This window comes from Symphalangus syndactylus, chromosome 10, assembly GCF_028878055.3.
Source record: "Symphalangus syndactylus isolate Jambi chromosome 10, NHGRI_mSymSyn1-v2.1_pri, whole genome shotgun sequence".
NCBI lineage: Eukaryota > Metazoa > Chordata > Mammalia > Primates > Hylobatidae > Symphalangus > Symphalangus syndactylus.
The window spans coordinates 38,901,463-39,018,774 of record NC_072432.2 but is presented as its reverse complement, the minus strand read 5'-3'; the positions used below and the strand labels follow the sequence as shown (position 1 = coordinate 39,018,774).

Below are 117,312 nucleotides of genomic sequence, written 5' to 3'. Positions count from 1 at the left end.
CCACAATAAAGACTCTGACCCATGCTTTCTACTACACCCCTTTTGCCTCTTGAGTGGCCCCAGTGCTTTGCTGTGTGGCTCTGCATGGTGTGACATGCACCCTCCTCTTGGGAACCGTAAGCCATTAGCTCCTCTTTCAAGGTAACCGTGTGCGTGTCTATCATCTTAACATACCCAATTAAAACAAATCCTGAGTATATTTTAAAACACTGATGGATTTCTAGAAAGTGACAAGGCTGAACCTAGAACCCGAGTTTTTATATTCCTAACAGAGTTCTTCATAACTCATTTATAAAGAATATTATGTTCTTTATAAATGCCACTTAAAATTTAATTTAAGGTTATTATACAATGTTAAAATGAAGTTAAAAAAAGATTGAGGCCGAGTGTGGTGGCTCACGCCTGTAATCCCAGCACTTTGGGAGGCCAAGGCGGGTGGATCACCCGAGGTCAGGAGTTCAAGACCAGCCTGACTAACAGGGAAGACCCTGTCTCTACTAAATATACCAAAATTAGCTGGGCGTGATGGCCCATGCCTGTAATCCCAGCTACTCGGAAGGCTGAGGCAGGAGAATTGCTTGAACCTGGGAGGCGGAGGTTGCGGTGAGCTGAGATCGTGCCATTGCTCTCCAGCCTGGGCAACAAGAGTGAAACTCTGACTTAAAAAAAAAAAAAAAAGGTTGAGCTCTTGTTAAAAAAGACAGCCAGTACTCTTGATCAAGCTCTGGTTACAAACATTTTATGTTGCTTACTAGAACTATCTGTACTAAAATATCTAGGTCTTATGTAACTGAGCAACTTAGAAATTTGCCAGCATAGAAATGAATGAAAGAAAAAGACAGTCACAGAGTTTTGCATCCAGAATAATTTTCCTCAGTATGTTTAGCTATAGTTAGGTGGAAGGAGACATGCAGATACATGATGAGGAATGTTATAGTATGTGAATAAATTCCTTTAATGAAGCCAAGAATGTTTAGTATGAAATGAAATACCAGTGTCAATTATGCTTAGTCATTCTCAGCACCAACCTAATTACTTCTGAAAAGGTTAATTTTTTTTTTTTTTTGAGATGGAGTCTCACTCACTCTGTTGTCCTGGCTAGAGTACAGTGGTGCGATCTTGGCTCACTGCAACCTCTGTCTTCCAGGTTCAAGCGATTCCTCTGCCTCAGCCTCCTGAGTAGCTGGAATTACAGGCATGCACCACCATGCCTGGCTACCTGGCTAATTTGTGTGTGTGTGTGTTTTAGTAGATACCGGGTTTCACCATGTTGGCCAGGCTGGTCTCAAACTCCTGGCCTCAAGTGATCCTTGTGTGTCAGCCTCCCAAAGTGCTGGGATTACAGGCGTGAGCCACCATGCCCAGCCAAAAGGTTTAATTTTTAAACTGAGTTTTTATTCAAGTTGGAAAATTCAGACATCAATTTTTTGTTGTTGTTTTTTTTTGAGACAGAGTCTCACTCTGTCACCCAAACTGGAGTGTGGTGGCACAATCTCGGCTCACTGCAACCTCCACCTCCTGGGTTCAAATGATTCTTTGCCTTGGCCTCCTGAGTAGCTGGGATTACAGGCATGCACCACCATGCTCGGCTAATTTTTGTAATTTTGGTAGAGACGGGGTTTCCACGTTGGTCAGGCTGGTCTCGAACTCATGGTCTCAAACAATCTGCCCACCTCAGCCTATCAAAGTGCTGAGATTACAAGCGTGAGCCACCCCGCTTGGCAGCTACAGTTTCTGAAAGAAGAAACTTGCACAGTAGAAGACTGGTCAATGGGAAAGTTTCCTCTAATATTTGATGACTATATACAAATTCAATTTTAATAATAATCAACTCATATAAATCTACACCAATGAATAAATGAAACAGCACTAAGGTATTTCAAAATAGCAAAAAGAAAAAAAATCCTCCAGTCATCTTTTGCAACATATGTGCATTCCTCTTCATCTTTTGTCTAGGCCAATCACCTACTGTTATCGTTGTTACTGCTACAATTAAACACTTATTTTGTGTCTATTATATGTCAGCTTGTTTGCCAACTGCTTTATCTCCTGTCTTTTTTTTTTTTATTATACTTTAGGGTTTTAGGGTACATGTGCACAATGTGCAGGTTTGTTACATATGTATCCATGTGCCATGCTGATTTCCTGCACCCATTAACTCGTCATTTAGCATTAGGTGTATCTCCTAATGCTGTCCCTCCCCCCTCCCCCCACCCCACAACAGTCCCCGGAGTGTGATGTTCCCCTTCCTGTGTCCATGAGTTCTCATTGTTCAATTCCCACCTATGAGTGAGAACATGCGGTGTTTGGTTTTTTATCCTTGCGATAGTTTACTGAGAATGATGTTTTCCAGTTTCATCCATGTCCCTACAAAGGACACGAACTCATCATTTTTTATGGCTGCATAGTATTCCATGGTGTATATGTGCCACATTTTCTTAATCCAGTCTATCATTGTTGGACATTTGGGTTGGTTCCAACTCTTTGCTATTGTGAATAGTGCCGCAATAAACATACGTGTGCATGTGTCTTTATAGCAGCATGATTTATAGTCCTTTGGGTATATACCCAGTAATGGGATGGCTGGGTCAAATGGTATTTCTAGTTCGAGATCCCTGAGGAATCGCCACACTGACTTCCACAATGGTTGAACTAGTTTACAGTCCCACCAACAGTGTAAAAGTGTTCCTATTTCTCCACATCCTCTCCAGCACCTGTTGTTTCCAGATTTTTTAATGATGGCCATTCTAACTGGTGTGAGATGGTATCTCACTGTGGTTTTGATTTGCATTTCTCTGATAGCCAGTGATGAGGAGCATTTCTTCATGTGTTTTTTGGCTGCATAAATGTCTTCTTTTGAGAAGTGTCTGTTCATGTCCTCTGCCCACTTTTTGATGGGGTTGTTTGTTTTTTTCTTGTAAATTTGTTTGAGTTCATGGTAGATTCTGGATATTAGCCCTTTGTCAGATGAGTAGGATGAAAAAATTTTCTCCCATTCTGTAGGTTGCCTGTTCACTCTGATGATAGTTTCTTTTGCTGTGCAGAAGCTCTTTAGTTTAATGAGATCCCATTTGTCGATTTTGGCTTTTGTTGCCATTGCTTTTGGTGTTTTAGACATGAAGTCCTTGCCCACACCTATGTCCTGAATGGTATTGCCTAGGTTTTCTTGTAGGATTTTAATGGTTTTAGGTCTAACATATAAGTCTTTAATCCATCTTGAATTAATTTTTGTATAAGGTGTAAGGAAGGGATCCAGTTTCAGCTTTCTACATATGGCTAGCCAGTTTTCCCAGCACCATTTATTAAATAGGGAATCCTTTCCCCATTTCTTGTTTTTGTCAGGTTTGTCAAAGATCAGATAGTTGTAGCTATGCGGCATCATTTCTGAGGGCTCTGTTCTGTTCCATTGATCTATGTCTCTGTTGTGGTACCAGTACCATGCTGTTTTGGCTACTGTAGCCTTGTAGTATAGTTTAAAGTCAGGTAGCGTGATGCCTCCAGCTTTGTTCTTTTGACTTAGGATTGACTTGGCGATGCGGGCACTTTTTTGGTTCCATATGAACTTTAAAGTAGTTTTTTCCAATTCTGTGAAGAAAGTCACTGGTAGCTTGATGGGGATGGCATTGAATCTATAAATTACCTTGGGCAGTATGGCCATTTTCACGATATTGATTCTTCCAACCCATGAGCATGGAATGTTCTTCCATTTGTTTGTATCCTCTTTTATTTCATTGAGCAGTGGTTTGTAGTTCTCCTTGAAGAGGTCCTTCACATCCCTTGTAAGTTGGATTCCTAGGTATTTTATTCTCTTTGAAGCAATTGTGAATGGGAGTTCACTCATGATTTGGCTCTCTGTTTGTCTGTGATTGGTGTACAAGAATGCTTGTGATTTTTGTACATTAATTTTGTATCCTGAGACTTTGCTGAAGTTGCTAATCAGCTTAAGGAGATTTTGGGCTGAGACAATGGGGTTTTCTAGATATACAATCATATCATCTGCAAACAGGGACAATTTGACTTCCTCTTTTCCTAATTGAATACCCTTTATTTCCTTCTCCTGCCTGATTGCTCTGGCCAGAACTTCAAGCATTATGTTGAATAGGAGCGGTGAGAGTGGGCATCCCTGCCTTGTGCCAGTTTTCAGAGGGAATGCTTCCAGTTTTTGCCCATTCAGTATGATATTGGCTGTGAGTTTGTCGTAGATAGCTCTTATTATTTTGAGATACGTCCCGTCAATACCTAATTTATTGAGAGTTTTTAGCATGAAGGGTTGTTGAATTTTGTCAAAGGCCTTTTCTGCATCTATTGAGATAATCATGTGGTTTTTGTCTTTGGTTCTGTTTATATGCTGGTTTACATTTATTGATTTGCGTATGTTGAACCAGCCTTGCATCCCAGAGATGAAGCCCACTTGATCATGGTGGATAAGCTTTTTGATGTGCTGCTGGATTCGGTTTGCCAGTATTTTATTGAGGATTTTTGCATCAATGTTCATCAAGGATATTGGTCTGAAATTCTCTTTTTTGGTTATGTCTCTGCCAGGTTTTGGTATCAGGACGATGCTTGCTTCATAAAATGTGTTAGGGAGGATTCCCTCTTCTTCTATCGATTGGAATAGTTTCAGAAGGAATGGTACCAGTTCCTCCTTGTACCTCTGGTAGAATTCAGCTGTGAATCCATCAGGTCCTGGACTCTTTTTGGTTGGTAAGCTATTGATTATTGCCACAATTTCAGAACCTGTTATTGGTCTATTCGGAGATTCAACTTCTTCCTGGTTTAGTCTTGGGAGGGTGTATTTGTCAAGGAATTTATCCATTTCTTCTAGATTTTCTAGTTTATTTGCATAGAGGTGTTTGTAGTATTCTCTGATGGTAGATTGTATTTCTGTGGGATCGGTGGTGATATCCCCTTTTTCGTTTTTTATTGCATCTATTTGATTCTTCTCTCTTTTCTTCTTTATTAGTCTTGCTAGGGGTTTATCAATTTTGTTGATCTTTTCAAAAAACCAGCTCCTGGATTCATTAATTTTTTGAAGGGTTTTTTTGTGTCTCTATTTCCTTCAGTTCTGCTCTGATTTTAGTTATTTCTAGCCTTCTTCTAGCTTTTGAATGTGTTTGCTCTTGCTTTTCTAGTTCTTTTAATTGTGATGTTAGGGTGTCAATTTTGGATCTTTCCTGCTTTCTCTTGTGGGCATTTAGTGCTATAAATTTCCCTCTACACACTGCTTTGAACGTGTCCCAGAGATTCTGGTATGTTGTGTCTTTGTTCTTGTTGGTTTCAAAGAACATCTTTATTTCTGCCTTCATTTCATTATGTACCCAATAGTCATTCAGGAGCAGGTTGTTCAGTTTCCATGTAGTTGAGCGGTTTTGAGTGAGTTTCTTAATCCTGAGTTCTAGTTTGATTGCACTGTGGTCTGAGAGACAGTTTGTTATAATTTCTGTTCTTTTACATTTGCTGAGGAGAGCTTTACTTCCAACTATGTGGTCAATTTTGGAATAGGTGTGGTGTGGTGCTGAAAAAAATGTATATTCTGTTGATTTGGGGTGGAGAGTTCTGTAGATGTCTATTAGGTCCACTTTATGTAGAGCTGAGTTCAATTCCTGGATATCCTTGTTAACTTTCTGTCTCGTTGATCTGTCTAATGTTGACAGTGGGGTGTTAAAATCTCCCATTATTATTGTGTGGGAGTTTAAGTCCCTTTGTAGGTCACTCAGGACTTGCTTTATGAATCTGGGTGCTCCTGTGTTGGGTGCATATATATTTAGGATAGTTAGCTCTTCTTGTTGAATTGATCCCTTTACCATTATGTAATGGCCTTCTTTGTCTCTTTTGATCTTTGTTGGTTTAAAGTCTATCGTATCAGAGACTAGGATTGCAACCCCTGCCTTTTTTTGTTTTCCATTTGCTTGATAGATCTTCCTCCATCTCTTTATTTTGAGTCTATGTGTGTCTCTGCACGTGAGATGGGTTTCCTGAATACAGCACACTGATGGGTCCTGACTCCTTATCCAGTTTGCCAGCCCGTGTCTTTTAATTGGAGCATTTAGCCCATTTACATTTAACGTTAATATTGTTATGTGTGAATCTGATCCTGTCACTATGATGTTAGTTAGTTATTTTGCTCGTTAGTTGCTGCAGTTTCTTCCTAGCCTCGATGGTCTTTACAATTTGGCATGTTTTTGCAGTGGCTGGTACCGGTTGTTCTTTTCCATGTTTAGTGCTTCCTTCAGGAGCTCTTTTAGGGCAGGCCTGGTGGTGACAAAATCACTCAGCATTTGATTGTCTGTAAAGTATTTTATTTCTCCTTCACTTATGAAGCTTAGTTTGGCGGGATAGGAAATTCTGGGTTGAAAATTCTTTTCTTTAAGAATGTTGAATATTGGCCCCCACTCTCTTCTGGCTTGTAGAGTTTCTGCCGAGAGATCAGCCGTTAGTCTGATGGGCTTCCCTTTGTGGGTAACCCGACCTTTCTCTCTGGCTGCCCTTAACATTTTTTCCTTCATTTCAACTTTGGTGAATCTGACAATTATGTGTCTTGGAGTTGCTCTTCTTGAGGAGTATCTTTGTGGCGTTCTCTGTATTTCCTGAATCTGAATGTTGGCCTGCTTTGCTAGATTGGGGAAGTTCTCCTGGATAATATCTTGCAGAGTGTTTTCCAACTTGGTTCCATTCTCCCCGTCATTTTCAGGTACCCCAATCAGACGTAGGTTTGGTCTTTTCACATAGTCCCAAATTTCTTGGAGGCTTTGTTCATTTCTTTTTATTCTTTTTTCTCTAAACTTCCCTTCTCGCTTCACTTCATTCATTTCATCTTCCATCAGCGATACCCTTTCTTCCAGTTGATCGCATCTGCTACTGAGGCTTCTGCAATCTTCGCATAGTTCTCGAAACTTGGCTTTCAGCTCCATCAGCTCCTTTAAGCCCTTCTCTCCATTGGTTATTCTAGTTATCCAATATTCTAATTTTTTTTCAAAGTTTTTAACTTCTTTGCTATTGTTTTGAATTTCCTCTCGTAGCTCAGAGTAGTTTGATCGTCTGAAGCCTTCTTATCTCAACTCGTCAAAGTCATCCTCCATCCAGCTTTCTTCCGTTGCTGGTGAGGAACTGCGTTCCTTTGGAGGAGGAGAGGTGCTCTGCTTTTTAGAGTTTCCAGTTTTTCTGCTCTGTTTTTTCCCCATCTTTGTGGTTTTATCTACTTTTGGTCTTTGATGATGGTGATGTACAGATGGGTTTTTGGTGTGGGTGTCCTTTCTGTTTGTTAGATTTCCTTCTATGAGACAGGACCCTCAGCTGCAGGTCTGTTGGAGTTTACTAGAGGTCCACTCCAGAACCTGTTTGGCTGGGTGTCAGCAGCGGTGGCTGCAGAACAGCGGATTTTCGTGAGACCACAAATTCAGCTGTCTGACAGTTCCTCTGGAAGTTTTGTCTCAGAGGAGTACCCGGCTGAATGAGGTGTCAGTCTGTCCCTACTGGGGGGGTGCCTCCCAGTTAGGCTGCTCAGGGCTGAGGGACCCACTTTAGGAGGCAGTCTGTCCATTCTCAGATCTCCAGCTGCATGCTGGGGAACCACTACTCTCTTCAAAGCTGTCAGTCAGACAGGGACATTTAAGTCTGTAGAGGTTCCTGCTGAGTTTTTGTTTGTCTGTGCCCTGCCCCCAGAGGTGGAGCCTACAGAGGCAGGCAGGCCTCCTTGAGCTGTGGTGGGCTCCACCCAGTTCGAGCTTCCTGGCTGCTTTGTTTACCTAAGCAAGCCTGGGCAATGGCGGGCGCCCCTACCCCAGCCTCGCTGCCGCCTTGCAGCTTGATCTCAGACTGCTGTGCTAGCAATCAGCGAGACTCCGTGGGCATAGGACCCTCTGAGCCAGGTGCAGGACACAATCTCCTAGTGTGCCGTTTTCCAGGCCCGTTGGAAAAGCGCAGTATTAGTATGGGACTGACCCGATATTCCAGGTGCCGTCTGTTTCCCCTTTCTTTGACTAGGAAAGGGAACTCCCTGACCCCTTGCGCTTCCCGAGTGAGGCAATGCCTCGCCCTGCTTCGGCTCGTGCGCAGTGCACTTCACCGACTGTCCTGCACCCACTGTTAGGCACTCCCTAGTGAGACGTAACCGGTACCTCAAGCAGAAATGCAGAAATCACCCGTCTTCTGTGTCGCTGGGGCTGGGAGCTGGAGACCGGAGCTGTTCCTATTTGGCCATCTTGGCTCCACCCCTTTTTTTTTTTTTTTTTAATAATATCCACTTACCATTCAAAATAGGGAGTTATCATTCCTTATTCTGTCAATCAAATAGATAGTTTAAAAATTTTTGTTTCTTGTATAAGTAAGGCTGCAGTTAGTAGCCTTGTTTCTGTATCCTTTCACATAGATACTTATAATTATGGAGTTGATTCCCAAGTGTGATATTGCTTGGGACATGCTTGTTGTAAATTTTAATACATATCACAAATTTCTGGTCAGAAACCTAGGACAGTGCACATTTCTACCAACAGTGTAAACTAATAGGTAAGCAGTAATATCTCATTTTGCTTTATTTTGTATTTTTTGACCACTACCAAGGCTCAATGCCATTTAATATGCTTTTTGGCCATTTTAATTTCTCCTCCTATGAATTTCCATCATTGCTCATTTTCTCTTTGAGTCATCTATTTTTAAATAGAAAAGCATTAGGATTTGGCCAAGCATGGTGGCTCACACCTGTAATCCCAGAACTTTGGGAGGCTGAAGAGGGCAGATCACGAGGTCAGGAGATCAAGAACATCCTGGCCAATATGGTGAAATCCCATCTCTACTAAAAATACAAAAAAATTAGCTCGGTGTGGTGGTGCGTGACTGTAATCCCAGCTACTCAGGAGACTGAGGCAGGAGAATCGCTTGAACCTGGGAGGTGGAGGTTGCAGTGAGTCAAGATTGTGCCATTGCACTCCAGCCTGGTGACAGAATGAGACACCATCTCAAAACAAAAAAACAAACAAAAGCACTAGGATTTTAGAAAGATCATTTTTTTGGTCAATCATATATGTGAAAATATTTTTTTCTTATCTATATTTTTAGTTTATGTGTTTATACCAAAATTTGAAATTATTTTCCAAGCTCAGAATTTCATTTTAAATACTTTCATGATATTATTGAAGTCAATGCCCTACTTTATTTATTTTTTATTTTTTTATTTTTTTTTGAGATGGAGTCTCACTCTCTCACCCAGGCTGGAGTGCAGTGGAATGATCTTGGCTCACTGCAACCTCCGCCTCCCAAGTTGGAGTGATTCTTCTGCCTCAGCCTCCCTAGTAGCTGGGACCACAGGCATGTGCCACCATGCCCAGCTAATTTTTGTATTTTTAGTAGAGATGGGATTTCACTGTGTTGGCCAGGCTGATCTCTAACTCATGATACCAGGTGAGTGCTGAGATTACAGGCATGAGCCACTGTGTATTTGTTTTTATATATCATGAAAAGTCAAAGAATCAAAGCAATATATTCTTACAACCATGCACATTTTCTCCCTGTCCTGTTCAGCCCTATGTCTGTCACTCCCATAATCCTGTTTCAGCAACTATGAAGGCACTTCTGTGGAATACTTGTTTACAGACCTGGCCAATAATTATTGTACTGGAATACATATTATATATATATATATATGTATACACACACATTCACTTAACTATATAAGCCACTTGCCCCATAGTAAAAATTTCTTTACCTAATATTTGTTAAAGTCTTGAATAGAGGCAGGACAAGCAAATTTCTTTAATGACTCTTTAAAGAATGTCAATTACGTTCTTTAATAATTTATAGGAATTTGACATTGAGAGCTTCCTCATGAATTCTATTGTCATGTTGTGTTCGTATTCCACCAAAATTCACATGTTGAACTCTAATTCCCAATGTGATGGTATCTGGAGGTGGGGCTTTTGGGAGGTGATTCCACCCTCATGAGTGGGGTTAGTGCCCTTATAAGAAGAGACACAAGGTGATCATTCGGTCAGTCATGTGAGGATACAGAGGGAAGGCGTCTTTCTACAGGCCAGGAAGTTGGCCTTCACCAGGCACCAGTTCTGTTGTCCCCTTGGTCTTGTACTCTCCAGCCTCCATAATGGTGAGAAATAAATTTTGTTGTTTAAGCCACCCAGTCTGTTTAGTATAGCAGCCCAAACTTATTGAAACATGATGGTAGACAGAATTCTAAGCTGACTCCCAATATTCCAGCTCCCTGGTATACATGCCTTATATGATCCCTTATGCTTAAATGAGTATGAAACCTTTGAATATGATGGGAAAGCCACTCCCTGGATTAGGTTGTGTTACAGAGGAAGTGCTGATGGAATAGTCACATTTGTGATTATCTGACATATATGAGACTCTGTTGTACTAGACTTGAGGGGTTTGTGGGTCAAGATGTTGGGAACATGAGAGGGTGTGCTGAGGGAGCCATGCTGAGATTGTTCCCTGGTCGACAGTCAGCAAGAAACCCGAAGCCTCAGTCCCACAGCCACTGGGAACTGAATTCTGGCAACAGCAATGTGAGCCAGAAAGAGGGGCCCAAGCTCCAGAAAGGAACACAGGCCAGCTCATACTGTTGACACTCCAGTTGGAGCAACTAGTTCAGCTGTTTCCAGATTTTTGACCTGCAGAAACCGTGAGAGAATAAATGGTGTTCATTTAAGCCAATAATTGTGTGGTAGTTTTTTACTCAGAAATAGAAAACTAACATACATGTGAAGAAATGTTTTATATAATTAACCCCCTTCAACCGTGTTTATTTTTTCAAGTACATTTCACAAATTTGGAGTAAACTTTTATGTGTACTCAAGGGAGATGTTTAGAAAGGGATATCTTTGAAGAGATGCTTCAGAAAGGAGAGAGAATTTGGGGAACCTTTTCCATGATTTGAAGAAGATGGGTGAGTAGAGATGGGAATGTCACTTGGGATAAGATTTTGACTTGTAGGAAGGCATGGAAGAAACTGAAAATATGATGCTACATGCTGGAATTATTTAAAAATGAACAATTCAGTTTCAAATTGAAAAGATTATAGAATAGAAACAAGATCTAGCATAATTTATGAAACATTATGATGTATCATTTAAACATGGTATAATATAATTTATAAAGTCCTATATACCGGATATTGCCTAAAATTATGTTTATTTCTACTCCGGATATGAACATTAAGAAGTTTTAAGTAGAAAATTTAACCAACAGTTATGGCAGTTATGAAAAGTTGACAAAGAGACTGTAAGAACTCCATTATTAATTGGCATCACATATCTTTGTTCCACAAAGATGACTAAGCATTGGTCCTACAACAACTGTACCTCCCATTTTTAGCTCCAGACTTTATAAACAACTGCATTTGAAAATCCTAGAGGAACTTCAAACTCAAGTCCATTTTCCTACTTAACCATTGCTATGACTTGAATGTCTTTCTCCTTCAAAACTCATGTTGAAATTTGGTTGCCATTGTAATAGTATTAAGAGGTGGAACCACTTAAGAAAGAAGTAGGCCAGGAGGCTCTACCATTATGGGTGGGGTTAATTACATTGCAAAAAGATGAATTCAGCCTCTTTTTGCTCTCTCTCTTACCTTCTACAATGTGACGATGTAGCAAGAAGCCTCTCAACATATGTTGGCACCTCCATATTGAATTTCCCAGCGTCCAGAACTGTGAGCTAATAAATTTCTTCATTGTAAATCACCCAGTCTCAGTCTCAGGAATTCTGTTATAGCAGCACAAAACAGAATAAGACAACCATCTTCACCACAAATACCTGATAATGTCTTGAGATTGCAAGTTTGTGAAGAGACCAACAATCCACACCAAGTGGTCAGGCCAACATTTTGGAATTAGCCTCCTCCCTATCCCTTGTCTCTCTCTCTCTCTCTCTTTTTCTGAGACGGAGTTTCGTTCTGTTGCCCAGGCTGGAGTGTGGTGGCATGATCTTGGCTATTTTACTTTATATCTAAGGTTTTTCATAATATGAAACAGAATGTAGATATTGCAACAAGCAGCCTTTTTGGAGACAGCTGTAACTCCTTTACCAGGAATAACCTTTGCATGTCACATTTAGAGATAAAGCTCAAAATGCAAATCTTTTCCCTGAGAGTGGGAAAGCATTAACAAATAGGCACCACAGGTCTTTACATATTCAAAATATTAAACTAATTCTAGGATTGTATACTTGATTTAAGACATGGTAGTTAATAGGAAAGTCCTAGATTGAAAACAATTTTTCAAAATATACATTTGTATATGTGTATATATGTATGTCTATATGTATATCTACTAGGAAAATGTATTGCTTAAGGTGTTTGTGCCATTTCTTAGTTACTAATTTTACATTCTTTGTTCACAGCTTTTGCCACCCCATCTCTACACTTAAAGCCACCATATTACTTTAAATCACTTTATACTCATTTTCAGTTATCATCTAAATAATCATTTATAGCCATAAACTAATACTGTTTAGCCAATGAAGCACTTTCATGAGCAAAAATTACAGATTTTTTGAACATAATTCCAGGAATAGTTCAGTTTTTGCAATTAGTAATTGTACCTTAGTCATATGAAGCACGAAACCAGCTATTATTTAAAAAAATCAATTGTATATTGACCATAAAGAAATAGTATAAAAGTCAGAAAAACACTCCCCTTCACTGTAAGAAAACATGTGACATTTTATTTGAGTTCCTAAGAAATTTCCTGGATTTACAACTCTTGGACCTTCACCACTTGTAAATATGAGTATATCGTTTACCCTCCTGTAGCTTTTACCCTAGGGATTTGGTACATTTTATTAAAAAAAAAAAGGGAAAATGCCGACAGTGAAAATTGAGATAGAGGCAGGAGACTACAAGCACAATAGCCCAGCATGTGTATATTCAGGGCAAGTGAAGGGTCCCCTCCACTGGGATTCCGTGACTAAAGATTATGAAGATACCAAAAATGCAAGAAGTCATAGGAAATAGCTTTTCTCAATGGCAAAGATGACACAAGTAGAATGGTTAAGAAGGAAGGTTTATTGGCTTCAATTCCCCAGCTGATGTTCAACACTTTATTTAGTTCTCATTTGGATTTTAAACATTTGCTTGAAAAATAATTTTACATCAATTTCCATTTCTTTGGAAAGCCCCCACATGTAATTTACTGATAAAATCTCTGACGAGCAGAATTAATGATATTTCCCAGCTGTTGCTCCAGATCATGTAGGGTAGAGGAGGCTGAAGACTGCCACAGGGGAAAATACCTGTATTGCCTCAAAACATCAGAATGGTACGGATACTGCAATAGGAAAGAAGAGACATTGTATTAACATTTAGACAACCCACATGCTTCCATGTGAGAGTCCAAGGAGCATTTGAAATGACTTAGTGGAAATCTGTCTGTTCTCAGCCACTCTAATCCCACCTCCATGCATTTGGGTCAAGTGAAGTCAAAGGAAAGTTCATCTTTTTTGGTTTTCTCTTGTGTTTTCTTCAACTTTAAGCTCACTCACAACATTCTGAGTATGCCTGTCGTTTAGACTTCAATACTACGTTAGCATCTTCAAAAAATTATTCTTGTGTGCCCACGTTCCTGGTATAATAAGGAATATAAAACAACAATGGATAATAACTTGTGATAAGTTTTTGCTATTTGTCACATTCTTCATGCATTTTCTCACCTAAACTTCAACCTCAACATCAACACTAGGAGGTAGATTTTCATATTATTTTGATTTTAGAGATTATAAACACTGAGACTTAGAAAGGTTTGTAACTTGGTCTGGTCGCACATCTAGTATAGAGTTTTGGGATTAAAACTCAAATACAAATTTGCACAAATTATAAGATGATAAATAACTTGCCCGAAAGAACTGATAATTTAACAAAGTTAAGACCATGCTGGAAGTTTAAAAGACCTTTGATACAGATATGTTTAAGGATTCTTAGAAGTAGAGAATAAAGTCGATTTGTATTAATTCTAAGATACTTCATTCTTGTGAAGATTACAAATGGAACATTTACACTAGGGCTAATGCCCTTTCTATAAACCAACTTCTCATGAATAAATATTTTTAGAAAATGATGGTCCTTGTGACTCTTCAATAACACCGCATGTTCTCACTCATAGGTGGGAATTGAACAATGAGAACTCATGGACACAGGAAGGGGAACATCACATTCCGGGGACTGTTGTGGGGTGGGGGGAGGGGGGAGGGACAGCATTAGGAGATATACCTAATGCTAAATGACGAGTTAATGGGTGCAGGAAATCAACATGGCACATGGATACATATGTAACAAACCTGCACATTGTGCACATGTACCCTAAAACCTAAAGTATAATAAATAAATAAATAAATAAATAAATAAATAAATAAAAAAAGAAGAGGAAAAAAGAAAAAAAAAATTTTTTAAATATATGTGTATATGTATATGCATATATAAGAAAAATATATGCACATAATTCAGAGAATACAAGACAGCAGAAAGAAGAAAGTAAAGGTAATCCATAATCTCCCAACCTAGAAATAATCATTCTCAATGTTTTCTTGAATTTCTATCAACTTTTTACTAGGCATATGTACAAGTTTTACTGCTCTTGTTGAAAATTTGAGATATTGTATATAAAATTTATATTCTTTATTATATGAGCCTAAATTATATCATGAGAATTTCCCAATGCTGTCATTTCTTTTTGATGGCTTCATTCATTTCTAATAGATGATTGGAATTTATTAAATCATTTTCTTCATGTTGAAATTTAGAATGTTTCTAATGTTTGATAGTACAGAAACAAGTAAACATGCTGAAACACATATATATGTTTGCATAGTTGATTATTTCTGTAGAATAGATTTCTAGAAATGGAATTGCTGGAACAAAAGATCCAGTTATTTTTTAAGGGTTTCTGATACATATTACCAAATTGCTTTCCCAAAAGGATGTATCAATTACTACTGAAAGCACATGAAATTGCCTAGTCACCTTAGTCTTACCAATATTGAGTGTTACAATTTTTAATCTTATCTTATTGATAGGATTAATTATATTTACATATGCATATTAATGTATGACATTCTCATAAAGTGAATTTAGGCATGCTTAATGACTTCTTATGTTGCTCAACACTGTCTTCTGGTTTTGTTCATCTCTATATTTGCCATCATCTTTTCAATCTTATATGATGATGATGATGATCACGATGATGATGTCAATGATAATAATGATGACAATGATAACTAACCTTTGATGGCTACTGTGTTCCATATATCCATGCACTCTTGAGGGGCAGTGTGGTTTAACAGAAGTGAGATGTTTGCTAACAACAAGATCTACCTTTGAATTCTGGCTCTCCTTCCTACCATCTGATGATTTTGACCAAGTCATGCCTTCTCCGAGTCTCAGTTTTCTCTTCTCTAAGATAGTGAGATTGAGACTGACACTGAGCATTGCCTGGGAATCACATAAGATAACGCAGGTAAGATACTTAGTAGAACAGCTGGTGCTCTCTGGGTGCTAGTTGCTTTCCCTCCTCAAGAATGTTGTTGGTTAAAGTATCTACTATAATAATTTTGTGAGTGCCAAAGAAACACTATTAAAAGTTGAAAATCTCATGAAAATAACAATGGGATAGCAGAAAAATCTCAGACTCTGGAGCTAGAAGGCAGAGGTTAGATATAACTGCCTGTTTCCAGTTGTGCCTCATGTAAATGCAGGTGACAAAATTCATTTTATTAGCTGGTTGTGAGAGTTAAGTGTTAGAGACAGGAAATAGAATTGGCTGAGTTTTCTAAGCTTCAGACAAAAAGTAAGCCAAACATTCACAATAGTGTTTCGTATACTTCTCTTTTATAATAACTTTTATTGATAAACAAATTTTTGTAAACTGCAAAAGAAAAAAAGGAAAAAGAAAAAACTAGTAATATCTACTTAGAAAACAAACTAAATATAGTTTCACATACTCCAATAATGAAAATGTTGAGGACGTCCTGAAAATTATTTAAACATACAGCCACCTAATGTCAGCTTTATATAGGTGGTAGGCACAGGCTTCAATGACACCATGTTATAATTATGGCTGTTTAAAAAGAATTTTTTTTTTTTGGCAAAGGTGATTGTTCTCTTTTAAAGAAGGCTGAGTGGCTCTGATCATTCAGATTTGCTGTAATCAACATAATTTGGCTTCAGCAGAATAGGAAATGCAAAGCAACTGTTTTTTGTTTGTTTGTTTGTTTGTTTGTTTGTTTTTGAGACTGAGTCTCGCTCTGTCGCCCAGGCTGGAGTGCAGTGGCACAATCTCAGCTCACTGCAAGCTCCGCCTCCCGGGTTCACGCCATTCTCCCGCCTCAGCCTCTCCGAGCAGCTGGGACTACAGGCGCCCGCCACCACGCCCAGCTAATTTTTTTTGTATTTTTTTTTAGTAGAGACGGGGTTTCACCGTGGTCTCGATCTCCTGACCTCGTGATCCGCCCGCCTCGGCCTCCCAAAGTGCTGGGATTACAAGCGTGAGCCACCGCGCCCAGCCTGCAAAGCAACTGTTTTTAGCATCTCACAGAAGTTTTAAACTTCTCTTGCAAGCTCTCCATGTAAAGACTGAACTGGTAATGGAAAAACCAAGGCACTCTTAATTTTTCTCATCCTTCCACCTTTTCATTTTCTGCTAGACAATCCCCTATGGTAGAAAAAAAAGCAAAACAGAAAACTAACTAAAACTCTACCTTTTCCCAGAGTGAAGCAGGTCAAATCCTTCATTTATTTTTTCAAAAGGTAAAACATGGGTTATTAATGCATCCAATGAAAACTTCTTAGCCATAAAATCAGCCACAAGTTTTGGGAAACATTCTTTACTCTTAAAGCCTGAAAATAAGACGGTATCATTGTTAGATTCAACTAGGGTAAGTAGGATAATTGAAGAGAAGATTTTCCAAATAAATGAAAGTTTAGAAAAGATGCTGCTTCCAGACTGCAACGACTGAGGTTAATAAGAGACAGAGTACTTCAATAAGCTTTTACAGAGCTCAGACTAAAAAAAAAATCACAGATAAACAAGGGTCCCTGGTTATTCCCTCTCTCACAGAGAAATCATAGTACAGATATTATGCCCAAAGGAACAAATTTAACAGTTTTCTAAATTTGGGTGTAGACATGAAATATCATTGTAGATTTCTGTGTCTTACTAGAAATTCCCATGCCTTACACAGTTACAAGTACGAAAACAGATGGAGATGAATGGTCTTTGTTAATGGTGACATCAGAAATGTCTATTTTGGGACCTTCTGCCTGCATTAGTTCCATATCTAGTTGATTTGGAGACTGTAGATAGAAAAAGAATTTTAATTTATTTTTGATCTGCTTTTCAAAACCTTGCCTTATCACTTGTAAACGGGGAGATGTGCTGAGGTTAATGAGAATGTGGCTCTGAAGCCTAACTACATACCACCAAGAATAGCTCCTTTCCAGGTACGTCCAGTCAGTAGCAGCATAGGGTTCATTGAGAGGTTTTGGGAATCAGGAGGTACCCCTACGATGACACTTGTGCCACATGCCTCATGACAACATAACAGGGAAGCCATCTGGAATAAAGTGAACACTTAGCATCCTTAACGTGGAGTCGCATAGTTCCTATTCATAATGCACAATATCATGTAATAGGCTTAACTGGATTGTGAGTGTGTAGAGGGAAGAGCTTATGTCTTTTGCTCCTTCAGTCCCTTTTTTTTGCATAGGATAGTGCTGTGGATTTAGGAAATGCCCAGAAAATGGTTTTTTAATGAAAGAATAGATGAATAAATTGGAGTGTACTTAATTCTTCCTAATAAAGGAATAAAGTGGTAGACATCATCACAAATATATATTAAGTCCAGTTCCTTATATAAGCATACAATTTCATCACATAATTCTTAGGTGATCTGTGAGTTGGTTAATTCATTTTTCATTGATTTATTAAATAGGTATTTTGAACCCATTACTTTCAACCACATATTTTAATGGGTAACACGATAAATGATTATATCACCAAAATTAGTCTCTTGTCCACTTGATGGTCTCTTTTTTTAACGGATGCCTATTCTACTGTCCATTTCTCAAATGGACATGTTTTAAATATTATTTTTATCTCCCCAAATATATATAGGTTTTACATTAAAATACACTGATTATTTGGGAACCTCACAAGACAGTTCAGAAAGTCTTTTCCAGTCAGCTTTCTGAACATGTTCTGTAGTTAGAAAATGGTTTAGGATTGCCCCAAGATATGTAATGATTAGTTCGTTGATTTTGGATTCTGACCTTTGGGAGACCAGACATCCTCAGAACATGTGGCTGTCAGATATTTGGTATCTTGAGATAAGGTACACTCCAGTTCCACATGAGAAAATGGAGGAAGATATAGAAAAAGAACATTAGGAGAAAAGCTATAGCCCTGGAAAAAGTTGGAATCTCTTGACACTTCATTCATTTGTGGCATTTGTCGCAGGTCAAGGCTGCTGAGAGCATTGATCTCAGGGTGCTGCTCCCCATTACCCACACTGCTAGACCTTCTAGAAAATCTCGGCAATGGAAACATGTTGGTCTCTGGAGACTTTTTCAGTAGGATTCTAGAGAATTCTGGGTAGGTGAAATATAGCTAGAGATGTGTTTCCCATTGCCTTTGATATTTGTAACTGTTTGAAAGCAATACCACGTAATAAGCCAAAGATGATGTAAGCACTGCAAGATTGGAAATAGTATTTCATATCAATAATGCCAACTGAGGCTGGGAGTGGTGGCTCGTTCCTATATTCTCAGCATTTTTGGAGCGAGAGGTAGGAGAATTGCTTGAGCCCAGGAGGTTGAGGCTGTAGTGAGTTATAATCATGCCACTGCACTTCAGCCTAATTGACAGAGTGAGATCCTGTCTCAAATAAAAAGAAAAAAAGACAGCTGACATTTATTGGGAGCTTACCATATGACAGGCTGCACTGTGCTAAGTATATTACATGCATTGTCTCATGTAATCTATAAACAATGCCATGAGTATGTAGCTTTGAAATTTGGGGGGTGATAAAATTCTGTTGACTTTTCAAAGTATTCAGTCCTACTAGTATTGGGCTCTAGTTTTGTGCCAGGTACTGTCCAGTTTATGTGATAAAACATAGTGATGCATTTGAGCTTCACTTTCCTTAGGGCATATTTTTGTTAATAAAACAATAGTTGGCCTAAAATTGCTCATTTCTTTTGGCCAAATACTAATATGTTAAAAAAATTGGAGTTTATTAAGAACATATGCAAAATTATTAAATCATTTTTGTTAAGAATGTGGGAGAAAAATAAAACATTACAATTTGGGAACAGAATTTGTATTATTTATGTGTACTTGAACTTATAGTTTTTAACTAAAAATTAACAAAGCAATCTATAATCGCTCAGTTAAGAAAAACAAGCCCTTTGCTTTTCCTCTAGAGGAAATATGACTTGAGACACGTTTACATAGTTGATAGAATAAAAGATTTCTCATAACAAATTAAACAAGCCAGGTAACAAACAGATGATGGGAAATTTCCATTCATCATTAAAAATATCCTTTATACAGAAAACATATATTCTGCAGCCTAAGTGCATCCTCCAAGTTGCAGAGGCAGAAATCTCAGGGCATGTCATGGAACATACCATGGTGTCAAGCCGACCAATGACTTCAAATGAAAAATCCACACCTCCATCAGTCATTTCCTTTAGCACCTCCTGGATGGGTTTCTTGTAGTCTTGAGGGTTGATGCATTCAGTGGCACCCAACTCTTTGGCCTTTGCAAATTTGTCCTTGTTGATGTCCACCACAATGATTCTGGCCGCTCCAGCTGCTTTACAACCCATAACAACAGATAGGCCGACCCCTCCCAGGCCAAACACAGCACAGGTAGAGCCTGGGGTGACCTGTGTTTTCAGAAAATGCAAAAATGGATTAAGCAATGGTTTTTTGAAAGTGCCTAAGCTTTATAAAGTGCCATACCTAGAGTTTATCAAGAGCTGCTCAAACTCTTCTGTTCAATCTGTTATCAAAACCTCTTTTGGCTTCAGTTGCTTTATTTTTAAATTCAGGGAGTTGAACTAGTTGAGTGGTTCTCAGACTGCTGCATATTGGATTCATCTGGGCAGGTTTAAAAATATCCCAAAGTCCAGGTCACAGCCCATGCCAATTAAATAAGAAGCTCTGCAGGTGGAACTCAGTCCCCAGGTGACTCCAATGGGAAGGTCAGGCTGGGAACCAGGGGACTGGATGATCTCTGAGATCCAGATGGCAGTGATTACAATCTTGAAGGGACTCTCGATTGCTGAAATCCCTTGATAGCCAGCTTCAGTATCTCATACATACACAAAGGCAATATTTGGAAAACAAAATAAGTGGAAAAGGCTACTCCAGGAGACTGAAAACTATTCCACTTAAACTCTCAGTAATGAACTCCTTGGTTCATTTATGTTCAGTAGTCGTGACCAGTATATCCCTGCTTTAAAAAATACACTAGTGAATAATACAGTAATGAAACATTAATTTCATTATATTTTAATAATATTTTAATAATAAAATCTATTGTTATAAGTATCCTCATCTTCTGTTCTTGGGTAGGCTCACTTAGATCACCTGTTAAAATAGATGAGGCAATTGAACAAGGGACAAAGAGCTAAAGTCATAGAAATTTGGAAAAGATGCCTTCTGAATTTTTTTAGTTGGCCAGGGGATATTTATTAAACCTAGTCTTCCATAGTCCACCTTCATTTTGGGTAACATGCTCTTCCTGTTCCAAATAATCTCATTCTTATATTCCCTTAAGGGTGTCTATTCATTCATTCATTCACAAAGTGGTATGCAATACTATGGGGGACAACACCATTTTCTAACTTACTTAGAAAAATACAAGGCTTGTGACTGTTATTTAAAAGTGCTAATAATTATCTATCGTGATCTAAGATTCAGCAGGAGATTTGTAAAAGATATTTTAGTCTCAGCTCCCATATTAACCAGCAGTGAGACTTTGGGCAAATATCTTTATATCTCTGGACCTCAGTTTCATAAAATAAAGAATACTACTAGATTTTCAGCCTACTCAGATGAGGAGTCTTTAAAGAATTTCTGCTTGAAATTTACCACTTCTGAATATATGTGTGTGTTCATGCCAGGGGAGTTAGTTTTAGCAGCGAAATGTCATAATGAGTGAATTACGCATCACTGAAGCGTCACTACTTTCCGTCTAAGAATCCACAGAGTGGGTGAGCCTTGGTTTGGAAGTGCATCAGGTAAGGTTTTGGACTCTACTGTTGATCCTAATTCTGGGAGTAGAGGATCCACAGACTAGCTGCTCCTCAAGGGCAAACGCTTCATTTCATTTACTTTTGCTCTACATAGCAGAACCTGTGGTGCCTGAGGCATGTGTTGGTGCTCTCTAATTGTGGAATTAATTACTAAATGAGTTCTCAGGCCTAATATTTCATGATCTCATAAAGAGCAAATACAGAAGAGCAATTATTGAAAATGACATCTTTACATTTTCTAAACTCTCAACAACTTTTTAATCTGATAAACACGTGAAATTTCTAGCATGTGCTCTCAATTCTTTCTGGACTGTGTTTCTATTCTTAGTCGACATTCAAAATCTACAAAAATAATCTTCGATTCTTGTGAGAAATTGCTTCCCTTTGGGTTCCTGACAGTCTGCGTGTAACTGTTCTTATCACCCATTGTCATTCTCACCTTGGCAACATTGACTGCAGACCCATAACCAGTTGAAAATCCACAGCCAATAAGGCAGACTTTCTCCATGGGTGAGGCTGCATCAATTTTGGCTACTGCATTTTCATCCACCACTGTGTACTGTGAGAAGGTGCTGATGCCGAGGAAGTGGTGGATGGGCTTCCCCTTGCAGGTGAACCTGCTGGTGCCATCCTGCAGGGTCCCCTGAGGATTGCTCACACTGGGCAGTGTAATACAGAGACACACAAAGGCATGAGACAGGAGCATAACTAATGTGCAAACTCAATGTCTGCGCAGGGAGAGCATCAGAAACCTACTCATTTTTCAAGCAGTAGTTGCTTTCCGGGTTTTTACAAATTCTGCATTTTCCACACTGAGGAATAGCGAGTGGGATGACTTTATCACCTGGAGAGGGATAAAACAAATTCTTTTACAATTTCTATCCAGGCATTAATAGAGCAAAAACATAAAACTCACATGTCTTTAAAACATTAGAAACATGTGTCTTTAAAAGTCTCCAAGAAATACAGTCCAATCACAACTATGTCATTTGTCATTGCCTGCCACAGCCTTGTTTCCAGTTTGGGCTTATAAGTGCCCGAAGATTCCTAAAGAGGAAATGCAAATATGGGAAACAACATGGATTAGAAAAATTGCTTCCACTGTATTAATAGTTACTTTTATGTAGTGTACCAATTTCTCCTGGAGGCTTTACAAACATTTAATTTAATCCTTAACTATTTAAATCTTACTATAAGTATAAATATAAATTTTAGTTGAAAGTAGCGTATAATAGTTCCACTAGATGTTGGTAAGACCTGTTTTTTGTTATAGTTTGATATACAATAAAAATGAGAATTTTGAACTAATTCTTTTCAAAGTGACTAGGTTTAGCTTTATTAAGAAATGAATGCTTTTAAAATGATCTTAGTTCTTTTTTTGAGGAAAACTGTCAAAAATGGGACAAAGAACAATTCCAGAAGTTCCTCTGGAAATTTCAATCCTCCACAATAAGTTAGGCACTTTTAGGATAAGAACTGACTTTGAAATGTTTTTAGCTGATAATTTGTGAATTATCTACTTTTCCTGTTGTAGTGGAGGGAGCATGGGTAAAAAGTAAGGGTGTCATTTTGTTATTAACTTATTACTAATTAGTTATTATTAGTATTATTTAGTAGTTTAGTAGTTATTAGTTATTATTTAGTAGTTATTAATTTATTACTACTAAATAAATTAGTAGGAGCTGAAACCCAAATTGGACAGTTCATTTTATTTTTCTGTTCACAGTTCAAATAAGTATTTGGTAAAGTGGCAGGTCCAACCTAGTGCCTAAAGTGATTTTTTTAGACTGTAATTCCAGCACTTTGGGAGGCCGAGGCAGGCGGATCATGAGGTCAGGAGATTGAGACCATCCTGGCTAATATGGTGAAACCCCGTCTCTACTAAAAATAGAAAAAATTAGCTGGGTGTGGTGGTGGGCACCTGTGGTCCCAGATACTCGGGAGGCTGAGGCAGGAGAATGGCATGAACCCGGGAGGTGGAGATTGCAGTGAGCTGAGATTGTGCCACTGCACTCCAGCCTGGATGACAGAGCGAGACTCCGTCTCAAAAAAAAAAAAAAGTGATTTTTTAGAATTAAACATAATTTTTATTTTTAATTACCTATGCTGTCTGTTCCACAAGACCAAGAAAAATGGTTGGCCCATAACATTTTATAGGTAAAATTTATGTGAAAATGATGGTATGGAAGTGTCCTAGTTTTTCTCCCTTTATAATTAGTAATCCCTAACCAGTCACATCTAAGCATGGCTGAAGGTAATAAGGCAAACATTGTTGATGATGGATGGCTCCTTTTGTGCTTCTTTCATTTCCTTTTACCTAGTCTGTTTCATTGATTCCATGCTCAGGAAGAGAGACCATGTTGGAAGAGGAAATTGGTGAAGGGGCTGCATAGGTCACCTAAGAAAAGGTCATGTTTATTCAGCCGTTGCCATGTAGCCTCCATTTTGTCAACTCAGCACAGAACAGTTTCCATACTTACTTTTTTTCCCTCCTCCCATTTCTAGTTGTCTGGGCCCTGACAGAAGACCGTGTTCACCAACACTAACACGGAAGTTACTGGATTATGAATGCCACGCTGGTAGGCACTGTGTCCCTTGTGATCCTCACATATCTCCAGGCTCCAACCTGGTGCCTGGCATCTAGCAGATGCTCAGTACATGATTGTTGAAGGGTAGAATACATGTGTGCCTAAAGACATACATGCTTGAGTCAGGCAGGAAGAGAGGGAAAGAGGAAACCCCTGAAGTCCTGGCTGTGTGGTGATCTTGTTCAAGCCCTTTCGTCCCTCATTGCCTCTGTTTCCTCATCCAGGCTGGGAAATCTTAGGATGGTGAACCAGCATGTTCCCTAAGTGTGAATCCTGTACCTGGTTTGACTGTAGTCACCCCTTCTCCAACACTCTCCACGATGCCGGCTGCCTCATGGCCTAAAATCACAGGAAGTGGGGTCACCATGGTACCACTAACCACGTGGTCATCTGTGCCACAGATTCCTACAGCCACCATCTACAGAGTGAAGAGAAGATGTTTAGAAAAGATTATGAGTCTCAAGTGAATTTAAAAATCCCAGTTTCCTGAAATTCGGCTTCCAAAATGTTTTCGAGGGCTTTGCTAATAATCCCTACTATCCCAAATATGAAAGATTCAGTTTATCCTCAAGGTTAACCAAGCTGAAACCCTCCTCTACCTTCCATTCTTGAAGTAAACAATTTAGAATAATCTGTGAAGTAACTGATCCTGAAATAGTTAAGTCTTAAATAATATACAAGAATGCATGCTTTTAAAAAATAGAAGTAGAAATTGCAAATTAATACATAAAAATATATAATGCTAATTGATTTTGAAGTCTTGATATATATCCCTTTGAAATTTTTTTTCTGTACAAACACATAAATTCTTTTGTATTTTACTGGAATTACACTGTATGCACTTTTTTAAAATTTAAAAATTTATACTTTTCTTTGACAACAAGTATATTCTATTTTCTGGATGATCATATAAAAATGACTCGGGATTTTTGGTTGTTTCCGTTTTTTAACTTTTCTGAGTTTTTAAAACTTAAATACAAATGGAAAGATGTATTTCACCTTAATACGAACTTCATGGGCCTTAGGAGGGGCAACCTCCACCTCCTCAATGGAAAAGGGTTTCTTTAACTCCCATAGCACAGCTGCTTTGCATTTGATTACCTAGAAAAGCAAACAGAGAGACGATACCAGCGTTTTCCCACGCTTGCAGTCAGATATTGTGTCATTTCATCTTTGTACATGCAACATCTAGTCCCATGTTTGGTACCTAACAAGTGCTCTATAGAAATGATCACCTCTGATTTATAAAGAGAAAAAAATATATTTTAAAAAAGGAGTAACATAAGGAAAGATAAACAGTTAACTATAATAACACACTGAGATAAAATGGAATATATTCATTAAAGCCATCCTTATGTTGTTGTTGTTGTTGTTGTTTTTCTCCAAAGTTGTTTAATCTTGACATTTCCTAATGCTGTGCTGAAAACATCTCTTCACCCACAATTATTGGCTGGTACATCAAATTCTAAGTCACCTTCATTTTGCTAACAGAGTCAGTGTCTGTTCACATAAAATATACTGCTTTCTTTCTCAATTTTCTGCTTAGGCCAAAAGGATCTGACTTTATAAGGATATATTTATCTTCCTGCCTGGGGTAACATCTCTTTCTCTCTCTTTTTCCTATTCTCCTCTTTTAATTTTCTCTGTCCACCACTTCTGTGTGTTACTTTTTCCAACACTCGTTTGCAACTTAGCTTTGAGAGCCTGTACTGTTATCTGGTCTATGTGTAGAGACTCCTTCCAGCTTTGATTTTAGCCCAAAATTACAAAGGTTAGAGTTGGTTGTGTGTCTGTGTGTGTGTGTGTGTGTGTATACATTCAGACCTACACATACATATTTCAAAATTAGAGACACTGTGTGTTTGAATTTCTAGTTAGAAGATCTTATCCATAGATGTCCTTAAAAATAAAAGATGAACACATAATTTCCAGTGCTTGGCAGTGAACTGTAATATCTGTCTTCATTGTGGTTAAGCATGTACAATTCACAGAACTCTTCCCAGAGAGAATCAACAAAATTGCAATTATGATAAAAATTCAATTGAAATTTATTCTTCTGACAATTCATTGTCATTATTTATTTGTCAAATTATTCAACTTTGCAGGATGTTCAACATGATCAATGCCAAAATAAATATCAGAATACTTGGAAGTAAAGTACTAATAGTAGGAGCTCCTGATTATCAGGTGCCTATGATGTGACAGGCACATTGTGGCCTGTGCTCGGTCAGTTATTTGCATTATATTTATTTATAAAATTTATTTTTAATTTCAATAGTTTTTGGGGTGCAGGTATTTTCTGGTTACCTGGGTAAGTTCTTTAGTGGTGATTTCTGAGATTTTGGTGCACCTTTCACTCAAGCAGTGTACATTGCACCCAATATGTGTCTTTTATCCCTCACCTCTCCTTTCAACCTTCCACCTCGAGTTCCCAACGTTCATGATATCATTCTTATGCCTTTGCATCTTCATAGCTTAACTCCCTCTTATAAATGAGAACATATGATGTTTAGTTTTCCATTTCTGAATTAATTAGAATAATGGTCTCCAGCTCCATCCAAGTTGCTGCAAAGGCCATTATTTTATTTTATTCTGTTTAATGGCTGAGTGGTATTCCATGGTATACACCATATTTTCTTTATCTACTCATTTGTTGATGGGCATTTAGGTTGGTTCTGTATTTTTATAATTGCAAATGGTGCTGCTATAAACAACATGCATTATTTTAAAATCTCGTAGGGATGGTACCAGGACAGTACTATTGAATTATTGGCTTTATTTTACAGATGAAATAATTGAGGATCCGTTGACTCAGTGATTAACTAATTTCTCTAAAGTCTCAAAGCTGGCTTTCCAGAGAATAAAGATGAATCTAGCCTTATGTTTTCACTACTCGGTGGCAGTAAAAAGTTAGCAAAAAGTTAAATAGCAACAATAATAATAGTGGCTAATATTTATTGACATTTCTAGATACCAAATATGATTTTAAGTTCTTTATAGTATTAATTTATTGAATTATCACAACACAGCTACTTTATGAAATAGATGTTAGTATTGTCACCATTTAGCATTTGAGGAAAATATAATGCAGGATGGATAAACATAAATGAAATGCTGACAACAAGCTAAGTTATTGATGTTGTGCCCAAGAGGGGAGGAATAATTGTCTCTTTCATCAGTTATTATTTTCATTAATATGATTGGTTTATACTTTTGCTCTAGGAACTCATTATTTCTTTTAAGTTGAGTTTGGCAAATTTAATTTTTTTGCTAATTGTTTTCTAGTGGAATGTACATATTAATCAGTAATGAATGAAAGTAAAGTGAGGTGGAATAAGAACAGTAACAATGGGCCACTCACGTGATTTCCAGCCAGTCTTATTGATATGAACCTGTTTTGTCACAGAGTGTATAGAGAAGCCTGAGAGCCTTTAAATTGAGTTATCATAGTGAGATATTTTACTGTGTAATACACTCCTAACACAAAAAAGGACTTGAAATAGTTGCACAAATTCTTGTAATTAGGCAATTAAAATATCAATTGATTATATTGTATTACCACATGCATTTTTGTGCACCTATAAACACATTGAACAATTAAGAGATTTATGGAAGGCAAAACCAAATATCTGTGTTCCTAGTGCTAATAAGTGATTCAAATTGTATTATTAATTTTCTGTAAAGCCATATTGACTTTTATATGGGGAAGATACTGTTCCATAGGATTACTCTGGAAATTGCCTGAATTGTGTCCTACTAGACCCTTTTAAATCAGAATTTCAATGTTGATGTTGTCTTGCTTAACCTTGATGATTCTAATGCTGTGAGACCAATGAGCATTTTGTAAAGTATTTTATGTCAAGGTTAAAAGGGTATTTCAAAGTCTTCTAAATCAAATCATCTCATAAAACTTTCATCAGACTTAACTTTCTTGTGTTCACAAAAAGATAAATACAAATAATAATACATTTGAATTATGGTACCTTAATATAAAGAAAACTTCTTAATGAAAGACATTTCTAACTTTGGCTTTACAAATTAATCATGATTAGCTTGGAATAAACTATCACTTTACTGCAAATGTCTTTAATGTAGGAAATAAACACTTAATAGATACAGATTCTATACAATTCTTTTTGAAGGTATTTAGGAATAGCTTATTTCCACTGTAGTTCAGTATACATTACATATTGTAGCATATATTGCATATCATATTTCAGTGTATCATTTCTAATTTAGATATGAATTTTAAATTATTCATCAAATACTGTATTACTTTCTTTGTTATATTGAAGAGAATATATCACCAACAGTAATATATTTTTTGCTTACTTTTCCTTCTGTGCTCATGTTGATTCTGCCTTCTCTGCAGACCAGGAGACAGGTGAGTCCTTGTGGATTTCTTCCCTGCTCAAGTGCATATAGCAGGTGTATTGCACAGGTATTTATTTATTTTTTTGCTTGAATAGCACCCAATTCCAGTTCCACATGTGATCTAGGTCTTTAAGCCACACCCATTAGATTGTTCTCAGACTGTCAAATCATAAAGAAGAGGGCAATGAACCAGCAATCAATACATTGATTTTTCCAATTTCAGATAAGATTTTGTTTTCATTAGGTTAAATATTAAGTTAAAGCAATAAAGCTTAATCACTTTCTCTTCTCCTCACTTTGTCACTTCTCTTCTCCTCCTCGTCTGTCAATTTTCTTGTTTCTCCTCTCTTAGTACCACAGTGGTCATTCAAAGTTCTGTTTTCCCTTTGTCTGCATTAAGCTCCAGCTCTGAATCCAAATGGTGCAGTTAGGAAGGAGGAGGGGCAAAGCAGCAGGGCAAATAAAGATGAGAACCAGGAGCCAGAGGAATGTGTTTGACTCAGGACTCCCCTTCTCTTCATAGAGAATCAGATACTCAATCACAGTAAAGGTGCTCACTCTGCTAAGCATTTTTGCTCCACCTCAAACCAATCAGCATTGACTGAGCCCCTCTGTGTGTCAGGCACTAAGCTAGGTCCAGTGGATGGCAGTGATGAATAAGACATTACCTCTATCTGTGCCAGAGGCAGTATGGGGCAATGGTGATGGCATGCCTTTTGGGACCTGGCAGACCCTATTCCTTACTAGCTCTGTGTACTGGCACTTATTATTTCACTTTTTTTTGCCTTAGTTTGTTTACTTGTAAGATGAAGAAGAATAATACCACCATTTCAAATGACTGTTTAGTGAATATAGCACCATTTTAAAGGACTGTTTAGTGAATAAATGATATAATCTATATAAAGCACTTATCATAGAGTTTAGCAGGTAGGAGCACCCTACTAAATGTTAGCTACAATTATTATTCATGAAAGGAAGCTCACAGTCTATGGGGAAAAGATACACAGGCAGCCAAGTCTACATATCAGCCTGGCTGGGAAGTGTTCTATCACAGGGATCAGTTAGTGCTTTGGGAGCAGAGACAGAGGTACTATTCAGAATGAAGGCCTCAGGGGAGGCATTGTAGATGAACAGGTATTTGCAGTAGATTTTTTAAAAATGTGGGAAATTCAGACAGATCCTCACTGGATCATTTCTATTGCCGTTTGATCAATGTAATAGTCTATGCATGGCTGTCCAAGATTATGAGTTTGATTTTTCTTTTATCCACACTTGGAGGCATTGCACAGGCAGCTATTTAATCAGATGCAGTCTGTCAACAGGAACATGTCAACATAAAGGACATATCTCTCTAGAGTTGCAAAGGGAACACTTTAGTAAGCTTTAACAACGTAGGCACTGAGACTCACGCCAAGACTGAGAAACATTCACCCAATAGAGAAGCAAGGAAGGTCCTGCGATTTCAGTTGCTTTTGAAATGTATCAAGGTAAGAATATAGCCCCAGATCTGATGTTCAGCATTCAAGGCTTCATAATCTGGCTCCAACCTTCTTATCCACCTACTCCTCCCCATTTTCCAATACAGGGCCTGTGCTCTTTAGAAGCATGTATTTCTGTGGTCCTCCAAAGAGGAATCCATTCCTCGTTCAAGCTCTTGCTTATCATGCGCTTTCTCTTCTTTTCTGTCCTTCTGGCCCATTCAAATCCTACCCAAAATTTGAGACCCAGGACAAGGTCACCCTCGTGGAGGTATATTAACTCCATCTCACTGTCGTGCTTTATGTCTCTGCATCCCTGTCATACTAGCATGCCTCCTGTGGTTTGGGGTCTGTTCCGTTTTGTTGCCCTCAATATTTAGTGTAGAGATCAGTCTCCCAATTTCTACTGGAAATTTCTAGTCAGGGATGTTCTTAAATTTCATTTATATCATCAACTGTACCTAGTTCCTTGTATACAGTAGGTGTTTAATGAGTGATTGTTGAATTCTTATGCTCATTTATGTTAGGACAGGCACTGTTCTATGAGCAGTCCCATAATCCAGAAGATCCGGTGTCTCCTCTTTAAGGGTTTACAGATTAGCAGTGGGATTGGCTGTGGTCAGGTAGACAAGACAGAGAACCCTCCTGGGAAGCAGGAAGTGGTCGTGCCAGGAGAAGAGTTCAACGTGGAATTCAAAGGAGGAAGACCCTACTCTGTCTTTTCACTGTGCATTCTCAGCTCTTAACTGAATGCCTGGCACAGAGTGAGTGCTCAGATATTTGTTGATTAAATTAAATAAATGACTTCTACTTTTAGGGTGAGGAAACCTTGAAAGAAAGATATTTTGTTAAGATGTATCAAGAAAAATGGGTCATCAGGAGGCAAAATGGAGGAGGATAGGAGGCAGGACTAACTTGCACCTGCTACTTAGATGAACAGAGCAGTTCATGGAGACCCACACTGTGAACTTTTGCTCCAAGAACTACTGCAGGGACATACCAGGAAAGCAGAGAGAATCCACAGACCCTTTGAAGGAGGTAGACTGCTGCTCCAGGCTTTGTGGGACAGCAGAGGAAATATGAGCCAGCTTGCTTTCTCAGTTGGGGGGCTTATAGCCTGGGGCAATTTCTCAGCTCCGCTCACCAGCTGACTGGAGGGAAATAAACACATTTTTCTTGGGGGTTCATGGTGGGAGTGAGACTGGCCCTTCAGACTGTGGGCTGCATGGGAGCTGTGTGAAGCCTGTGGCTGCCAGATTTCCCCCACTCCCCTGATGACCTGTGTGACACAGCAGAGACAGCTGTAATCCCCCTGGGAACATAACTCCATTGGCCTAGGAACTACACCCTCATCCCCCAAATCAGCCACAGCAAGCCCTGACCAAGGAGAGTCTAAGCTCAGACATGTCTAACCCTGCCCCTAGTTGATGGTCTTTTTCTACCCAGCCTGGTAGCTGAAGAAAAGGACGTAATCTATTGGGGGTGCTATGGTCCTGCCCACCACCTGATCCTCCCTAGACTACCATAGCTGAGGCACTCTTGAAATCATCACCTCTTGGCTGGAGGCCAACCAACACAAAACCAGCACACTTAACAAAAATACATCCAAGGACCCTCACAGAATCCACTTCACTCTCCTGCTACCTTCACTGGAGAAGGTGCTGGTATCCATGGCCAAGAGACCTGAAGATGGATCACATCACAGGACTCTTTGAATACCCTCCCCAGTACCAGTCCAAAGCCAGGTATCTCCACTGGGTTGCTAGATCCAGAAGAGAAAAAGCAACAACTAGAGTTCAGCTCTCAGGAAGTCCCATCCCTTGGGAAAAGGGGAGAGCACCACATCAAGGGAGCATCCTATAGGACAAAAGAATTTGAGCAGCAGCCCTTGAGTCCTAGATCTTCCCTCTGATGTAATCTACCTAAATGAGAAGAAACCAGAAAAACAGTTCTGGTAATATGACAAAATAAGATTCTTCAACACCCCCAAAAGATCCTGCTAGATTACTAGCCATGGATCCAAACCAAGATGAAACCTCTGAATTGCCATAAAAAGAAATCAGAAGGTTGATTATCAAACCAATCAAGGAGGCACCAGAGAAAGGTGAAGTCCAACTTATAGTAATCAAAAAAACGATACAGGGTGTAAATGGGATAATATCTAGTGAAATTGATAACATAAGAGAAAAACAATCAAAACTTCTGAAAACGAAGGACAGAGAGAATTGAAAAATGCATTGGAAAGTCTCAGCAATAGAATCAAACAAGTAGAAAAGAGAACTTCTAAAAAACAAGGCTTTTAAATTAACACAATTCAACAAATAAAAAGAAAAAGGAATTTTTAAAAAAGGACAAAGCCTGAATGAAATTTGTGATTATGTTAAATGACCAAACCTCAGAATAACTGGTGTTCTTGGAGAAGAAGAGAAATCTAAAAGTTGCAAAACATATTTGAGGGAATAAACAAGAGAAACATCCCTGGCCTTGCTAGAGACCTAGATATCCAAATATAAGAAGCTCAAAGAACACCTGAGAAATTCATCACAAAAAGATCACTGCCTAGGCACATAGTCATCAGGTTATCTAAAGTCAAGACAAAGGGAAGAATCATAAGAGCTGTGAGGCAAAAGCATCAAGTAACCTATGAAGGAAAACCTGCCAGATTAACAGCAGATTTCTCAGCAGAAACCCTACAGGCTAGAAGAGATTGGGGTCCTTTCTTTAGTCTCCTTAAAGAAAACAATTACCAGCCAAGAATTTTGTATCCAGCAAAACTATGCTTCATAAATGAAGGAAAGTTACAGTCTTTTTCAAACAAATGCTGAGAGAATTCATCATTACTAAGCCAGCACTAAAAGAACTACTAAAAGGAGCTCTAAATCTTGAAACAAATCCTGGAAACACATTAAAACAGAACCTCTTTAAAACATAAACCTTACAGGACCTATAAAACAACAACACAATGAAAAAAAAAACCAAAGTATACAGGCAACAATGGCATGATGAATAGAATTGCACCTCACATCTGTATACTAACGTTGAATGTAAATGGCCTAAATGCTCCACTTAAAATATATAGAATGGCAGAATGGATAAGAATTCACCAACAAAGTGTCTGCTGTCTTCAAGAGACTCACCTGACACATAAGGACTCACATAAACTTAAGGTAAAGGGGTGGAAAAAGATATTCCATGCAAATGAAAACCAAAAGCAAGCAAGAATAGCTATTGTTATATCAGACAAAACAAATTTGAAAGCAACAGAAGTTAAAAAAGACAAGGGGGTACATTATATAATGATAAAAGAAAGAACTATTTCAACAGGAAAATATCACAATCCTAAATATATAAGCATCTAACACTGGAGGTCCCAAATTTACAAAATAATTACTACTAGACCTAAGAAATGAGATAGACAGCAATATAATAATAGTAGGAGACTTCAATACTCCACTGACAGCACTAGACAGGTCATCAAGACAGAAAGTCAACAAAGAACCAATGGATTTAAACTATAGCTTACAACAAATGGACTTACCAGATATTTATAGAACATTCTACCCAACAACTGCAGAATATACATTCTATTCATCAGCACATGGAACATTCTCTAAGGTAGACCATATGATATGTGAAAAAACAAGTCTCAATAAATTTAAGAAAATCGAAATTATGGCAAGTACTCTCTCGGACCACAGTGGAATAAAATTTGAAATAAACTCCAAAAGTAACCCTCAAAACCATGCAAGTACATGAAAATTAAATTATCTGCTCCTGAATGGTCATTGGGCCAACACTGAAATCAAGATGGAAATTAAAAAGTTATTTGAACTGAATGATAACAGTGATACAACCTATCAAAACCTCTGGGATACAGCAAAGTGATACCAGGAGGAAAGTTCATAGCATTCATTAAATGTCCACATCGAAAAGATTGAAAGAACACAAATAGAGAGACAATCTCAAGTCACACCTCAAGGAGCTAGAGAAACAGTAACAAACCAAACCCAAACCCAGCAGAAAAGAAATAACCAAGATCAGAGCAGAACTAAATGAAATTGAAACAAACAAAAAAAGATATATTTTAAAAAGCTGTTTCTTTGAAAAATAATATTGACAGACTATTGACAAGATTAACCATGTAAAGAAGAGGGAAGATCCAAATAAGCTCAATTAGAAATGAAATGGCTAAAATTACAACCAATACCACAAAAATACAAAAGATCATTCAAGGCTACTATGAACACGTTTTTGTGCATAAACTAGGAAACCTAGAGGAGATGGATAAATTCTTGGAAAGATACACCCGTCCTAGATTAAACCAGGAAGTAATAGAAACTCTGAACAGACCAATAACAGCCCTGGACCAGACGGATTCACAGCTGAATTCTATGAAACATTCAAAGAAGTATTGGTACCAATCCTATTGACACTATTCCAAATGATAGAGAAAGAGGGAATCCTCCCCAGATCATTCTGTGAAGCCAGTATCACCATAATACCAAAACCAGGAAAGGACATAACAAAAATGAAAACTACAGACCAGTATCTCTGATGAACATAGATACAAAAATTCTCAACAAAATACTAGTGACCTGAATCCAACAGTATATCCAAAAGATAATCCACCATGAAAAGTGGGTTTCATACCAGGGATGCAGGGAAGGCTTAACATATACGAGTCAATAAATGTGAGACAAGTCATAGACAGAATTAAAAACAAAAATCACATGATCATGTCAATAGATGCAGAAAAAGCATTTGACAAAATCTAGCATCCTTTCTGATTAAAACCCTCAGCAAAATCGGCATAAAAGGGATATACCTTAAGGTAATAAAAGCCATTGAAGACAAACCCACAGCCAACATAATACTGAATGGGGAAAAGTTGAAAGCCTTCCCCTGAGAACTGGAACAAGACAAGGGTGCCCACTTTCACCACTTCTATTCAAGACAGTACTGCAAGTCTTAGAGCAATTGGATAAGAGAAACAAATAAAGGGCATCCAAACCAGTAAAGAGGAAGTCAAACTGTTGCTGTTTGCTGATGACATGATTGTATACATAGAAAACCCTAAAGACTCATCCAAAAAGCTCCTAGAACTGGTAAATGAATTCAGCAAAGTTTCACGATACAAAAGTAATGTACAAAAATCAGTAGCCCTGCTATATACCAACAGTGACAAAACTGAGAATCAAATCAAGAACTCAACCCCTTTTACAATAGCTGCAAAAAAATTTAAATACTTTGGAATATTCCTAACAAAGGAGGTGAAATACCTCCACAAGGAAAACTACAAAACATTGCTGAAAAAATCATAGATGACACAAACAAATGGAAATACATCTCCTGCTCATGAATGGGTAGAATCAATATTGTTAAAATGACCATACTGCCAAAAGCAATCTATAAATTTATTGAAATTCCCATCAAAATAGCACTGTCATTCTTCACAGAACTAGGAAAAACAATCTAAAATGCTTATGGAACCAAAAAAGTCCCCACATAGCAAAAGCAAGACTAAGGGAAAAGAACAAACCTGGAAGCATTACATTACCCAACTTCAAATTATACTATAATGCTATAGTCACCAAAACAGCACGGTACTGGTATAAAAACAGGCTTGTAGACCAACGGAACAGAATAGAGAACTCAGAAATAAACCCAGATACTTACAGCCAACTGATCTTTGACAAAGCAAACAAAAACATAAAGTGGGGAAAGGACACCCTATTCAACAAATGGTGCTGGGATAGTTGGCAAGCCACATGTAGAAGAATGAAACAGGATCCTCATCTCTTAACTTACACAAAATCAACTTGAGCTGGATCAAATACTTAAATCAACTATCTGAAATCATAAAAACTCTAGAAAATAACATTGGAAAAACCCTTCTAGACAGTGGCTTAGGAAGAGACTTCATGACCAAAAACCCAAAAGCAAATGCAACAAAAACAACGATAAATAGATGAGACTTAATTAAACTAAAAAGCTTCTGCACAGCAAGAGAAATAATTAGCAGATTAAACAGACAGCCCACAGAGTTGGAGAAAATCTTGGCAATCTATACATGTGACAAAGGACTAATATCAATAATCTACAAAGAACTCAAACAAATCAGCAAGAGAAAAACAATCTCATTCAAAAGTGGGCTAAGGATGTGAGTAGGCAATTCTCAAATGAAAATAAATGGCCAACAAACATATGAAAAAATGCTCAATATCGCTAATGATCAGGGAAATGCAAATCAAAACCACAATATGATGCCTCCCTACTACTTCAAGAATGGCCATAATGAAAAAATAAAAAAATAATACCTGTTGGTGTGGATACGGTAAACAGGGAACACTTTGACACTGTTGGTTGGAATGTAAACTAATATAACCACTATGGAAAAAAGTGAGGAGATTCCTTAAAGAACTAAAAGAAAATCTACCATTTGATCCGGCAATTCCATTACTTGGTATCTACCCAGAGGAAAAGAAGTCATTATAAGAAAGAGATGCTTACACACACATGTTTATAGCAGCACAATTCACAATTGCAAAAATATGGAGTCAGCCCAAATGCCCACCAATCATTGACTAAAGAAAACACATACACACACAAACACTATGGAATACTACTCAGCCATAAAAAGGAACTAAATAATGGCATTGGCAGCAAGATGGGTGGAATTGGAGACCATTATTCTAAGTGAAGTAACTCAGGAATGAAAAACCAAATATCATATTTTCTCACTCATAAGTAGGAGATGAGCTATGAGGACACAAAGACAAGAGAATGATGCAATGGACTTTGAGGATTCAGTGATAAGGGTAGGAGGGAGGTCAGGGATAAAAAACTAGTCATTATGTACAGTGTACATTGCTCAAGTTATTGGTGCACCAAAATCTCAGAAATCACCACCAAAGAACTTATTCATTTGACCAAACACCACCTGTTCCCCCAAACCTATTGAAATAGAAAAAATAAATAAATAAAATGAAAAACCTGTTATCAATCCCAAAATAAAATTATCAGTCACCCCCTAAAAAGGATTTGTCAAGAAAGATGAGATGGAATTGAAAGGTGTATACGCAATCAACAGTATGGACAAATAATATTGAATATCTTTTTTCCCTTTAATACACTCTTTTATTCATTTTTCTGTTTAATCATCTCTCACATATGGAGACCTAGCATTTAAGGGAATTATAGCCACTACTACCTTGTTTTCAAGGCCCTAATGAATTTGGAAATGTGGTATCCACTTATGAGCTTCCATCATATTTTGAGCATATGGCTCCATGAAATACTGAAAGCACTTTGGGATAAACTCCATACAGTCAGGAGATCTTTCTTAATACCATCTGGCAACCACTCTGTGCTTACTCTTTGTCCCAGCTTCTAAACGTTTAGACGGGCAGGTGGGAAGAGCAGTTGTCACATTATTGAGAGCCAGTGTTCTAGTATCAGAGGGCCATAGCAGGCCTGGAGCAACATCTGGAATGTCCAAAGGTAACCCTATCAATGTCTAGGGGTCACAGGGCATCACTTTCCTCTACTTCTCTCTGTGTGTGTGTCTCTGCAAGCCAGCACGATTCTATATTATATTTTCACAAAGTACCATATTCTAAATTCAGCTTATCCAGGGAGATGATATACTTGATTCACTTTGGGGGAATCATCCTCTGCCTGGTAGGCAGAATAATGGCCCTCAAAGAAATCCACTTCCAATCCCTGGAATCTAGAAATATGTTGCTTTACAGGGAAAAAATGGATTTTGTAGATATGATTCAGTTAAAGGTCTTGGGATGGGAAGATTAGCTTGGATTATCCAGGTAAACCTAATCTAATCTTATGGCTTCTTAAAATTGATGAGCTTTTCCAGGCTGATATCAAAGAGGGAAATGTGTCTATCCGCAGATCTCAAATGGCCATGTTTGCAACAGGGGTGTGTTAATTTTCTATTGCTTATGTAACAAATTACCACAAGCTCTCTTGGAAGGTTAGTGGAAGGCAAGGATTGGCATCTCTGATATAATTATACAGGTAATGATGAGCAGTGCGAAGACATGACTCCAAAGCCTGGAGAAAGACAGACCAGCATCCCTGCAAGAGATCCAACTGTCTTCTTTTCCACAGAGGTCCATAATTTACATGGACCTGACAAGAATATTGTAACTTGCAGCAATTATCTTCAGTTCAAATTCTTCATTTTGGGGGCTAAATAACTTGGTAAGATAATGAGATTAATATTATTGTGAAGATTGCTGGAAAGAATTGTAACATTTCATATACGTGCATAAATAACAACCTTAAAGCATGTTTTGGGATGAGGTGCAAAATGAAAATTGGAAGAGGGACTTTAGTAGCAGTAAACAGAACTTGAGAATGGAATAGATACATAAATACTCTATAGCCCATTGCAATAAATAGAATACATTTTAAGTTCCTAGAGAATTTTTTGAAAATCCCACATTCAAAGCCTTCAATTCCTACTCAATTAGCGTTTCATTTTGATTTTGGAACTGAAGCCCAAGATGTCGAGGGAGCGGAAATACTTGCTGGTCTGGCAGTGGCTGTGGAGCCTGGAATCCTGCCAAGAAGACCATGTGTGAGAGGGCAAAATATTTGTTTACATTCCTCCTGTGAAGGGAGTTGGGAAATAATCTAAGAAGCCCAATCCAAAAGCAAAGATGTTCCATCCAGCCTTCTCTGTGACAGCCAAACTACAAACCATCTGAATGTTCCAAAAGTGTTTTGATGATGTATTGATGTATTTTAAATTATCCTGAAAATGTTCTTGGCAGATGCTTAAACGTGTAATTACTGAGATGATGTAGAAATACCAACTGTTTATTAAAACAGTACAGAGTAATACAAATGCTATGGTTGTCGCAATATAAAAGTATCTAAAAACTGAAGAGTTCTTTAATGGTGGAGATTTTTTTTCCTTTTTGAAGTTAAAATATAATAAATTTTTGTGAAAAACACAAATTACTATTTATAGCTAACATTTATGGAGTGCTGACTATGCTCGTTTTTGAGCATACATTGCCTCATTTAGTGCAATGTTTAGCATTAACTTATGAGGTAAATACCATTGCCATGCACGTTGTACAGATTAAGACATTGAGGTTTAGAGAGGTTGCATAAATTTCCCAATGTAACACAGCTAGTGGTGGGGCCAGGATTCCAGGAAGCCCAACTCCAGAGTTTAATAACCTGAAGAATAATAATAGCTAATATCCTTGTCACTCTCAGCATGTGCCAGTTGCTGTTCCAAATAGTTCAAATTATGTACTCATGTAAATCTCAGAATAACTCTATGAGGTAGGTTCTACTATTATATTCATTTTATAGACACATATTTTGTATGTCTATGTCAGCCTTAAAGCCACTTTTGAGTTTTTTAGCATATTTTTCGAGAACATGTCAACTTTATTTCCATTTAAATTGCTTGAGACACAGCATGATTGTTGATCTAGTCTCTGGAAATTTTATTCCCAGCTGTGAATCTCTCTGGAGTCTTTGACTTACTCCATGTGAGCAGGAGGTGCTTTCCATCTGGCCACACCTGCCATCCTGAAGCCTCCTCACCCTCATCCTGGGGAATCTCTTCCCTCTCCCCAGGGTGAGAGCATCAGCTTGTCAGATATCACATTTTTCTTTGAATTAATTATCAGTTTGGGGGCACTTCATTAGTTATCTTCTGGAGAAAAGGTACACCATGGCGTAAATTTATTGAGATCTTTTATGTTTCTTTTGGATTTCTACTCTGCTGTGATGATTTTCACTTCTCAATTGCCCTCTTGGGCCCCAGAGTGCTGGCAGCTGGGGATGTGTCTTCTGCACGGAAACTTCCAAAATCAACTTTGAAAAATCTGACCAGCCCAAGAGAAAATACCCACCCTTACTGACATTATATTCCCCAGCAATTAATCCCACCAGATAGTTCTATAGCAAATCTCACATGACACAGATGCCACCCTTGTATTCAGAGCTTCCCAATAGCTCATTAGTGCCCCATCCTGCAACAGAAGACAACCAAGATCATCAGAAATGTGGAGTGATTCTAGCTTTGTAATAGGAAAGATAGAAACAAAGCAAAGAAAAAAGAAGTTAGAGGAAATAATCCATGAAGTGAAAAAATACAAAATGTTTTTAAAAGCTGTTATTATTTGCAAAGAGAAAAGATATTATATGCATGAAAGAAGACCATGATATCATTAAAAAATCTCTTGAGAATTGAGGCCAGGCGCCGTGGCTCACGCCTGTAATCCCAGCACTTTGGGAGGCCGAGATGGGCAGATCACGAGGTCAGGAGATCGAGACCATCCTGGTTAACACGGTGAAACCCGGTCTCTACTAAAAATACAAAAAAAAAAAAAATTAGCCAGGCGTGGTGGCAGACGCCTGTAGTCCCAGCCGCTTGGGAGGCTGAGGCAGGAGATGGCGTGAACCCAGGAGGCTGAGCTTGCAGTGAGCCGAGATCTCGTGCCACTGCACTCCAGCCTGAGCCAGAGTGAGACTCTGTCTCAAAAAAAAAAAAAAAAAAAATTCCAATTATAAGCCTCTTGGGAGAAACAATGCAAAATCCAGGACTACCCAGGTAAGCAGGTAACTCCAAAAGCTTGTTCGCTTTAATCTTGCAAGTCTATAGCCAAAAATCTATTTGACCTTATAATAATTTCATGTTTAATAGCTCTGAAAGTTTTCTATTAAGGCCTATGAGTTTTCTTATATCCAGACTTATATGTCTGCCATTGATAATCTTAGCTTCCTGAATGATCCAGTAAGAAAAACATTTCTATGACTCTATGAGTAATATTATCCCAAGGCTTTAGAAGTGGCTGTGATAGTTTATATTATTTTGACCTTTATTTGGTCAGAAGTTTTTTTTTAAGTGATTAAAATCTCAATTACAGTACCTTTAAATTAGTTCACAATTACATATACATGTTGGCAGCTAGAATCTTTCATTACTGTTCCTTTATAAGGTAAAAAAGTAATAAAGTCATAAATCTCATCATAACTGACAATATTGATGTCAAGCTCCTACAAATGATTAAAGAATGTGATTGACATTCTTGAAGAAATTGTTCAAGTTGATTGTCCTGCCTCTATTCAAGACTTTCAAAAATAGTATGTAAAGAATTACATAATATTAGTTCAAAACAGTTATGGTTCAAAAGTTAACTTTAGTCCTTTAACTCTTTTCAGATCCAGGTTTCTGAGGGGACAGCCTGTTTTATACATTTCTGTGTCTTTCTCCATGCTCATATGAACCTATATACTAATAAATAGGAATTTTAATTTGTTTTGTTTTTTCTTTCACAAAAATTGGATCATATAATACATATTATTCTGTACCTTGCTTTTTATACTTTCTGATGCATCATATTAATTTCTCCAGATTTTTAGATAATTTTTTTTTTGAAATGAGGATTTGCTTTGTTGCCCAAGCTGGAGTGCAACGGTGCCATCATGGCTCACTGCAACCTGTGCCTCCTGGGCTCCAGCGATCCTCCCACCTCAGCCTCGCAAGTAGCTGGGAATACAGTTGCATGCCACTATGCCTGGCTAATTTTTGTGTTTTTTTGTAGAGACAGGTTTTTGCCATTTTGTCCAGGCTAGTCTCGAACTCCTGAGCTCAAGTGATCCACCTGCCTCGGCCTCCCAAAGCACTGGGGTTACAGGTATGAACCACAATGCCCAGTCCTCTATTTTTTTTTATAAGATTCTCATTCAAAATAGGAAGTTATCATTCCTTATTCTGTCAATCAATCAGAGAGTTTAAAAATTTTTGTTTCTTCTACCAGTAAGGCTGCAGCTAATAGCCTTGTTTCTATATTCTTATACACAGATAATTATAATTACACAGTCGATTCCCAAGTGTGATATTGCTTGGGATATGCATGTTTAAAATTTTAATAAAAATCACAAATTGTTTGTCAGAAACCTATGACAATGCACATTTCTACCAACAGCGTAAGCTAATAGGTAAGCAGTAATATCTCATTTTGCTTTATTTTTTTTTTGATCACTACCAAGGCTCAGTGCCATTTAATATGCTATTTTGCCATTTTAATTTCCTCTTCCATGAATTTCCATCATTGTTCATTTTCCTCTTTGGTTGTCTATTTTTAAATGAAAAAGCACCAGGATTTTAGAAATATCTTTTTTTTTGGTCAATCATATATGTGAAAACATTTTTTCCTTATCTATATTTTTAGATTATTTGTTTATACCAGGATTTGAAATTTGTCTCCATGCTCAGAATTTCATTTTAAATATGTTCATGATATTGAAGTCAACCCCCCGCTTTATTTGTTTTCATATATCATGAGAAGTCAAAGAATCAAAGCAATATATTCTTACAGCCATGCACATTTTCTCCCTGTCTTCAGTCCTGTGTCTGTCCCTCTCATAATCCTGTTTCAGCACATATGAAGGCACTTCTGTGGATTACTTGATTACAGACCTAGCCAATACTTTCTACACTGGAAAATATATATATATATACACACACACACACACACACACACACACAATCACTTAACTATATTAACCACTTGCCCCATAGTAAATTTTTTTTTCATAGTGCATGATGCAGAAGGCTCCCACATGCCACTCCCATCCCATGGAGGACTTGCCACTCTATGACAACACTGGCAGAGCCCACCTAATGGCTCCCACTCTACCTGCTCCCCGAACCTGGGAGGAAGGAGGGTGGGAGCTGGATGTCAGCTTCTGTGTCACTAGCAGGATTTGATGACCCTGCTGTGAGATGGGCATGTAGAACTCCATTTTCTTTTCCTGGATCTCACACCATCAGCATCAGTGTAAAAGCCGCAGAGCATCCAGCAACAGGTAGTGTCCCATGATGATGTTATGTTAGGGACATTCTGAAAACTTTCTTGACCCTGAGTAACTCCTTCAGCATTTTCTTTTCTTTTCTTTTGACAGAGTTTTGCTCTTGTCACCTAGGCTGGTGTGCAGTGGCAAGATTTCTGCTCACTGCAACCTCCGCCTCCCAGGCTCCAGCGATTCTCTTGCCTCAGCCTCCTGAGTAGCTGGGATTGCAGCCACCCACCACCATGCCTGGCTAATTTTTGTATTTTTAGTAGAGATGGGGTTTCAACATGTTGACCAGGCTGGTCTCGAACTCCTGACCTCAGGTCATCCACCTGTCTTGACCTCCCAAAGTGCTGGGATTACAGGGATAAGCCACTGCGCCACCCCCCACCCCGCTTTAGCATTTTTGACAAAACAATCAGGTTACCCACATTTACATGGCCCTTCTTAATAGGCGAAGCTCTTTCATTAACATCAACCCATTTAATCTTGGTTAAGCTGTAATGGGTTGGTTGAGTAATTTTTTCAAAACAAAGGATGAACAAGCTCAGAGAGCCTGAGGGACTTACTGAAGATCACACGGTAAATGATAAACTATTTTACTTTATGTCTAAGGTCTTTCATAATGTGAAATAGAATGTAGATATTGCAACAATAGCATTTTTGGAGACAGCTACCTCCTTTACCAGGAATAACCTTTGCATGTCACATTTAGAGATAAACCTCAAAATGCAAATCCTTCCCCTGAGAGTAGGAAATGCATTAACAAAGCATTAACACAGGTTTTTACATATTCAAAATATTAAACTAATGCTAGGATTCTAGACTTGATTTTAAGACATGGTAGTTAATAGAAAAGTTCTAGACTGAAAACAATTTTGCAAAAATATACATTTGTATATGTGTATATATATATATATATCTGCTAGGAAAATATATTGCTTAAGGTGTCTGCACCATTTCTTAGTTACCAATTTTACATTCTGCATTCACAGCATTTGCCATCCCATCTCTACACTTAAAGCCACCATATTACTTTTAATTACTTTATACACATTTTCAGTCATCATCTAAATAATCATTTATAGCCACAAACTAATACTGTTTAGTCAATGAAGCACTTTCATCAGCAAAAATTACAGATTTTTTGAACATGATTCTGGGAATAGTTCAGTTTTTACAATTAGTAATTGAGGCTTTGTCATATGAAGCAAGAAATCTGCTATTATTTTGAAAAATCAATTGTATATCGACCATAAAGAAATAGTATAAAAGTCATAAAAACACTGCCCTTTACTGTAGTAAAATGTGGGACATTTTATTTGAGTTCCTAAGAAATTCCCTGTATTTAGAACTCTTGGACCTTCACTACTTGTAAATGTGAGTCTATCCTTTACCTTACCCTAGCTTTTACCCTAGGGATTTGGTACATTTTATTAGAAATAGGAAAATGTCGACAGTGAAAACTGAGAAGAGTTAGAAGACTTCAAGCACAATGGCCCAGCATGTGTATGTTCAGGGTAAGTGAAGGGTCCCCTCCACTGGGATTCAATGACTAAAGATTATGAAGATACCAAAAATGCAAGAAGTCACAGGAAATATTTTTCCTCAATGGCAAAGGTGACACAGTAGAATGGTTAAGAAGGAAGGTTTATTGGCTTCAAATCCCCAGCTGATGTTCAACACTTTATTTACTTCTCACTTGAATTTCAAATTTTCCTGAAAAATAATTTCCCATCAATTTCCATTTCTTTGGAAAGCCCCCATGTGTAATTTATTGATAACATATCTGAAGAGCAGAATTAATGATATTTCCCAGCTGTTGCTCCAGATCATGTAGGGTAGAGGAGGCTGAAGACTGCTACAAGGGAAGGCATCTCTATTGTCTCAAAACGTCAGGACGGTACGGATACTGCAATAGGAAAGAAGAGACATTGTGTTAACATTTAGACAACCCACATGCTTGATTTGAGAGTCCGGGGAGCATATGAGGTGTCTTAGTGAAAATCTGTCTGTGATCCCAGCTACCCTATTTCCATCCCCATACATTTGGTTCAAGTAAAAGGAAGTTCATCTTTTTTGGTTTACTTTTCTTTTTTTTTTTTTTTTCTCCAATCTTAATCTCACTCACAACATCCTGAGTATGCCTGTCACTTCAATTCTACATTAATTCTACATTAGCATCTTCAAAAAATCATTGCGTGCCCACATTCCTGGTATAATAAGGAATATAAAACAACAATGGATAATAACTTGCAGTAAGTTCTTACTATTTGTCATATTCTTCGTGCATTTTCTTAAACTTCAACCTAAACATCAACACTAGGAGGTAGGTTTCCATATTATGTCCATTTTAGAGATTATAAAAACTGAGACTTAGAAAGATTTGTAACTTGCTCTGGTAGCGCATCTAGTATGGAGTGTTGGGATTCAAACCCAAATACAAATTTGCAAAAATTATAAGATGATGGATAACTTGCCTGAAAGAACTGATAATTTAACAAAGTTAAGACCATGCTGGAAGTTTAAAAGACCTTTGATACATATGTTTAAGGATTCGTAGAAGTAGAGAATAAAGTTGATTTGTATTAATTCTAAGATAGCTCATTCTTGTGAAGATTACAAATGGAACATTTACACTGGAACTAATGCCCTTTCTATAAACCAACTTCTCATGAATAAATATTTTTAGAAAATGATGGTCTTTGTGACTCTTTAATAATTTTTAACATATATATGTATATGTATATGCATATATGAGAAAAATATATGCACATAATTCAGAGAATACAAGACAGCAGGAAGAAGAAAGTAAAAGTAATCCGTAATCCCACAACCTAGAAATAATCATTCTCAATGTTTTCTTGAATTTCTATGAACTTTTTTCTAGAAATCTGTGCATGTTTTACTGTTTTTGATGAAAATTTGAGACATTGCATATACAATATATACAATTTATATTTTTCATTACATGAGCCTAAAATTACATCATGAGTATTTCCCAATGAAGTCATTTCTTTTTGATGGTTTCATTTATTTCTAATAGATGACTGGAATTTGTGAAATTATTTTCCTCGTGTTGAACTTTAGAATGTTTCTAAGTTCTATAGTATGTTTGAATAGTTGATTATTTCTGTAGAATAGATTTCTAGAAATGGAATTGCTGGGGCAATTCCATCCAGTGGGCATTCCATCCAGTGAAAACTTCTTAGCCATAAAATCAACCACAAATTTTGGGATACCTTCTTTACTCTTAAAGCCTGAAAAGAAGACAGTATCATTGTTGGATTCAACTAGGGTAAGTAGGAGAATTGAAGAGAAGGGGCAAAGGATTCAGTTATTTTTTTAAAGGTTTCTGATACATATTACCAAATTGCTTTTCCAAAAGTATGTATCAATTACTACTGAAAGTATATGAAAGTGCCCAACTCACCTTATTCTTACCAATATTGAATATTACAATTTTTAATCTTTGCTTATTGATAGGATTAACTATATTTACATATGCATATTACTATATGACATTCTCATAAAATGAATTTAGGTGTGCTTCATGACTTCTTATGTTGCTCAACACTGTCCTCTGGTTTTGTTCATCTCTATATTTGCCATCATCTTTTCAATCCTATGATGATGATGATCCCAATGATGATGTCAGTGGTAATAATAATGACAATGATAACTAACCTTTGATGACTACTGTTTTCCATATGTACATGCACTCTCAAGGGGTGGTGTGGTTTAATAGAAAGTGAATAGATTTGCTAAAAACAAGATCTACTTTTGAATTCTGGCTCCGCTTCCTACCACTTGATGATTTTGGCAAAGTCATGTCTTCTCCAAGTCTCAGTTTCTCTTCTCTAAGATAGTGAGATTGAGACTGACACTGAGCATTGTTTGGGAATCACAGGAGACAATGCAGGTAAGACACTTAATAGAACAGCTGGTGCTCTGTGGGTGCTAGTTTCTTTCCTTCCTCAATAATGTTGTCAGTTAAAGGATCTAGTATAATGATTTTGTGAGTGCCAAAGAAACACTATTTAAAGTTGCAAACCTCATGAAAATAAGTGTGGGATAGCAGAAAAATCTAAGATTCTGGAGCTAGAAGGCAAAGGTTAGATATAACTGCCTGTTTCCAGTTGTGCCTCACGTAAATGCAGGTGACAAAATTTATTTTATTAGCTGGTTGTAAGTGTTAAATGTTAGAGGTAGGAAATAGAATTGGCTTATTTTTCTAAGCTTCAGAGAAAATGTAAGACAAACATTTAAAATAGTGTTTAGTACTCTTCTCTTTTATGATAACTTTCAGTGGTAAACAATTTTTTCTTAAACTACAAAAGAAAAAGAGAAAAACTAGTAATATCTACCTAGAAAACAATCCCAGTGTAGTTCCACCTCCTCCTGTAATGAAAATGTTGAGGATGTCCTGAAAATTATTTAAATATGCAGACACTTAGTGTCAGCTTTATATAGGTAGAAGGAAGAGGCTTCAAAGACACTATGTTATAATTATGGTTGTTTAAATAGACTTTTGTTTTTTTGTGGGTATTTTTTTTGGGCAAATGTGAGTGTTCTCTTTTCAGGAAGACTGAGTGGCTCTGATCATTCAGATTTGCAGTAATCAACATAATTTGACTCCAGCAGAATAGGAAATGCAAAGCAACTGTTTTCAGCTTCTCACAGTATGATCCTACATACGCTCCATGCAAAGACTGAACTGGTGATGGAAAACCAAGGGACCCTATTTTTTCTCATCCTTCCACCTTTTTCATTCTCTGCTAGACAATCCCCTATGGTAGAAAAAAAAGCAAAACAGAAAACTAACTTAAAATCTACCTTTTCCCAGAGTGAAGCAGGTCAAATCCTTCATTTATTTTTTCAAAAGGTAAAACATGGGTTATTAACGCATCCAGTGAAAACTTCTTAGCCATAAAATCAGCCACAAGTTTTGGGATACCTTCTTTACTCTTAAAGCCTGAAAAGAAGACAGTATCATTGTTGGATTCAACTAGGGTAAGTAGGATAATTGAAGAGAAGATTTTCCAAATAAATGAAGTTTAGAAAAGATGCTCCATTCCAGACTGCTATAACTGAGGATAAGAAGAGATAGAGTACTTCAATATGCTTTTACAGTGTCTTGACTTAAAAAAAAAATCACAGATAAATGAAGGTTCTTAGTTATTTTGTCTCTCCCATAGAAATAATAGTACAGAAGTTTATGCCCAAAGTAGAGGAGCAAATTTATCAGTTGTCTAAATTTAGATGTAGATATGAAATATTGTTGTAGATTTCCATGTTCTACTAAAAATTTCCATGCCTTACACAGCCACAAGTACAAAAACAGATGGAAATGAAAGGTCCTGGGTTATGGTGACAACAGAGAAGTCTATATTGGGACCTTCTGTCTGCATTAGTTCCATATCTAGTTGACTTGGAGACTGTAGATAGAAAAGGAATTTAAATTTATTTTTGATTTGTTTTCAAAACCTTGCCTTGTCAATTGTAAAAGGGGAGATATATTGAGATTAATGAGAATTTGGCACTTGAGCCCAACTACATACCACCATAAACAGCCCCCTTCCAGGTGCGTCCAGTCAGTAGCAGCATAGGGTTTATTGAGAGGTTCTGGGAAGCAGGAGGTACCCCTACGATGACGCTTGTGCCACATGCCTCATGACAACATAACAGGGAAGCCATCTGGAATAAAGTGAATATTTAGCATCCTTAACGTGGAGTCCCATAGTTCCTATCCATAATGCACAATATCATGTAATAGGCTTAACTGGATCGTGAGTGTGTAGAGGGAAGAGATCATGTCTTTTGCTCCTTCATTCCCCGTTTTTGCACAGGATAGTGCTGTGGATTCAGGAAATGCCCAGAAAATGGTTTTTTAATGAAAGAATGGATAAATAATGGAGTGCACTTAGTTCTTCCTAATAAAGGAATAAAGTGGCAGACATCATTACAAACATATATAAAGCGTAAAATTTCATCATCACATAATTCTTAGGCAATCTGTGAGTTGGTTAATTCATTTTTCATTGATTTATTACATAGGTATTTTGAACCCAGTATTTTCAACCACATATTTTGATGGTGAACAAGATAAACAATTATATCACCGAAATTTGTCTCTTGTCCACTTGACGGTCTCCCTCTTAAGTGGATTCCTATTCTACTGTCCCTTTCTCAAATGGACATGTTTTAAACATTGTTTTTTAACCTCCCCAAATACATATTGGTTTTACATTCAAATACACCGATTATTTGGGAACCTCAAGAAACAGTTCAGAAAATGTTTTCCAGTCAGCTCTTGGAACATGTTCTGTAGTTAGAAAATGGTTTAGTATCCCCGTAGGTATATAATGATTCGTTCTTTGATTTTGGATTCTGACCTTTGGGAGACCAGACATCCTCAGAACCTGTGGCTGTCAGACACTTGGTATCTTAAGATAAGGTACACTCCAGTTCCACACGAGAAAATGGATGAAAATATAGAAAAAGACCATAAAGAGAAAAGCTGTAGCCCTGGAAAAAGTTGAATTCTCTTGACATTTTATTCCTCTGTGGCATCTGTCCTAGGTCAAGGCTGCTGAGAGCTTTGATCTTAGAGTGCCACTCCCTGTTACCCACACAGCTGGACCTTCTAGAAAACCTCAGCAATGGAAATTTGTTGGTTTCTGGAGACTTTTTCAGTAGGATTCTAGAGAATTCTGGGTAGGTGAAATATAGCTAGAGATGTGTTTCCCATTGCAATTGATATTTGTAACTGTTTGGAAGAAATACCATAATAAGCCAAAGATGATGTAAGCACTGCAAGATTGGAAGTAGTATTTCATATCAATAATGCCAAGTGAGGCTGAGTGTGGTGGCTTGTGCCTATACTCTCAGCATTTTTGGAGGCTGAGGTAGGAGAATCGCTTGAGCCGAGGAGGTTGAGGCTGCAGCGAGTTATAATTATGCCACTTCAGCCTTGGTGACAGAGTGAGACCCTGTCTCAAAAAAAAAAAAAAAAAAAACAGACAGCTGACATTATTGGGAGCTTACCATATGACAGGTGGCACTGTGCTAAGTATATCACATACGTTGTCTCATGTAATCTATAAGCAATGCTATGAGATACGTAGCTTTTAAGTTCTGGGGGTTGGTAAAGTCTGTTGACTTTTCTTTTTTTTCTTTCTTTCTTTTTTTTTTTTTTTTGAGACAGAGTTTCACTATGTCACCCAGGCTGGAGTGCAATGGTGCGATCTTGGCTCACTGCAACCTCCACCTCGTGGGTTCAAGTGATCCTCTTGCCTCAGCCTCCCGAGTAGCTGGGATTACAGGTATGTGCTACACCACCATACCTGGCTAATTTTTGTATTTTTAGTAGAGACTGTTGACTTTTCAAAGTATTCAGTCCAACTAATATTGGGTACTAGCTATGTGCCAGGCACTGTCCAGTTTCTGTGATAAAATACAGTGATGTCTTAAAGCAGTCAATTTCCTTAGGGCATATTTTTGTTAATAAAACAGCAGTTGGCCTAAAATTGCTCATTTCCTGTGGCCAAATACTAACATGTTAAAAATTTGGAATTTATTAAGAACATATGCAAAATTGTTAAACCATTTTTGTTAAGAATGTCGGAGAAAAAACATTCCAATTTGAGAACAGAATTTGTATTATGTTTACTTGAACTTATATTTTTTAACTAAAAATTAATAAAGTAAATCTGTAATTGCTCAGTTAAGAAAAACAAGCCCTTTTCTTTTCCTCTAGAGGAAATATGACTTGAGACAGGTTTGGGTAGTTGATGGAAGAAAAGATTTCTCATAACAAAAATTAAACAAGCCAGGTAACAAACAGATGATGGGAAATTTCCATTCATCATTAAAAATATCCTTTATACATAAAACATATATTTTGCTGCCTAAATGCATCTTCCAGGTTGCAGAGGCAGAAATCTCAGGGCATGTCGTGGTACATACCATGGTGTCAAGCCGACCGATGACTTCAAACGAAAAATCCACACCTCCATCAGTCATTTCCTTTAGCACCTCCTGGATGGGTTTCTTGTAGTCTTGAGGGTTGATGCATTCAGTGGCACCCAACTCTTTGGCCTTTGCAAATTTGTCCTTGTTGATGTCCACTGCAATGATTCTGGCTGCTCCAGCTGCTTTACAGCCCATAACAGCAGATAGGCCGACCCCTCCCAGGCCAAACACAGCACAGGTAGAGCCTGGGGTGACCTGTGTTTTCAGAAAATGCAAAAGTAGATTAAGTGATGATTGTTAGAAAGTGCCTAAGCTTTATAAAGTGCCATGCCTAGGTGTTTATCAAGAGCTACTTAGACTCTTTTGTCCAACCTTTTATCAAAACCTCTTTTGGCTTCAGTTGCTTTATTTTAAATTCAAGGGGATGAACTAGTTGAGTGGTTCTCAAACTGATGCATATTAGATTCATCTGGGGAGCTTTACAAACTATTCCACTGTCCAGGTCACAGCCTATGTCAATTAAATGAGAATCTCTGCAGGTGGACTCAGTCCCCAGGTGACTCCAATGGGAAGGTCAGGCTGGGAACCAGGGGACTGGATGATCTTTGAGATCCAGATGGCAGTGATTACAATCTTGAAGGGACTCTCAATTGCTGAAATCCCTTGATAGCCAGCTTCAGTAACTCATACACACACAAAGGCAATATTTGGAAAATAAAATAAGTGGAAAAGGCTACTCCAGGAGAATGAAAAATATTCCACTTAAACCCTCAGTAATTAACTCCTTGGTTCATTTATGTTCAGTAGTTGTGACCAGTATATCCCTGCTTTAAAAATACACTAGCAAACAACACAGCAATGAAACGTTTGTCTATATTTCAATAATAAATACAATCTATTGTTACGAGTATCCTCATCTTCTGTTCTTGGGTAGGATCACTTTGACCATCTGCTAACATGTATGAGGCAACTGAACAAGGAGCTAAGTGCTAAAGTCACAGAAATTTGGAAAAGATGCCTTCTGAATTTTTTTCTTTTTGGTTGGCTAGGGGCTGTTTATTAAACCTAGTCTCCCATAGTCAGTCTTCATTGTGGGTAACATGTTTTCCTGTCCCAAGTAATCTCATCCTTATATTCCCTTAAGGGTGTCTATTCACTCATTCACCAAGTATTATTCATACTATGGGGGACACCACCATTTTCTACCTTACTTAGAAAAACACAAGACTTGTGACTGTGATTCAAAAACACTAATAAGTATGTATTGCAAGCTAAGATTCAGCAGGAGATTTGAAAAAGATATTTTAGCCTCAGCTCTCATATTAAAAATATATTTTAGTCTTAGCACTGAGGCTTTGGGCAAATATCTTTATATCTCTGAACCTCGGTTTCATAAAATAAAGCATACTACTAGACTTTCAGCCTACTCAGATGAGGAGCCTTTAAAGAATTTCTGCTTGAAATTTACCACTTCTGAAGTATATGTGTGTGTTCATGCCAGGGGAGTTAGTTTCAGCAGTGAAATCCCATAATGAGTGAATTACGCATCACTAAATCTTTATTACTTTCCGTCTAAGAATCCACAGAGTGGGTGAGCATTGGTTTGGAAGTGCATCAGGTAAGGTTTTGGACTCTACCGTTGATCCTAATTCTGGGAGTAGAGGATCCACAGACTAGCTGCTCCTCAAGGGCAAACGCTTCATTTCATTTACTTTTGCTGTCAGAGCCTAGCAGAACCTATGGTGCCTGAGGCACGTATAGGTGCTCTCTAATTGTTGAATGAATTACTAAATGAATTCTTAGGCCTAAAATTTCATGATCCCATAAACGGCAAATTTAGAAGAAAAATTATTGTAAATGACATCTTTACTCGTAACTTTTTATCTGCAATAAATTGGTAAAATTTCTAGCATGTGTATTCAATTCTTTCTGGGCCATTTTTCTGCTCATAATCGACACTTCAAATCTACAAAAATAATTTCTGATTCTTGCAAGAAATTGCTTCCCTTTTGGTTTCTGACAGTCTGCATGTAAGCAGTTTTATCATCCATTGTTATTCTCACCTTGGCAACGTTAACTGCAGACCCATAACCAGTTGAGAATCCACAGCCAATAAGGCAGACCTTCTCCAGGGGTGAGGCTGCATCAATTTTGGCCACTGCATTCTCATCCACCACCGTGTACTGTGAGAAGGTGCTGGTGCCAAGGAAGTGGTGAATGGGCTTCCCCCTGCAGGTGAACCTCCTGGTGCCATCCTGCAGGGTCCCCCGAGGATTGCCTAGACTAGGCAGTGCAATACACAAACACACAAAGGCATGAGACAGGAGCATAAGTAATGTGCAAACTCAAAGTCTGTGCAAAGAGAGCATCAGAAACCTACTCGTTTTTCAAGCAGTAGTTGCTTTCCGGGTTTTTACAAACTCTGCATTTTCCACACTGAGGAGTAAAGAGCGGGATGACTTTATCACCTGGAGAGGAATAAAACAAATTCTTCTTAAATTTCTATGCAGGAATTAATACAGCAAAAACTTAAAGTTCAGATGTATTGATTAGAAGCATGTTTCTTTAAAAGTCTTTAAGGAATAGAGTTCAATAATAACTATGTCATTTTTCAATGCCTGCTACAGCATTGTTTTCAGTTTGGGTTTATAAGTGCCTGAGGATTCCTAAAGAGAAAACGCAAATGTGGGAGACCACACAGATTGAAAAAATTACTTCCTCTGTACTAATAGTTAACTTTTACGCAGTGTACTGATTTCTCCTGGAGGCTTTGCAATCATTTTATTTAAACTTTAACTAATTAAATCTTAAATATTCTTACTATAAATATAAATATAAATTTTAGTTGAAAGTCATCTATTATAGTGCCTGTAGATTTTGGGAAGATCTGGTATTTTGTAAAAGATTGATTTACAATAAATATTAGAATTTTGAACCAATTCTTGGCTTTTCAAAGTGACTGTGCTTATCTTTTTTATGAAATGAATGCTTTAAAAAATCCTAGCTTTTTTTTTTTTTTTTTGAGAAAAACTAACAAAAAATGGGACAAAGAAGAATTCCAGAAATTTCTCTGAAAACTTCAGCCGTTCACAACAAGTTAGGGACTTTCTTTTAGGATAAGAATTGACTTACAAATATTTTTAGCTGATAATTTGTGAATTATCTACTTTTCCTGTTATGGTGGAGGGAGTAGGGGTAAAAAGTAAGGCTGTCATTTTGTTGTTAATTTATTTCTAACTAAAGGAAATAGAGCTAAAACATACTTTGGGTAGTTTATTTTATTATTTTCTGTTCACAGTTTAAATTGGTATTTGGTAAGGGGGCAGGGTGAATCTACAGGCTAAAGCGACTTTTTAGAATTAAACAATTTTTATTTTTAATCACCTGTGCTATACATTCCACATGATCAAGAAAAATGGTTGGTGCATTAACATTTTATAGGTAAAGTTTATGTGAAAATGATGGTTGGCAATGTCCTAGTTATTAACCCTTTACTTCTAAAAGTATTTACATTAGTACATAAGTTTAGGGTAAAATAAATGTTGAAGATAAAATAATCAGTAATCTGTAACCAGCTGCATTTAAGCATGGCTGAAGGTAATAAGGCAGACATTGTTGATGGCGGGATGGTTCCTTCTGTTTCTTTCATTTCCTTTCACCTAGCCTGTTTCATTGATTCCATGTTCAGGAAGAGAGAACATGTCGGAAGAGGAAATTGGTGAAGGAGCTGCATAGGTCACCTAAGAAAAGGTCATGTTTATTCGTCTGTAGCCATGTAGCCTCCATTTTGTGAACTCAGCACAGAACAGTTTCCATATTTACTTTTTTTCCCTCCTCCCGTTTCTACTTCTGTCTGGGCCCTGACAGAAGACAGTGTTCAGCAACACTAACACGGAGGTTACTAGATTATGAATGCCACACTGGTAGGCACTGTGTCTCTTTTGATCCTCACATATCTCCAGGCTCTAACCTGGTGCCTGGTGTCTAGTAGATACTCAGTACATAATGGTTGAAGGGTACAATACATGAGTGCCTGAATGCATACATGCTTGAGTCAGGCAGGCAGAGAGGGAAAGAGGAAACTCCTGAAGTCCTGGCTGCCCGGTGACCTTGTGCAAGCCTTTTCGTCTCTCATTGCCTTGGTTTCCTCATCCAGGCTGGGAAATCCTGGATGGTGAACCACACGTGTTCCCTGAGTGTGAATCCTGTACCTGGTTTGACTGTAGTCACCCCTTCTCCAACACTCTCCACGATGCCGGCTGCCTCATGGCCTAAAATCACAGGAAGGGGGGTCACCAGGTTGCCACTAACCACGTGGTCATCTGTGCGACAGATTCCTACAGCCACCATCTGCAGAATAAAGAGATGTTCAAATTCAGAAAAGATTGTAACTAGATGAATTTAACATGCCCAAATTCCTGAAATTGTGTTTCTAAAATGTATTCAAGGGTTTTGCTGATAATCCCTACTATTCCTAAATATGAAAGATTCAGTTTATCCACAAGCTTATTCAGTCTAAAACCCTTCTCTACCTTCCCTTCTTGAATTAAACAATTTAGAATAATCTGTGAAATAATTGATTCTGAAATATTTAAGTCTTATATAAGAATGCACGCTTTAAAAAATAGAAGTAGAAATAGCAAAGTAACACATGGAAAATATCTAATGTTAATTGATTTTGAAGTCTTGATATATATCCTTTGGAATTTTTTTCTGTACAAACATAAATTCTTTTGTATTTTACTGGAATTATACTGTATGTACTCTTTGATCACTTTTTAAAAATTTAAAATTTATATTTATACCTTTCCTTGACAACAAATGTAATTTTATTTTCTGGGTGATCATATAAGATATGCCTCTTAGTGGATTTTTGGATGTTTCCATTTTTAATGTTCTTTGAGTTTTTTTTAAATGTAAAATGAAATACAAATGGAAAAATATTTCACCTTAATGCGAACTTCATAAGCCTTAGGAGGTGCAACCTCCACATCCTCAATGGAAAAGGGTTTCTTTACCTCCCACAGCACAGCTGCTTTGCATTTGATTACCTAGAAAAACAGAGAGATGGTGACAGTGTTTTCTCACTCTTGAAGTCATAAATTGTGTCTTTTCATCTTTGTACACGTAATATTGCGTCCCATGTCTGGTACCTAACAAGTGCTCCATGGAAATGAAGTACTCTGGTTTATAAAGAGAATAAAAGTATCTTTTAAAAAGCAACATAAGGAAAGATAAACAAAGTATAATAAGACATTGAGAAAAATGGAATGTATTTATTTAGGCCATTCTTATGTTGTTGTTGTTTTTTCTCTGAAGGTGTTTATTCCTGATATTTCCTAATGCCATCCTGAAAATGCTTGTTTACCCACAACTATTGGCTGATACATGAAGTTAGAAGTCACCTTTCTTTTGCTGACAGTCAGTGTCTGTCCACATAAAATACACTGCTTTATTGCTCAACTTTCTGCTTAGGCCAAAAGGATCTGACTCTATAAGAACAGTTATACATTTACCTTCCTGCGTAGGATGACATTTCTTTCTCTCCCTATTTGCTTATTGTCCTCTTTTCATTTTCTCTCTCCACCACTTCTGTGTGCTACTTGTTTCCTATTCATTTGAAACTTAGCTTTGGCAGCCTGTTTTGTAATCTAATTTATGTGTAGAGACTCCTTCCAGCTTAGATTTGAGCCAAATATTATAGAGATTAGAGTTGGTAGTGTATGTGTGTGTGCACGTGTGTGTGTGTATACACTCAGACCCATGCATGTATATTTTAAAACTGGAGAAACGGTGTGTTTGGATTTCTATTTAGCAGAGTTTATCCATAGATGTTCTTAAAAATAAAGTTCAGCATATTTTCTAGTGCTTGCCAGTGTACTGTGAAACCCATCTTTGTTGTGGTAAAGCATGTATAATTCACAGAGCCCTTTCTAGAAAGAATCAACATAATTGCAAATATAATTTAAAAATTCAATTAAGATTTATTTTTCTGCCAATTCATTTTCATTATTTATTTGTCAAATTTTTCAACTTTGTAGGATGTTCAGCATGGTCAATGCCAAAATAAATATCAGAATACTTAGACAGAAGGTACTAATAGTAGTAAGATTCTTATTATTAGGTGCTTATGATGTGACAGGCACATTGTGGCCTGTGCTGGGTAAATTACATGCATTATTTTTATCTTAAAATTTATTCATTGATTGATTTTTAATTTCAATAGTCTTTGGGGTGCAGGTGGTTTTTGGTTACACGGATAAGTTCTTTAGTGGTGATTTCTGAGATTTTGGTGCACCCCTCACACAAGCAGTGTAGACTGAACCCAATACGTAGTCTTTTATGTCTTATTCCTCTTGCTGCCCTTTTCCCTCCGTCCCCAAAGACCATTATATCATTCTTATCCTTTGTGTCCTCATAGTTTAGCTACCACTTTTAAGTGAGAACATTGGATATTTGGTGTTCCATTCCTGAGTTACTTCACTTAGAATAATGGCCTCTAGCTCCATCCAAGTTGCTGCAAAGGCCATTATTTCACCTGTTTTATGGCTGAGTAGTATTCCATGGTGTATATGTACCACATTTTCTTTATCCACTTGTTAGTTGATGGGCATTTAGGTTGATTTCATATTTTTGCAATTGCAAATTGTGCTGCTATAAACAATGTGCATTGTTTTTAAACCTGACAAGGCTGCTACCAGGACAGTACTATTGAATTATTGGCTTATTTTACAGGTGAAATAATTGAGGATCAATTGACTCAGTGATTGAATAATTTTCCCGAAGTCTCAAAGCTGGCTGTACAGAGAATAATGATTAATCTAGCCTCACGTTTTCAGTATTCTGTGATGTTAAAAAGTTATCAAGAAGTTAAATAGTAATAATAATAGTAGTGGCTAATATTTATTTAAATATTAATATTTAATAGTGGCTAATATCTAATCAGGTACCAGATATGATTCTAAGTGCTTTACAGTATTAATTTAATTCTCAAAACTAATTTATGAAATAGATGTTTGTATTGTCACCATTTAGCATTTGAGGAAAATAAAATGCAGGACGGGTAAACACAAATGAAATGCTGTCAAAAAGGTAAGTTATTGATGTTGCACCCAAAAGGGGAGGGTTGTCTATTTCATCAGTTATTATTTTCATTAATATAGTTGGTTTATACTTTTGCTGTATGAACTCATTATTTCTTTTAAGTTGAGTTTGGTAAATTTGAATTTTCTTTTTTTAAATAATTTTCTATTAGGAATGTAAATATTAATTAGTAATAAATGGAAGTAAAGTGAGATGGAATAAGAACAGTAACAATGGGCTATTGGTGATTTCCAACCAGTCTTACTGATATGAGCATGTTTGTCACACAATGTAGACAGAAGCCTCAGAACCTTTAAATTGAATTATCATAGTGAGATATTTTACTGTGTGGTACACTCCTAACACAAAAAATGACTGGAAATAGTTGCACAGGTTTATGTAATTAAACAATTAAAAAATATCAATTGATTATATTGAATGACCACATGCACCTGTAAACACACTGAGCAAATAAGTACAAATTTATAGAAGAAAAAACCAAATATCTGTATTCCTAGTGCTAAGTGATTCAAATTGTATTATTATTCAAATTGTATTATTAATTTTCTGTAAAGCCATATTAACTTTTAAATGGGGAAGATATTGTTCCGTAGGATTTTTGTGGAAATTCCCTGAGTTGTATCATAATGGACCCCTTTTAATCAGAATTTGCATGTTGATGTCTTGCTTAACCTTGATGATTCTAATGCTGTGAGATCAATGAGCATTTTGTAAGATAGCTCATAGTAAGGTTAAAGGATATTTCAGTCTTCTGAGTCAAATTCCTCTCATTAAACTTCTGTCAGACAACTTTCTTGTGTTCATAAAAGATATGAATAAAAATAATAACACATTTGAATTATGGTTTCTTATTATAAAGATAACTTGCCATTAAAGACTTTTCTAACTTTAGATTTACAAATCAGTCGTGATTAGCTTGGAATAAACTATCATTTTACTGCAAATTTCTTTAATGTAGGAAATAAAGACTTAATAGGTACAGGTTCTATACATTCCTGTTAAAGATATTTAAGAATAGCTTATTTCCACTGCAGTTCAGTATACATTACATATTGAGGTGTATATTGCATATCATTTCAGTGTATCATTTCTAATTTAGATATGAATTTTAAATTATTCATCGAATACTGTATTCCTTTCTTTGTTATATTGATGAGAATATATTACCAACAGTAATATATTTTTTGCTTACTTTTCCTGCTGTGCTCATGTTGTTTCTGTCTTCTCTGCAGACCAGGAGACTGGTGAGTCTTTGTGGATTTCTTCTCTGCTTCAGTGCATAAAGCAGATATATTGCACAGATATTTATTTTGTTTGCTTGTGTAACATCTAATTCCAATTCCACACGTGATCTATGTCTTTAAGCCACACCCACTGGATTACTCTCAGACTGTCAAAACAAAGAAAAGGGTACTGAACCAGCAATCAAAATATTTACTTCCAAATTCCAGATAAGATTTTGTTTTCATTAGGTTAAATATTAAGTTAAAGTGATAAATTGTAATCACTTTCTCTTTTCCTCACTCTCCCCCCAGCCTCTGGAATTCCTTGTTTCTCTTCTTTCAATACCACATAGGTCGTTCTGCCTTGTATTCCCTTTGTCTGCACTAAGCTGCAACTTTGAATCCACCTGGGGTGGCTAGGAAGGAAGAGGAGTAAGGAAACAGAAAAAATGAAGTAGGATAGAGAGAGCACCCTCGTTGTCTTTACAGCAGAGAATCACACACCCAATTAGTCACAGCAAAGGGGATCACTGTGCCTGGCAATTCTGCTCCACTCAAAACTAGTAAGTATGGACTGAACACCTCCCCGTGTCAGGCACTAAGCTGGGTCCAGTGGAGTAGCAGTGATTAATAAGACAGGACCTCTGCCTGTGCCAAGAGGCAGTATGGGGCAGCGGTGATGGCATGGCTTTTGGGACCAGGCCAACCCTATTCCTTACTTGTTCTGTGTACTTGGACTTACTATTTCACTGATTTTTTTTTGCCTTAGTTTGCTTATCTGTAAGATGAAGATGAATAATGGCATCATTTTAAAGGGCTGTTTAGTGAATAAATGAAATAATCCTTGTAAAGCACTCATCATGGAGTTTGGCAGATAGGAGCACCCTCCGAATTATTAGCTACAATTATTATTAATGACAGGAAGATCACGGTTTATGGGGAAAAGATACACAGGCAACAAAGTCTACCTATCAGCCTGGCTGGGAAGTGACCTATCACAGGGGTCAGTTAATGCTTTGGGAACAGAGACAGAGTTGCTATTCAGAATGAAGGACTCAGGGGAGGCATTGTAGAGGAACAGGCATTTGTGGTAGATTTTAAATAATTATGAGAAATGGAGCAAAATCCTCACTAGATCATTTCCATTGCCCTTTGATCAATGTAACTAGTAATCTCATGGCTTTCTAAGAATAGGAGTTTAGTTTCTCTTTTTTTTTTTTTTTTTTTTGAGACGGAGTCTCGCTCTGTCACACAGGCCGGAGTGCAGTGGCGCGATCTCGGCTCACTGCAAGCTCCGCCTCCCGGGTTCACGCCATTCTCCTGCCTCAGCCTCTCCGAGTAGCTGGGACTACAGGCGCCCGCCACCTCGCCCGGCTAATTTTTTGTATTTTTAGTAGAGACGGGGTTTCACCGTGGTCTCGATCTCCTGACCTCGTGATCCGCCCGCCTCGGCCTCCCTGGTTTTTCTTTTATCCACATTTGGAGGCATCATAAAACTACACAGGCAACTATTTAATTAGATATAGTCTGTCAATATGAACATGTTAGCATAAAGGACATATTTCTCTAAAATTGCCAAGGGAACATTTCAGTAAGCTTTAATTATGTAGGCACTGAGACTCACACCAAGACTGAGAAACATTCACCCAATAGAAAAGCAAAGGAGGTCCTACAATTTCCGTTGCTTCTAGTTTGGAAAGGTACGAGGGAAAGAAGATAGCCCCAGATAACCTGGCTTTAGCCTTCTTGTCCAACCATTCCTCCCCATTCTCTAATACAGGGCCTGTGCTCTTTAGAAGCATGTATCTCTGTGGTCCTCCAAAGGGGAATCCATTCCTCATTCAAGCTCTTGCTCATCATGCTCTTTCTCTTCTTTTCTGTCCCTCTGGCCCATTCAAATCCTACCCAAACTTTGAGACCCAGGACAAGGTCGCCCTTGTGGAGGTATAATAACTCCATCTCACAGTCGTGCTTCACTTCTCTCCATCCCTGTCATACTAGCATCCCTCCTGTGGTTTTAGGGTCTATTCCCTTTTGTTGCCCTTTATATTTAGTGTAGAGATCAGTCTCCTAAATTCTACTGGAAATATCTGGTCAGAAATGTTCTTAAATTTCATTTAAATCTTCAACTGTACCTAGTTTCATGTGTACAATAGGTGTTTAGTGAAAGATTGTTGAATTCTTGTGCTCCTTTATGTTAGGACAGGCACTGTTCTATGAGCAGTCCCATAATCCAGAAGATCCGGTGTCTCCTCTTCAAGGGTTTACAGATTAGCAGTGGGATTGCCTGTGGTCAGGTAGAAAAGACAGAGAACCCTCCTGTGAAGCAGGAAGTGGTCAGTGCCAGGAGAAAGTTCAACGTGGAATCAAAAGAGGAAGACCCTACTCCGTCTTTTCATTGTGCATTCTCAGCTCTTAACTCAATGAGTGGCACAGGGTGAGTGCTCAGATATTTGTTGACTAAATTAAATGAATGACATCTAATTTGAGAATGAGGAAGCCTTGAAAGAAAGATATTTTATTAAGATTTATTAAGAAATATGAGTTGCAATTGAGAGATGTAGATGCAGTCAGCATATGGACAAAGAATCTTGAAAACATTTTTCTCCCCTAGTACCCACTTTTATACATTTTTCTGTTTAATCCTCTCTCACACCTGTAGACATAGCATTTCAGGGAATTATAGCCACTACCACTTTGTTTTCAAGGCCCTAATGAATTTGGAAATGTGATATCCACTTATGAGCTTCCATCACTTTGTGAACACATGGCTCCATGAACTGCCAAAAGAACTTTGGGACAAACTTCATAGAGTCAAGAGATCTTTCTTAATACCATCTGGCAACTACTCTGTGTTTACTCTTTGCCCCATCTTCTAAAAGTTTAAATGGCTGGAGGGGAAGAGCAGTTGTCACATGATTGAGTGTCAGTGTTCTAGTATCAGAGGGCCATGGCAGGCCTGGAGCAACATCTGGAATGTCCAAAGGTAACCCTATCAATCTCTAGGGGTCACAGGGCATCACTTTCCTCTGCTTCTCTCTCTGTGTGTGTCTCTGTAAGCCAGCCCGATTCTATATTACATTTCCACCAAGTACTATATTATAAATTCAGCTTATCCAGAGAGATGATATGCTTGGTTCAGTTTGGGTCAGTGATCTCGTGTGCTAGGCAGAATAATGGCCCTCAGAGAGGTCCACTCCTAATCCCTGGAATCTAGGAATATGTTGCTTTACATGGAAAAAGAAGGATTTTGTAGATGTGATTCAGTTAAAGGTCTTGAGATGGGAAGAGTAGCTTGGATTATCCAGGTGAACCTAATCTAATCTTACGGCTTCTTAAAATTGGAGAGCTTTTCCAGTTTGTGGTCAAAGAGGGAGATGTGTCTACCCACAGCCCGTAGATGGCCATGTTTGCAACAGGGATGTGTTGATGTTCTATTGCTGATGTAACAAATTGCCACAAGCTCTCTTGGAAGGTTAGTGGAAGGCAAGGACTGGCATCTCTAATATAATTATACAGGTAATGATGAGTAGTGCAGAGATGTGACTCCAAAGCCTCGAGAAGGGCAGACTAGCATCTCTGTAAGAGATCCAACTGTCTCCTTTTCCCCATGGGCCAATAATTTACCTGGATCTAAGAAATAATATTGTAACTGGCAGAAAGTCTCTTCAGTACAAATTCTTCATTTTGGGGGTTAAATCATTTGGCAAAATGGTAAGATTAATATTATTGTAAAGATTGCTAGAAAAAATTGTAACATTTCATGTATGTGCATAAATAACAGACTTTAAAACATTTTTGGGGATGAGATGCAAAATGAAGAGTGGGAGAGGGACTTTAGTAGCAATAAATAGAACTTGAGAATGGAACAGCTATATAAATAATCTATAGAATATTACAATAAATAGAGTAAATTTTAAGTTTCTAGAGGAATTTTTGAAAATACCCACATTCAAGGCCATGAATTCTTAATTAGCATTTCATTTTGATTTTGGTACTGAAGTCAAAGATATTGAGGAAACTGAAATGTTTGCTGGACTGGCTGTGGAGCCTGGAATTCTGCCAAGAAGAGCATGTGTGAGAGAACAAAATGTTTGTTTACATTCCTCCTGTGAAGGAAGTTAGGAAATAATCTAAGAAGCCCAATCCAAAAGCAAAGATGTTCCATCCAGCCTTCTCTGTGAGAGCCAAACTACAAACCATCTGAATGCTCCACGAATGATTTACTGATGTATTTTAAATGAGTTATTGATGTATTTTAAGTTATTCTAATGATGTGCTTGGCAGATGCTTAAAAGTATATTTACTGAGATGATGTGGGATACCAAGTGTTTATTAAAACAATACAAAGTAACACAAATGGTATGGTTGTGACAATATAAAAATATCTAAAAGCTAAAGAGTTCTTTAATGGTAGAGAATTTTTTCCTTTTCAAAATTAAAAATTTTTTTTGTAAACAATACAACTGATTAGTATCAATATCTAACATTCATGGAGTGCTGACTTTGCTCATTTCTGTGCACACATTGCCTCACTTATAGCAATGTTTAGCATTAACTTATCAGGTAGATACCATTGCCGTGCACATTTTACAGATGAAGACACTGAGGTTTAGAGAGATTGTATAAATTTCCCAATGTAACACAGCTAGTGGTAGAGCCAGGATCCCAGGAAGCCTAACTCCAGAGTTTAATAACCTAAATATCAATAAAATAGCTAATATCCTTGTCACTCTCAGTATGTGCCACTTACTGTTCTAAATGCTTTACAAATAACAGATCATGTAAACCTCACAATAACACTATTAGGCAGATTCTACTGTTATTACCATTTTATACAAAATGGTATAATACATACAAAATCTGTATTTTGTATGTCTTCGTCAGCCTTAAAGCCATTTTTGAGTTTTTTTAGCATATTTTCCCAGAACATGTCAATTTTATTTCCATCTAAATTGCTTGAGATATGGCATGATGACATAGTCCCTGGAAATTTTATTCCCAGCTGTGTATCTCTCTGGAGTCTCTGACTTACTCCCATGTGGGGAGGAGGTGCTTTGCACCTGGCCACGCCTGCCATCCTGGAGCTTCCTCTCCCTCATCCTGGGGAATCCCTTCCCTCTTCTCAGGGTGAGAGCATCAGCTTCTCAGATACCACATCTTTCTTTGAATTAATTTATCAGTTTTGGGGCACTTCATTAGTAATCTTCTGGAGGAAAAGGTGCACCAAGGAGTGAATTTATTGAGATCTTTTGTTTCTATTGGATTTCTATTCTGCTGTGATAAGTTTTAATTCTCAAGAGTTTTTTATGGCAACATATTCTTTTTTCATGTATGTAATATCTTTTTACAAATATTAATAACAGCTTTTAAAAAAATTTTGAATTTTTTTATTTCATGGATTATTTCTTCCAACTTCTTTTTTCTTTGCTTTGTTTCTATCTTTCCTATTACAAAGCTAGAATCAGTCCACATTTCTGATGATCTTGGTTGTCTTCTGTTGCAGGATGGGGCACTAATGAGCTATTGGGAAGCTCTGAATACAAGGGTGGCATCTGTGTCATGTGAGATTTGCTACAGATCTGGCGGGATTAATTGCTGGGGAATATAATGTCAATAAGGGTAGGCATTTTCTCTTGGGCTGGTCAGATTTTTCAAAGGATGATTTTGGAAGTTTCCATGTAGAAGACACATGCCCAGCTGCCAACACTCTGGGGCCCAAGAGGACAATTGAAAATTCAAATATAAGCCACTTGGGAGAAAAAAGGCAAAACCCAGGACTACCCAGGTAACTCCAAAAGCTTGTTCGCATTAATGTTGCAAGACTATAGCCAAAAATCTACTGGGCCTTATAATAATCTCATCTTTAATAGCTCTAAAACTTTTCTATTTAGGCCTGTGAGAATTTTCTTATATCCATACTTAAATGTCTGCCATTGATAATCTTAGATTCCTGAATGATCCAGTAAGAAAACATTTCTATGACCCTATTACTCCATAATGAATAACATCTTCTTAAGGCTTTAGAGGTGGCTGAGACAGTTTATATTCTTTTGACAATTATTTGGTCAGACTTTTTTTAAATAATAAAAATTACAATTACAATACCTTTATTTTACAATTACATGCACATGTTGGCAGCTGGAGTTTTTCTTTACAGTTTCTTTATAAGTTAAAAAAGTAATAAAATTATGTCTCATCCTAACTAGTAAAACCAAACAGTTATGGTTAAAAAGTTAACTTTAGTTCTTCAACTCTTTTCAGATCCTGGTTTCTGAGATGAACAGCCTGTTCTGTACATTTCTATATCTTTCTCCATGCTCATACAAACCTATATATAATATTTACAAATTTTAATTTGTTTTGTCTTTCACAAAAATTGGATCATATAATACACATTACTGTGTACCTTGCTTTTTGTACTTAGTGATGCATTACATTAATCCCTCTGGATTTTAAGATATAATTTTTTTTGAGATGAGGACTTGCTCTGTTGCCCAAGCTGGAGTGCAGCAGCACGATCATGGCTCTGCCTCTGCCTTCCGGGCTCCAGTGATCGTCCCACCTCGGCTTCCCAAATAGCTGGGACTACAGTTGCATGCCACTATGCCTGGCTAAGTTTCGTGTTTTTCTGTAGAGACAGGTGCCGAGACCAGCTTGGTCAGGGAGACCCTAACAGAGCGGCGTTAGAGGAATTAAAGACACACACACACAGAAATATAGAGTTGTGGAGTGGGAAATCGGGGGTCTCACAGCCTCTAGAGCTGACAGCCTCAAACACAGATTTACCCACGTATTTATTAACAGCAAGCCAGTGATAAGCATTGTTTCTATAGATTATAGATTAACTAAAAGTATTCCTTATGGGAAACAAAGGGATGGGCCAAAATAAAGGGATGGGTTTGGCTAGTTATCTGCAGCAGGAGCATGTCCTTAAGGCACAGATTGCTCATGCTATTGTTTGTGGTTTAAGGAAGACTTTAAGCAGTTTTCCACCCTGGGTGGGCCAGGTGTTCCTTGCCCTCATTCCAGTAAACCCACAGCCTTCCAGCGTGGGCATCATGGCCATCATGAACATGTCACAGTGCTGCAGAGATTTTGTTTATGGCCAGTTTTGGGGCCAGTTTATGGCCGGATTTTGGGGGCCTGTTCCCAACAGACAGGGCTTTGCCATGTTGCCCATGCTGGTCTTTAACTCCTGAGCTCAAGGGATCTCCCTGTCGTGGCCTCCCAAAATGCTGGAATTACAGGTGTGCCCCGCGACATCCGACTCCCTAGTTTTTAAAAGATTCACTTACCATTCAAAATAGGGAGTTATCATTCCTTATTTTGCCAATCAATCAGTTTAAAATTCTTTTTTCTTCTACAAGTAAGGCTGCAGTAAGTAGCCTTGTCTCTATATTCTTACACAAATATACTTTTATTTTTATGGAGTTGATTCCCAAGTGTGATATTGCTTGGGGCATGCATGTTGTAAATTTTAATAAATATCACAAATTGCTTGTCAGAAACCTAAGACAATGCACATTTCTACCAACAGTGTAAGCTAATAGATAAGCAGTAATATCTCATTTTGCTTCATTTTGTATTTTTTGACCACTACTAAGACCCAGTGCAATTTAATATGCTTGCTGGACATTTTAATTTCCTCTTCAATGAATTTCCATCATTGTCCACTTTCCTATTGAGTTATCTATTTTTAAATAAAAAAGCACTTGGATACTAGACATACCATTTTTTTGTCAATCATACATGTTGAAAATATTTTTCCTTGTCTATTATTTTCTTTGATAGTTTGTTTATACCAAAATTTGAAAATTTTATCCATGCTTAGAATTTGATTTGAAATACTTTTATGAAATTATTGAAGTCAACTTCCCACTTTGTTTTTATATATCATGAGAAGTCAAAGAATCAAAGCAATATATTCTCACAACCATACACATTTTCTCCCCATCCTTTTCAGCCTTGTGTCTGTCATCCTGTTTCAGCACTTATGAAGTCATTTCTGTGGAATACTTGATTACAGACCTAACCAATAATTTCTATGCTGGAATACATATTTATATATAAATACAACCCCTTAACTATGTAAACTATCTGCCCTATAGTAAAAATTCCTTTACATAATATTCTTGAAAGTCTTAAATAGAAGCAGGACAATCAAATTTCTTTAATAACTTTTTAAAGAATGTCAACCGTATTCTTTAATAATTTATAGGAACTTGACATCGAGAGCATCCTCATGAATTCTATTGTCATGTTGTGTGCTATGGACTGAAGGTTCGTGTTCCAGCAAAATTCACATGTTGAAGTCTAATCCCCAGTGTGATCGTATCTGGAGGTGGGGCTTTTGGGAGATTATTTTACTCTCTTGAATGGGGTTAGTGACATTATAAGAAGAGACACAAGGTGATAATTCATTCAGTCATGTGAGGATACAAAGGGAAGGTGTCTGTCTACAGGCCAGGAAGTTGCCTTACCAGGCACCAGTTCTGTTGGCCCCTTGGTCTTGTACTCCCCAGCCTCCATAACTGTGAGAAATAAATGTTTGTTGTTTAAGCCACCCAGTCTGGTATGTTTAGTATAGCAGCCCAAGCTTATTGAACATGATGATAGATGGAATTCTAAGCTGACTCCCAAGATTCCAGCTCCCTGGTATACATACCTTGTATGATCCCTTATGCTTACATGGGGATGGAACCTTTGAATATGATGGGACAGCCACTCCCTGAATTAGGTTGTGTTACAGAGCAAGTGCTGATGGAATAGTCATGTGTGTGATCATCTGACATTATAGGAGACTCTGTTGTGTTAGACTTGAGGGGTTTTGGAGTCAGGAGTTTGGGAGTATGAGAGGGTGTGTAGAGGGAACCATGCTGAGATTGCTCCCTGGTCAACAGCCAGCAAGAAACTGGAAGCCTCAGTCCCACAGCCACTAGGAACTGAATTCTGGGAACAGCAATGTGAGCCAGAAAGAGGGCCTCAAGCTCCAAAAAGAAACACAGGCCAGCCTATACCATTGAGACCGCAGTTGGAGCAACTAGTTCAGCTGTTTCCAGATTTTTGACTTGCAGAAACCATGAGATAATAAATGGTGTTCATTCAAGCCAATAATTATGTGGTAATTTGTTACTCAGAAATAGAAAACTAATACACATGTGAATAAATGTTTTATATCATTAACCACTTTCAACTCTGGTTATTTTTTCAAGTATGTTTTCAAAAAATTTATAGTAAACTTTTATGTGTAATCAAGGGAGATGTTTAGAAAGGGATCTCTTCCAGGAAAGCCTTCAGAAAGAAGAGAGAATTTGGACAACCTTTTTCATGATATAAAAAAGACTGGTGAGTAGAGATGGCAGTGTCAGTTGAGATAAGATTTTCACTTGTAGGAAGGCATGGGAGAAACTGACGAGATAATATAACTTACTAAAAGTGTTTAAAAATAAAAAATTCAGCTTCAAATAGAAAAAAATTATAGAATAGAGATAAGATTTAGCATAATTTATGAAAAATTATGCTGTAAGAATTGAAACATAGTGTAACATAATTTTAAAAGTCCTATATACTGGCTAAATGATAAAATTGCTTTTATTTCTGCTTCTGATATTCACATTAGGAGTTTTAAGTGGAGGGTTTAGCCAACAATTTTTGTAGCTATGAAAAAGTAACAAAGAGACTGTAAGGACTCCATTATTAATTGAGGTCAGAGATTCTTGCCCCACAAAAATGACTAAGAGTTGATCCTACAACAACTGTACCTCCCATTATTTTGTTTTCTTTTTCTTTTCTTATTTATTTTTATTTTTATTTTTTTGAGAAGGAGTCTCGCTCTGTCACCAGGCCAGAGTTCAGTGGCACAATCTCGGCTCCCTGTAACCTCTGCCTCCTGGTTTCAAGTGATTCTTCTGCCTCAGCCTTCCGAGTAGCTGGGGCTATAGGCGTGTGCCACCACACCCAGCTAATTTTTGTATTTTTTTAGTAGAGGTGTGGTTTCACCATGTTGGCCTGGATGGTCTTCATCTCTTGACCTTGTGATCCACCTGCCTCGGCGTCCCAAAGTGCTGGGATTACAGGCATGCACCTCCCATTCTGAACGGGAGGTAGACTTTGCATAAACAACTGCATTTGAAAATCCTAGAGGGCCTTCAAACTCATCAAGTCCATTTCCCAAACTTTACCATTGTGATGGTTTGAATATTTGTATCCTTCAAATCTCAATTTGAAATTTACTTGCCATTGTAACAGTATTAAGAGGTGCCACTCCTAAAGAAGGAAGTAGGCTGGCCAGGCCCAGTGGCTCACGCCTGTAATCCCAGGACTTTGGGAGGCTGAGGTGGGCAGATCACTTGAAGTCAGGAGTTCGAGACCGGCCTGGGCAACATAGTGAAACTCTGTCTCTACCAAAAAATACAAAAATTAGCCGGGTGTGATGATGGAATCCTGTAATCACAGCTACTCAGGAGGCTGAGGTAGGAGAATCAGTTGAACCTGAGAGGCAAAGGTTGCAATGAGCCAAGGTCATGCAATACACTCCAGCCTGGGTGACAGAGTGAGACACTGTCTCATAATACATAATACATACATACATATGTACAAAGTAGGGCATAAGGCTCTGCCATTATGGGTGAGGTTAACTACATTACAAAAAGGTAGATTTAGCCTTTTCTTGCTCTGTCTCACTCTCTCACCTTCTACCATGTGATGATCTAGCAAGAAGGCCTTTAACAGATGTTGGCACCTTGATATTGAACTTCCCAGCCTTCAGAACTGTGAGCCAATACATTTCTCTGCTCATTATAAATCACCCAGTCTCAGGTATTCTGTTGTAGCAGCAGAAAATGGAGTAAGACAACAAGCTTCCCCACAAATACCTGATACCATCTTTAGATCCTAAGTTGGTAAATTTGGACAACCTTTGGACAACCACATCAAGTTGTTAGGCTGACACTTTGGAATTAGCTTTCTTCCTCTTCCTTGTGTCCCACACTCTCTTGATCTTGATGACATGTCACTGATCCGTTCTAAGAATGTCTCATTTATCTGGTTCTCTGCTTTACCTTTGTCACTACTTGAAACAGAATCCATTCGTCTTGTTGTTCATAGCTAAAACCTCCTCATTCTCTCTGTTCTCCTCACCTCTAATACACACTCCTCAAGGCCAAAAGAATGAGTTTAATATGCCAATCTTATCATATCATCAATCTTGTCTGAAAAATTTTAACAGTGTTCTTGTTCTTAGAGGGTAAAATCTAAACTTCTTGTAAGGAATCCAGGAATGATTGTTACTTGGCCATAGACCTTTCCCATTGTGAAGTTTACAGGCCATTAATTCTAAGTTCTTGTAATTCCCTAACATGCTCTGCTGTTTCCTGCTGAACCCTTGGTCTTGGATGCCCTCCTCTAGTTTTGCTTCTGTCAAACTCCTCCTTATTCTTTAAATATAGGCATAAATATTTGCATTAGGTACCAATCAATAGAATGGAATTTTCAGGTTAAACATTGCCATTTTCTCTTTTAGGTATTCATTTTGGATCTAATACTTAGCCCTGCCCTGCTTCACTCTTCCTTTTGCTCAGAACTATTGTGAGAGATGGAGAGCAGATAGCTCAGAGAACCACAAACCTCTTTTACTCTCAGACGTCAACTAGCACATTTTGAATGTCCTCTCTCTTTAAATGTCCCTGAAGAAGGAGAAGATACCAAATGTAAAATAAATGGTATTTGACTGATCAAAATTCTTTCTGCTATTCATTACAGTTTGAAGATTTTGGAAAGATTAAATCAAAAGCCTTAGAATTTCCTTCCATTAATGAAATAATTTATTCTGGCTTTTGTTTTGCTTCCAATTTCCCGAGACTTTAATTACGGTTCAAAATAAATATTTAGACTTGAAGTTATTCCTCAGCTCTTTTCTCCCACCTACCCTAAAACATGGTATCATCTAAGCGATGTTTATTATTTAAATTTACAATAACCTAAAAATGTTTCAATACTGTAGCTATAATTTAACTTCCACTTATAAGTGAATACATGTGGTATTTGGTTTTCTGTTCCTTTGTTAGCTTGCTAAGGATAATGGCCTCCAGCTTCATCCATGTTCCTGTAAAGGACATGATCTCTTTCTTTTTTTTAATGGCTGCATAGTATTTCGTGGTGTATATGTACCACATTTTCTTTATCCAATTGGCCATTGATGGGCATTTATGTTGATTCCATGTCTTTGCTGTTGTGAATAGTGCTGCAATAAACATATGCATGCATGTGTCTTTACAGCAGAACAATTTATATTTCTCTAGGTTTATACCCAGTAATGAAATTGCTGGGTCAAATGGTAGTTCCGTTTTTAGCTCTTTGAGGAATTGCCACATTGCTTTCCACAATGGTTGAACTAATTTAAACTCCCACTAACAGTGTAAAAGTACATCCTTTTCTTTGCAACCTTGTCAGACCTAGCCATTCTGACTGGTATGAGATGGGAACTAAATGATGAGAACATACGGACACAAAGAGGGGAACAATGGACACTGGAGCCTCCGTGAGGGTGAAGCATGGGAGGGAGAGGAACAGAAAAAAGAACTATTGGATACTAGACCTAGTACCTGGGTGATAAAATAATCTGTACAATCCCCTATTGAGAGGTGACAGCGTGCTGGCAGCTCTCGCAGCCCTCACTTGCTCTCAGAGCCTCCTCGGCTTTGGCGCCCACTCTGGCTGCTCTTGAGGAGCCCTTCAGCCCGCAGCTGCACTGTAGGAGCCCCTTTCTGGGCTGGCCAAGGCCAGAGCCAGCTCCCTCAGCTTGCGGGGAGGTGTGGAGGCAGTGGCACTGTTGAGAACCGGGGCTGTGAGTGGGGATTGTGGGACAGTGTGAGTTCCAGGTGGGTGTGGGCTTGGCAGTCCCCGCACTTGGAGTGGCCAGCTGGCGCCACCGCCTCGGGCAGTGAGGGGCTTAGCACCCCGGCCAGCAGCTGCAGAGGGTGCACAGGGTCCCCCAGCAGTGCTGGCCCGCCAGCACTGTGCTCGAATTCTTTCCAGGCCTCAGTTGCCTCCCCACGGGGCAGGGCTCAGGACCTGCAGGCCGCCATGCCTGAGCCTCCCCACCACCGGTGCACTGCCCAGCCACCCAGATGAGCGCAGACCCCTGCTCCACAGCACCCTATCCCATCGACCACCCAAGGGCTGAGGAGTGCGGGCTCACAGAGTGCGACTGGCAGGCAGTTCCACCTGCAGCCCCAGTGCTGGATCCACTGGGTGAAGCCAGCTGGGCTCCTGAGTCTAGTGGGGACTTGGAGAACCTTTATGTCTAGCTAAGGGATTGTGAATACACCAATCAGCACTCTGTGTCTAGCTCAAGGTTTGTAAATGCACCAGTCAGCACCCTGTGTCTAGCTCAAGGTTTGTAAATGCACCATTCAGTGCTCTGTGTCTAGCTGATCTGGTGGGGACTTGGAGAACCTTTATGTTTAGCTAAGGGATTGTGAATGGACGAATCAGCACTCTGTGTCTAGCTCAAGGTTTGTAAATGCACCAATCAGCACCCTGTGTCTAGCTCGGGGTTTGTGAATACACCAATCAGTGCTCTGTGTCTAGTTAATCTAGTGGGGACCTGGAGAACTTTTGTGTCTAGCTCAGGGATTATAAACACACCAATCAGCACCCTGTCAAAACAAACCAATCAGCTCTCTGTAAAACAGACCAATCAGCTCTCTGTAAAATGGACCAATCAGCAGGATGTGGGTGGGGCCAGATAAGAGAATAAAAGCAGGCTGCCCAAGCCAGCAGTGGCAACCCGCTGGGGTCCCCTTCCACTCTGTGTAATCTTTGTTCTTTCACTCTTTGCAATACATCTTGCTGCTGCTCACTCTTTGGGTCCGCACTGCTTTTATGAGCTGTAACACTCACCGCGAAGGTCTGCAGCTTCACTCCTGAGCCAGCGAGACCATGAACCCACCAGAAGGAAGAAACTCCGAACACATCCGAACATCAGAAGGAACAAACACTGCCTTTAAGAACTGTAACACTCACCGGGAGGGTCTGCGGCTTCATTCTTGAAGTAAACACGCTATGACATGAGTTTACCTATATAACCAACCTGCACATGTACCCCTGAATCTATAATAAAACTTTAAAAAATAAAAATAGAAAAACCAAAGAAACAAACAAGAAACTCAAGAACTATAGTTATATCTCCTTAAGGCGATTAAATATCTTCCAAAACATGGTACATTATTAGTTTCTGAGTGAGTAGTAGTCTTCAAATATATTTCCAAAAGAATTATCTGTTGATGTTTCTGACCTACCTTCATTGATAGCTACGGAGTTATTTGCTGAAGTGTCAAATACGTCAAAGAGCAAGCCTGGAAACAATGGAAACCAGATATTTTTATCTCTCTGGTTATCTTTGTTTATTAGTTTTATTGGTAAGGTGTTAAGCAACCTGCACTTTCTATGGTGATTGCGATAGTGCCGTGCAGGTGATCTGGACCCTGAGATCTAAGTAAAAGAAATGAGCAAACCAAGTTAATATATGTAAACATCCATCTCATCAAACCAGTGTTTGGTACCAGCTCCACTTTTACTTTTGTCCCACCAATTTTTCTTTCTCTTTTTAGGCAATGGACCACTTCCTGAATGTTGCTAGATATTTGATAGGCAAATAGAATTTAATGTACTTTAATAAAATAGTTACTGTAACAGTTTCAAGAAACACCTAACTAGAGGTTATTTGTGTAATAAACATTTGGTCACAGAAATGAATAGTCAGGTGTCTAAGCATGTATTTATAAGATACAGATTTGCTCTCACTATACTTCAACATCTGAGCAATTTTCTAATAATTCTGTTGGGATGACTTTCTAATCCCAGGGCCGCATGTATGATTTATAAAGTAGCAAAAAGTTAATTCAGAGTTTTGTTTGTGTGCCCTTTCTGGATGTGCTAAGTCAGTGCACCTCACATAGTTATTAATTAAACCATCCACATAAACTTTTCTCTTTTTAAAGTTTGAAAAGTTTCTTGATTTTGACAAAGCCTTTTGCTGCTGGCTAAAATGAGTGCAAACTATGTACATTCACAGAGTTACATTATGGAGGGGGTGATCAGCATATATAGAAGTCCTTGATTCTAGAGTCGAAATTTGCTGGAAGTCACCCAGATCATGTGCACCACTTTAGGCCCACCAGGACACAAGCCACTCTGGGGTTCCACACTTGATCTTAGCCAAAAGGCCGAGAAGCGATGGGGGGTTCCACTTTTATATTTTGATTTTGACTTGCCTTTTTAGACCCACCATTGTCAATGTAAGTAGGAGCCAGTGCATGGTGCAGAAGGCTCCCACGTGCCACTGTCACCCCATGGAGGACTGTACCACTCTATGACAACACCAGCAGTGCCCACCTAATGCCCCCAACTCTACCTGCTCCCCTAGCCTGGGAGGAAGGAGGGTGGGAGCTGGATGTCAGCCTCTGTGTCACTGGCAGGATTTGATGACCCTGGTGTGGGGTGGGCATGTAGAACTGCTTCTTCTTTTTCTGGATCTCACACCATCAGCATCAGTGTAAAAGCCACAGAGCACCCAGCAACAGGTAGTGTCCCATGATGTTATCTTAGGGAGATTCTGAAAAGTGTCTTGACTCTGAGTATCTCCTTCAGCATTTTTGACCAATCACATGTTCTCCACATTTAGGAGGCCCTTCCCAGCTGGCAAAACTCTTTCATTAGTATCATCACATTTAGCCTCGGTAAAGCTGTAATGGGCTGGTTGAATACTTTTTTCAAAACAAAGGATGAACAAGCTCAGAGAGACTGAGTGACTTACTGAAGGTCACACAGTAAATGATAGACTATTTTACTTTATGTCTAGGGTCTTCCACAGTATGAAATAGATTGTATGTATTGCAATAAGTAGCATTTTTGGAGACAGCTGTAACTCCTTTACCAGGAATCATATTTGCATGTCACATTTAGAGATAAAGCTCTAAATGCAAATCTTCCTGAGAGTGGAAAAGCATTAACAAATGGCCACCACAGGCCTTTACATATTCAAAGTATTAAACTAATTCTAGGATCATAGACTTGATGTAAGACATGGTAGTTAATAGGAAAGTTCTAGATTAAAAACAATTTTGCACAAATATACATTTGTGTGTGTGTGTCTACTTGGAAAACACATTGCTTTAGGTGTTTTTGCCATTTCTTAGTTACCAATTTTACACTCTGTGTTCACAGCATTTGCCACCAGATATCTACATATAAAGCCACCATAATACTTTAAATTACTTTATGCTTCATTTTCAGTCAATTGGAATCATAACCTAAGACTGTTTAGCTAATGAAGCACTTTCATGAGCAAAAATTACAGATTTTTGGAACATGATTCTAGGAATAGTTCAGTTTTCACATTTAGTGTCTGAACCTAAGTTTGTCACATGAAGCACAAAATCTGCTTTTATTTTTAAAAATCAGTTATATTTTCACTGTAAACAAATAGCATAAAAGCAATAAAAACACTTCCCTTCATTGTATGAAAATATGTGATATTTTATTTGAGTTACTAATTAAAATCCTGGATTTAGAACTTCTGGATCTTCTTCACTTATAAATTTTGGTCTATTCTTTACCATACTGTAGTTTTTACCCTAGGGATTTGGTACATTTTATTAAAAAAAGGAAAATGCAGACAGTGAAAATTGAGATAGAAGACTTCAAGCACAGTAGCCCAGCATGTGTATATTCAGGACAAGTGAATGGTCCCCTCCACTGGATTCAATGACTGAAAATTATGAAGATATCAAAAATGCAAGAAGTTACAGGAAATATTTTTCCTCAATGGCAAAGATGGCACACAAGTCGAAAGGTTAAGAAGGAAGGTTTATTGGCTTCAATTCCCCAGTTGATGTTCAACACTTTATTTAGTTCTCATTTGGATTTTAAACATTTGCTTGACAAATAATTTCCAATCAATTTCCATTTCTTTGGAAAGCTCCCACGTGTAATTTATTTTTAACATCTCTGAAGAGCAGAATTAATGATATTTCCTAGCTGTTGCTCCAGATCATGTAGGGTAGAGGAGGCTGAAAACTGCTACAAGGGAAGGCATCTGTATTGTTTCAAAACGTCAGGACGGTACGGATACTGCAATAGGAAAGAAGAGACATTGTGTTAACATTTAGACAACCCACATGCTTCCATGTGAGAGTCCAAGGAGCATTTGAGGTGACTTAGTGAAAATCTGTCTGTGTTCTCAGCCACTCCATTCCCATCCCTATGCATTTGGGTCAAGTCAAGTGAAAGGAAGTTCATGTTTTTTGGTTTTCTCTTGTGTTTTCTTCAATCTTAAGCTCACTCAAAACCTCCTGAGTATGCCTGTCATTTAGACTTCAGTTCTACATTAGCGTCTTCAAAAAATCATTTTTGCGTGCCCACGTTCCTGGTAAAATACGGAATATAAAACAATAGGTAATAACATGCAATAAGTTTTTGCTACTTGTCACATGCTTCATGCATTTTTTTCACTTAAATCTCAACCTAAACAATGACAATAGGGAGTTGATTTCCATATTATTTCCATTTAGAGATGATAAAAACTGAGACTTAGAAATATTTGTAACTTGCTCTGGTCGCACGTCTAGTATAGCGTGTTGGGATTCAAACCCAAATACAAATTTGCACAAATTATAAGATGATAGATACCTTGCCTGAAAGAACTGATAATTTAATAAAGTTAGGACCATGCTGGAGGTTTAATAAACCTTTGATACAGAGATGTTTAAGGATTCTTAGAAGTAGAGAATGAAGTTGATTTGTATTAATTCTAAGATACTTCATTCTTGTGAAGATTAGAAATGTAACATTTATACTAGAATTAATGCCCTTTCTATAAACCTACTTTTGATGCATACTTTTAAGAAAAGATGATCTTTGCGACTGAGAATTTTATATATATATAGTGTGTGTGTGGTGTGTGTATGTATGTATACATATAAGAAAAATATATGCACATAATTTAGAGAACACAGGACAGAAGAAGCCAGTAAAAAAAAAATCTGTAATCTTACAACCTCAGAGTAATCATGGTCAATGTTTTCTTGAATTCTATCAACTTTTTCTAGACACAGATACATTTTCTAATGTCCTTTTTGAAAATTTGGGATCATCTTATAAATACAATTTATATGATTTATTTTATGAGTTTAAAATTACATTTTAAGAATTTGCCAATGAAGTCTTTTTTTCATTTCTAACGGTTGGGATTTATTAAATCATATTCTTAATGTTGGACTTTTTGAATGTTTCTAAATATTGATATTACTAATAACAAGTAAACATGCATAAACATGTATGTATGTTTGAGTTGATTATTTCTATAGAATAGATTTCTAGAAATGGTATTGCTGGAACAAAGGATCTAGGTTTTTTTTGGAGGTTTCTGATACAAATTACCAAATTGCTTTCCCAAAAGGATGTATCAATTACTATTGAAAGTATATGAAAGTGTCCAAGTCACCTTACTCTTACCAATATTGATATCACAATTTTTAATCTTTGCGTATTGATAAGATTTTATTTACATATGCATATTACTATATGACATTCTTGTAAAGTGAATTTAGGCATGCTTCATGACTTCTTTTGTTGCTCAATAGTGTCCTCTGGTTTTGGTCATCTCTATTTGCCATCATCTTATCAATCTATGATGATGTCAATGATAATAATAATGACAATGATAATTAACCTTTGATGAATACTGTTTTCCATATATATATATATATATATATATATATGTATGTATATGTACTCTTGAGGGGTGATGTGGTTTAATAGAAAGTGAATAGATTTGCTAACAACAAGATCTTCCTTTGAATTCTGGCTCCCCTTCCTACCACCTGATGATTTTGACCAAGTCATGCCTTCTCTGCTTCTTAGTTTTCTCTTCTCTAAGATAGTGAGATTGAGACTGACACTGAGCATTGTTTGGGAATCACATGAGAAAATGCAAGTAAGACACTTAGTAGAACAGCTGGTGCTCTGTGGGTGCTATTTTCTTTCCTTCCTCAAGAATATTTGTCGAATAAAGTATCTAGTATGATAGTTTTGTGAGTTTCAAAGAAACACTGTTTGAAGTTGAAAATCTCATGAAAATAAGTGTGGGATAGCAGAAAAATCTCAGACTCTGGAGCTAGAAGGCAGAGGTTAGATATAACTGCCTGTTTCCAGTTGTGTCTCATATAAATGCAAGTGACAAAGTTCATTATATTAGGTGATTGTAAGTGTAAATGTTAGAGGTAGGAAATAGAATTGGCTTATTTTTCTAAGACTTAGAGAAAATGTAAGACCAACATTTAAAATAGGTTTTAGTACCCTTCTCTTTTACAACAACTTTTCTTTGTAAAATTTTTTTTCTAAACTGCAAAAAAAAAAAGAAAAGAAAAAGGAAAATCTAGTAGTATCTACTTAGAAATCAATCCCAATGTAGTTCCACCTACTCCCACAATGAATATGCTGAGGATGTCCTGAAAATAATTTTAATATACAACCATTAGATGTCACACTTACTTATATGACAGGCGGAGGTGTCAGTGATTCTGTGTTATAATTATGGTTGTTTAAACTTTTTTTGGAGGGGGATGGGGGCCAAAGTGAGTGTTCTCTTTTAAAGAAGGCTGAGTGACTCGGATCATTCAGATATGCTGTAATCAACATAATTTGGCTTCAGCAGAATAGAAAATGCAAAGCAACTGTTTTTAGCTTCTCACAGTATTACCTTACATGTGCTCCATGCAAAGATTGAACTGGCAATGGAAAACCAAGGCACTCGAATTTTTTCTCATCCTTCCACCTTTTCATTCTCTGCTAGACACCACCCCCCTCCGCCCGCTACTGTAGAATACAAAGCAAAACAAAAAAACAACTTAAAATCTACCTCTTTCCAGAGCGAAGCAGGTCAAATCCTTCATTTATTTTTTCAAAAGGTAAAACGTTTGTTATTAATGCATCCAGTGAAAACTTCTTAGCCATAAATTCAGCCACAAGTTTGGGGACAGATTCTTTACTCTTAAAGCCTGAAAAGAAGAAAATATTGTTAGATTCAACCAGGGTAAGTAGGAGAACTGAAGAGAAGATTTTCCAAATAAATGAAAGTTTAGAAAAGGTGCTGCATTCCAGACTGCTATAACTGAGGATAAGAAGAGATAGAGTACTTCAATATGCTTTTACAGTGCTTTGACTTAAAAAAAAATCACAGATAAACAAGGGTCCTTAGTTATTCTCTCTCTCACAGAGAAATTATAGTACAGATGTTATGCCCAAGGTTAAGAGCAAATTTATTAGTTGTCTAGATTTTTGTGTGGATATGGTTTATTGTTATATATTTCCATGGCCTACTAGAAATTTCCTTGCCTTACGCAGTCACAAGTACAAAAAGAGGTGGAGATGAAAGTCCTGGTTAATAGTGACATCAGAAAAGTCTATCTTGGGGCTAGGCACGATGGCACACGCCTGTAATCCCAGCATGAGCACGTTGGGAGGCCAAAGTGGGCAGATCATTTGAGGTCAGGAGTTCGAGACCAGCTTGGCCAACATAGTGAAAACTCATCTCTACCAAAAAAAATTAGCTGGGCGTAGTGGTGCATGCCTGTAATCCCAGCTACTCTGGAGGTTGAGATAGGAGAATCACTTGAACCTGCAAGGTGGAGGTTGCAGTGAGTCAAGATTGCGCCACTGCACTCTACCTTGTGTGACAGAGCAATACTTCATCACCAAAAAAAAAAAAAAAAAAAAAAAAAAGAAAAGTTCTGTATTATTGAAGACTATAGATAGAAAAGAAATTTTAATTTATTTTTAATTTCATTGCTTTTCAAAAACTTGCCTTGTCACTCATAAAAGGAGAGAAATTCTTAGATTAATGAGAATTTGGCTCTGAAGCCTAACTACATACCTCCAAAAATAGCTCCTTTCCAGGTGCGTCCAGTCAGTAGCAGCATAGGGTTTACTGAGAGGTTCTGGGAATCAGGAGGTACCCCTACGATGACACTTGTGCCACATGCCTCATGACAACATAACAGGGAAGCCATCTGGAATAAAGTGAACATTTAGTATCCTTAACGTGGAGTGGCATAGTTCATACTCATAATGCACAATATCATGTAATAGGCTTAGCTGGATTGTGAGTGTGTAGAGGGAAGAGATCATGTCTTTTGCTCCTTCAGTCCCCCTTTCTTTGCGTAGGATAGTGCTGTGGATGTAGGAAATGCCCAGAAAATGGTTTTTGAACGAAAGCATGGACGAATAAATTGGTGTGCCCTTAGTTCTTCCTAATAAAGGAATAAAGAGGGAAACATCATTACAAACATAATAAAGTCCTGTTCCTTGTACAAGTGTACATCATTCTTAGGCAATCTGTGAGTTGGTTCATTTTTCATTGATTTATTACATAGATATTTTGAACCCAATACTTTGAATCAGATATGTTGATGGTGAACAAGATAAATGAGTATATCACCAAAATTAGTCTCGTCCACTTGATAGCCTCCCTTATTAACAGATTCCTATGTCCATTTCTCAAGTGGACATGTTTTAAACATTGTTTTTACCTCCCCAAATGTATATTGGTTTTACATTAAACTACATTGACTATTTGGGAACCTCAAAAGACAGTTCAGAAAATATTTTCCAGTCAGCTTTTGGAACATGTTCTGTAGTTAGAAAATGGTTTAGGATCCCTCTAGGTATATAATGATTAGTTCTTTGATTTTGGATTCTGACCTTTGGGAGACCGACATCCTCAGAATATGTGGCTGTCAGATATTTGGTGTCTTGAGATAAGGTACACTCCAGTTCCACATGAGAAAATGGAGGAAGATATAGAAAAAGAACATTAGGAGAAAAGCTATAGCCCTGGAAAAAATTGGATTCTCTTGACACTTTATTCCTCTGTGGCATTTGTCCCAGGTCAAGGCTGCTGGGAACTTTGATCTCAGGGTGCTGCTCCCTGTTACCCACACTGCTGGACCTTCTAGAAAACATCAGCAATGGAAACTTTTTGGTTTCTGGAGACTTTTTCAGTAGGAGTCTAGATAATTCTGGGTAGGTAAAATATAGCTAGAGATATGTTTCCCGTTGCCTTTGATATTTGTAACTGTTTGAAAGTAATATCATGTAATAATTCAAAGATGACATAAGCACTGCAAGATTGGAAATAGTATTTCATATCAGTAATGCCAACTGAGGCTCGGCATGGTTGCTCATGTCTGTACTCAGCATTTTTGGAGGCTGAGGTAGGAGACTCGCTTAAGCCCAGGAGGTTAAGGCTGCAGTGAGCTATAATCATATCACTGCACTCCAGCCTGGTGACAGAGTGAGACCCTGTCTCAAAAAAATAAAATAAAATAAAAAAGGGGGCAGCTGACACTTATTGGAAACTAACCACATGATGGGTTATATTGTGCAAAGTATTTTACATGCATTGTCTCATGTGTTTCATAAACAATGCCATGAGATATGTAGCTCTTAAGTTTTGAGGGTGGTAAAATCTTTTGACTTTATTTAAAGTATTCAGTCCAAGTAGTACTGGGTACCAGTTTTGTGCCAGGCACTGTCCAGTTTCTGTGATAAAATATAGCAATGTATTAAAGCAGTCACTTTCCTTAGGGCATATTTTCTGTTAATAAAATAATAGTTGGTCTAAAATTGCTCATTTCTTTTGACCAAAGAATACTATGTCAAAAAGTTTGGAATTCATTAAGAGCATACATAAAATTGTTAAAATATTTTTGTTAAGAATGTAAAAGAAAAATAAAACTTTTTAATTTGAGAAAATGATTTATATTATTTATATATATTTAAGTTTGCATTTTAAACTAAAAATTAATAAAGTATATTTGTAGTGGCTGTGTTAAGAAAAACAAGCCCTTTATCTTTTCTCAAGAGGAAATATGACTTGAGACAGGTTTGCTTAGCTGATCGAATGGAAGATTTCTCATAAGAATAAATTAAACAAGCCAGGTAACAAAAAGATGATGGAAATTTCCATTCATCATTAAAAATATCCTTTATACATAATACGTATATTCTACTGCCTAAATGCATCTTCCAGGTTGCAGAGGCAGAAATCTCAGGGCATGTCATGGAACATACCATGGTGTCAAGCCGACCAATGACTTCAAACGAAAAATCCACACCTCCATCAGTCATTTCCTTTAGCACCTCCTGGATGGGTTTCTTGTAGTCTTGAGGGTTGATGCATTCAGTGGCACCCAACTCTTTGGCCTTTGCAAATTTGTCCTTGTTGATGTCCACCGCAATGATTCTGGCCGCTCCAGCTGCTTTACAGCCCATAACAACAGATAGGCCGACCCCTCCCAGGCCAAACACAGCACAGGTAGACCCTGGGGTGACCTATGTTTTCAGAAAATGCAAAAATGAATTAAATAAAGTTTGGTAGAGATTGCTTAAGCTTTATAAAGTGCCATGTCTTGTGTGTTATCAAGAACTACTTAGACTCTTCTGTCTAACCTGTTATTGAAACCTGTTTTGGCTTGAAATGCCTCATGTTTAAATTCAAGGGGTTGAACTAGTTGAGTAGTTCTGAAACTGCTGCATATTAGATTCATCTGGGGAGCTTTAAAAACATCCCACAGTCCAGGTCATAGCCCATGCCAATTAAATGAGAATCTCTGCAGGTGGAACTAAGTCCCCAAGGGATTCCAATGGGTCAGGCTGGGAACCAGGGGACCGGATGATCTTTGAGATCCAGATGGCAGTGATTACAATCTTGTAGGGACTCTCAATTGCTGAAATCCCTTGATAGCCAGCTTCAGTATCTCATACATACACCAAGGCAATATTTGGAAAATAAAATAAGTGGAAAAGGCTACTCCAGGAGACTGAAAACTATTCCACTTAAACTCTCAATAGTTAACTCCTTTGTTCATTTTTGTTCAGTAGTCGTGACCAGTATATCCCTGCTTTAAAAAATACACTAGTGAACAACACAGCAATGAAACAGTCTATATTTTAATAATAAATAAAATCTGTTCTTATGAGTATCCTCAGCTTCTGTTCTTGGGTAGGCTCACTTAGACTACTCATTAAAATAGATGAGGCAATTGAACAAGGGAGTAAGTGCTAAAGTCACCGAAATTTGGAAAAGATGTCCTCCAAATTGTTTAAATTGGCTAGTGGTTATTTATTAAACCTAGTCTCCCACAGTCAGCCTTCGTTTTGGGTAACATGCTGCTCCTGTTCCAAATAATCTCATTCTTATATTCCCTTAAGGGTGTCTTTTGCACTCATTCATTCACGAAGTGTTATTCAATACTATGGGGGACAACACCACCTTTACCTTACTTAGAAAAATACAAGGCTTGTTTGTGACTGTGGTTTAAAAGTGCTAATAATTATGGATTGTGATTTAAGATTCAGCAGGAGATGTGTAAAAGATATTTTGGTCTTAGCGCTCATATTGAGCAGAAGTGAGATTTGGGGCAAATATCTTTATATCTCTGGACCTTGGTTTCATAAAATGAAGCATACTACTAGATTTTCAGCCTACTCAGATGAGGAGCCTTTAAAGAATTTCTGCTTGAAATTTACCACTTCTGAAGTATATGTGTGTGTTCATACCAGGGAAGATAGTTTTAGCAGTGAAATGTCATAATGAGTGAATTACACATCACTGAAGCTTCATAACTTTTCTTCTAAGAATCCACAGAGTGGGTGAGCCTTGGTTTGGAAGTGCATCAGGTAAGGTTTTGGACTCTACTGTTGATCCTAATTCTGGGAGCAGAGGATCCACAGACTAGATGGTCCTCAAGGGCAGACGCTTCATTTCATTTACTTTTGCTGTCAGAGCCTAGCAGAATCTGTGGTGCCTGAGGCATGTATAGGTGCTCTCCAATTGTTGAATGAATTACTACATGAGTTAGTTCACAGACCTAAAATTTCATGATCCCATAAACAGCTAATTCAGAAGAAAAATTATTGAAAATGACATCTTTACATTTTCTTAACAACTTTTTATCTGTGATAAATTGGTGAAATTTCTAGCCTGTGCTCTCAATTCTTTCTGGGTTGTTTTTCTACTCTTAATTGACACTTCAAATCTACAAAAATAATTTCTGAGTCTTGCAAGAAATTGCTTCCCTTTTGGTTCCTGACAGTCTGCGTGTAACCGGTTTTATCATCCATTGTCATTTCTACCTTGGCAACTTTGACTGCAGACCCATAACCAGTCGAAAATCCACAGCCAATGAGGCAGACTTTCTCCAGGGGTGAGGCTGCATCAATTTTGGCCACTGCATTCTCATCTACCACCGTGTACTGGGAGAAGGTGCTGACACCGACGAAGTGGTGGATGGGCTTCCCCCTGCAGGTAAACCTCCTGGTGCCATCCTGCAGGGTCCCCCGAGGATTGCCTAAACTGGGCAGTGCAATACACAGACACACAAAGGCATGAGACAGGAGCATAAACTAATGTGCAAACTCAAAGTCTGTGCAAAGAAAGCATCAGAAACTTACTCATTTTTCAAGCAGTAGTTGCTTTCTGGGTTTTTACAAACTCTGCATTTTCCACACTGAGGAGTAAAGAGCGGGATGACTTTATCACCTGGAGAGGAATAAAACAAATTTTTCTTAAATTTCTATGCAGGAATTAATAGAGCAAAAACTTAAAGCTCACATGTATAGATTAGAATCATGTATCTGAAAAGTTTCTAAGAAATAGGGTCTAGTCACAACTATGTCATTTGTCATTTCCTGCCAAGGCCTTGTTTTTTAATTTGGGTTTATAAGTGCCGGAAGAATCCTAAAGAGAAAATGCAAGTGTGAGAAACAAGATGGATTAAAAAAATTCCATCAACTGTATTAATAAACTTTTATGCAGTGCACTAATTTATCCTGGAGGCTTTGCAGATATAATTTATGTAATCCTTGTCTAATTAAATCTTAATTAAATATTTTTGCTGTAAGTATAAATATAAATTTTAGTTGAAAGTAGCCTATTTTAGTCCCAGTAGATGTTGGGAAGATCTGGTATTTTGTAAGAATTTGATTTACAACAAAAATGAGATTTTTAACATAGGTCTTGGCTTTTCAAAGAGACTAGGTTTATCTTTATTATAAAATGAGTGTTTTCAAAAAGATCTTAGTTCTTTTTTGAGGAAAACTAACAAAAATAGGACAAAGAAGAATTACAGAAATTCATCTGAAAATTTCTACCCTCCACAATAAGTTAGACACTTTTTTTTAGGATAAGAATTGACTTTCAAGTGTTTTTAGCTGGTAATTTGTGAATTATCTATTTTTACTGTTATGGTGGAGGGAGGAGGGGTGAGAAATAAGGCAGTCATTTTGTTATTAATTTTTTTCTGAGTAAAGGAAATAGTGAGAGCTAAAACTCAAATTGGACAGTTTATTTTATTATTTTCTTTTCACAGTCTAAATTAGTACTTGGTAAGTGGACAGGTCAAATCCACTGGCTAAAGTGATTCTTCAGAGTTAAAGACAAATTTTATTTTTAATCACCTATTCTGTCTATTTCACAAGACCAAGAAAAATGATTGGTGCATAACATTTTATAGGTAAAGTTTATATGGAAATGATGGTATGGAAATGTTATTCATCCTTAATTAATATAGAAATATTTCTATTAATACCTAATAAGATTAGGTAAAATAAATATTGAAGATAAAATAATTAGTAATCCATAATCAGTCACATTTAAGCATGGCTGAAGGTAATAAGGCAGACATTGTTGATGATGGACGGCTCCTGCTATGTTTCTTTCATTTCCTTTCACCTAGTCTGTTTCATTGATTCCATGCTCAGGAAAAGAGACCATGTTGAAAGAGGAAATTGGTGAAAGAGCTGCATAGGTCACCTAAGGAAAGGTCATGTTTATTCAGCCATAGCCGTGTAGCCTCCATTTTGTGAACTCAGCACAGAACAGTGTCCATACTTATGTTTTTTTCTCTCCTCCCATTTATAGTTTTTTGGGCCCTTACAGAAGACAGTGTTCAGCTAACACTAACATGGAAGTTACTAGATTATGAATTCCACACTAGTAGGCACTGTGTCTGTTTTGATCCTCATATATCTCCAGGCTCTAACCTAGTGCCTGGCATCTAGTAGATAGTACATAATGGTTGAAGGGTAGAATACACGCATGTGTGCCTGAAGCCATACATGCTTGAGTCAGGCAAGCAGAGAGGGAAGGAGGAAACCCCTGAAGTCCCAGCTGCCCTGTGACCTTGTGCAAGCCCTTTCGTCTTTCATTGCCTCGGTTTCCTCATCCAGGCTGACTAACCTTGTGATGGTGAACCAAGGCATGTCCCTGAGTGTGAATCCTGTACCTGGTTTGACTGTAGTCACTCCTTCTCCAATACTCTCCACGATGCCGGCTGCCTCATGGCCTAAAATCACAGGAAGGGGGGTCACCATGCTACCACTAACCACGTGGTCATCTGAACGACAGATTCCTACGGCCACCATCTACAGAATAAAGAGAAGATGTTTAGATTCAGAAAAGATTATGACTGTCAGATGGACTTAACAAACCCAATTTTCTAAAATTGTTATTCTAAAATATTTTCAAGGGTTTTGCTGATAATCCCTACTATTCCCAAATATGAAAGATTCAGTTTATCTCCAAGGTTATCCTGTCTAAAACCTTCCTCTGTCTTTCTCTCTTGAACAATTTAGAATAATCTGTGAAATAATCGATCCTAAAATATTTGTCTTGTATAATATAGAAGAATGCATAGTTAAAAGAAAAAGAAGTAGAAATTGCAAATTAACACCAAGAAAATATCTAATGCAAATTGATTGTGAAGTCTTAATATATATATCCCTTTACATTTTTTTCTGTACAAACCCATAAATTCTTTTATATTTCACTGGAGTTATATGTCATGTACTGTTGCCCACTTTAAAAAAATTTAACAATTTATATTTATACTTTCCTTGACAACAAATGTAATTTTATTTTCTGGATAATTATATAAAAAATACCTCTAGCGGATTTTGGATGTTTCTATTTTTAATATTTTCAGAATTTTTTAAACTTAAAATTAAATACAAATGGAAAAAGTATTTCACCTTAATGCGAACTTCATGAGCCTTAGGAGGTGCAACCTCTACCTCCTCAATGGAAAAGGGTTTCTTTACCTCCCATAGCACAGCTGCTTTGCATTTGATTACCTAGAACATCAAACAGAGAGATGGTACCAGTGTTTTCCCACTCTTGCAGTCAGAAATTGTGTCTTTTCATCTTTGTACATGCAACATTGAGTCTCATATCTGGCGCCTAACAGGTGTTGCATAGAAATGAAGTCCTCTGGTTTATAAAGAGAATAAGAGTATCTTTTAAAAAAGCAATAACATAAGGAAAGATAAACAGAGTTAAGTACAATAAGGCACTTAGATAAAATGGAATATATTCATTTAGGCTATTCTTTTGGCTTTTTTTTTCTCCAAAGATGTTTAATCCTGATATTTTCTAACGCTGTCCTGAAGACACCTGTTTACCCACAACAATTGGCTGGTACATGTTCTAAGTCACCTTTACTTTGCTGACAGAGTCAGTGCCTGTCCAAAATACACTGCTTTCTTGCTCAATTTTCTGCTTAGGCCAAAAGGATCTGACTCCATAAAAACAGTTATACATTTACCTTCCTGCGTAGGATGATGTCTCTTTCTCTATTTGCCTATTGTCCTCTTTTAATTTTCTCTCTCCACTTCTGTGGAAGAGAGAAAATTGTCTCAAACACCCATTTGAAACTTAGCTTTGGCAGCCTGTTTTGTCATCTAATTTATGTGCAGAGACTACTTCCAGCTTAGATTTGAGCCCAAAATTACAGACGTTAGGGTTGGCGTTGTGTATGTGTGTTTGTGTGTGTGTGTGTGTGTGTGCATTCAGACCACACGCATGTATTTAAAAACTGGAGAAACTGTGTATTTGAGTTTCTATCTAGCAAGCTTATCCACAGATGTCCTTAAAAATAAAAGCTGATCACATATTTCCAGTGCTTGGCAGTGTACTGTAAAACCCATCTTTATTGTGGTAAAGCATGTACAATTCACAGAGCTCTTTCTATAGAGAATCAACATAATTGCAAATATAATAAAAATTCAATTGAAATTTCATCTTCTGCCAATTAATTTTCATTATTCATTTGTCAAATCCTTCAACTTTGCAGGATTTTCAATGTGGTCCATGCCAAAATAAATATCAGAATACTTGGAAATAAAGTTCTAATAGTAGGAGTTTCTGATTGTCAGGTGCCTATGATGTGACAGGTGCATTGTGGCTTGTGCTGAGTGAGTTACATGCACTATTTTTATTTTTAAAATTTGTTTATTTTTAATTTCAACAGTTTTTGGGGTGCAGGTGGTTTTTGATTACATGGATAAGTTCTTTAGTGGTAATTTCTGAGATTTGCTGCACCTGTCACCCGAGCAGTGTACACTGTACCTAATGTGTAGTCTTTTATCCCTAACCAAAGTCCACTATATCATTCTTATGCCTTTGTATCCTCATAGCTTAGCTCTCACTCATAAGTGAGACCATATGGTATTTGGTTTTCCATTCCTGAGTTACTTCACTTAAAATAATGGCCTCCAGCTTCATCCAACTGGCTGCAAAGGCCATTATTTTGTTCCATTTTATGGCTGAGTAGTATCTCATGGTGTACATATCCCACATTCTCTTTATCCACTCGTTGGTTGATGGGCATTTAGGATGTTTCCATATTTTTGCAATTGCAAATTGTGCTGTTGTAAACAACATGTATTACTTTTAAACCTAAAAAGGATGCTATCAGGACAGTACTATTGAATTATTGGTCTTACTACATCTGAAATAATTGAGGACCAACTGACTCAGTGATTGAATAATTTTCCTGAAGTCTCAAAGCTGGCTGTCCAGAGAATAAAGATCAGACCAGGCGCGGTTGCCTACCCCTTTAATCCCAGCGCCTTGGGAGGCTGAGGTGGGCGGATCACCTGAAGTCAGGAGTTGGAGACCAGCCTGACCAACATGGTGAAACCCTGTCTCTATTAAAAATGCTAATTAGCCAAGTATGGTGGCATGCGCCTGTAATCTCAGCTACTTGGGAGGCTGAGGCAGGAGAATCACTTGAACCCGGGAGGCAGAGGTTGCAGTGAGCCAAGATCACCATTGCACTCCAGCCTGGAAAATAGAAAGATACTCCTTCTCCAAAAAAACAAACGAAAAAATTAATGTAGCCTCACGTTTTCAGTACTCCGTGGTAGTAAATATCAAAAAGTTAAATGGCAACAACAATAATAGTGGCTAATATTTATTGACTTATTTTTATTTACCAGGTACTATTCTAAGTGCTTTTCACTATTAATTTATTGAATTCTCACAGCTACCTTTTGAAATAAACATTAGTATTGTCACAATTTAGGATTGAGGAAAATAAAATGCAGGACGGGGAAACATAAATGAAATGCTGTCAAAAAGCTGTTACTGATGTTGCACTCAAGAGGGGAGGATTAATTATCTATTTCATCAGTTATTATTTTCATTAATATGATTGGCTTATACTTTTGCTCTGTGAACTCATTATTTCTTTTAAGTCGAGTTTAGTAAATGGTAAATTTAAATTTTCTTTTTTCTAATTATTTTCTATGAGGAATGTAAATATTAATCAACAATGAATGAAAGTAAAGTGAAGTGGTGTAAGAACAGTACCAATGGGCCGCTCATGTGATTTCCAACCAGTCTTATTGATATGAGCCTGTTTTGTCGCACCACAGCGTAGAGATAAGCCTCAGAACCTTTAAACTGAATTATCATAGTGAGATATTTTATTGTGTGATACACTCCTAGCACAACAAATGGCTGGAAATAGTTGTGCAGGTTTTTTTTAAATTAGGCAATTAATAATATCAATTGATTATATTGAATGACTACATGCATTTCTGTGCACCTGTAAACACATTGAAAAAATAAGTATAAATTTATAGAAGAAAAAAACAAATATTTGTGCTCTGAGTGCTAATAAGTGATTCAAATTGCATTATTATTTTTCTGTAAGATCATATTGACTTATATAGGGGAGACACTGTTCCATAAGATTTCTGTGGAAATTGTCTGAATTGTGTCATAATGGGCCCCCTTTAAACGGAATTTGCATATGATGTCTTGCTTAACCTTGATGATTCTAATGCTGTGACATCAACGAGTATTTTGTAAGTTATTTTATAGTAAGGTTAAAAGTAGATTTCAAAATCTTCTCAGTCAAATTCCTCTCATAAAAGTTTTGTCAGACTTAACTTTCTTGTGTTCACAAAAAATATGAATACAAATAATAACACATTTAAATTATGATTTCTTAATATAAAGATAGCTTCTGATTAAAGACTTTTATAACTTTAGATTTACAAATAAGTCATGATTAGCTTGGAATAAACTATCGCTTTACTGCAAATTTATTTAATGTAGGAAATAAAGACTTAATAGATACAGATTCTATATATTCTTTTTGAAGGTATTTAGGAATAGCCTATTTCCACTATAGTTCAGTATTGAAGAGAATATATTACCAACAGTAATATATTTTTTGCTTACTTTTCCTGCTGTGCTCATATTGATTCTGTCTTCTCTGCAGACCAGGAGACTGGTGAGTACTTGTGGTTTTCTTCTCTGCTTGAGTGCATAAAGCAGGTATATTGCACAGGTATTTATTTTGTTTGCTCATATAACACCCAATTCCAACTACACACGTGATCTAGGTTTTCAAGCCACACCCATCATATTCTTCTCAGACTATCACATCATAAAAAAATCGGCACTGAAACAGCACTCAAAACCTTGACTTTTCCAATTTCAGATAAGATTTTGCTATCATTCAGTTAAATATTAAGTTAAAACGATAAATTTTAATTACTTTCTCTCTTCCTCCTCTCTCAAGTTCCTGCTTCTCTTCTCTCAAACCCACAGGGGTAATTCAGAGTTCAGTTTTCCCTTTGGGGTGATTCAGAGTTCCGTTTTCCCTTTGTCTGCACTAAGCTGCAATTTTGGATCCACATGGTGCAGTTATGAAGCAGGAGGAGTAGGGAAATGGGATAAACAAAGTGAAACAGAGAGAGCTAGGAGCCAGAGGAGTGTGTTTGATACAGCACTCTCCTTCTCTTTATAGCAGAAAATCAGACACCCCATCAGTCACAGCAAAGGGGCTCACTGTGCCTTGCATTTCTACTCCACTCAGTAACAATCAGCATTGATTAAGCATCTCCCTGTGTCAGGCACTAAGCTGGGGCTGGTGGGGTGGCAGTGATGAATAAAACTTGACTTTTACCTCTGCTGAGAGGCAGTATAGGGAAGTGGTTATGACATAGCCTTTGGGATCAGGCAGACTATTCCTTAGCAGCTCTGTATACTTGGACTTATTAGTTGACTGTTCTTTGCCTTAGTTTCCTCGTCTTTAAGGTGAGAATGAATAGTATTGTGCCCAGAAGCTGCAGACCTTCGCAGTGAGTGTTACAGCTCTTAAAGGTGACATGTCCAGAGTTGTTCATTCCTCCCAGTGGGTTCGTGGTCTTGCTGACTTCAGCAGTGAATCCGCAGACCTTCACAATGAGTGTTACAGCTCTTAAAGATGGCATGTCCAGAGTTGTTTGTTCCTCCTGGTGGCTTCGTGGTCTTGCTGGCTTCAGGAGTGAAGCTGCAGAACTTCACGGTGAATGTTACAGCTCATAAAGGTAGTGTGGACCCAAAGAGTGAGCAGCAGCAAGATTTATTGCAAAGAGCAAAAGAAGAAAGTTTCCATGGCATGTAAGGGGACCAAAGTGGGTTGCTGCTGCTGTCTTGGGTGGCCAGCTTTTATTCCCTTATTTGGCTCCGCCCATGTCCTGCTGATTGGTCCATTTTACAGAGCACTGATTGGTCCATTTTACAGAGTGCTGATTGGTCTGTTTTTACAGAGTGCTGATTGGCATGCTTACAAAACTTTAGGTAGACACAGAGCACTGATTGGTGCATTTTTACAGAGTGCTGATTGGTGCATTTGCAAACCTTTAGCTAGACACAGAGCACTGATTGGTGTGTTCACAATCCTTTAGCTAGACAGAAAAGTTCTCCAAGTCCCTACCTGACCCAGAAGGCTAGCCGGCTTCACCTCTCAATAGACAGAAAGTCAAAGAGAGAGAGGAAGAGACAGAGACAAAAAGGGAGTCAAAAAGAGAGAAAGAGAGACAGAGAGAGGAAGAGAGAGACAAAGAGGGAGTCAGAGAGAAAGAAAGAGACAAAGTCAAAGAGAGAGAGGGAGAGACAGACAAAAAGGGAGTCAGAAAGAGAGAGACAAAGAAGAAGTCAAAGAGAAAGAGAGATAGAAGTAGTAAAAACAGTGTACGCTATTCCTTTAAAAGGCAAGGTAAATTTAAAACCCATAATTGATAATTGAAGGTCTTCTCTGTAACCCTATAACACTCCAATACTGCCTTGTTGTCAGTGTAAACAAGAGCATAGCCCAACAGAACTGAAGCCACTGACAACCTGTAGCCTTCCTATCAAAAATCTTTAAACCAACAGGTTTCCTAACAGGGGATCTAAATCTTAATTGATTACCATACAAAAGTCCTACCAGATCTAGGAGGAACTCAGAACAGGATGATAGATTGTTCCTCCCGGGTGATTAAGGGAAAAAGACACAATGGGTATTCAGTAAGTAATAAGGAAACTCTTGTAGAAGCAGAGTTAGGAAAATTGCCTAATAATTGGTCTGTTCAAACGTGCGAGTTGTTTGTGCTCAACCAAACCTTAAAGTACTTACAGTATCAGGAAGGAGCCGTCTATACCAACTCTAAGTTAATATGGACTGAACGAGGTCTTATTAATAGCAAAGAATAATTGAAATCCCAAACTTCCAAGTTTTTCAACAAAAGTAAATTTTGCTAAAAGTTAACCGCGTAACATGTATTATCCTACTACCACACACTCTCAAAGGATCTCTCAGACAGTTTACAAGAAACAATGAAATCTATCCTTACTCTACAATCCCAGATAGACTCTTTGACAGCAGTGACACTCCAAGGCCTAGACCTCATCACTGCTGAGAAAGGAGGACTCTGCACCTTCTTAGGGGAAGAGTGTTGTTTTTACACTAACCAATCAGGGATAGTATGAGATGCCTCCCAGCATTTACAGGAAAAGGCTTCTGAAATCAGACAATGCCTTTCAAACTCTTATACCATCCTCTGGAGTTGGGCAACATGGCTTCTCCCTTTTCTTGGTCCCGTGGCTGCCATCTTGCTATTACTCGCCTTCAGGCCCTGTATTTTTAACCTCCTTGTCAAATTTGTTTCCTCTAGAATCGGGGCCATCAAGCTACAGATGGTCTTACAAATGGAACCCCAAATGAGCTCAACTAACAACTTCTACTGAGGACCCCTGGACCGACCCCCTGGCCCTTTCACTGGCTTAAAGATTTCCCCTCTGGAGGACACTACAACTGCAGGGCCCCTTCTTTGCCCCTATCCAGCAGGAAGTAGCTAGAGCAGTCATCGCCCAATTCCCAACAGCAGTGGGGTGTCATGTTTAGAGGGTGGATTGAGAGGTGAAGCCAGCTGGGCTTCTGGGTCAGGCGGGGACTTGGAGAACTTTTCTGTCTAGCTAAAGGATTGTAAACACACCAATCAGTGCTCTGTGTCTAGCTAAAGGTTTGTAAATGCACCAATCAGCACTCTGTAAAAATGCACCAATCAGTGCTCTGTGTCTAGGTAAAGGTTTGTAAACACACCAGTCAGCACTCTGTAAAAATGCATCAATTAGCACTCTGTGTCTAGCTAAAGGTTTGTAAATGCACCAATCAGCTCTCTGTAAAAATGGACCAATCAGCAGGATGGTCCTGTAAAATTTACAGCTTTCTGTAAAATGGACTAATCAGCACTCTGTAAAATGGACCAATCAGAAGGATATGGGTGGGGTCATATAAGGGAATAAAAGCTGGCCACCCAAGACAGCAGCAGCAACACACTCGGGTCCACTTCCATGCCATGGAAACTTTCTTCTTTTGCTCTTTGCAATAAGTCTTGCTGCTGCTCACTCTTTGAGTCCACACTACCTTTATGATCTGTAACACTCACCGCAAAGTTCTGCAGCTTCACTCCTGAAGCCAGCAAGACCACGAACCCAGCAGGAGGAACAAGCAACTCCAGACGCGCCAACTCTAATAGCTGTAACACTCACTGTGAAGGTCTGTGGATTCACTCCTGAAGTCACTGAGACCATGAACCCACCAAGAGGAACGAACACCTCTGGACGTGCCACCTTTAAGAGCTGTAACACTCACTTTGAAGGTCTGCAGCTTCACTCCTGAAGTCAGCAAGACCACAAACCCACCAGAAGGAAGAAACTCCGGACACATCTGAACATCTGAAGGAAAAAACTCCGGACACACCATCTTTAAGAACGTAACACTCACTGCGAGGGTCCACGGCTTCATTCTTGAAGTCAGCGAGACCAGGAACCCACCAGAGGGAACTAATTCTGGACATAGTAGCACCTCTTTAAAAGATTGTTTAGTGAATTAATGAAATAATCCATGTAAAGCATCTATGGCAGACAGGAGAATCTTCAACAAATATTAGCTACAATTATTATCCATAAATGGAAGCTCTCAATCTAGGGAGGAAAAAGGCACACAGGTAAGCATGTCAGCCTATCTGGGTAGTACTGTGTCAGGGAGAGGGCATTCTGATCAAAGAACTTAGAGGAAGAAGGCTTTGTAGAGAGAAGATGTTTAGAAACTCAAAAGTGATCACTTTGGCACAGACTAAAAAACTCACTTGGGCACTCCATTGTTCTTTGTTTAATGTCATGAATATAAGTGAATACGAGTTTGATTTTTAAAAATAAATCTCAAGTCTTCTACCAAGACTTGAGGACTACAATGCATTTAACTATTCAATTGGAGGTAGTCTGTCAACATATATACATAAACTATATTTTTCTAGAATTGTTAAGGGAACAACATTATTGTCTGTTTCTAACTACACCAATTATGCAGGTGTAGAGAGCCCTACTAGGCGTGCACTACTCCACCTAGCAGAGAGGTGAGAAAGGCTTTTCATTTCCTCATTGTGGTCTTACGGTGATTGAGTAGGCATCACTTCTAGAAAATCGCCATCACTCTGCTCACCCACTTTGTGGAGAGCAGTGTAAAGGAAAGAAGTCTAGCTACTTAGTCTGGATAGCATCAAGGAGTTAACTTGTTGCAACAAATTTGAAAGACTCATTGGATTGGCGTGTCTACAGAGTGATGGACAGACATGGTAGGGTATCAGAAATAATTTGAATTCCTAATATATTCGTGGTTTATTTATGAAGCATAAATTTGCAGGAAGTTAATGGTCATAATTTATTGAGCACCTACTATGTTTTCAGAACTCAAAGTTTTCCATATATTATTGCATAGAATCCTCAGTGCAATCGTACAAGGAAGGTACTATTATTATTAGTCTCATTTTATAGATGAGGTAAAAGAAGCTCAAAAGTTATAGATCTCTGAATGTGCTTTTTAAGTCAGAGATGTTGGCTTCAAGAACAGAACTGCAGTCAGGCTGGTGTTAATGAATTTTATAGTATAATATAACAGACAGTCACAGAAACATCAAAGGACAAGAAGTGGGTGGTATATCTTGAGCAACTGGACATCAGGGGCTGTTTCTCCTCATTGCTTCTCTCTTTTTCTCTTTCTCTTTCTGAATACACTCTGGCCCTGATTCTTCTATCTTTTAACTAGAGTCTCTCGATCACACAATTGAATCAGGGGTCCAACCTGGGTCTGATGTCCGGCCGTGAAGCAATCAGTGAAAACCAGAGGGTTGAGGTTATGCAGGTGTAGAAAGCCACACCATCTTCAAAGGTGTCACAAAGCTAGTAAATGGCAGAGGCAGAATGCCAAGTCACATCTGTCTGATGCCCATATTCTTTCCACTAAAAAAAAGGAGTGGGGCAGAACAGAGTTTAAGTAAGACATTCAGGTATCTACCCTGAATGATAGCTCCACACTGTGCAAGGCTTGAAAAAAAACAATGTAACTGGCAAGGAGCTCAGAAGTAATACTCTTCAAATTCCTCATTTTATTGGCCAAACGACTTGGCAAAACAATGTGGTTAATATTTATTTAAATATATTTGGATACGGAAAATATAGGATTGTTCTCACAGATGCATAGTCTAACATCTTTCAAATATTGTGAGGTTGAAGCAGGCTAAGGAGCAAAAAGTCCAAGCTTCTAGGGCCGTACGTTTAATCTACCCAAATCCAACACCACAAATATTCATTTCATTTCACTTTGACATTGAAACCAAAGTTGGTGAGAGAGTTAAAGTTATCTCCTCTACCCTTGGGTTAGAAAATATTTTTCCAACTTGGTCCTAATTCTCTCATAAAACACATATATACAGAGTGGTTGGAAATGCTTGTTCACATCTCTCCCTGTGAAAGTTTTTGGGAAATAGTCTCAGAAAAGCCAAAAGACAAAGTTGTACACATATTCCTGGCAGCTTCCTCTGAGTACCAAACTAAAAAAACTTAATGTTCAGCAAATGGTTTAGTGAAATATTGTAGATTGGTATAAGAAAGTGCTATGCCAATAATCATTTTAACATGATGGAGAAAAAATATTATATAATAATTTAAAATAACAAAAAATGACATGATTTCCACAATTTCAACAATAAAAGAATATATACAAATGAAGGGTACCATCTGATTTGGTTTGACTCTGTGATTCCACCCAAATCTCACCTTGAATTTTAATCCCCATGATCCCCATGTGTCAAGGGTGGGACCAGGTGGAGGTAATTGGATCGTGGGGGTGGTTCCCCCATGCTGTGCTCATGATGAATGAGTCTAAAGAGATCTGATGGTTTTATAAGCATCTGGCATTTCCCCTGCTGCACTCACTCCATCCTGCCACCTTTTTAAGAAGGTGTCTGCTTCTCCTTTGCTTTCCACAATGACTGTAAGCTTCCGAGCCCTCCCCAGCAATGCAGAACTGTGAGTTAATTAAATCTCTTTCCTTTATAAATTACACAGTCTCAGATATTTCTTCATAATGTGACAAGACACTAATAAACCATCTATATATTGAAAATAGTTTTTTAAGGATGAAGAATCTACAGTGATTTCCCATAGAATCATATTATTTTCATTGATAATCACATTATATTACTAACAATGGCCAAAATGTATTGAGTGATTACTTTATTAAGTGCTTTACTGATATCTTTAAACTTAATTCTCTTTAGGAAAATAGTATCATAAGTCACACTTTGTAAAGAAACTGAGGATAAAAGACGTTAAGCAAATTCCTGAGATACAATTCTAAGAAGTTGGGGTGGAGCCAAGATGGCGGAATAGGAACAGCTCCGGTCTCCAGCTCCCAGCCCCAGCGACACAGAAGACGGGTGATTTCTGCATTTCTGCTTGAGGTACCAGTTTCATCTCACTAGGGAGTGCCTAACAGTGGGTTCAGGACAGTCGGTGAAGCGCACTGTGCGTGAGCCGAAGCAGGGCGAGGCATTGCCACACTCGGGAAGCGCAAGGGGTCAGGGAGTTCCCTTTCCTAGTCAAAGAAAGGCGAAACAGACGACACCTGGAATATCGGGTCAGTCCCGTCCTAATACTGCGCTTTTCCAACGGGCCTGGAAAACGGCACACTAGGAGATTGTGTCCCGCACCTGGCTCGGTGGGTCCTATGCCCACAGAGTCTTGCTGATTGCTAGCACAGCAGTCTGAGATCATGCTGCAAGGCGGCAACGAGGCTGGGGGAGGGGCGCCCGCCATTGCCCAGGCTTGCTTAGGTAAACAAAGCAGCCAGGAAGCTCGAACTGGGTGGAGCCCACCACAGCTCAAGGAGGCCTGCCTGCCTCTGTAGGCTCCACCTCTGGGGGCAGGGCACAGACAACCAAAAACTCAGCGAGAACCTCCACAGCCTTAAATGTCCCTGTCTGACTGACAGCTTTGAAGAGAGTAGTGGTTCTCCCAGCACGCAGCTGGAGATCTGAGAACGGACAGACTGCCTCCTAAAGTGGGTCCCTCACCCCTGAGCAGCCTAACTGGGAGGCACCCCCCCAGTAGGGACAGACTGACACCTCATTCAACCGGGTACTCCTCTGAGACAAAACTTTCAGAGGAACTATCAGACAGCTGAATTTGTGGTCTCACGAAAATCCGCTGTTCTGCAGCCACCGGTGCTGACACCCAGCCAAACAGGGTCTGGAGTGGACCTCTAGTAAACTCCAACAGACCTGCAGCTGAGGGTCCTGTCTGGTAGAAGGAAAATTAACAAACAGAAAGGACATCCACACCAAAAACCCATCTGTACATCACCATCATCGAAGACAAAAAGTAGACAAAACCACAAAGATGGGGAAAAAACAGACCAAAAAAACTGGAAACTCTAAAAAACAGAGCACCTCTCCTCCTCCAAAGGAACGCAGTTCCTCACCAGCAACGGAACAAAGCTGGATGGAGGATGACTTTGATGAGTTGAGAGAAGAAGGCTTCAGACGATCAAACTACTCTGAGCTACGAGAGGAAATTCAAAACAATAGCAAAGAAGTTAAAAACTTTGAAAAAAAATTAGAAGAATGGATAACTAGAATAACCAATGGAGAGAAGGGCTTCAAGGAGATGATGGAGCTGAAAGCCAAGTTTCGAGAACTACGCGAAGAATGCAGAAGCCTCAGTAGCAGATGCGATCAACTGGAAGAAAGGGTATCGCTGATAGAAGATGAAATGAATGAAATGAAGAGAGAAGGGAAGTTTAGAGAAAAAAGAATAAAAAGAAATGAACAAAGCCTCCAAGAAATTTGGGACTATGTGAAAAGACCAAACCTACGTCTGATTGGTGTACCTGAAAATGATGGGGAGAATGGAACCAAGTTGGAAAACACTCTGCAAGATATTATCCAGGAGAACTTCCCCAATCTAGCAAGGCAGGCCAGCATTCAGATTCAGGAAATACAGAGAATGCCACAAAGATACTCCTCGAGAAGGGCAACTCCAAGACACATAATTGTCAGATTCACCACAGTTGAAATGAAGGAAAAAATGTTAAGGGCAGCCAGAGAGAAAGGTCGGGTTACCCACAAAGGGAAGCCCATCAGACTAACAGCTGATCTCTCAGCAGAAACTCTACAAGCCAGAAGAGAGTGGGGGCTGATATTCAACATTCTTAAAGAAAAGAATTTTCAACCCAGAATTTCCTATCCCGCCAAACTAAGCTTCATAAGTGAAGGAGAAATAAAATACTTTACAGACAAGCAAACGCTGAGTGATTTTGTCACCACCAGGCCTGCCCTAAAAGAGCTCCTGAAGGAAGCACTAAACATGGAAAGGAACAACCGGTACCAGCCCCTGCAAAAACATGCCAAATTGTAAAGACCATCGAGGCTAGGAAGAAACTATAGCAAATAAGGAGCAAAATAACCAACTAACATCATAATGACAGGATCAGATTCACACATAACAATATTAACGTTAAATGTAAATGGGCTAAATGCTCCAATCAAAAGACACAGACTGGCAAACTGGATAAGGAGTCAGGACCCATCAGTGTGCTGTATTCAGGAAACCCATCTCACATGCAGAGACACACATAGACTCAAAATAAAGGGATGGAGGAAGATCTATCAAGCAAATGGAAAACAAAAAAAGGCAGGGGTTGCAATCCTAGTCTCTGATAAAATAGACTTTAAACCAACAAAGATCAAAAGAGACAAAGAAGGCCATTACATAATGGTAAAGGGATCAATTCAACAAGAAGAGCTAACTATCCTAAATATATATGCACCCAACACAGGAGCACCCAGATTCATAAAGCAAGTCCTCAGTGACCTACACAGGGACTTAAACTCCCACACAATAATAATGGGAGATTTTAACACCCCACTGTCAGCATTAGACAGATCAACGAGACAGAAAGTTAACAAGGATATCCAGGAATTGAACTCAGCTCTACATAAAGTGGACCTAATAGACATCTACAGAAGTCTCCACCCCAAATCAACAGAATATACATTTTTTTCAGCACCACACCACACCTATTCCAAAATTGACCACATAGTTGGAAGTAAAGCTCTTCTCAGCAAATGTAAAAGAACAGAGATTATAACAAACTGTCTCTCAGACCACAGTGCAATCAAACTAGAACTCAGGATTAAGAAACTCAGTCAAAACCACTCAACTACATGGAAACTGAACAACCTGCTCCTGAATGACTATTGGGTACATAATGAAATGAAGGCAGAAATAAAGATGTTCTTTGAAACCAACGAGAACAAAGACACAACATACCAGAATCTCTGGGACACGTTCAAAGCAGTGTGTAGAGGGAAATTTATAGCACTAAATGCCCACAAGAGAAAGCAGGAAAGATCCAAAATTGACACCCTAACATCACAATTAAAAGAACTAGAAAAGCAAGAGCAAACACATTCAAAAGCTAGCAGAAGGCTAGAAATAACTAAAATCAGAGCAGAACTGAAGGAAATAGAGACACAAAAAACCCTTCAAAAAATTAATGAATCTAGGAGCTGGTTTTTTGAAAAGATCAACAAAATTGATGGACCGCTAGCAAGATTAATAAAGAAGAAAAGAGAGAAGAATCAAATAGATGCAATAAAAAACGAAAAAGGGGATATCACCACCGATCCCACAGAAATACAATCTACCATCAGAGAATACTACAAACACCTCTATGCAAATAAACTAGAAAATCTGGAAGAAATGGATAAATTCCTCGACAAATACACCCTCCCAAGACTAAACCAGGAAGAAGTTGAATCTCTGAATAGACCAATAACAGGTTCTGAAATTGTGGCAATAATCAATAGCTTACCAACCAAAAAGAGTCCAGGACCTGATGGATTCACAGCTGAATTCTACCAGAGGTACAAGGAGGAACTGGTACCATTCCTTCTGAAACTATTCCAATCGATAGAAAAAGAGGGAATCCTCCCTAACACATTTTACGAAGCCAGCATCGTCCTGATACCAAAACCTGGCAGAGACATAACCAAAAAAGAGAATTTCAGACCAATATCCTTGATGAACATTGATGCAAAAATCCTCAATAAAATACTGGCAAACCGAATCCAGCAGCACATCAAAAAGCTTATCCACCATGATCAAGTGGGCTTCATCCCTGGGATGCAAGGCTGGTTCAACATATGCAAATCAATAAATGTAATCCAGCATATAAACAGAACCAAAGACAAAAACCACATGATTATCTCAATAGATGCAGAAAAGGCCTTTGACAAAATTCAACAACCCTTCATGCTAAAAACTCTCAATAAATTAGGTATTGATGGGACGTATCTCAAAATAATAAGAGCTATCTACAACAAACCCACAGCCAATATCATACTGAATGGGCAAAAACTGGAAGCATTCCCTCTGAAAACTGGCACAAGACAGGGATGCCCTCTCTCACCGCTACTATTCAACATAGTGCTGGAAGTTCTGGCCAGAGCAATCAGGCAGGAGAAGGAAATAAAGGGTATTCAATTAGGAAAAGAGGAAGTCAAATTGTCCCTGTTTGCAGATGACATGATTGTATATCTAGAAAACCCCATTGTCTCAGCCCAAAATCTCCTTAAGCTGATTAGCAACTTCAGCAAAGTCTCAGGATACAAAATTAATGTACAAAAATCACAAGCATTCTTGTACACCAATAACAGACAAACAGAGAGCCAAATCATGAGTGAACTCCCATTCACAATTGCTTCAAAGAGAATAAAATACCTAGGAATCCAACTTACAAGGGATGTGAAGGACCTCTTCAAGGAGAACTACAAACCACTGCTCAATGAAATAAAAGAGGATACAAACAAATGGAAGAACATTCCATGCTCATGGGTTGGAAGAATCAATATCGTGAAAATGGCCATACTGCCCAAGGTAATTTATAGATTCAATGCCATCCCCATCAAGCTACCAATGACTTTCTTCACAGAATTGGAAAAAACTACTTTAAAGTTCATATGGAACCAAAAAAGAGCCCGCATCGCCAAGTCAATCCTAAGCCAAAAGAACAAAGCTGGAGGCATCACGCTACCTGACTTTAAACTATACTACAAGGCTACAGTAACCAAAACAGCATGGTACTGGTACCACAACAGAGACATAGATCAGTGGAACAGAACAGAGCCCTCAGAAATGATGCCGCATAGCTACAACTATCTGATCTTTGACAAACCTGACAAAAACAAGAAATGGGGAAAGGATTCCCTATTTAATAAATGGTGCTGGGAAAACTGGCTAGCCATATGTAGAAAGCTGCAACTGGATCCCTTCCTTACACCTTATACAAAAATTAATTCAAGATGGATTAAAGACTTATATGTTAGACCTAAAACCATTAAAATCCTACAAGAAAACCTAGGCAATACCATTCAGGACATAGGCGTGGGCAAGGACTTCATGTCTAAAACACCAAAAGCAATGGCAACAAAAGCCAAAATCGACAAATGGGATCTCATTAAACTAAAGAGCTTCTGCACAGCAAAAGAAACTATCATCAGAGTGAACAGGCAACCTACACAATGGGAGAAAATTTTTGCAACCTACTCATCTGACAAAGGGCTAATATCCAGAATCTACAATGAACTCAAACAAATTGACAAGAAAAAAACAAACAACCCCATCAAAAAGTGGGCAGAGGACATGAACAGACACTTCTCAAAAGAAGACATTTATGCAGCCAAAAAACACATGAAGAAATGCTCCTCATCACTGGCCATCAGAGAAATGCAAATCAAAACCACAGTGAGATACCATCTCACACCAGTTAGAATGGCCATCATTAAAAAAGCGGGAAACAACAGGTGCTGGAGAGGATGTGGAGAAATAGGAACACTTTTACACTGTTGGTGGGACTGTAAACTAGTTCAACCATTGTGGAAGTCAGTGTGGCGATTCCTCAGGGATCTCGAACTAGAAATACCATTTGACCCAGCCATCCCATTACTGGGTATATACCCAAAGGACTATAAATCATGCTGCTATAAAGACACATGCACACGTATGTTTATTGCGGCACTATTCACAATAGCAAAGAGTTGGAACCAACCCAAATGTCCAACAACGATAGACTGGATTAAGAAAATGTGGCACATATACACCATGGAATACTATGCAGCCATAAAAAATGATGAGTTCGTGTCCTTTGTAGGGACATGGATGAAACTGGAAAACATCATTCTCAGTAAACTATCGCAAGGACAAAAAACCAAACACCGCATGTTCTCACTCATAGGTGGGAATTGAACAATGAGAACTCATGGACACAGGAAGGGGAACATCACGCTCCGGGGACTGTTGTGGGGTGGGGGGAGGGGGGAGGGACAGCATTAGTAGATACACCTAATGCTAAATGACGAGTTAATGGGTGCAGGAAATCAACATGGCACATGGATACATACGTAACAAACCTGCACATTGTGCACATGTACCCTAAAACCCTAAAGTATAATAAAAAAAAAAAAAAAAAAAAAAAAAAAACAATTCTAAGAAGTTTTCCCCAGAGTTCAAGTTCCTAACTAAGGAATAATAATGATGATAATAATGGGAGGTGACAACATGCTAGCAGCCCTCGCTTGCTCTGGGTGCCTCTTCGGCCTTGGTGTCCACTCTGGCCATGCTTGAGGAGCCCTTCAGCCCACCGCAGCACTATGGGAGCCCCTCTCTGGGCTGGCCGAGGCCAGAGCTGGCTCCCTCTGCTTGCAGAGAGGTTTGGAGGGAGAGACGCAGGCAGGAACCAGGGCCACGGCGCTCATGGGCCAGTGTGAGTTCCCGGTGGGCATGGGCTCAGTAGGCCCTGCACTCAGAGCACTAGGAGCAGCTGGCAGGTGCCACCAGCCCTGGGCAGTGAGAGGCTTAGCACCCGGGCCAGCAGCTGCAGTGGAGGAGTCAGGTCCCCCAGCACTGCTCGCCCGTCCGCACCATGCTTGAATTCTCGCCAGGCCTCAGCCACCTCCCCATGGGGCAGGGCTTGGGACCTGCAGCCCACCATGCCCGAGCCCCCCCACAGTGGGCTCCAGCATGGCCTGAGCCTCCCCGATGGGTGCCTACCCCTGCTCTGCACCCGGTCCCATTGACCGCCCAAGGGCTGAGGAGTGCAGGCGCACGGCGGGGGACTGGCATGCAGCTCTGCCCATGGCCCTGGCACGGGATCCACTAGGCAAAGCCAGCTGGGCTCCTGAGTCGGGTGGGGACTTGGAGAACTTTTATATCTAGCCAGAGGATTGTATATGCACCAATCAGCACTCTGTGTCTAGCTCGGGGTTCGTGGATGCACCAATCAGCACTCTGTATCTAGCTAATCTGGTGGGGACTCGGAGAACTTTTATGTCTAGCTAAAGGATTGTAAATGCACCAGTCAGCACTCTGTGTCTAGTTCAAGATTTGTAAATACACCAATCAGTGCTCTGTGTCAAGCTAATCTAGTGGGGACTTGGAGAACTTTTACTTCTAGCTAAAGGATTGTAAATACACCAATCAGCACTCTGTGTCTAGCTCAAGGTTTGTAAACATATCAATCAGCACTCTGTGTCTAGCTCAAGGTTTGTAAACACACCAATCAGCTCCCTGTGTCTAGCTCAAGGTTTGCAAACACATCAATCAGTGCTCTGTGTCTAGTTAATCTAGTGGGGACTTGGAGAACTTTTACGTCTAGCTAGAGGATTTTAAGTACACCAATCAGCATTCTGTGTCTAGCTCAGGGATTGTAAATGCACCAATCAGCACCCTGTGAAAATGGACCAATCAGCTCTCTATAAAATGGACCAATCAGCAGGATGTGGGTGGGACCAGATAAGGGAATAAAATCAGGCTGCCCACCAGCAGCGGCAACCCACTCGGGTCCCCTTCCACACTGTGGAAGATTTATTCTTTCACTGTTTGCAATAAATCTTGCTGCTGCTCATTCTTTGGGTCTGCACTACTTTTATGAGCTGTACCACTCACAGTGAAGGTCTGCAGCTTCACTCCTGAGGCCAGCGAGACCACAAACCCACCGGGAGGAATGAACAACTCCGGACAGGAGGAACAAACAACTCCAGACGTGCCACCTTAAGAGCTGTAACACTCACCATGAAGGTCTGCAGCTTTACTCCTGAAGCCAGCGAGACCATGAACCCACGAGAAGGAATAAACTCTGAACATATCCGAACATCAGAAGGAACAAACTCCGGACACACCATCTTTAAGAGCTGTAACACTCACCGCGAGGGTCTGCAGATTCATTCTTGAAGTCAGCGAGAACAAGAACCCACCAATTCCGGACACAATAACAACAGCTAACAATTAAGTGGCACTTAGTATATGACAGGCAGTGTTCTAAGTGCTTTATGTTTACTAACTCATTTAATCCTCAGATCAATCCTACGATGTAGGTAGTAATATGATTCCTTTTTGCAGGTAAGAAAACCATAGCCCAGAACCAGGGCCCCCAGCCAGGGTGTGGCTGAATCAGAGTTAGAACTCAGACTGTCTGCCTCCAAAGTGTGTACTTTTATCTGCTTACTGCTCTAGTTCCAGGACTTAGTAGAAATAGCAAGGAAGGAATGAAGAAATATATTTTAAAGAAAAAATCAAAGAACTTGTGGTAACTCCAAAACAACTCCAAACATTCCTGCCTGAAGGAGTGGGAGGAAAGTAGCTTTATTGACTAACAAAGGAGGTTAATTTGAACATGTTAAATTTTAGGTAATTTTGAAATATGCTGATTGAAAATTCCAGCTGGGTGCTAGGAAGCATGGGGATGTTGTATGCAATATAAAATGACTCAATACGTGGATTTGAGACCAATAACGTGAGAGATGATAATTTCTAACTCTCAATATGAATTAATTTTTTGAGAGAGAAATTTTAGAGGGAAGAGCAGTCTTCAAGAAAATTGATAGTGAAAGGTGAAGAGATGGACAACAATCTGAAAATTACATAAGGCAGAGTCATGAAAAGAAGATAACTCTGCAGCAGGAAGTCAAGAGGGAAGAAGCTGAAGGAAGCCTTGGAATTTGTTCCCAGAGTTCCTTCATGACTGTGGAGGGAGGGTGGGCCTGCAGCCACAGGCTGAGGAATCAGAAAGGGTCAGAAAGGGGAGCAAGTTATTCTTTAGGAAGTTTGTCATCCAAGGGAAGGAAACAGTAGAGCAGCTGGAAGGAAAATTGGATTAAGTGGGAGTTTCTTTCACAGCAGTTAGTTGTCTGTGCAAGACCCATGGCAGTCTGGAAAGATTATTTACCCTATTGTCTCACACAGTTTATTTACTTACCTATTGTTTCACAAGATCATGGCAGTCTGGAAAGATCTGGGGGCCCTGGTTCTGGGCTATGGTTTCCTTACCTGTGAAAAGGAATCAGATTAGTACCTACATCATAGGATTGACCTGAGGATTAAATGAGTTAGTAAACATAAAGCACTTAGAACAGCGCCTGGCATATATTAAGTGCCACTTAATTGTTAGCTGTTTTTGTCATCATCATTATTATTCCTTAGTTAGGAACTTGAAATCTGGGGAAAACCTCTTAGAATTGTATCTCAGTCAGGAAAGATCAGGGGTGTCTGAAGATGCTGGAGAAAGGACAGCCTCTTGAAACAGTGCTGGGAAGGATCAGAGGGAGGAGTTTCATTTTCTAAAAGGGAGGTGGCGTATATGTGGCCATTGGAGGGAAGCAAGTATGAGTGTAGGTTGGAGTTGAAGTAAAGAAAAATGCAATGTTGTTTATTTACCTATTGTCTCACACAGTTTATCCTTTTATAATTTGTTCTATGCTGCCAGTGCTGTGACTCTCCAAATTTGATTTCCCACTCTCCCTTGACATCTGGCTTTTCTAATGGTTCTGCCAATGAGAGGTACTAGAGAGATTTGAAAGCAGTGGAGGGGAGAAGGGCCTTACTTTCCAATTCCCACTAGTGTCACTCCATGTCACATGGTTGGGTCAGCTGCTTTAGGCCCTCTTGGCACCAGCCTTGCCTTACTCTCACAGGGACCAGCCACAGCTGGGCCACACTCTCTTGGCAGTGTAAGCATGAGCTTTGCCTTCTGAGCAGCCACTGGGCTATACCCTTTCCTCTGAGGTTTTAGTTCTGGTAACCGTACTACTTTTTTTGTCCTCCCTCAGGAGCTTAATGTTCTTAACGTTTTGGGTGACCTCAGTTTGCCCTTTGTAATTTTTTCACCTTCCAACACATCGATAACCAACTTTCTGTATTAAATCACCTTTGTTTGAAAGAATTTTCTTTCTCTTTCCTAACTGGACACATTGATATAGTTCTTGGCCCCGGAAGTGGTTCCAGAAGCAGACCCTCAAGTAAACATGTGTTTACACAGATTTAGTTTCTATCTTTTTTCTTATTCTTTCTTTTTTTGTTTTTTTCCATACCTGAGTTGATGTCTTTTTAATGATTATAATTTGCTAATATAGAAAGCACTGGAGTGAGTTAGTTTAAGGGATGTGAAAAGAAAGGAAAAGATCCAGAATAGTCAACCAAGGGGAAGCCAGTGGAGCTGACTAATGGGCCCCAGTTGCTCTCTTCTGTTATGGACTTGATATAGCTCTGCTCTGCAACTTTCTACACACCCTGCATTGGCTTTCAAGTAGATTTCCAGAGCACTTCCAAGGTGTGTGAAATGTAGTATCTTTAGAATTCTTATAGAATATAGTCACTGAAAATGTTATCCCCAGCCATATACACTTTTTTGCACAATGCTATGAAATTTGTTCCACAATTTTTATTCATTTTGTATTTTGTGAATTTTGGAATGTAAGCAGCTCTTTTTATGAACACTAAAATAATCTTAATTTTTAATTTTCGTGGCTACCCAGTAGATGTATATACTTATGGGGTACATGAGATGTTTTTATGTAGGTATGCAATGCATAAAAATCACGTCATGGAAAAGTAGATACCCATCCCCATAAGTATTTATCCTCTGTGTTTCTAATTATACTCTTTTAGTTATTTTAAAGTGTATAATTATTACTGATTATAGTCCCCCTGTTATGCTGTCAAATACTAGGTCTTATTTATTCTAACTATTTTTTTGTACCCATTAACCATCCCCACCTTCCTCCATCCCTCTCACTACCCTTGCTGGCATCTAGTAACCATCCTTCTATTCTCTCTCTCCATAAGTTCAATTGTTTTGATTTTCAGATCCCAAAAATAAGTGAGAACATGTGATGTTTGTCTTTCTCTGCCTGGCTTATTTTATTTAACATAATGACTTCTAGTTCCATCCATGTTGTTGCAAGTGACAGGATCTCATTCTTTTTCATGGATGAATAGTACTCCATTGTGTATACGAAGCACATTTTCTTTATCCATTCATCTGTTCATAGATACTTGGGTTGCTTCCAAATTTTCGCTGTTGTGAACAGTGCTGCAATAAACATGGGAGTGCAGATATCTCTTTAATACACTGATTTCCTTTTTTGGGGTATATACCCAGCAGTGGGATTGCAGGATAAAAAGGTAGCTATATTTTTAATTTTTTGAGGAACCTCCAAAATGTTCTCCATAGTGGTTGTACTGGTTTTCATTCCTACCAACAGTGTATGAGGTTTCCCTTTTCTCTACATCCTCGCCAGCATTTGTTATTGCCTGACTTTTGGATAAAAGACATTTTAGGCTGGGTGCAGTGGCTTATGCATGTAATCCCAGAACTTTGGGAAGCCAAGGCAGGTGGACCATGAGGTCAGGAGATTGAGACCATCCTGGCCAACATGGTGAAACCCCATCTCTACTAAAATACAAACAATTAGCTGGGCATGGTGGTGCATGACTGTAGTCCCAGCTACTTGGGAGGCTGAGGTAGAAGAATCACTTGAACCCAAGAGGTGGAAGTTTCAGTGAGCCAAGATCATGCCACTGCATTCTGGCCTGGTGACGGAGCAAGACTCCATCTCAGAAAAAAAAAAAAAAGCCATTTTAATGGGGGTAGGATGATATCTCATTGTAGTTTTGATTTGCATTTCTCTGATGATCGATGATCGTCATCATATGCATGTTTGCCATTTGTTTGTCTTTTTATGAGAAATATCTATTCAAAACTTTTGCCTATTTTAAAATTTAATTATTAGATTTTTTCCTATAGAGTTGTTTGAGCTCTTTATATATTCTGGTTATTAATTATTTATCAAATGATTTTTTTTTCAAATATTTTCTCCCATTCTGTGAGTTGTCTCTTCACTTTGTTCATTGTTTCCTTTGCTATGCTGAAGTTTTTTTTTTTTTTTTTTTTTAACATAATGTGACCCCACTTGTCTGTTTTTGTTTTGGTTGCCTGTGCTTGTAGGGTATTATTCAAGAAATTTTTGCCCAGACCAATGTCCTGGAGAGCTTCCCCAATGTTTTCTTGTAGTAGTTTCATAATTTGAGGTCTTAGATTTTAAGCCTTTAATCCACTTTGATTTGATTTTTGTATACAGTGAGAGATAGGGGGTCAAGTTTCATTCTTCTGCATATGAATATTCAATTCTCCCAGCACCATTTATTGAAAAGATTTTTTTTCCTCAGTGTAAGTTCTTGGTGCCTCTGTTGAAAATGAGTTTACAGTAGGTATGAAGTTTTTTTTTCTGGGTTCTCCATGCTGTTTTATTGGTCTATGTGTCTGTTTTTATGGTAGTATCATGCTGTTTTTGTTACTATAGCTTTGTAGTATATTTTGAAATCAGATCATGTGATTCCTACAGCTTTATTCCTTTTTCTCAGGACAGTTTTGGCTATTCTGAATCTTTTGTGATTCCATATAAATGTTAGGATTCTTTTTCTATTTCTGTGAAGAATGTCATTGGTATTTTGATAGGGATTGCATTGACTCTGTAGATTGCTTTGAGTAGCATGGACATTTTAATAATGTTGATTATTCCAATCCATGAACATGGAATATCTTTCCATTTTTTGTATCCTCTTCCATTTTTTTACATCAATATTTTGTAGTTTTCATTCTGAAGATTTTTCACTTCTCTGGTTAATACCTAGGTATTTAATTTTATTTGTGGTGGCTATAAATGGAATTACTTTTTTGATTTCCATTTCAGATTGTTCACTTCTGATACATAGAAATGCTACTGATTTTTGTATATTGATTTTGTGTCCTAAAACTTTACTGAATTTGTTTATCAGTTTGAGTAGTTTTTTGGGGGAGTCTTTTGGTTTTCCCAAATATAAGATTATATCATCTGCCAACAGAAAAATTTGACTTCTTTTTCAATTTGGATTCCCCTTATTTCTTTCTCTTGCCTGATTGCTCTTGCGAAGAATTCCAGTATTACGTTGGATAACAGTGGTGAAAGTGGGCATCCTTGTCATGTTCCAGATTTAAGAGGAAAAGCTTTCAGTTTTTCCCCATAAATTATGACACTAGCTGTAGGTCTGTCATATATGGCTTTTATTATGTTGAGGTATGCTCCTTTTATACCCAGTGTTCTGAGGTTTTCTTTTCTTAATCATGAAAGATGTTGATCTTTATCAAAAGAGTTTTCAGCATCCATTGAAATATATGGTTTTTGTCCTTCATTCTGTTGATATGATGTATCACATTGACTGATTTGCATTATGTTGAACCACTCTTTCATTCCTGGAATAAATCCCACTTGGTCATGATGAATGATCTTTATAATATATTGTTGAATTTCGCTTGCTAGTATTTTGTTGACAATTTTTGCATCAATATTCATCAGAGATGTTAGTTTGTAGTTTTTATTTATTTATTTTAATATGCCTTTGTCTGGCTTTGGTATTAGAGTAATACTAGCCTCATAGAACCAGTTTGGAAGTATTTCCTCCTCCTCTGTTTTTTGGAACAGTTTGAGTAGGATTAGTATTAGTTCTTTAAATGTTTGGTAGAGTTTAGCAGTGAAGCCATTGGGTCCCTGACTCTTCTTTACTAGGAGATCTTTTATTATGGCTTCAATCTCATTACTTTTTATTGACCTGTTCAGGTTTTGGATTTCCTCATGGTTCATTTTGGCATGTTGTATGTTCCTAGAAATTTATCCATTTCTTCTATATTTTCCACTATATCAATATATGGTACCTAATAATGATCCTTTGAATTTCTGTTGTATCCGTTGTAATGTGTTGGGAACAAGCCCCCAAATCTGGCCATAAACTGGCCCCAAAACTGGCCATAAACAAAATCTCTGCAGCACTGTGACATGTTCGTGATGGCCATGACACCCATGCTGAAGGTTGTGGGTTTACCAGAATAAGAGCAAGGAACACCTGGCCCACCCAGGGCAGAAAACTGCTTAAAGGTATTCCTAAACCACAAACAATAGCATGAGTGATCTGTGCCTTAAGGACACGTTCCTGCTGCAGATAACTAGCCAGAGCCCATCCCTTTGTTTCAGCCCATGCCTTTGTTTCCTGTAAGGAATACTTTTAATTAATCTATAATCTATAGAAATAATGCTTATCACTGGCTTGCTGTCAATAAATATGTGGGTCAAACTCGGTTCAGGGCTCTCAGGTCTGAAGACTGTGAATCCTCTGATTTCCCACTCCAGATGCTGTATTTGTGTGTGTGTCCTTAATTCCTCTAGTGCTGCTGGGTTAAGGTCTCCTTGACCAAGCTGGTCTCAGCAGTAATGTCTTTTTATTCATCTCTGATTTTATTTATTTGAGTCTTCTTTTGCTTTTTCTTAGTCTGGCTAAAGATTTGTCAATTTTGTTTACCTTTTCAAAAAAATCAACTTTTTGTTTCATTGATCTTATATATTGTTTTCTTCATTTAAAATTATTTTATGCTCTGATCTTTATTATTTATTTTCTTCTACTAATTTTGAGTTTGTTTTTCTCTTGCTTGTATAGTTCTTTAAGATGCATCATTAGATTATTTATTTGAAGTTTTTCTTCTACTGCTTTCACTGTATTCCATAGATTTTGGTATGTTGTGTTTCTATTATCATTTGTTTCAAGAAATTTTTCAATTTCCTTCTTAATTTCTTTATTGACATACTGGTCATTCAGGAGCATACTGTTTAATTTCCATATATTTGTATAGTTTTAAAAATTCCTCTTGCTATTGATTTCTAATTTTATTTCATTGTTGCAGAGAAGATGCTTAATATTACTTTAATTTTTCGAATGTTTTGACTTGTTTTGTGACCTAACATATGGTCTACCCTTGAGAATGATCCATGTGCTAAAGAGAAAAATGTATATTCTGCAGCCATTGGATAAAATGTTATGTAAATATCTATTAGATCCATTTGTTCTATAGTGCAGTATAAGTCTGATGTTCCTTTGTTGGTTTTCTATTTGGGAGTTTTGTCCAATGCTGAAAGTGGAGTATTAGAGTCTCCAGCTACTAATGTATTGGGGTTTATCTCTTTGGTTCCATATATTTACTTTATATATCTGGTTGCTCCAGTGTTGGGTGCATATATATTTACAATTGTTATACCCTCTTGCTGAATTAACCCCTTTGTCAATATACGATGACCTTTTCTGTCTCACAGTTTTTGTCTTCAAATCTATTTTGTCTAATAAGTATAGCTACTGATGCTCTTTTTTGGTTTCCACTGGCATGGGATATCTTTTTCCATCTCATTATTTTCAGTCTTTGTGTATATTTCTAGGTAAAGTGTGTTTTTTGTAGGCAATAGGTCATTGGGTCTTGCTTTTTTCATCCATTCAGCCACTCTATGTCTTTTCATTGGAGAGTTTGGTCCACTCACATTCAATGTTATTATTGATAAGTAACGGGTTCTTTCACCATTTTGTTATTTGTTTTCTAGTCTTTCTTTCCTTCTTTTATGTCTTCCTTTTAGTTAAGATGTTTTTTTTCTGCTGGTATGCTTTAATTTTTTACTTTTATTTTTAATGTACCACTGTGTGTTTTTTAATTCAAAGTTACCATGAGACTTGCAAATACTATCTTATAACCCCCCCTTTTTTTTGAGACAGATTCTTGCTCTGTTACTCAGGCTGGAGTGCAGTGGCATGATCTTGGCTCACTGAAACTTCTGCCACCTGGATTCTCCTGCCTCAGCCTCCTGAATAGCTGGGATTACAGGTGCATGCCACCATGTCCAGCTAATTTTTGTATTTTTAGTAGAGACGGGGTTTCAGCATCTTGGCCAGTCTGGCCTTGAATTCCTGACCTCACGATCCACCTTTCTCAGCCTCCCAAAGTGCCAGGATTACAGGCGTAAGCCACCACACCCAGCCTTATAACCCATTATTTTAAACTGATGACAATGTAACACTGATGCATAAACAAATAAACATGCAAAATACTAATAGAGACTCTGCACTTTAATTTTGCCCCCCAACTTTTTAACTTTTCATTGTTTCTCTTTATGTCTTTCTTGTACTATGACTTAAAAGTTGTTGAAGTTATTATTTTTGATAGGTTTATCATCTAGTCTTTCTACTTATGTCAAGAGTTTACACCCCACAATTACAGTGTTATGTTATTCTGTGTGCTTACTATTATCAGTGAGTTCTGTACCTTCAGATGATTTCTCCTTGCTCATTAACACACTTTTCTTTCAGATTTAAAAACTTCCTTTAGTATTTCTTGTAGGACAGGTCTGGTGCTGATGAAATCCCTCAGCTTTTGTTGTCTGGGAAGGTCTTTATTTCTCATTCATACTTAAGGATTATTTTTGTTGGATATATTATTCTAGAGCAAAAGTTTTTTTCCTTCAGCACTTTAAATGTGTCATACCACTCTCTCCTGTTTCCACTGAAAAGTCTGCTGCCAAACATATTTGAGCACCATTGTATGCTATTTGTTTCTTTTCTCTTGCTGCTTTTGGATTCTTTCTTTATCCTTGATCTTTGGGAGTTTGATTATTAAATGCCTTGAGGTAGTCTTCTGTTAAATCTGCTTGGTGTTCTATAACATTCTTGTATTTCTAATCCTGCTTTTTTTTTTTTTTTTGAGACAGAGTCTTACTCTGTTGCCAGGCTGGAGGGCAGTGGCACAATCTCGGCTTACTACAACCTCTGCCTCCCAGGTTCAAGTGATTCTCCTGCCTCAGCCTCCCAAGTAGCTGGGATTACAGGCGTGCACCACCAGGCCCGGTTGTATTTTTAGTAGAGACATGTTTTCACCATGTTGGCCAGGATGGTCTCTATCTCTTGACCTCATGATCCGCCCGTCTCAGTCTCCCAAAGTGCTGGGATTATAGGTGTGAGCCACCACACCTGGCCACCTTCTTGTATTTCAATGTTGACTTGTGCTAATACATCCTGTGTGCTATACATCTGGGGCACATCTGCTCTGTTGGTTTCCTGTGACTGCTGTAACAAATTGTTACAAAGTATGTGGTTTAAAACAATAGAAGTTTATTCTCTCACAGTTCTGGAGGCCAGAAGTCTGAAATCAGTATCAAGGGCTGACATCAAGATGTTGGCAGGGCAGCAGTCCTTCTGGAGGCTCTGGGAGAGAACCTGTCCCTTGTCTCTCTCAGATCCTATGGCTGCTGACATTCCTTGGCTTGTGGCCACATCACTTCAGCCCTATCCTTCTTCCTTTATCCCTTTTCCTCTTTGTCCTTCTGTTGCCTTTGGAAGCTTGTAAAATATTTCATTTATCCTTAGTAATATGAAATTTTATAATGATCTGCTTTGAGTGGGTCTATTTTTGTCCATTTCATTGGCATTCAGTGATTTAAGAAAACTGTCTTTCTTCAGGTCTAAAATATTTACTTAAGTTGTCATATTAATGATCTTCCCTCCCTGCCCCTCCCACCCTGCTTTATCTATTCATTCATTTTGGAACTTCTACTACTCAGATATTGAATGTCTTGATTTGGTATTCTTCATTTTCTTGTTTTTCTCCTTCTCTTTTTTATATCTCTTGTGTTTTGCTCTACTTTCTGGGAAATTTCCTGAATTTTTCTTCCAACATTTCTATTGAGTTTTTAATTTATGCTATAATTCTTATCATTGTGAATAGCTCATCTTTGTTTTCTGCATTTTACATGAAATAACCTGCTGTTTTGTTTCATGAAAATACATCTTCTTGTTTCTCTGAATGCATATATATGTGTATAGTCTATAGATAACATATACAAAGACTATACATTTATATATAAATTGTATTCACATATATAAAATTTTCATATTACATATGAAATGTGTTAGATAACAATTGTTATCTAACACATTTCATATTGTTAGATGGTGATATGGTTTGGCTGTGTCCCTACCATCTCATCTTGAATTTTAGCTTTCATAATTTTCATATGTTCTGGAAGGGATAAGGTAGGGGATAACCAAATCATGGGTAGGAGATAACTGAATCATGGAAGCAGTTTTTACCATACTGTTCTCCTGGTGGTGAATAAGTCTCATGAGATCTGATGGTTTTATAAGGGGTTTCCCCTTTCACTTGGCTCTCATTTCTCTCTTGCCTGCTGCCATGTGAGACGTGCCTTTCTCCTACTTGACTTCCGCCATGATTGTGAGGCCTCCCAGACAGGTGGAACTGTCAGTCCACTAAACCTCTTTTTCTTTATAAATTACCCAGTCTCAGGTATGTCTTTATTAGTAGTGTGAGAGCTGACTAATACAGGTGGTCATCTAAGACTGCTTTAGAAGTTCTGAGCACATAAACGGTGTTTATCCACTGCTAGATACATTATAGGGTATCTGGGAGGTTTACTTGGAGAATCCACAATGTCAGAATATTTAAGCCCTTTATGTTTGGAATTTCCCACAGAAGAGACAATATTTGCCTACCTTCCAGAATTCTGGGAACAGGATGGGGGCAAAGACTTGCAAAGAGAACCTATAAATGCAATATGAGATAGAAGCCAAAACAACAAACCACTTGGAGGGAATGGCAAAAATTTATGACTATTCAGGTTAACCCAGAAAGCCTGATTATTTTAATCTTTTAAATATATAAACCAGAATACTTTAAACTCTACAATAACATGATCATCAGTTAAAGAGAACAATCTGTCAGATAATTCACATGTGTTTTTAGGTTTGTTTCCAACTATTCAACTTCTTTGAATTGCCATCTGTTTTAGATCATTAGGCTCTCTCCCAGAGCCACTAGAGGGGGTGCTGCCTCTTAGCACCTTGATTTCACTTTTTTTTCTTTTTTTGACAGAGTTTCGCTGTTGTTGCCCAGGCTGGAGTGCAATGGCACAATCTAGGCTCACTGCAACCTCCACCTCCCGGGTTCAAGCAATTCTCCTGTCTCAGCCTCTCGAGTAGCTGGGATTCCAGGCACATGCTACCACGTCCCGCTAATTTTTGTATTTTTAGTAGAGAATGGGTTTCATCATATTGGTCAGGCTGGTCTCAAACTCCTGACTTCAGGTGATCCACCCACCCTTGGCCTTTCAAAGTGCTGGGATTACAAGCGTGAGCTACTGCACCCGCTGATTTCACCCTCTTAATGGTGAAGTAAGAAAGTACATTTTTATATCTGTTTCTAATGTGCATCTTGTACAGAGTCCTTAAAAAACTTATCAAGGTTTTAGAGACAGCTATTAATAGTTTATTTTATTTTGAAAATATTGCCCAAGGCTTTCTTTTTAATGGAAACAAGAATGACAGTAACTAAGTTATATTACAATTACATGTGAATATTTGGAATTAAAATATTTAGTTGTCTTTACATTTTACATTATTATATTCTAATATACAATGTTCATTGGGACAAATTATAAACAATTCCACAAGCAAACCAGTACTGTAGTTAAAAAGTTAATTTTATCCCAGCACTTTGGGAGGCTGAGGTGGGGAGATCACTTGAGGTCTGGAGTTCGAGACCAGCCTGGCCAACATGAGAAACCCCATCTGTACTAAAAATACAAAAAGTAGCGAGGTGTGGTGGTGCATGCCTGTAATCCTAGTGACTGAGGAGGCTGAGGTAGGAGAATAGCTTTAACCTAGGAGGCAGAGGTTGCAGTGAGCCAAGATCGTACGACCACACTTCAGCCTGGGCAACAGAGTGAGACTCCATCTCATAAACAAACATAAACAGCCCCCAAAACCCAAAAAGTTGGGCTAAATAATTTCAGGAATAAAATGAAAAATACAATCACAGCTTCAACAATAGACTAGGTTGAGCAGAAGACAGAATTTCTGAACTTGAAGCCAAGTCTTTAGAAATAATACGGTCAGACAAAATAAGTAAATAAATAAGAAAGAATGAAGAAGTTGTAAACCAAGAGCATCTGAGACAAGTCTTAATCAAGACAGTTTATTTTGCTAAGGTTAAGGACATGCATATGACACAGCCTCAGGAGGGCCTGATGACATTGCCCAAGGTGGTCAGGGCACAGCTTGGTTATATATATTTTAGGGAGACATGAGACATCAATCAGTATATGTAAGCTGTACATTGGTTCGGTCGGGAAAGGCAGGACAACTTGAAGCAGGGAGGCGGCTTCCAGGTCATAAGTAGATAAAAGACAACTAGATGTGTTATTTTGAGTTT

General features: G+C 38.2%; 3 protein-coding genes and 2 long non-coding RNA genes across 6 annotated transcripts; 2 read left to right on the top strand and 3 right to left on the bottom strand.

The window, feature by feature from the left end:
• The first annotated feature begins 10,767 nt into the window (after positions 1-10,767).
• Positions 10,768-28,238, top strand: LOC129492095 (uncharacterized). Of its 2 annotated transcripts, XR_010113826.1 has the most exons (3): positions 10,774-10,900; positions 15,405-15,461; positions 28,226-28,238. It is a non-coding gene; the product is annotated as an uncharacterized lncRNA (long non-coding RNA). The 2 variants fall into 2 exon arrangements; XR_008660726.1 differs by lacking the exons at positions 15,405-15,461; positions 28,226-28,238 and adding an exon at positions 11,607-11,696 and having other exon boundaries at positions 10,768-10,900.
• On the bottom strand, positions 13,040-28,329 carry LOC129492085 (alcohol dehydrogenase 1A). The gene is made up of 9 exons (XM_055296935.2): positions 28,186-28,329; positions 24,853-24,954; positions 24,133-24,271; positions 22,022-22,109; positions 21,705-21,924; positions 19,631-19,891; positions 17,421-17,556; positions 16,702-16,840; positions 13,040-13,280 (listed from the first exon to the last, which is right to left on the bottom strand). The coding sequence occupies exons 1-9, from the start codon at positions 28,201-28,203 to the stop codon at positions 13,256-13,258; spliced, it is 1,128 nt and encodes a 375-aa protein (XP_055152910.1). The 5' UTR covers positions 28,204-28,329; the 3' UTR covers positions 13,040-13,255.
• Positions 28,330-30,209: 1,880 nt separating this feature from the next.
• LOC134731508 (uncharacterized) lies at positions 30,210-70,577 on the top strand. Its single transcript, XR_010113823.1, has 3 exons — positions 30,210-30,469; positions 59,203-59,412; positions 70,374-70,577. It is a non-coding gene; the product is annotated as an uncharacterized lncRNA (long non-coding RNA).
• Positions 42,918-58,917, bottom strand: ADH1B (alcohol dehydrogenase 1B (class I), beta polypeptide). Its single transcript, XM_055296946.2, has 9 exons — positions 58,819-58,917; positions 55,472-55,573; positions 54,734-54,872; positions 52,903-52,990; positions 52,586-52,805; positions 50,517-50,777; positions 48,110-48,245; positions 47,385-47,523; positions 42,918-44,460 (listed from the first exon to the last, which is right to left on the bottom strand). The coding sequence occupies exons 1-9, from the start codon at positions 58,834-58,836 to the stop codon at positions 44,436-44,438; spliced, it is 1,128 nt and encodes a 375-aa protein (XP_055152921.1). The 5' UTR covers positions 58,837-58,917; the 3' UTR covers positions 42,918-44,435.
• A 5,134-nt stretch (positions 70,578-75,711) lies between the features above and the next one.
• LOC129492086 (alcohol dehydrogenase 1C) lies at positions 75,712-90,800 on the bottom strand. The gene is made up of 9 exons (XM_055296936.2): positions 90,444-90,800; positions 86,945-87,046; positions 86,200-86,338; positions 84,368-84,455; positions 84,050-84,269; positions 81,986-82,246; positions 79,788-79,923; positions 78,774-78,912; positions 75,712-75,985 (listed from the first exon to the last, which is right to left on the bottom strand). Exons 1-9 carry the CDS (start codon positions 90,459-90,461, stop codon positions 75,961-75,963), a joined length of 1,128 nt encoding a protein of 375 aa, XP_055152911.1. The 5' UTR covers positions 90,462-90,800; the 3' UTR covers positions 75,712-75,960.
• Positions 90,801-117,312: the final 26,512 nt, after the last annotated feature.

Bases quoted from the DNA above. Each gene is read 5' to 3' on its own strand.
- ADH1B (XM_055296946.2), bottom strand. The intron at 54,873-55,471 runs GTGAAATATTTT...TTTATTCTGCAG, and splicing joins CTTATGAAGTTCGCATTAAG to ATGGTGGCTGTAGGAATCTG. The intron at 44,461-47,384 runs GTAGATTTTAAG...TTCCTATTGCAG, and splicing joins CTGCTTCACTCTGGGAAAAG to TATCCGTACCGTCCTGACGT.
- LOC129492086 (XM_055296936.2), bottom strand. The intron at 86,339-86,944 runs GTGAAATACTTT...TTTATTCTGTAG, and splicing joins CTCATGAAGTTCGCATTAAG to ATGGTGGCCGTAGGAATCTG. The intron at 79,924-81,985 runs GTATGTTCCATG...ACTTTATTCCAG, and splicing joins TTGGTCGGCTTGACACCATG to ATGGCTTCCCTGTTATGTTG.
- LOC129492085 (XM_055296935.2), bottom strand. The intron at 22,110-24,132 runs GTACAGGATTCA...ATCCCTCTCCAG, and splicing joins GGTGACTACAGTCAAACCAG to GTGATAAAGTCATCCCACTC. The intron at 13,281-16,701 runs GTAGAGTTTTAG...TTCCTATTGCAG, and splicing joins CTGCTTCACTCTGGGAAAAG to TATCCGTACCATTCTGATGT.